The sequence below is a fragment of the Balaenoptera acutorostrata genome, chromosome 5 (assembly GCF_949987535.1).
Source record: "Balaenoptera acutorostrata chromosome 5, mBalAcu1.1, whole genome shotgun sequence".
NCBI classification, from domain to species: Eukaryota; Metazoa; Chordata; class Mammalia; order Artiodactyla; family Balaenopteridae; genus Balaenoptera; species Balaenoptera acutorostrata.
The window spans coordinates 19,973,102-20,098,791 of NC_080068.1; the positions used below are offsets into that span (position 1 = coordinate 19,973,102).

General features: G+C 38.9%; 3 protein-coding genes across 8 annotated transcripts; 1 reads left to right on the forward strand and 2 right to left on the reverse strand.

The window, feature by feature from the left end:
- Window positions 1-3,650: 3,650 nt before the first annotated feature.
- On the reverse strand, window positions 3,651-29,766 carry TRMT10A (tRNA methyltransferase 10A). 3 transcript variants are annotated; one of them, XM_007172896.2, is made up of 8 exons: window positions 29,631-29,766; window positions 23,696-23,892; window positions 20,387-20,549; window positions 10,661-10,732; window positions 9,517-9,591; window positions 7,448-7,597; window positions 6,461-6,566; window positions 3,651-4,949 (listed from the first exon to the last, which is right to left on the reverse strand). In XM_007172896.2, the coding sequence occupies exons 2-8, from the start codon at window positions 23,878-23,880 to the stop codon at window positions 4,684-4,686; spliced, it is 1,017 nt and encodes a 338-aa protein (XP_007172958.1). In that variant the 5' UTR covers window positions 23,881-23,892; window positions 29,631-29,766; the 3' UTR covers window positions 3,651-4,683. The 3 variants fall into 3 exon arrangements, with proteins under 3 accessions (XP_007172958.1, XP_007172957.1, XP_007172955.1); XM_007172895.2 differs by lacking the exon at window positions 29,631-29,766 and adding an exon at window positions 29,056-29,400; XM_007172893.2 differs by lacking the exon at window positions 29,631-29,766 and adding an exon at window positions 28,446-29,400.
- On the forward strand, window positions 29,488-86,910 carry MTTP (microsomal triglyceride transfer protein). Of its 4 annotated transcripts, none has more exons than XM_007172891.2 (20): window positions 29,488-29,594; window positions 30,475-30,571; window positions 39,532-39,689; window positions 45,444-45,631; window positions 47,111-47,254; window positions 52,872-52,979; window positions 54,170-54,286; window positions 54,563-54,702; window positions 56,381-56,531; window positions 58,637-58,794; window positions 61,791-61,959; window positions 62,853-62,960; window positions 68,671-68,883; window positions 70,381-70,592; window positions 72,743-72,840; window positions 72,949-73,070; window positions 74,444-74,671; window positions 81,502-81,626; window positions 83,879-84,049; window positions 85,562-86,910. In XM_007172891.2, the coding sequence occupies exons 3-20, from the start codon at window positions 39,629-39,631 to the stop codon at window positions 85,731-85,733; spliced, it is 2,685 nt and encodes an 894-aa protein (XP_007172953.2). In that variant the 5' UTR covers window positions 29,488-29,594; window positions 30,475-30,571; window positions 39,532-39,628; the 3' UTR covers window positions 85,734-86,910. The 4 variants fall into 4 exon arrangements, with proteins under 4 accessions (XP_007172953.2, XP_007172952.2, XP_057402780.1 ...); XM_057546796.1 differs by lacking the exon at window positions 29,488-29,594 and adding an exon at window positions 29,629-29,744; XM_057546797.1 differs by lacking the exon at window positions 30,475-30,571 and having other exon boundaries at window positions 29,505-29,594.
- A 13,147-nt stretch (window positions 86,911-100,057) lies between these two features.
- C5H4orf54 (chromosome 5 C4orf54 homolog) lies at window positions 100,058-118,121 on the reverse strand. Its single transcript, XM_057546684.1, is given in 3 exon segments — window positions 100,058-104,855; window positions 112,717-118,084; window positions 118,086-118,121. Coding segments are annotated over 2 exon segments (5,367 nt in total). The 3' UTR covers window positions 100,058-104,855; window positions 112,717-112,753.
- Window positions 118,122-125,690: the final 7,569 nt, after the last annotated feature.

Below are 125,690 nucleotides of genomic sequence, written 5' to 3' on the forward strand. Positions count from 1 at the left end.
TATTTGTCTTTTTCTTTCTGACTTACTTCACTTAGTATGATTACAACTAGGTTCATCTATGTTGCTGCAATTGGCATTATTTCATTCTTCTCATGCCTGAACAAATATTCCATTGTGGACATGTGCCACTTTTTCTTTATCCATTCATTGCTCAATGGACATTTTGGTTGCTTCCATGTCTTGGCTATTGTAAATCTTGCTGCAGTGCACGTTTGGGTGCATCTTTTCGAATTCTGGTCTTTAGATACACACCCAGCAATTGGACTGCCGGATCATATGGTAGCTCAATTTTTACCTTTTAAAGCCGCCTCCATTCTATTCTCATTAGTGGCTGCTACCAGTTTACATCCCACCAGCAGCATAAGAGGGTACCAATTTCTCCACCACCCCTTCAGCATTTCTTGTTTGTAGATATTTTGCTGATGGCCATTCTAACTGGTGTGAGGTGATACCTCTTTGTATTTTGGATTTGCCTGACTCTAATAATTAGTGATGTTGAGCAGTTTTTCATGTGCTTTAAGAAAAAAAAAACGGTGTGAGTAGAATTTACCTCTTGAAATTGTCTTCTTGAAAGTTTGCCCTGTGTTGAATTTTCTTGTCCATTCCTGACCGCAGGACATTTTTTGAGGGCAGGTGTCATTTACAGCCCTGCAGTCCTTGTGAATATTATGTGACCATTAGCACTAGGTTTAAAGCTGCTGTTGCGGGAAACGGCCACAAGGCGGCAGGATTTCTCCATTCCCCACTCTGGTTACTAGGGCAACAGAGCCTTTCCTGGAAGTCCTGTTCCTTTGTTGTAAATTAGAGTGGAATGTGCCAGGACAAACCCCCAAAAGCTTATGTCTCATTACTTGTTTTTTTAATTTAATTTTTATTTTCTATCAGAGTAAATTGATTACAGTGTTGTGTTTGTTCTCAGTGTACAGAAACTGGTTCATTTATGCATATACATATCTCGATTCATCTACCGATCCTGTTCCCGTGTAGATTATTACAGACGGTTGAGTAGAACTCCCTTGCGATGAGGTAGGTCCTTTTTGATATATTTATTTTATCTGTATTAGTATATGTATGTTAACCCCAACATGCTAATTTACCCATTCCTCCCACCTTTCCATTTGGTTAACCATAAGTTTGTTTTCTGTGCCTTTCTCTGTGGAACTATGTTCATTGGTATCCGTTTTTAGATAACACCTATAAATGACATCATAGGATATTTGTCTTTCTCTTTCTGACTTCACGTAGTATGATTATCTCTAGGCTCATCTATGGTTCTGCAAAGGGCACTGTTTCATTCTTTTTTTGTGGCTAATATTCCATTGTGTACATGTACCACTTCTGTCCATTCACGTGTCAGTTGACATTTTGGTTGCTTCCATTTCTTGGCTACTGTAAATCTTGCTGCAGTGGACGTTTGGGTGATTGTGTCTTTTAGATTCTGGTCTTCTCGGTTGATAGGCCCAGTAGTGGGTCGGCCAGATCATATGGTAGCTCAATTTTTACCTTTTAATGGCACCTCCATTCAGTTCCCGTTAGTGGCTGCCACCAGTATACATCCCACCAACAGCATAGAGGGTATGCATTTCTCCACAACCCCTTCAGCATTTATTGTCGACTTTTTGCTGATTGCCGTTCTAACTGGTGTGAGGTGATACCTCTTTGTCGTTTGGATATGCATGTCTCCAATTATTCATTATGTTGACCATTTTTCCATGTCTTTTTTTTTTTAATTAAAAAAAGAGTAAACTTTACCTTGTGAAATTTTCTTCTTGAAAATTTGCCCCGTGTTGAATTTTTTTGTCAATTTCAGACTGTCAGACATTTTTGGAGGGCAGGTGTCATTTACAGCCGCGCAGTCCCTTGTGAATGTTAAGTGATCATTAGCACTAGGTTTAAAGCTGCTGTTGCAGGAAATGGCCACAAGGCGGCATAATATCTACATCCCCAACTCTGGTTACTAGGGCAACAGAGCCTTCTCAGAAGACATGCTCCTAGGTTGTAAATCAGAGTGGAATGTGCCAGGACAAACCCCCAAAAGCTTATGTCTCATTACTTCTTGTTTTTTTAATTTAAATTTTATTTTCTATCGGAGTAAATTCCATTACAATGTTGTATTTGTTGTAGGTGTACAGAATCTGGTTCATTTATGCATATACATATATCTATTCATCTTCGATCCTGCTCCCATATAGGTTATTACAGAGTGTTGAGTAGACCTCACTTGTATATGGTGGTCTTTGGTGATTATATATTTTATTTGTTTTAGTATATGTATGTTAACCCCCGTATCCTAATTTATCCGTTCCTCCCACCTTTCCTTTTGGTTAACCATAAGTTTGTTTTCTAAGTCTGTGAGTATCTTTCTCTGTGGAAATATATTCATTGGTATCAATTTTTAGATAACGTCTATACATGATATCATAGGATATTTGTCTTTCTCGTTCTTACTTCACATATGATTATCTCTAGGCTCATCTACGGTGCTGAAAACAGCATTGTTTCTTTCTTTTCCATGGCTAATATTCCATTGGCTACATGTACCACTTCTTGTTTGTCCATTCATCTGTTGATAGCCATTTTGGTTGCTTCCATATCTTGGCTATTGTAAATCTTGCTGTAGTGGACGTTTGGGTGCCTCTGTCTCTTCCATTCTGGTCTTCTCAGGTTATAGGCCCAGTAGTGGGTCTGCAGGATCATATGGAATTTTTACTTTTTAAAGGCACCTCCGTTCTGTTCTCCTTAGTGGCTGTTACCAGTTTCCATCTCTCTGACAGCATAGGAGGGTATGCATTTCTCCACCACCCCTTCAGCATTTCTTGTTTGTAGACTTTTTGCTGATGGCCATCCTGACTGGTGAGAGGTGATGCCTCTTTGTTGTTTGTATTTGCATGTCTCTAATTATTCGTGATTTTGAGCATTTTTCCATGTCCTTTTTATTTGTTTTTGTTTTTTTAAAGAGTAACAAATTCTGTTGTTTTAAACCACTGGTTTGCAACAGTTTGTTATGGCAGCCCTAGGAAACAATTACAGGGCTTTTATAATCGGTGAAAATTAAACTGTGTAGTGCTTGTAATGATCTTTCTCCACCTTTCAATATTAAACTGTGCCTTATTCCATATGGAGTAATTTAAGGAAAAGGCATAATGTTCCATGCCACCAACTAGATTTACTCAGAAAAACCTGGAACTTTGAAAAATACAACTTAAAACATTAAGCTTTGTTCTCCTACCATTGCGGGGGCTTTTCTTTGTTTACATACGTTGCTCACAGACCTTAGATGGATAACTATAATAGATCACTAAGAATAAAGCAATGTAAGAGACAGTGAACATCAATGTTAAATTCAATGAACTTTCTACCAAATATATATATAATCTGAGATGCCAATGAGTAAAAAGAATAGAAACTTAATTTATGCAAACTCAGAAAAGGCTTCTGAAATGTTACTTTAGCTGTGACAGAGAATAATCACTTTAAACGTAATTGCTCTACATTTACTGATTGATAGGAACTAAAATATCTCTTTCGAGCCCCATCTTCCCTTGCCAATGCCCTCATACAAATGTTGAGTTATGGATTTTTGCACTTTATGAAATTGAAATTCCTTAGTGATTTTCAGCACAATCATTCACACAAATAAAACAGACGTATGGCAACTCAATCCTATTATTGATTAACAACTGAGAATCATACATGATATGGACAAATAGATGTATATACAATTACATGCATATTTTCATATATGCTTACATTATTTATAGAAACATACATTTACATTAGCTTGAATATTATTATATGATAGTAGACAGATGCACATATAAAGTTAACCTTATTTGCTTAAGAACCAACATACTTTATTGTAAAGAAGTACATATGGAAGGAAAAGAATAGCTGCTAAGAGCTACTTTTTTTTTTTTTAAGAACTGTTTCTTTTTAAATTTGGGTAATGACAAAATTGATCCTTCAACAGCCTTTTAAAATAATATAGCCTGAAAAATTAAATTTTGTAATTGAAATAATTTACCATCATTATTGAAATTAAGAAAATATATTAAAGAGAGTCTTAACTCTTCAGTGATTGCTTTAGAACCACAAAGGCATTACAAAGGAAGAACAGAGATGGGCTCCGTAGTCCAAAAGAAATCAATTCTTGAGTTTCTCAATCCAATACTTATTCCTAAAATCACTATATTCCTTTGAAGTAACTAAATTGAATATAAAAGCTGCAAATAGAAGGTAACCACCCATACAGAACATTTTGGTAGACTTAAAGGAGTTTTAGGATATCTGCCTCCATAAATAAGTAGGCAATAAATCAGAAAGACATTGATATAAACATATAATTATAAAACTGAAAGGTCAGAAGGCACATTCTGAAGAATACAATCTTGTAAATAAAAGAGAATGAAGGTTTACTAATAAGGTAAAATTCTCAAGGAATGCTTATTTGAGGTTTAGAAAATTATTTTTTAAATTACACATTTAAATCTTATGCAAAAACAAAAGAATGCTTTTTTAGTGCTTTTTTATCACTTAGTTCTAAAAAAAGTTTTAAAAATTCACAACAGAAATAAGAGAAAATGAAAGTTTCTTCCATTTCAAATATTCTATAAAATATTCTATGAAATTCTATATTCATTTTCTCCTAATTTTCCTTAAACTTAAGAAAAAAAAAAGATGACATTAGTGTAGTATAGAGTTCACTGTAGATTCAGTGCTAGTTTCTTTATCCTGCTTTTCTTCCTTATGTGGTGAATCTAGTTCATTTCTATTTTCCTCCTCACTGGAATCACTGTTCAATCCACCTTCAACTCTGGCAAACTTCTTCTCATGTGAAGAACTTTCACAGGCTTTGTCTGTGGGAACAGCTCCTTTTCTTTGGGGTAAGATAGTGAAAAATGCTTCTTGCCAGTCTCTTGTTTCTAGGTATTCCAGAATAATCTCAAACACTGCAACAGAGACAAACTCCATGTGTTTCTTAACCTAGTCCATCACAATGGTGCATACTTTAAAACACATTGCTTTTGTGTTAAGAGTGCTAGTATGTCCTAATAACTACTTTGTTCTTATTACTTCTTTCTCCTGTATTAGCTGTCAGAGCCAATACGCCTAAGGCTCTCAAGGCTGCTACCTCTTTTGTAGCTTTTTCTCATTTCAGTTCTTAAGCACTCAGAGGTTTACCATTATCTGTTGTCAATTACAATAGACAGAGGACCTTTTTTGTTTCCTTCCTATTCTTTGTTCCCTTCCACTTCTTTATCCTTTATTGTGCTAACATAAAACTAGGGGAAAAAAAGGGTTAGCGTTAACCTAAATTTCTTCTATCTTTCCTATATAGTGCCACTCACTCTGGGGAGTGTCTTGCCTGCTTTTTTTTAAAAATACTGTCTCCAGGGCTTCCCTGGTGGTGCAGTGGTTGAGAATCTGCCTGCCAATGCAGGGGACACGGGTTCGAGCCCTGGTCTGGGAGGATCCCACATGCCGTGGAGTAACTGGGCCCGTGAGCCACGACTACTGAGCCTGCGCGTTTGTATCCTGTGCTCCGCAACGGGAGAGGCCGCGACAGTGAGAGGCCCGCACACCGCGATGAAGAGTGGCCCCCGCTCGCCACAACTAGAGAAAGCCCTCACACAGAAACGAAGACCCAACACAGCCAAAAATAAATAAATAAATAAATTAATTAATTAAAAAAAAATACTGTCTCCAAAGTCCTTTCACTTTAATACACTGCTGGGGGGAAATTTGGATTACTTTATGAGAGAAAAGTAATTTCCACTAATTTAGCAAAAGTCTTAGAAGAAGTTCATTCCTTGAATCGATAAGTTTGTTTCTATAACTCCCTAGAGCCTGCTATAGAGAAATTTTAAAAGCCCAATTAGTAGTTGTGTACTAACAAAAATCTCTACTAAAAAAATTTTAAAAAGCAAAACTCCAGGCAAAGACTTAAGTCTGAGGATGTCTATTACAATGATATTTACAATAGTAAAAAGAAAAAAAATAACAACAGGAGAATGGTTACATTATTGTGTACTTAGATGATGGAAAATTACATAGCCACTAACAACGATTCAATAAATATAATAATAAATGAGGGGGAAACACCCCGGGTTTATAACATTTTATGCAATAGAGTAAGAATACAATTATGTAATAAATAATATTATATATGCATAGGAAAAGAACTGGAAGAAAACAGACCAAAAAGTTTCTACAAAGTATTTTTGCATAGTGAAATTACACCTATTTATTTTTCTTTATACTCGTGTACATTTTCAAAATTTTCTAAAGTATGCATGTATTATTCAAACAAATCATAAATGATTACATGTTATAATTTTGTACCCCAAATTGTGTGTTTTCCAAAGGTGTATATTTTCTACTTGTCCAAAATGTAAATGTAATGTTATTTTTTCACAGTGTTCACTCAGGTACATTTTCAGTTTATCCCCTTATAGCTTACCATGATTAATTGCCAAAACTTTTCTACTATTCATCTTCACGAAATTTCCAAGGGGGAGCTGTGCATGATCAATTCCATGTTCTGATGCTTGTTTATACGTGAGTCCCTAAAACAAAGATACTGTAACTTGGGCTAGAATGTTGCATTAAACTTAAAGTCTATGAAAGAATAAATAATTTTTAGGAAAGACTTTAGTTCAGAGAATATAATCTGAAAAAGTGTGTGCGTATGTTTAACCACTAATTTGGAAACATTCTCTTGACAATAAGTATAGTTAGAATGTTGCTGGCATTTGTCTTACCCAATTTACAAATGAAGAAACCAAAGACATTATGCTCTCTGTCCCATCACAAAGTTCCTCAGTGGCAGACCAAAGGAAAAACCTGGCTCATGCCTCCTGACTCAAATAGCTTCTTATCACTCCACACTGCCTTTCTCTCTTAAAGTACACAAACTGAATTCCTAGAGAAGCATCATCATTCTTCCCATGAATTTAAAGGATAAAACTATGTTTCAATTACATAACACTAAGAGGCACAAATGGCAAACACAAATTAAATAAAAACCTGAATTGAAAAAAATGTTCAACTGACTATAAATTTTATTTTTCCCATTCTGTCAATTAAAAGAATGCTGAATATAAATTTTCTCTCTTCTCAAAATTAAAATCCTTAAAGCCTGGGTCTAATAAGGACTGAAAGAGCCAAAAGACAGAGTGAAGGAGGAAGAAGAGCTAAACTTCTCAACCAATAGGTTGCATGATTTTTTAAATTTTTATAGCACTGACCTCACTGGGTTGCAGTGAGGATAAAGCAAACTACTATATGCAAAATGCTTTGCTTAGCTAGAAAGGTGACTGAAATAGTGTAGGCAGTCAAACATCAACAATCAAAGTATTTACTATCAAGAAAATTGATATTACTATCAAGAAAACTGATATGTCAATTTTAAGTATGAGCAAAAGCAAAAATAAAAACTTAATAGTACCTTGTGATGGTTGTGATCTACTAATCCTCCAATCACATAGGCCTTTGATTCATCTAATTCCTTTAGTACATTAGGTGAATCTGATGTAAGATAAATCAGTTCTTCTTTCTGTATGAATTCACTATAGTGCTCTGGTTTGATGTGGATATCCTTTAAAACACAAGGGGAAAGATGTTATTAATAGGATTTTGTGAAAATTGGCTAAAAATGATTATTTTCTTTTCCCTAGACAAACCCATCCAAAAAATATATGAAAGGAAGTTTGAAAGAATATTATAACAATGTATTATTTATTTAGAATCTACTACCCCAGCATCTTTTCACTTCACATCTCAATTATTTAAGTAGCCTCCTGATGTTATTTCCCTGTCTCTAGCCTCAGATCTCTCCAATTTACTTCCACACACGGATGGTGCACTCATTTTCTGAAAACACTACTCTCATGTTTTATCTTTATCTGTAGAATAAAATTCAAACTCCTTAACTTAGTAATTCTTTCCTGAATATAGCACTAACCTATCTAACTTTCTCTGTTCCAACAAAACGAATGCATTTTTGTCATGTATTTGCTCACATTGTTCTCCAGCCAAAGAATGCCTTCTCCAATTACTTCCTTCTCCATCTACATGAATCATCTAAAGGAAAGGGCTTACAGATTTAATAAATTCCGTGCATCTGCTTCCACAAAGATACACATTTGAAATCTTCTTCACCAAAACTGTCAGTTCAGAGGTACAAGACTGAACAACAGTTGGCAGTCAGAATTTTGCAAATTGCACCAAAAGAATAAAGGAAGATGTATCACCAGGCTCAGATGGCATTTCTCAATAATTTTTGTGGAAATCAAAAATGAAGCGGGAGACCTCTCACCTAAGATGTATACCTTACTGATTAATAAACAGCCATTTTTCTGGAAAATGGTATATTATAAACTTGGTCCCTATGCTTAATAAGGGCCCCAAGAGGAATGTGCATAATTAGAGACCAGCGAACTCACATCTCCCTGGAAAACTGGTGGTATGAAATAATAAATTTAACAAGCCACAAAATAACTGAAAGTATGCCTATTCTAACTTATTACATTATTTCTTAGGAAAATAGGCATGAACATAAAACTTGGTAAATGTACTGTACTTTAAAACTTAAAAAACCTTTGAAAATGTTTTATACTATGGACTATTAATAAAATAAATGCAGTCATGGGATTAGTGAGTGAGAGAGGGAAAGTCTGTCACACTGAGAACTGGCTTGGAGAAAGGAAAAAAGTGTAGGAATAACCCACTACTTCTCTGAGTAGAATAGGGTTAAGGTTCCTTAGGGACTGGTACTAAAGCCAATCTATTAGTCATCTTTGCAAATGACTTAGAGAAGTTTAGTCCAAAAGAAAAAAAATGTAAACCACATATGTAATTTAAAATCTTCTAATAGCCACATTAAAAAAAAGTGAAAAGAAATAGTTGAAATTAATTTTAATAATACATTGTATTCAACACAATATACCTGAAATGTTATCATTTCAACTTATAATAACTGTGGGTTTTTTTTTTAATTTTAAGGAGATACTTTACATTCTCTCTTTTTTTTTTTGGTACTAAGTCTTTGAAATGCAATGTCTATTTGACATTTATAGTACATCTCAACTCAGACCAGTCACATTTCAAGAGTTCAATAGCCACATGTGGAAGTGGACACCATATGGTATAGTACAGATTTAGAAGAAAGAGAATGCAAGTACATTTCCAAATTTTAGAGTGACTTCACTCTTATAAATAATGTATAGCCAGTTTGCTAGGTAGAGACTGCATACAGACCTTTAAATTTTTTCCTTTTTTAAAAAATATGTTTTAAAGTTGGCAGTAAAATAGGAAGTGAGATTTCATGAAAGCAAGTACAGATTATATCTCAAGGCTCTTGCTTCTCCCACTGGTAAACTTAGGTACAGTGATACGCAGGGTTTGTAGCTGCTGACTCTTATATTTATTAGTATTGTGTAGAACTTAGGTAAAAAATGTAGACCTTTAAGCATAAAAATACCTTGAATTATGTGAGAGTTAATCTAGTTTAGTTACCTTCCAGTTGACCCATCCTTTGTCATTTTCATCCATGTTCTTTTTCAACTGGCCTCCATGGCTTGTCAAGTAAAACTGATAAAGAGATTGGCAGGTATAGAAAGAGAGAGCAAATGACTATTAAAGTCAATATTTTATTCCCTCATACACTCATCTGATTATCAATGAAACACAAAATATTTTCATTCTGGAAAAAAATAAATTTATGGCATGCTTTAAACATGCAAGAATAAATTTGTGGTACAAGTGACGTGTATTTTTGTGTATCTCCTAACCCACTAACTTCTGTATTCCATCTACATTTTCATCCTGTTTTCTAAGCAGTTATAATCTGCCTCTTGTTTAATGATCACTTTTCTATAAACTTCCTGCTTCCATGTGAAGTTTCCCTTCCCCTTCTTTTGCCACTACAGTTATTTTTTACCAGTCCAAAATCTTCATAATTTTGCTTTGACTCTAAACCCTGAAACGTATTTCAAATCTAATCAAGGGTGAGACGAATATAGAATGTAAAAATATAATATTACTATCACTTGATAAGAAGAAAATATCTAACCAAAAGTATATTAAGATTTTCTGGTTTTTAACATCAGTGAGCCAGAGTTAATTTTTAGGTCACCTAGAATTCAAACAAATTCAGTAAGAAAAATGACCCTACTCTTAAGGGCAGCCAACTAGTCTCACAAATCACTTCCTCATTCTAGCTAATAAAGTACCTTTCAAAATTATTAGTGACTCAAAATCCTTTAAGTAGAAAAAATCTAGCCAACAGACACAACGGCACATATCAGCCAGGGGCAGTTACCCTATTCCCCAGAAAGGAAGGAATTGAGAGCTGAGAAACTGGTATGAAAATATGCATATGTCCTTTAATGAAGATGTTCAACTACACAGCAATGAACAGGTCAGTGTGTACAAGACTAATAATGAATGGGCACAATGTGTTTGAGAATGAGGTGAAAAACTGTTTAAAATATTTTATTTTTGTAGAAAAATAAAACATTTTTACAAATAGGCATTTCGTTCTCTAAGAAAGATTACCTGTAAGACTCTTTCTTGTAAAAGCAATGAGGATTATCTATGCCTTTTCTGAAATAAGATATAAAAGGAAACTGGAAGTTTGTTTTAAATTCCCCAAACATACCTGCACAGGATGCAGTGCTCGTCGATTTTCTGCATAACATCGTTGAATCTGCTTATGAAGTTTCTTAATGTCCTATAAAAGAGTGCAATTTTTAAAGCAGTATTTTCAAAATTATCTATGGCCATTCCACAATCCAAGTGGAATAGAATAAGCAGAAGGTATGACTAGATAGGGACATTCTTTCTTTTGAAATACAAGTCCTTTCTGATAATTTCCATTCAGTTTTCTTACATACTAATGAAATAATTACCATAAGTCAATACTCTATAAGTGACCCATTATTTCACATTTTGTAGCCACTTAAAATGCAAGTTCAGGAAAACTTTCACTCTTCTTAAGAGACAACAAAAGAAAAAAAGAACTCTCTTATAGTCATGCTATTACAATTTTTATAACTACCAAAGGTTATAAACATATTCCTTTTCATAGCATTGTTTAAACAACCAGATTTCTCAAACTATTAAATAAGAAATAATTCTATTAAGCCAATCATATTTCTTATTTTCTTCCTTTTGATTAGGATAAATAACAACCTCCCCACAGCTCTTTATGATTAATATGCAGTTACTGAGTTTCATAATCTATTATGGTATCTGTCTTTCCCTCTGTCTATACATATACATATAAATAAAAGCAACTTATTAGCTACTTTAATTTAGGGTCACAGATTTTGAAAAACTTTAAGATGCATTTTAAAGCTGATTTGGTGGTGCTGAATTCCCTTAGCTTTTGCTTGTCTATAAAGCTTTTGATTTCTCCATCTAATACGAATGAGAGCTTTGCTGGGTGGAGTACACATTCCTGCACACTAACAACAGAAGATCAGAAAGAGAAATCAAGGAAACAATCCCATTTACCATCACATCAAAAAGAATAAAAATACTTAGGAATAAACCTATCTAAGGAGGCAAAAGACCTGTACTCAGAAAACTGTAAGATACTGATAAAAGAAATCAAACATATGGAGAGAGATCTAAGACATTCCATATTCTTGGATTGGAAGAATCAATATTGTCAAAATTACTATAGTACCTAAAGCAATCTACAGATTCAATGCAATCCCTATCAAATTACCAATGGCATTTTTCACAGAATAGGAACAAAAAATTTTAAAATTTGTATGGAAACACAAAAGACTGAATAGCCAAAGCAATCCTGAGAAAGAAAAACGCAGCTGGAGGAATCAGGCTCCCTGACTTCAGACTATACTGCAAAGCTACAGTCATGAAAACAGTATGGTACTAGCACAAAAACAGAAATATAGATCAATGGAACAGGATAGAAAGTCCAAAGATAAACCCATGCATCTATGGTTACCTAAAGGAGGCAAGAATATACAACGGAGAAAAGACAGTCTCTTTAATAAGTGGTGCTGGGAAAACTGGACAGCTATATGTAAAAGAATGAAATTAGAACACGCCCTAACACCACACACAAAAATAAACTCAAAATGGATTAAAGACCTAAATGTAAGGCTGGATACTATAAAACTCTTAGCGGAAAACATAGGCAGAACACTCTTTGACATAAATCACAGCAAGATCTTTTTCAAACCACCAACTAGAGTAATGAAAATTAAACCAAAAATCAAACAAATGATTGTTTTTGTTTTCAGTTTTTTGGGTTTTTTTTGGCCATGCACATGGGATCTTAGTTCCCCAATCAGGGATCAAACCCATGCCCCCTGCATTGGAAGTGTGGAGTCTTAACCACTGGACCACCAGGGAAGTCCGAATGGGACTTTTTAAGTTTAATTAAGCTTAAAGTTTAATTAAAACTTAACCTTTTAAGTTTAATTAAACTTCAAAGCTTTTGCACAGCAAAGGAAACCATAAACAAAATGAAAAGACAACCCTCAGAATGGGAGAAAATATTTGCAAATGAAGCAACTGACAAGGAATTAATCTCTAATATATACAAACAGCTCATGCAGCTCAATATCAGAAAAACAAACAACCCAATCAAAAAATTGGTAAGAAGACCTAAATAGACATTTCTCCAAAGACATACAGATGACTAAAAAGCACGTGAAAAGATGCTCAACATCACTAATTATTAGAGGAATTCAAATCAAAACTATACTGAGGTATCATCTTACACCAGTCGGAATGGCCATCATTAAAAAATCTACAAACAATGCATCCTGGAGAGGATGTGGAGAAAAGGGAATCCTCCTGCACTGTTGGTGGGGATGTTAACTGGTATAGCCACTATGGAGAACAGTAGGGAGGTTCCTTAAAAAACTAAAAATAGAGCTACCATATGATCCAGCAATCCCATTCCTGGGCATATATCTGGAGAAAACCATAATTCAAAAAGATACATGCACCCCAATGTTCATTGCAGCACTATTTACAATAGCCAGGACGTGGAAGCAACCTAAATGTCCACTGACAGAGGAATGAATAAAGAAGATGTGGTACATATATACAATAAAATAATACTGAGCCATAAAAAAGAATAAAATAATGCCATTTGCAGCAACATGGATGCACCTAGAGTTTGTCATACTGAGTGAAGTAAGTCAGACAGAGAAAGATAAATATCATATGATATCGCTTATATGTGGAATCTGAAAAAAGGGTACAAATGAACTTATCGACAAAACACAAATAGAGTTACAGATGTAGAAAACAAACTTATGGTTACCAGAGGGTAAGGTCGGGGAGGGATAAATTGGAAGACTGAGACTGACATATACACACTACTATACATAAAATAGATAACTAATAAGGATCTACTGTATAGCACAGAGAACTCTAGTCAATACTGTGTAATGGCTTATATGGGAAAAGAATCTGAAAAAGAGTGGATATATGTATATGTATAACTGATTTACTTTGCTGTACACCCGAAACTAACACAACATTATAAATCAACTATACTCCAACAAAAATTAAAAAAAAAAAAGATTCATTTTAGAGGGCTCCAATCAAGATCGCGGAGTAGAAGGACACAGAGCTCACCTCCTCCCACAAATACATCAAAAATACATCTACATGTGGAACAATTCTCACAGAATACCTGCTGAACACCGGCAGATCTCAGACACCCAAAACTGCAGGAAAGATCTCCATGTAACTGGGTAGGATGAAAGAAAAAAAAGGAATGGGGACAAGACTTGAGCCCCTGGGTGGGAACAGTGAAAGAGGAAAGGTTCCTGCACCCTGGGAAGCCCCTTCACTGGCAGGGAGATCAGCTGGGACAGAAAGGGAGCTTCAGAGGCTTGCAGGAGAGCGCAGCAGCTGGTTTGCAGCAGGCAGAACAGATGGAGGCCTGCACAAATGGTCCCTGCCACCGCCCTGCACTCCCCAGTCTGAGATGTGCTTTTGCTTTTGTGTACGGTGGCTGGGTGCTAAAGCTCGGGCTTCAGAGGACAGACCCAGGGAGAGGACGGGGGTTGGCTGCATGGAGACAGCCTGAAGGGGCTGGACTGTGGCTCAGGCCTGCCAGAGAAGTGAAGCACCATCGTTAAGGGGTGCACAAAGGGAAGGGCAGGGCCCGCCATAGCAGCCTCACTCTTGGTGCACTCACAGCAGGTGTGCTGCTGCCACTGAAACCCCACTGTTAAGGGGCAGTGCCTGCCAAAGCTGCGTCTTTCTCAGTGAGCTCAGCAGGCTCAGCGCTGCCTCTACGAGCTCTGGGAGCACGCAAGTGCCAGCGAATTGCCCACACACAGAGGCGGGGCTGAAATCAGAGCTGATCCCCAGGGACCGTGTGACTTAGGAAGCAGGGCTGATATCTGAGCCCTCTCCCTGTGGCTGTGCGATCTGTGGGTTTAGGCCACTGCTGCCAGCTTTGTAAACTCAGTGCCTGCAGAACATCCAAGTGGGCTACAGGTGCTCCCATGGCTGGGGCGGGTCTGGCCTTAGCAGCTGTGGGCTTTGTGGGTGCGTGCATATGGAGTTGGGCCAGGGTCTGGGCTCCATCCATAGCTCCCATGGCAGGTCCAGGTGTGCAACTACTGCAGTCCTGGTACCTGACTTCAGTGGATCTGCACCAGCAGATCTGCACTGGTGGCTTTGTGAACCCAGCACCTGAGGAACAACAGGGCCAATTGCCTGAATTCCCATGATTGAGGTGAGGCTGAGGGCAGTGCCAACAACAGTGTACTTTGTGAGCCTGCACAACGGGTGACAGATGACACGACGGAGCACACTTCTCAGCGGACAGCTCTGGCAGAGGAATACTCAGTGGCTCCTCTCCCAGTGGGAGTGCTCCAATACTGCTTACCTCACACTACAGCTCAGAAATGGATCTGGGGGCTTCTACTCCAACAACTGGGGAACAGACCTTGCCTCCAAAAGGGTTGTGACAACCACAGAGCAAAGAGGAGGCCCTGCTCAATATTCAGTGCAGGCTCTGGCCACCACAACCCCAGTCACACCCCCTATCGAGGAGATAACGGCAGGCATCCATACAAAAAACAGCTCTCTCACCAAAAATATTAAACCCATGCAGGCTACACAAGGACATTCCCACATAAAAATATCTCCAACTATTTAGGAAATAATTGTTTCTCCTAAACTCATAGAGTAAGAGAACTATAAGTAAAATGAAGAAAACAGAGGAACCACTCCCAATGAAAAGATCAAGAGATTGCCAGTCAAAGACAATGAAACAGACTCCTTCAGTCTAATAGACATCAAGTTCAAAAAGGAGATAATGAAAATACTGAAGGAAGTAAGGAAGGCTATTGACAGAAATGCAGATTACCAGGAAAAGGAACTAGAAAATATAAACAGGAGACAAGAAAAATTAGAAAACTCATTTGCTGAGACAAAAGCTGAGCTAAAGTCAACAAACAGCAAATTGAATAATGCAGAAGAACAAATAAGCGATATGGAAGACAGACTAATGGAAATCACACAATCAGAACAGCAAACAGAAAGCCAAGTGAAAAAAATTAAAGCAATATAAGACGTATGGGGTAATATAAAGCACGCCAATCTACACATAATAGAGATCCCAGAAGGAGAAGAAAGAGAAAAGGGAATCGAAAATATATTTGAAGGAATTACGACTGAAAACTCCCCAAACCTAAAGAAGTAAACAGTTATACAGGTACAGGAAGCAAAGAGTGTCCCAAACAAGATGAACCCAAACAGACTTACACCAAGATGTATTATAATTAAAAAGTGGCAAAAGTAAAAGATAGAGTATTCTAAAGGCAGCAAGAGAAAAACAAAGAGTTAATTACAAGGGAACCCCCCATTAGGCTATCAGCTGATTTCTCTACAGATATGTTCCAGGCCAGAAGGGAATGGCAAGATACATTCAAAGTCCTGAAAGGGAAAAGTCTGCAACCTAGGATACTCTACCCAGCAAGATTATCATTTAGAATAGAAGGAAAGATAAAGAATTTCTCAGACAAGCAAAAACTAAAAGAAAAAAGCAATACTAAACATATCCTAAAAGAAATATTAAAAGGTCTTGTCTAAATAGAGAAGTAAGAATCTATACGAAAGAGAAAATCACAATTGGAAAGTAAATCACTTAAATAAGCCAGTATACAGATTAAAAAAAAAAAAAAAGAAAGAAAGAAAGAAAAACTTTCTGTGAAAGCAAGAGAACCACAATGAACAGCAAAAGGATGAACATGAATATGTAAGAGGACATCGAAATCATAAAATGTGGGGAAGGAGAGTAACAAAATGTAGCGGGTTTTTTTTGGAATGTGTTTTAGCCTATATGACTACCAGTTTAAAGGCAGTAGATATAGGAAGAGGTTAACACACTTGAAAAACAGGGTAACCACAAATCAAAAACATACAACAGATTCACAAGAAAACAAAAAGAACACAAGCATAATACAAAAAAAATCATCACATCACAAAAGGAAATACAAAAAGGAAAAATAAACAAAGAAGAAATACAAAATCAAGTGGAAAACAAGGTTTAAAATGGCAATAAATACATACCTATCAATAATTACCTTAAATGTCAATGTACTCCAATCAAAAGACCTAGAGTGGCAGACTAGATAAAAAAGCAAGCGCCTACAATATGCTGCATACAAGAGACCCACTTTAGGGCAAAGGACACACAAAGACTGAATGTGAGGGGATGAAAAAAGATATTTCATGCAAACGGAAATGACAAGAAAGCGGGGGTCGCAATACTCATATCAGACAAAATAGACTTTAAAACAAAGGCCATAAAGAAAGATAAAGGAGGACACTATACAATGATGAGATCAATACAAGAAGATGATATTACACTCCTCAACATATATGCACCCAATATAGGAGCACCCAAATACATAAAACAAATACTAATGGACATTAAGGGAGAAACTGATGGGAAAACAGTAATAGCAGGAGACTTTAACACCCTACTCACAGCAATGGACAGATCTTCTACACAGAAAATCAGTAAGGCAACAGATATCGTAAATGATAAAATAGAACAGTTAGACTTAAATAACAACCAAACATACAAGGAAGAACTTTTATCAGTCCTTCTCAAACTCTTTCAAAAGCCTGAAGAGGAGGGAACATTCCCAAAGACACTCTATGAAGCCATTATCACCCTGATACCAAAACCAGACAAACCATAACAAAAAAGAAAATTACAGGCCAATATCTCTGATGAAAATAGATGCAGCAATTCTCAACAAAATATTAGCAAACTGAATCCAAGAACACATAAAAAAGATCATATACCATAACCAAGTGGGATTCATCCCAGGATCACAAGGATGGTTCAACATATGCAAATCAATCAATGTGATACACCACACCAACAAAAGAAAAGACAAAAACCACATGATATCTCAATAAATGCAGAAAAAGCATTTGATAAAATTCAACATCCATTCATGATAAATACTCTTATGAAAGTGAGTATAGAGGGAAAATATTTCAACATAATAAAAGCTATTTATGACAAACCCACAGCCAATATAATACTCACTGGTGAAAAGCTGAAAGCCTTCCTGCTATAAACTGGAAGAAGACAAGGATGCCCACTCTCATCACTTCTACTCAACATAGTATTGGAAATCCTAGCCACAGCAATCAGACAAGAAAAAAAAATAAAAGGTATCCAAATTGGAAAGGAGGAGGTAAAATTGTCATTATATTCAGATGACATGATACTATATATAGAAAACCCTAAAGACTCCACACAAAAACTACTAGAACTGATAAATGAATTCAGCAAGGTAGCGGGATACAAGATTAACATACAGAAATCAGTTGCATTTCTTTACACTAACCATAAATTTCAGAAAGGGAATGTAAAAAAAGAATCCCTTTTAAAATTGCATCCAAAAAAAAAAAAAATACTTAGGAATAAACCTGACCAAGGAAGTAAAAAACTTATATGCTGAGAACTATAAAACATCAATAAAGGAAACTGAGGAAACTGAAGATGATTCAAAGAAATGGAAAGATATCCCATGCTCTTGGATTGGACGAATTAATATTGTTAAAATGGCCATACTACCCAAAGCAATCTACAGACTTAATGTGATCCCTATCAAATCACCCATGATATTTTTCACAGAACTAGAACAAATAATCCTAAAATTTATATGGAACCATAAAAGACCCAGAATTTGCAAAGCAATCCTGAGGAAAAGAACAAAACAGGAAGCATAACTCTCCCAGACTTCAGACAATACTACAAAACTACAGTAATCAAAACAGTGTGGTACTGGCACAAAAACAGACATATGGGTCACTGGAACAGAATAGAGAGCCCAGAAATAAACCCACGCACCTATGGTCAATTAATCTTCCACAAAGGAGGCAAAAATATACAATGGGAAAACAAAGCCTTTTCACCAAGTGGTGTTGGGAAAGTTGGATAGCCACATGTAAACCAATGAAGTTATAACACACCCTCTCACCATACACAAAAATAAACTCAAAATGTCTTAGAGACTTAAATGCAATACATGACATCATAAAACTCTTAGAAGAGAATATAGGCAAAAAATTCTGTGACATAAATCCTACCAATATTTTCTTAGGTCAGTCTCCCAAGGCAATAGAAATAAAAGCAAAAATAAACAATTGGGACCTAATCAAACTTATAACCTTTTGCACAGCAAAGGATGCCATGAAGAAAATGAAAATACAACGTATGGACTGGGAGAAAATATTTGCAAATGATGCGACCAACCAGGGCTTAATTTCCAAAATAAACAAAAAGCTCATACACCTTAATATAAAAAAAAAAATAACCCAATCAGAAAATGGGCAGAAGACCTAAACAGACATTTCTCCAAAGACATACAGATGGCTAAAAAGCACATGAAAAGATGCTCAATATCGCTAATCATTAGAGAAATGCAAATCAAAACTACAATGAGATATCACCTCACATCAGTCAGAATGGGCATCATCAAAAAATCTACAAATAATAAATGCTGGAGAGGGTGTGGAGAAAAGGGAACCCTCCTACACTGTTGGTGGGAATGTAAATTGGTACAGCCACTATGGAGAACAGTACGGAGGTTCCTCAAAAAACTAGAAATAGAGTTGCCATATGATCCAGCAGTCCCATTCCTGGGCATATATCCAGAGAAAACTATAATTCGAAACAAAACATGCACCCCTATGTTCATAGCAGCACTATTTACAACAGCCAAGACATGGAAGCAACCTAAATGTCCATCAACAGGTGAATAGATAAAGATGTGGTATATTTATACAATGGAATACTACTCAGCCATAAAAAATAATGAAATAATGCCATTTGCAGCAACATGGATGGACTTAGAGATTATCATACTAAGTGAAGTGAGTCAGAGAAAGACAAATACCATATGATGTCGCTTACATGTAGAATCTAAAAATATGACATAAATGAACTTATCCACAAAACAGAAACAGACTCACAGACACAGAGAACAGACTTGTGGTTGCCAAAGGGGAGGAGAAGTGGGGGAGAGATGGATTGGGAGTCTGGGATTAGCAGATGCAAACTATTATACATAGAATGGATAAACAACAAGGTCCTACTGTATAGCACAGGGAACAATAGTCAATATCCTGTAATAAACCATAATGGAAAAGAATATGAAAAAGAATATATATAAATGTATAACCGAGTCACTTTACTGCCCAACAGAAACTAAGACAGCATTGTAAATCAACTATACTTCAATAAAATAAATTTAAAACACACACAAAAAAACAACAAAATATCCAAGAGGTGGAAGCAACACAAATGTCCATCGACACCAGATGAATGAATAAACAAAACGTGGTCTATACATACACTAGAATATTATTCTGCCTTAAAACATTAGGGAATTCTGACACATGCTACAATGCGGGTGAACCTTGAAGACATAATGCTCAGTGAAATAAACCAGTCACAAAAGGACAAATACTGGAGGATTCCACTTACATAAGGTACACAGAGTAGTCAAATTCATAGAGACAGAAAGCAGAATGGTGGTGCCAAGGGCTGAGGGAGGGGGAATGGAAATGGTTGTTCATACAGTGGGGATAGAGTTTTAGTTTTTCAAGATGAAAAGACTTCTGGAGACTGGCTGCACAACAACATGAATGTACTTAGCACTACTGAACTGTCCACTTAAAAATGGTTAAGATGGTAAATTTTACATTACATGTATTTTACCACAATTAAAAAGAAAAAAAAAGATGCATTTTAGTACATAAAGTTACATCAAAGTCATATTACATATTAAAGCAAAAATTATTCAGCCTAGTTCAGTTACAGGATTTTTCTGACAATGATTCATGATACCTTTAATACCATCAGGCTATCAAAACTGCAGTCAATGATAAGGCGGAGTGGGCTGTAAACAACATCTCTTCGAATACGTTTTCTGTCACTTCCTTCTGAGTTTGATTCCAGTTGACACTGTCGCTCTAATTGCTTTCTCTTGCGTTTTTCCTTCCTCTTTTGTCTAAAATTAGTAATTGAAAATAACTTTTCATTATTTGTATATTCATACATTTACAATACTTTTCTAAATAGACAAAGAAACAATTACTTTTTAAAATTAGCAGACTAAACCATAACAAAATTGCCACTTCCATGGATCAAAAATTGTCAGATATCAGCAATTTTATATAATCTATCTAAAAGCTTTATATAATAAATGAGTTTGCAAAAACAGTATAGTACTTTTTACACAAATTCGAACTATACTAATAATTTTATTTACTATCGGTAGCATGTTAGACGTACTTACAAAACTTTTAAAATACTGAGTTTGAGAGTTATGATAAATTTTACTTTTATCATTCTTCTCCTACATGATTTTTGAGTTACGTTTATAACCATATAAAAAAAGTAAAATTTTTATTCAACATAGTTTTGTTAAGTCCAAGCCACAGCAGGCAGAAAGAAAAAGAAATAAAAGGAATCCAAATTGGAAAAGAAAAAGTAAAACTGTCACTCTTTGCAGATGACATAATTCTGTATACATAGAAAATCCTAAAGTGCTACCAGAAAACTACTAGAGCTCAACAATGAATTCAGTAAAGTTGCAGGATACAAAATTAATACATAGAAATCTGTTGCATTTCTATACACTAAGAATGAAATATCAGAAAGAGAAATTAAGGAAACAATCCCATTTACCATCTCATCAAAAAGAATAAAATACCTTGGAATAAACCTACCTAAGGAGGCAAAAGACCTGTACTCTGAAAACTCTAAGATACTGATGAAAGAAACTGAAGATGACACAATAGATGCAAAGATACCTCATTCTTGGATTGGAAGAATCAATACTGTTAAAATGACTATACTACGCAAGCAATCTACAGATTCAGTGCAATCGTTATCAAATTATCAATGGCATTTTTCACAGAACTAGAAAAAAATTTTTTTAATTTGTATGGAAACACAAAAGACCCTGGATACCCAAAATAATCTTGAGAAAAAAGAATGAAGCTGGAGGAATCATCCTCCCTGACTTCAGACTATACTACAAAACTACAGTCATGAAAACAGTATGGTACTGGCACAAAAACAGAAATATAGATTAATGGAACAGGATAGAAAGTCCAGAGATAAACCCATGCACCTACTGTCACCTAATCTATGACAAAGATAGCAAGACTATACAATGGAGAAAAGATGGTCTCTTCAATAAGTGGTGCTGGGAAAACTGGACAGCTACATGTAAAAGAATGAAATTAGAACATTCTCTAACACCATATACAAAAATAAATTCAAAATGGATTAAATACCTAAATGTAAGACCAGATACTATAAAACTCCCAGAGGAAAATATAGGCAAAACACTCTTTGATATAAATAGAAGGAATATTTTTTTGAATCCATCTCCTAAAGTAATTGAAATAAAAACAAAAATATACAAATGGGACCTAACTTTTGCACAGCAAAGGAAACCATCAACAAAATAAAAAGACAACTTAAGGAGTGGGAGAAAATATTTGCAAATGATGTGACTGACAAGGGATTAATTTCCAAAATAAACAAAAAGCTCATACAGCTTAATATCAAAAAAACCAAACAACCCAATCAAAAAATGGACAGAAGACCTAAATAGACATTTCTCCAAAGAAGACATACAGATGGCCAAGAAGCACAGGAAAAGAAGCTCAATACCGCTAATTATTAGAGAAATGCAAATCAAAACTAAAATGAGGTATCACCCTACACCAGTTAGAATGGCCATCATTAAGAAGTCTACAAAAAACAAATGCTGGAGAGGGTGTGGAGAAAAGGAAACCCTCTTACACTGTTGGTGGGAATGTAAATTGGTGCAGCTACTATGGAAAACAGTATGGAGGTTCCTTAAAAAACTAAAAACAGAGTTACCATAAGGTCCAGCAATCCCATTCCTGGGCACATATCCAGAGGAAACTCTAATTCAAAAAGATACATGCACCTCAGTGTTCACAGCAGCACTATTTACAATAGCCAAGACATAGAAGCAACCTAAATGTTCATCGACAGATGAATGGATAAAGAAGATGTGGTATATATATATATATATATACAATGGAATATTACTCAGCTATAAACAAGAATGAAATATTGCCATTTGCAGCAACATGGATGGACCTAGAGATTATCATATTAAATGAAGTGAGTCAGAGAAAGGCAAATATCTTATGATACCACTTATATGTGGAATCTAAAAAAATGATATAAATGAACTTATTCACAAACCAGAAGTAGACTCAGAGACATAGAAAACAAACTTATGGTTATAAGAGTGGATAGCAGGGGAGTGGGGAGATAAATTAGGAGTTTGGGATTAACATATACATACTACTTATGTATAAAATAAACAAGGACCTACTGTATAGCGTAGGGAACTATATTCTATGTCTTGTAATAACCTATAATGGAAAAGAATCTGAAAAAGAATATATATACATGTATATACTTATACATATACATATAACTGAATCACTTTGCTGTATACCTTGAAGCTAACACAACATTGTAAATTAACTATACCTCAATAAAAATAACATGTTTTTTTAAAAACTATTCTCATTTAAAAAAAAGTAAAATTGTTTGTGAAAAAAAAGCCATATTTTTTTCTCTCATCTGCATCAACAATAATTTATTTTCTTCTAGTAAATTTTGTCTTTATACAGTGACAGCTTCAGCCTCACCAAAACCTGCAATAGTTCTTCTAGCAAAATCAATGTTAGTTCTGCTCTCACCAAAACCTGCAATCGTTCTTCTAGCAAAATCAATGTTAGGCCCAAATTTGATCTTTCTGAGGTGGTTATTTTTGTTCCATATCTAGGACATGGATGCTAACTATATCCCTTTTGTAAATCAGTTATTTTAGAAATTGTGCTGCTACTCACAATAGGTTCTGAGTGAGAAAAGTGTACGGTGTAAATTCATCAACATTGCTAAAAAAATAATTTAAAACACATACAGTTTTAGTAGCCAATTGACAATGTTAGCTAACAATATGTATAGCCCGAATTTTAATTAACACAATTATTTTTAATGTGTCAAAGGGCTATTGCAAGGTCCAACATTCCAATAGGGGTATATTGGAATATACCCCTGTGAATAGGGGTAGAATACATGCATTTTGATACATACTTGCGGAGTTCTCTTTGTTCTTCCCATTGTTTCTGTTTCATTAGTTTCTTCATTTGCCGTTTAGATATTGGTTCAAACCCTTCACCTAATCCTGGTTTCTGATTCTCCTCTTGGTCTTCATTTAAGTCTTGCTTTCTTTCAACATTAGAAGTCTCACTAAATGCTGGCAATATTTCAGATGACATTATTTGATGCCTCTGAAAAATTGAAAAGCAACTTTGACATGAACAGATGACTTACAAACACAAAAAAAGTAAAAAAAAAAAAAAAAGACTGAAGGATGTGATTAAAATTAAACCATATTAGTAATGAATAAAAATGCAAATTTGGTCAATTAATTGTCATTTACTGGCAAAGATCATTTGATGAAATGGGATATTTTCATATAGTACTGGTGGCCATTGCACAATTTTTCCAGAAGACTACTCAGACCTGTATGTTTGAAGAGCTTTAAAATGGTGATACTCTTTCACATAGTAATTTACTTCCTTAGAATAAATTCCTGTAAATTAATTAGAAATACACACAAAATTAATGCAAAAGGATATGTACTGTTGTTATTTTTAACAATAAAAAATTAGAAACTACTTGAATGTCAGCAAATGGGGACTAAATATAAATTAAAGTTCATCTGTAACACTGGCTTGGAATACTAAGCAGCCAAGAGAAATCATGTTTCCCAAAATTATTTAATGATAAAGGGAAATGGTTATGTTAAATAAGAAAATCAAAGCAAAAAACAATACATAATGTCCAATTTTGTTTTAAAAAAATACATACACACGTTTTAATTCTGACCCACCCATGGCTTTCTGCATTTTCTAAATTTTATATAATGAAAATATAGTTTTATAGAAAAATATATACTGTTTTTTAAAAAGAGATGGAAGACACCTTTTTGTACTTGTCTTTAATGCTGTCTATACAAGAAAAATATTACTTTCACTATCTGGGCGTACCCTCAACAATTGGTTCTTGACAACAGACATGCTATATATTTCTATCTTTTGGCCAGTGCAGAGAACAAATTTGGTTGCCCCCACCCCAATATATTTCATTGTAAATATGTAACTGTAAATTTTCTACTTAAGTCACAGATGAAAAACAAAATACGTAAGTTGACTCTGTAATCAGCTGTGGAACACTTAGGGCCCAACTCAAACATCTTTATTTGGATTTAAACACCCACATCTTCATATCCATTACCTAGAACTGAACTTGCTTTCAGATTACGGAAAGGGCTAGAAATATGAGATATCTTTTCTCTTTAATTGATTCTTAACATCAAAGCTTAAGAATATGTTATTTATCCCTACCAAAGACTAAGCATGAAGCTTGCAAATGTTCTATTGGCCTTATAGAAAAATATATGATTCTTCCCTCTTACAGAGGTAGCTAACAAGTCTGTGCAGAGAAGCTAGCATCTAAAAGAAAAAAGAACAATCCCCACAATTCAGATAGTGGAAGGAAAAAACCTTTGCAGAACATAATTTGAGCAGTAGTTTTATTATATGGTTCTTGCTTTCTTTAAACGTGCAATGATATAACAGGACATACGAGGATAACCAAAGCAAACTTAGAAAGTTTACCGAATTTTGACTGAAAGACAAGAAATTTTAAGATGCGTGCTTTAGGGGCTGGAGCAAAAGCCCTGGCATTTTACTAGGTCACAAACTTACTAAGAGAGGAAAAAAATCATTTAGTAATACAAGTAAGAATTCACAAGTTTTCCTTATGCCACCAACCAAACAGTTCTCCTTAGGGAGAACATCTCCTAGAAATGACAACTCAGCTTTGACTCTACACCGGAAACTCCACTGGGTAAGGGATAAGTCTGATTTTGCCCAACATTATATTGCCAATACTAATACAGTGCTTGGCACTTCGTAGATGCTTATTATACACGGGTAGAATAAACAAACGAGTGAATATGATATTACAAAGGACTTTTTAAAGTAATGAAAATAGTAAGAGCAAACATTTATTAATTCTTATTATGCTTAATAAAAAACTTATTATCTAATTTACTCTTTATAAAAACCCTATGAAGTAGATAGTATATACCTACTTTGCAAAGGAAGAGGTGCAAAGGTTAAATAACTTGCCCAAAGTTAGAAAGCTATTAAATAATTCCTAAGAAACAAGGCACCTAGAGCAAATGTCACACAAAGTAGGTCCTCAAAATACTTGAATGAATAGACAAATGAAGTGATGGAGCTAAGATTCCAACCCACATCTAACTCTACCATGTCCCAGAAATCCAAAGTCTTATTTAGAAAATGAGGATTTCCAAAGAATGTTAAAGAGCTGTGTTGCTTTAACCCTGCTGTTGGAGGGCTCTGAAAAGACCTGTGTCACTGAAACATACGGGAAAAAAAATAGCTCCAGTTCTATTCTTATGCTTCTGCACCAAAAAAATTGGGACAGACTTCCTAGAGATCACTGCCAAAAGTTCATGTTTTGATGCACCCTGCCTCCCAATCTAGATAAAATATAAAAAGGGGAAACAAAAAAGGTACAGCCTCTCTCAAAATCCAAGTTAAGAACTGGGTCTTCTGTGTAAAGGCAGATAGAAGTTTTCCTAGCTTTAAAGTAAAGAGAAGAAGAATAATACAAGACAGAGGATGGGAGAAAGATGGGAGACAGTTTAAGACAAACCCTTCAACTAGTGCTACGGGTGGGGCTCCTCCTTCCATGAAAAAAGCCTGAAAACAGGTAAAATTATAGACTATGGCTTACACAAAACTGACTACTCGGGGGAAACCTGAAGGAAACAGACACAGCCTCTTGGCTACAACCTGGGTCGAGCATGAGGTGACATATGAACTTATATTATTACATGATTAGAATTCTGAACCACATATATAAGCTCTGCTGTGGGCTGAAGCACTGAAAAGGGTCATGGGTGAGAGAAACCACAAAATCAGTAGTACAGAGAGAAGTAGTTTGGAGAGGAAAGTTATAATTCCATTCAAGATGAGTCTGCAAAGCAAAATTACAAAAAGACAGAAATGAAAAAAAACCCCAGCTAAATCAACAAGCAGGAGATAAACTCACTCTATAAAAATTGAATAGAGCAATGTGAAAATGACTTTAAAATAAGTTTGGTTGAAATCTTTCAGAGCTCATGAAGAGTAATAACCATAAAAACAAAACAGGAAATTGGGACACAAAAGCAGGCATAAAAATAGGAAAACAAGAATCTGTAAAAAAGAACCAATTTGGAAACCAGGAAATGAAGATATAAAAATTTCAACATATGAGACGAACTCCAGATTACCTGGAGTCCAAGAGGTAATTGATGAATTAGAAGACATCCTCAGAATCTAACTCAGAATTCAGACAGAAAAATAGAATGAAAAAATAGTATGTCCGAGCATTTAGATACAAATAACAGGATGAGAGAACTACAGGCCAAAAAAGTAACTGAAGATAAATGTATAACCTTGAGTGCATTCACTAATATATTTTTTTAATCTGGAAAATAAGGTTAGCATTCAATTTAAGAAACAGGAGACAGGAGAAACACAGTAAGCCTGAAAAGATCAGAAGAAAAAATTTAAATATATATTGTGACCCCTAGGATCACTTTTATTTCCTTTCCATAGATAGTACGTTAATAAAAATGGGCAATGAATGTATTCAAAACAATATAGGGTGGAGAAAACATAAGCTAAACCTGCCCATTAAGCTAAATGTGCAAACTTAAAGGCACAATTAAAATTCAGAGGAAACAAATTGCTTTCTTCATGAAACAGTGATTAATATTCTAAGAGAGAATATTTCTATTATCAGTGGCATTTTTTGTTAGTTCTCTACTCTGTTCCAAGCTGCAAGTGTTGATTTGCTTTAATCATGTGAAAATTTTAGAAAAGTATAGCAATGTTTTACAGCTCATGCACACCAGGGGGAGCTTTCGCCTTTCCTATCTAAGAAGTCTAAGTTAAATCTAATTTGCTTATCATTGCACACTTATGTTTTTAAACAGCCTATCAAATACAGAGAAAGGTCATGAGCTAGTCAACATCATTATCACTACTATTTTTAAACTTATTCCCAATTAAGAAAATGCACTGGGGCTTCCCTGGTGGCGCAGTGGCTGAGAATCTGCCTGCCAATGCAGGGGACACGGGTTCGAGCCCTGGTCTGGGAGGATCCCACATGCCGCGGAGCAACTCGGCCCGTGTGTCACAACTACTGAGCCTGCGCATCTGGAGCCTGTGCTCCCCAACAAGAGAGGCCGCGATAGTGAGAGGCCCGCGCACCGCGATGAAGAGTGGCCCCCACTCGCCGCAACTAGAGAAAGCCCTCGCACAGAAATGAAGACCCAACACAGCCAAAAATAAATAAATAAATAAATAAATAATAAATGAGTGGCAATAAATGATTTAAAAAAAAAAAAAGAAAAGAAAATGCACTGTAGTAAGAGAATTTTTTTAAGCTTTGAATAAGCCAGATACATTGCACATTGCACAACAAAAATGATGCTAGCTTGAGATCCCATAAATTATTGCTTGCAGCATACTTTACATACAAAGATACGTACCAACTCCTACTGCCTACAACATACAATAAGCATTTCACTATGTATTAGCTTGTTTGGATTAACCTGTTAAGCAAAATATAAACTCCATGGAGTTTTGCATTCCTCCCTCACATGCAGTGATACTCACAGCTCATTTTCATTCATTCACCACGTTCAACAAATTTTGTAGCAATTATAGAAATAACTGCGTGAAATTTAGTTTACCTGGGCATTGAATTTTTAAAAAATGTTTCATTTAGTTGCAGATCCAGGTTATCTGATGGTCTTATAAAATTAACAACTAGATAAGGATGACTAAGGCAATTTAGTATGGGATAAATACATTAAAAAAATAGTATCTCAATCGTCCTTGTATTCCCACTTCTTAGCACAACTGCCGGCAAGAAGGACATACATCATAATGAGTGACCGGCCAAAAGTTAAAAAAAAAAATTTTTTTTTTCATGGTTTTACTGATTGGGCTAAAGTCTTCATAATTTATGACACAGCCTCCCTTCCAGAAAGATCCAAATGAATGTCGGAATAACTGCAGAATGGAATTAAACAACCTCACGGTGATAGAGAAAGAATATCCTTTTTAAAACGCGCGGGCCAAATTTGCATAGCTCGGTTCAGCTATGAGGCCCTTAGGCAGAGGGCTGGGCTGGGCCGGGCTGGGGAGACGGGGCAAGATTTAAAACAAAGAAAAATAAATTTAGAAAGTCTTCTGTCGCTATCCTCTTTATATCTCTAGAAAAAGTCCCGAATTTTAACACAAAATATTTCAGTGAAATCCAGTAACACCACGGACTTCTTAAAATCGTCCTCAGCTCACCAATGTGGGGCTGACAGCACCTGCAGCAACTTCGCCCTGGGCTCTCCCCACATTGCAGAGCGCTCAGCGACGTCAGCCCTCTTTGGAAAACTGAGGTAAGGCAGGTTTAAAGAGGTGAAGCGACTTGCTCACGCTCTCTAGCCACCAAGTGGCAAACCACAACTCCTTTTCCGGCCCTTCAAAGTCCAGATTTCCCTCTCCCTTCATTCTTGGGAAGCGCACACCCTTCACACGCTAGAGACCATATCGCTACCCCCAAGCAAACGTCGACAACCACAGCCCCGACGCTGGTGGGCAGAGCCGCGCCCCGCTCTTCCCTCCAGGCCGCCCGCGGGCGGACGCATTCCAGAGGCGGGATTAAACTGTAGCCGACGAATCAAAAATCTGCTTGGCAAGGCGAGGGGGCGCGCTCTCTATGACGACACTTCCTTCGGAAGCTGGGTCTCGGCTGCTGCTTCTAATGTCCCACTCCCCTCTACCTCGGAAGCCCTATTGCCAGCGGAAGGCGGCACTGGCACGCGCTCGGATTATATCAAAGGGTAGGCGAGCGATAGTCTCCATGCCAAGAGACTTACCGAACGGAGGAGTTGTCGGGGAACCTGAGAGCCCGCACAGAAAGCTTTTTGTAGTGGTCTTTACTACTCCAGAAGGTCCTCTTTCGGAAACTTCAACTCCCAGAGGCAGACACGGTAGCTACGCGTAGGAGGCTACGGAGGTTACGTCTTACGTTAGCTAACTGCGCCAACTCCGTACCCGCAGTGGGAGAAAGGGGCGGGAGTTTATGTGGGGCGGGGTCTGGAGTTAGGGTTTCTGGAGTGGGAGGTAGTTGCGTGATGTCTGTTTTTCCACTTAAAGGCAAGGTTATACCTGCGGCATATATTCACTCATATTTCTGTGGGGATGGCGGGGGATGTTAAGACATTACTACTCTTAAAAATTACAAGTGCGAGATACTGATGAAGGGCTCTTAATTCTTCCGTGTTGGAGATGAAAGCATCTCTTGCCTAAACTATTTGTAACTAATACAGAAGAAGGTTGTCAGTAGCACATGATTTCACACAACTCAAATAGAAAATCAAATTTTAAAAGTGAGTCAAACTCCCAATAAGATGCGTGTAAACCTGGAATGTTTAACGTTTTTCTTGCTTACAACCGCAAGTCTTACTCTCCATTCATTTCTTGAGCGGTTTTTCATACGCTGTTTTGCAAAACATCAGGTGACATTTCATTGTTTATAATACCTGACCTTATGAAATCTTTTTGCTATATATAGATCAAGTCAACTGAGGGAGGGCTGAAACATAATCCGGTATATTGTCATTTTCTATTTAGTTTTTAATTTGGTCCTCCTTTGTTTTGTTTTGTTTTGTTGTATTTATTTATTTTTTTGGCTGTGCCTTGCTGCATGTGGGAGCCTAGTTCCCCAACCAGGGATCGAAGCCTCGGGCCCTGCAATGGAAGGGCAGAGTCTTAGCCAGCGGACCACCGGGGAAGTCCCTGCTCCTACTTCTACAAGGTGATTATTGCAGAATTTGAAGATAAGAATGTTGTTTGACTCAATGAATAGAAGACTGCCATCTCAGTATGGAAAGAACTCTGAAGTAAATTATTCTTGATATTTGAAAACATCTTAACGTGTTTAAAGGTTTCAGTGAACAGAAAATTAAATTCTGAATTTGAGTTTTCTTAAAGAATTGAGGTTTCCCTAAATTTAGTTACAAAACGGAAGTCACTCTTGCTTTAAACCATCAAATTTTACTTGAAAAACTATGTCAGCTGTAACATGGTTGTAAGCCATGTCTGTTTCTTCATTATCTCCAGTCCAAAAGGTCTTTTAACTAAGCATTGGCAGAGACGTCTGGATCCATTTCTGATCTGTTAGTAGGGCATCTTTTTTCAGCTGCCTCCATATCAGGCCAACGAGTAGCTGAGGGAGGATTAGTAATTGGATATGTAGCCCTTCACATGTAGGTCATTAAACTCAGGCTGGCCATAGTGATGTGCCAGAACTTTCACCAGCTGTTCAGTTGCCCCTCCGGGATCTGTTTTATGAATAATTACATATTTTTTTCAGCGTTAATACCTGATATCCTTAGATATTTAAAACAAAAATTTTAAGTTACTTTAAAAACCCTCATATTTTAAGAGTGGGGTCAATGTTTCCTTTTGACATAGCCATTTAACTTTATAATCATAAAATGATTCTAGTATCAATCCAAACCAAGCACCAGCAAAAAATGGACAATTTAACCAAAGATATAGAAAGCATTCAGAAAATATAGGAAGGTAAAAATCATAATATGAAATAATCTTATTTTCATTGATTTGTAAAATTCGTGTTTAATTTGACATATTCATTGAGTTCCATTTTTTTTGTTTGTTTTAGTACTGTTGATACAAAGATAACTAAATAATGATCTCTGTTCTTGAGGAATCCCTAGTCTAGTGGGAGAGCCAGTGTTACATATCATACAACATATAATGTACTTGAGATGCCTGTACATGGAAAGGAGCAACTAAATGTTCCTGGAGGTGGGGGACATAGTTTCAGAAATTGAATAATTTGCTCCATCTTGGAAAGTAAATAGGAGTTTTCCAGAGATCAAGAAGGGAAAATTTATATACTGGGAAATTAAATTAAATATTGGGAATAGTGAAAGCAAAGACATGTCATAGTTTGGTACATGACTGATAAGCTGTGGGTAGGATGAGAAAGAAAGAGGAAAGAATAACCCTAAGAGTTTTTCTAATTTGGACAACTGTAGGAATGTAGTTCTGTTAACTGGGTCATTTGGAGAATAGTGGAAGAAAATTAGGTTTTGGAAAAATTAGTTTGGTTTTGAATATGTGGGTTCTGGGGAGTCTGCAGAACATCTAGGAAGAAACAGATCTAGAAATTATCAGCACATATTTAGTACTTTAAGCCAACACAAGAGGTTGAGATCAGAGATGCTAGACCATGGGTTACAAACCTATCATATCAATTAGGACTAGAAGGTAAATGAGGGGAGCTATCTAGGAGAACAGTGTCACAAACCTGAGAGCATATTCTCTGTTTAATCAGGGTACAAGTTCCAAGTAGTAAGCCTAATGACATCAGATCTCAATTTTTTTAACAGCAGCCAGAAATCTGGATTTTTACGTGAAATCTGATTTTTAAGTGTTGGCAACTCTTTTGTTTGTTTTTAAGTACTGAGCAGGCTAAACAAAACATGTCTTGGACCACAATCAGACAATTGGCAGCCAGTTTGTTAAATTGGACTGTAGATTGTAGTACAGATAAAAACAGAGTTTTAGGACACAAAAATGTGGTAATAAATAAAATATGAGATCCTCTAAGATGCTTGGCCTGAAAACATAGGGCAGTCATCACAAGTTATTTTAAGCCGAGTTCTGATGTTTTATTAAGTCTGAGAGTACTCTTCAGTAGGTTGGGGAGGTCTGGGAATAGAGTTACACTTGTGGGTAATTAATCTGAGGCTAAGAAAGCCAAAAAGAACCTAATTTCTTTTAAATGATGTGAAAGGTATCTAAAATCAACCTATCATCTATAGTAATTTCAACTTGCATTTGGATTGCCTTCAAAAATATAGAAAATGTTTTTAAAAATGTTTTAAAAAATGCCTTATTCCCCCCTCTTAAGTTATTGAAGACTCTAGGAAGATGACTATGGAGACAGTGTAGTCTGAATCACCTCATAAAACAGGTAGAACATCTAGGATAGCAAAACGACGCTAATTACAAGAACAAATCATGGCTACAACAAGAAAGAATCCTTATAAAGCTCAAACTGTGAACAGGTGGGAGCAAACCACCAACTTAGTATCAGCATCTGTGTAAGAGGAAATAGTGGGAAGACAACAGAGCAGCTGAAGGCCATGAGAATGGGAGGACTTCAAACTGCCAACAGGTATTCACTGAAAAGCAAGGGAGATCGATGTGAGATTAGCAGTAAAACTGACAGACTCTAATTTCAGAGTGAATACAAAAGTATGAACAGGAAGGTCTGGAAGTGCTTGTGGGGTGTGAGGGTCCAAGAACTCTCAAAACCTAATGAACCTGAAAAAAAGCCCAACACTAAGAAGAAACTTCTGGGAGTAGAATCCAAATTGAACAGGACAGGGACAACAGAGGCAAAGAAAAAAGGTCCAGATAAAAGTGGGAGAAAAGAAGAGGAGACGGAGCTAAGAAATGACCAGGATATGTAGGTGTCATTTTATGAAAACATCAGAAAACGAAGCTCTGGAAGCTAGAAAAGCTATTCTAACCACTTCTGTCTCTTACATGTATAGAATAACTTATTTAGCCTAAAAACATGCCATGAAAAGAATCGTAATTGAATCCTATTTAAAGCTGTTATAATAAAAAAGAGAATATGAAGCAGAAAAAAAGATGAAAACTCTAACCCAATATTTCAAAATGAGAAATTTTTTAAATGCTAGGAGATAGAACAACATAAAACAGAAAAACTCAGAAATAAAGTGACTGGAAAAAAGATTTGGATAGCAGTAACAAATCAGAAAAGAATATGAAATATACAAAGTACACATATATATTTAACATCATACTGGAAGTGTGAGCTAGTGCAATAAGAAGAAAAGGAAATAAAAGGAAGAAGTAAAACTGTTCTCAGGTGACATGATTGTCTATGAAAAACATCCCCCCAAAATCAACCAAAAAACCCCTCATGGAATTAATAAGTGATTATAACAAGGTCACAGGTGACAAGGTTAACATACAAAAGTCAATTGATTTCCTATCTACTAGCAACGAACAATTGGAACTTAAAATTCAAGAAAACATTAGCAACAAAAAGAAAGGTATAAGTCTAACAAAATATGTACAGTATCTATATGAGTGAAACTACAAAACTCTGATGAAGGAAATAAAGATCTAAATAAATAAAAGATACTCTGTGTTCATGGATTAAAAGACTCAATATTGTATGGACAAGCACACTTTGTGCTCAGATCTTGGTTTCTAATACCATTCTTCAGTAAAAGGAGCCACTTGGAGAAAGGGCTGATTCTAGGATTGGGGTGAAAACATACAAGATGAGCCTGGAGCATCTTGTAGTGCCAGAAATGAAGGAAATGCTTAAACAGACACACACACACGGATGGGGTATGTCAAAGGAACACAGGAGCCAACTGAAAGAGCTCCCGATGGCTAAAGCTGGAAAAATTGTAAATTTAAAAGTAGTATTAGATTATAACCCCAAATATAAAATAGTCATGTGCTTATACAGCTATAAATGATAAATAAATGGGGGAGAAGAGACAAACCTCTCATGCAGAGAAATTCCAAATAATTTATATAGATGCTCCACCTTCAAGGAGGAGCAACATAATTCCCTACTCCGTAAGTACGGGCTGCTCCTAGTACTTTATTCCAAAGAGTACAGTATGGAAAAGAAGGTGAAAAAAAGTAAGTTTACAGTGGAGAAACCTGACAACACTTGTGAGCCAGGTGATCAAGGTCAACATCAAGAATGATAAATCACATTGATAGTATGTACTTTTGATATAGTGTGATGAAAATGGGACCTCTGGGGTCTTCCTCCAAACCTACAAGCCCACTCAAATCATGAGAAAAGCATTCCACAAACTCCAATAAAGGAGCATACTGCAAAACACCTGACCTGATCCTGCAGAACACTTCGAAGCTGTCAATGTCATCAAAAATGAGGAAAATCTTTATATGTGGAATCTTAAAAAAGGAGTACAAATGAACTTATCTACAAAACAGGAATAGAGTTGCAGATATAGAAAACAAACTTATGGTTATCAGGGGGTAAGGGGCAGGGAGGGATAAACTGGAAGATTGGGATTGACATATACACACTACTATATATAAAATAGATAACCAATAAGGGCCTACTGTATAGCACAGGGAACTCTACTCAGTACTCTGTAATAGCCTATATGGGAAAAGAATCTAAAAAAGAGTGGATATATGTATGTGTATAACAGATTCACTTTGCTGTACACCTGAAATTAAGACAACATTGTATATCAACTATACTCCAATAAAAAAAAATTTTTTTAAATGAGGGAAATCAGAGAAACTCATGATAACTAATTTTAATGTAACCTGGGTGGGATCTTGGAACAGGAAAAAAAAAGCATTAGATTAAAACTAAGGAAATCTAAATAAAGTAAGGATTTTAGTTAATATGTGAATTATTAATAAATATACCACACTAATGTAAGATATTAATAATGAGGACAACTGGGTGCAGTCTATATGGGAAACCTCTGGAATGTCTTAGTAAATAAAACGATTCTGATGAAAATTTAAGTTTGTTTTCTTTACAATAGTTCATTGAAAGAAAGCCATCAATTTTCTCCTTTAAATGCTAGAAATTCGGTTTTATGCTGCCAAAATTAGTGTAAAGTTAGACTCCTCTTAGGGTGACTATTATTGACCCATAAGGATTTTTTTGGTTGTTGTCAAATACATGTGTGTGGAGGGGTGGGAGGTGGAGGTAAAGTTTGGTTAATAACTCCATTATGGAAAATGACTATCCTTTTTGGAGAGTCTTAGATTCCAAACTTTTCAAACCTAAGTCTTGTTTACTCTTTCTAAGGAAAGGCACTTAGTGCATTTGTATTTTCTCAAAGTGAATTCTTAAACAATACCTTAAAAAATAGTATATGTATTCTGTAATTTTTGCCTTGGCATGAAAGAGAGCATCACATCATAAGAATACAGTCCCATAAATTGAGAGATTGGGATTGACATATACACATTATTATATATAAAATAGATAACTATTAAAGACCTACTGCATAGCACAGGGAACTCTATGCAATACTCTGTAATGACCTATATGGGAAAAGGATGTAAAAAAGAGTGGATATATGTGTATGTGTAACTGATTCACTTTGCTGTACACCTGAAACTAACACAACATTGTAAATCAACTATACTCCAATGAAAATTAAGAAAAAACCAAACAAACAAATAAATTGAGAAAATATTAACTGACAAAAGGCAAAAAAAAAAAAAAATACTGCCCTCTCTCAGTATCCATGTGAGACTGGTTCCAGGACCCCCGCTGTTACCAAACTGCGGATGCTCAAGTCCCTTACAGTTTGCCCCTCCTGGGTATCCCCTGGTTCCGCATCTGCTGATACAGAAGGCTGACTGTATTCTTAACCTGCCAAAAATATTTTTTCAGGATTCCTTGAAAATGCTAACTCCCTCATTGAATTGAAAACACTATTAGACTTTATTATGACCGCTTAGGGATAACTTGAAGAGTCCCTCTAAGAATTTTTTTTTCATTGATGTGCTTCTTTCTGGAACAGAGTAAAGTGTTCTTATGTTATAAAGACTTTTTTTTTTGTCTATAGCTATCATACATTCTGACTTACTATATATAATAGGTTAATACCTTTCCTTCTAACCTTCAGTGGGGTGAAGTTCATTTATCTTCTAATCTAGGAAATGAGTTAACTCCTAACAACCTCTGATACTCAACAGAAACACTACTGTACTTTGGAATCAGTCAGCCGTCTTTATTTCATAGTCTCTTATTATTACTGCAAAATAGTAGTATAGCAAATATTCCACAGTGTCATGTACTTACCAACGGAATTTCATTGCAATAGCATTGTTTTAAAATCTGTTATTTGATTTTGACCTGGCTAGCACAGATCAATTTTTTCCCCTGGAACAATCTGTTCAGCCTGGAACATCTAACCACAGCAATCAAGTGCTCTTTTAGCCTCCATACAAAAGTGTGATGAACCTTCTAAAAGAGAGCCCCAATTAATAATTCTATGTCATCCATAAGAAATCGATTTTTTCTACCTCCTATCTCTAATATTTTTTAAGGAGAATATTGGATCTAGGTCTCAAGGCTTGTTTTTCTATGGTCCCTAAATCATTTTACTAAATAAATCTGAATATCATTTTGCTAACATGTGAAATGATTGTTGTTAGGATATACTACAGAATGTTCAGTGCTTAGCATAGTGTATTGTACATAGTAATTGTTCCATAGATGGCAGCTCTTATTTTTGTATCGTGCTGTGCTTCTGTCCTGCTTCACATGCCATGTAAATAGCTGATTTACTTGTGATGAGATTTGGAGGTATCTCCCCCATATATTGTACAATGTTTGCTCTGCTTGGTTAACAGAGCAACCAAGGAGAATGCCTCTCCTTTGGTACCCAGAATTCACTGAATATGAAGACTTTGGCATTCTTATTTCATGTCTGTGAAACAATCTTAAGAAGTCTTTCAAATGTCTTTGTAAAAAGTTACAAGCAAAATATAAAAGGATGATGGTTTTTATTACCAAGAGAAGCAGCCATATTTGAACACCCTATGTTGAAATGACTACTTAATACAGTGACTCATAGGAGCTTTCTAGTGAAAAGCAAATGCTCAATGAAACAAATTTTGTTAGGCAATAGTGATATGCCTTTTACTGGTTGGATTCTGGTAAACACCTGACAACGAACAGTCCTTTACCCAAATAGACATGTATCATGCACCACATGGTCTAGCCACAAACATGTAGCTGTGAGCCTCAAATGGAAATACAAAGTTCTCATAAGATTCAAACTAGTCCTTAATTTAAATAAATAAGTATGTAAAGTTTAAGTGACTATAGTGGCTTCATGTCACTATGTATGTAACGCAGAAATTGTGGGAATACATAGAAATCTATTCAAATGTAAAGCAATAAAGCACTTTTACATTATCTTGTATTTATAATACCTACTATTCATAAAAACTTATATTTCTTCAACAGTTATTTTTCTAAGAATAGCCTTTTCTATTTACCCCAGGATAACTTATTATATATAACTTTAAAGTGATTGTCATAACCAAATATTTTATTTTTGTATAGGTATTTTAGCCATGATTTATATATAAAACATGATAAGAAATGAAGTTCTAATCTCAATAGATGATAAAGACAAACAATTTTCACATTTCAGTTCTTTATACAAAAATATATTTCAAGAGGAAATATGCTTAACTGTGAGATTTTTAAATTTTAGATTTCATCTTGTGGCCCTGTCTATAGAGTTGACTGTCTTTTACCTGGGTTGTCTAGAAGATTTAAACTTAAGGTTAGGATTCTAGAAAAGGGTTTGGAGAGAGATGAGGGTAGATTTAGGAACCCATTTTATGCTTAAACACGGCCATAAGTATTTTCAAGTTCATTCAAAAAAGCCCTCGCGGGGCTTCCCTGGTGGCGCAGTGGCTGAGAATCTGCCTGCCAATGCAGGGGACACGGGTTCGAGCCCTGGTCTGGGAGGATCCCACATGCCACGGAGCAACTGGGCCCGTGAGCCACAACTACTGAGCCTGCGCGTCTGGAGCCTGTGCCCCGCAACGGGAGGGGCCGCGATAGTGAAAAGGCCCGCGCACCGCGATGAAGAGCGGCCCCCGCACCGCGATGAAGAGTGGCCCCCACTTGCCGCAACTAGAGAAAGCCCTCACACGAAAACTAAGAGACCCAACACAGTCATAAAAATAAATAAATAAATAAAATAAATAAAGTATAAAAAAGCCCTCGCCAGCACTTTATTCCTTCCCTTGCCAAAACATCCCCACGTGCCCCTGCAAACCACCTCATTTTAGTAGGTTTTATTCATATCAGGTTTATCTTGCACAAGTTTACAAGGACAGAGTTGGTTTAGTTAGTGTGGCCTTAGCCATACTAGGGTATTCACTTTAACTCTAGAGAAGCGTCGTAATTAATTTTCTGTAGCAAAAGTGTTAAGGGCTGGAATCCCCCCTCTGAGTTTCTTCTTAGAAATGGGATTCAGAAAGCACAGGGGACTCCATCCCACCAGTCTGGGGACTCAGACAAATGTTTCTTGTCATAGATATAGCTAGAGGTCTATTATGATAAACTCAGTTGCCTGCTAGTATGTTAATGGTAGACAATGCTGACTCACACATAAGGAGAACCATCTAGGTTTCAGAACTGAATGTTTTATCTAACATTATTTTGAAGTGATTGGTGGTGGTACAAGTTAAAATTTTAAAATTTAAATTCTAAAATTCAGAGTGATTTTTTAATAATAGCATACACATGGTATAAAAATATTCAGATGACCATACAAGACAATAAAATTCAAATTTATCTGAGTTTGCAAATCCTCACCACCGTCCCACATAAAGTGGTAAATGTGAAGACAGGCATTTAATGTTATAGGCATGATGATAATTATGTACTGAGCAGAAAAGTATCACCACCAGTTTTCCTTGAATGCCCCTCAGTACTTCTAAATTTATAGGATGGTAGACTGGTTTAGTTTAGCTCTCAAAAGTGAACATTTTCTTGATTTTTCTTATTGAGTAAAAAATAAATAAAAAGAGTGAGAGACTGAAAACTACAGCCCACCTAAGTTTAATCATTAATAGTGAGCCCTTCTGTGAACTTAGGTCCTGATTTCGGAGTTTGGAATCTGACCTTTCCCCCAAAGATAACCATTATTGTTGCAGGTTCTGAGGAGGGTCACTCCCTCGCTGCCACTGGAAGAGTCCACTTCTCAGTGACTCCTAACTGGGAACTGGATGCATTAGAGGGTAGCTAGTCAATATGATTCTTCTTGCTGTGTTTTTTCTCTGCTTCATTTCATCATATTCAGCTTCTGTTAAAGGTAAGTTTGTGTTGCTTTCTGCTAAACTTTAATTTTAATCGTTGAGGGAGAAAAGTGTGTGTGTGTGTGCGTGTGTGTGTAGTGAAAGAATTCCTAACTAAGCGATCTTCAAAACCATGTAACTTTGGAATGTTGGTGAAGGCATGACTGGGTTGGAATGAAAAGCAAATTCAAATTCCTACATAAAGAAAACAGAGGTTCCTTTTAGTTTCAGTCCCTCAGACTAGCATGCTTCTTGCTTCATTCTCTCATTCATGGTTTATTTTTAAAAGGGAGAAAAAAGACGCTAACTATTGTTACCTGCTGCTGTTGGTCACTCAATGAATGCAGCGCCTTCATTTGAATTGTAAAAGTAGATTTTAAAAAACCAGTTCTTAAATTTCCTTCTAGTTGCCTAGCAATGTGGTATCAAGAAGAATTAGACCCAATGAAAAAGGCATTTGACTTGCCAAAGGATTATGAATGAAATGGTAAAGGCTGTATTTAATTCCATTACCATTCAGAAGTGATAGGACTATCAGACTTGGTGAATTACAGAAAATAAAACTATATGACATAGATTTAAGAAGTAACACTTATCTTTGGAAAAATAGCGTTGCTCATTATAGTTTCTATTTTAAGATAAAATTGATTTAAAAACACATGAATTGATAACCTTCAGAGCAAATATTTTGAGTAATGATTTTAAAAAGCTGTATGAAATGTATGAATATGGAATCTTGTTTTAAATCAGCTAGTTTATGCATGCCTTGAATTTCTAGATGTTGCACCTGTAGAATCATCACTTTTTAGAATCTCTTAAGAGGACTCACTGTCAAAGCCAGTTGGCCTAAGAAAAAACTTAGCATGATAGGGTCCAATTTTAATAACTGTGTGCTCTTAGTAAGTGATAAAAAGTAATTCACCTGTAAACTTTTAAAAGCCTTTTGGAATAACTATGGCTTTTTTTCATAAGGTAAAGTTTGTCTCAAGATTTTTTGCACAGAAAATTTCCACATGAGGAAAAGAGACAATCTTTGCTATTGGAGCAATAAAAGGGGCGGGGGGGGGGTGGTTAAATTATTTCACCTAAGCAAATCACACTTTAGGTTCTTGAACTAAAGATAATATATATTTTTTTACCAGATTCTAAAATGTTCAGTATTTAAAGATACAGTCCTTACTTGGATGAAAAGAAATTTTAATGAGAAAAAAGTAAAGGTTTGTAAATCATATCTGACAGAGAATTGCTATATAGAGAGCTTACATTTTATTATCTGTCAAATAAACTGTTGAATATTGGAAATATGAATGATTCATACACCATGAGATCAAACCAATACCATGATTATTTTGAGAAAAATAATTGAGATATAGTAGTTATTGTGAGCTTCTCTTTTTTCCTCCCATCCTACAAATGAGAACATTGGATAACTTGATGTTTTCAAATACAAATGAGAACATTGGATAACGATGTTTTCAAATACATGCACTTATAAAGTTTTAAACACACACACACAGAGCAATGACATACAGGGAAATATGACTTAGAACATAAGAGATAGCTACAGTTTTTTGTGTGTAAGTTCAGTGGCAAATCCAGAATTTTAGAACCTGAAGCTTATGCAATTTAGGCTCCATCTTTGAGAAAAAAATACCTACTTTTTTACAAAAATATCCTACTTTTGCAAATGTTACTGAAAAAAAGATATGGCATGTGTACACAACGCTAGGGTCCCCTTCCAAGATCTTGGAAGAAGCCTGGGTAAGTGAGGGCTCCAATGCTTAAGCGTTATTAGCATCATGGTGTAAGCTGCTTATGCCACATACCATGAATAAAAAGTACAGGACTTGACAGCTCTCTCTTACCCAGATGGAGTAACTTTTTGTATTATAGTACTATGGTTTAATTATAGATTCCTTGCCCTTTGCAATGATTGACATTTAATAAGCGAACTACATGTGAAGAGTTTACTTTAAAATCAGGCCATTATAAATTTTGAGATATTATGCATCACTTCAAAACTCATCTCAAATTTAATTCTCAATGCAACTATTTAGCAAATCCCCAGATCTGGGTGGATGTTGAGAGAGGTTGGACCATTAAGAGGATGGAGGAGGGGTTTAGAATTAGAATGGAAAAGGGTCTATTTAGAAGAGATATGCTGATATGCTGACTGAATGTTTGGAAGACTCAGGTTTCCCCTACTTTTTCTGAATCACATTTTGTAATGGTGGGTCCATTCTCAGTGCCTTCTTTGGGTTTTCTTTATAGTGATTTTCCTTTTGATAACCTGCCCATACACTTTCTATTTAATCTTGTTACCTCTAAACCTGAACTGCTCCTTCACTCCCAGTCTTTCTCTCAGTCTCTGGCCCTACCATGCTTTTCAGTTCATTCACAATAATCATCTTCCATATTTTCTCCCTTATCCTTCATCCTACTCGTTTACTTCCGGCCTTCTAGTCTTCTGTTGGATTCGTAAATCCCATTACCTATCTTCCTTATCACCAACGCAGGTCTCTTCAAGCCTCACCTTTATTAACTTATCTCTATTTTGTCTTTTTGCTTAAGTCAATGAACTATTATATTAATCTAAGTTTAATTAAAGAATATTTGAAGATATTTCTTAAAAAGTTCAAAATTAAGAGTTTTGTTCCTTTTACATGACTAAAAATTTCACTTGAAGGGGCACCTTGAAGAGGTACTGACTCCTTTTGGGGCTAAAATTGATTTCTCGTTTAATCTACCATCAGTTCCAGTTGCCATTCTGCATACTCTACAGAGCAACACCCTAAGACAGAAATTCAGTCACCAATATAAATGGGACATGCCCCCACTGCCCAGTATTGCCGGATGTCTGAATAACAGAAACAGAAATATCAGTAATTATCAAAGAGGAAAGGATAAAAGGGACAACACTTCAGCACCATCAGCACTTATTTAAACCATTTTAGGCTTTATCTCCTGTTGAAAGAGGTAGGAAAAAGTTCTAGGAGAACAAAACCCAGTCTTTCCTGTGCTTTATCACTTCCAAATCATAGTCAGGAACTGATATATATTGTCGCTTTTCACATTCTTCTGACCAGTCAAGTAAAAGAAAAAAGAAAAAAAAAAAAGAACAACATGATAGTTTGGAAAGCTTTGGAATTAAAGAGAGGCTACTTAACTGCAAACTTTTCATAGCTATTTTAATCAGAAGACACCTTCAGGTAGTCCACAAAACTTGAATTTTAGCATATTCCAACATCAAATTCTGCATTATATCTGCTATGTTGAATTAAACGTGGAGTCAGCTTTTTTCAGCTGCCATATACTGCTTACCTTTCAGACTTGCTGTGAGGATTAGATAAGACAACATGTATTTCCTTTTTGCCCTACGTGGAATTTGATAGGTGTCATAAAAAGAAGGCCTCTTTGACAAAAATATCTTCCTGGTCGGAAAGCCAGTGTTTGACCCTGCAGCAGTGTCCCTAGTTAAAATGCAGAAGAGGTGGAGATCGGGGAGGCTAGAGGGAGTCCCAGACTTCATCTCCTGCAAGGTTTCTCCTGACTTTGTCTGCCTTCTGTATGTCATACCTGAGGTTCTGCCTGACTTGGTGTTTGGACACAGCCTGCTTTTGTGTACACACTTGGAGACCCCTCCTACACTTCCTTCTCCTGGCTTTTCTTGATTCCTATTAAACTCCTTATTCCCTTTCTTTGAAGGTTTGTCAGATCATGTATAACTTCACCACGCGAAACTCTCCAGTGGCTCCCCATCTCACTCCATCAAATTCTAAATCTATGCAAATGTCCCCCCAAGTCTCCCAGCCACCCATGGGTACCTATTTGACCTCATCTCCTTCTGCTATGTCTTTCACTTAGCCAATCCCAGCCTCTTTGGCCTCCTTGCTGTTTCTCCATTACACCTGCACGAACTCTCCTCAGGGCCTTTGAACTTGTTACTCCCTCTGTGGAGGGGCGGGGGGTGGGTAGGAATGCGGGGAAAGAGGGTAGGGGGATGCTCTTTCCACAGATATCCATGTGGCTAGCCTAAAGTATTTGCCCGGGATATTACCTTCTCACAAAGCTCTTTCCCTTAGCTTCCCAGTTCCCTTTCCTGTTTCATTTGTCTTCATTAGCACTTCTAACATACTTTATAATTTGTTTATGTACTTGCTTTTTAAATCTCCCATCCCTTCCTCATTTAAAGGTAAACTCCACAAAGGTAGAAATTTTGTCTGCTTGTTAACTGGTATAGTCCCAGAGCCTAGAAAAGTGCCTACTACCCAGTAGGTGCTCAGTACATCCTTGGTGAATGAAAGAATGAATGAATGAATTCCTAGCTCACTCCCCAGGAATGGAAGAGTTCAACCTAAAGGTTTATATGTGTATAGTATAGGTAAGAGCATGGTCTCTAGATCCAGACAGGGTGTTAGAGGCTCCGCCACTGATTTCCTGGGTGATCTGGGTAAATTGTATAATCTCTCTGTCCCTCGATTTCTTCATCTATAAAATCAGGCTAATAATAGTACCTACCCCATTAGGTTTTTGTGAAGATTAAATAAGTTAATGTGTATAAAACACTTAGAACAGTTTGTTAGAGACAATGTATTTGACCTTTTTTTCCTCTGGACAGTAGGCGCCATAGTAGATGATAGAGACAGTAAATAGTAAAGACTTTTCCGAGGTTTTCTAATTTCTGGCTTTCCAAGTAATTTCACTTCCTTTCTCAGCTGCCTCACTTCTGTCCTAGTCATCTCAACCTCCTTTCCTGTCCCTCTCCCACGTGCATAAGTCCTGAGGGAAAAAAAGTTATGGTTCCCAATTATAGTTAACTAGGCAATGCTACCCTGTTAGCACTGAGGAAAAATGTATACTGAAATTGTTTTTTTACTATCTCCTGAGGGCTATGGATAGAAAACATACAAAGACTTTGTATGACCATAAACTGCAAGTCATCTCTGGGAAAGCCTTGATCCTACTCTTTTACATTTCTTTGGGTTAAGATAAACTGACTTGGAGAGTATGAGAACTCTTCCATATATCAATTTTTTTTGGTCATAATACTGACTTGTATATTATTTGACATTAAATTGTCCCTGCCAGGTTAAAGCCTGTGCCAGGATTTTATGTAGGAAAACATTGTTTTATTCAGGAATAGCTAATTTAAATTTACATATGTGTAGCCTTGAAATGTACATTCATACTAAAAGTTTACTAATTAAATTAATAGGATAAATTACGTTAGAGGGTTATTCTTTAAATACTCAAAATATCCAGTGTAAGGGACTGCTTTCTAACTACTAAAATTACTTTGGCTTTGATCTGTTGTATTTAAATGGTATGTTAATAACAAATGTTTTTTATTAAATTATAAAGCAATCTCTGGCTGAATCTCTACTTGAAATCATATTCATTATACCTCAGTAAAGCTGGGGTGGGGGGCAGGGAAGAAATCATATTCATATAATTTAAAGCAATACAATGGTATTTCTTTTAAAAATTTAGTTCAACCAGGGCAATATTTAGATAATCTGATTACTGATTAAGAATACAAACTAAGGTTTTCTGAAATGGAAGCTTATTTCTTTGTTAGTTGTGGTTTTTGTTGTTGTTCAAGCCAATAATTTCAGCAGATGGAGAAGTAGAACCATGTTTCACTTAGCAAAAATTTACTTCCATTAGCAAACATAAGCTCCCACTGTGTACCACTGTGATAGATGGCACAGTCCCTGGCCTGGTGGGTGCCTTACAACTAAGACTTGACTTGTGTCACTATCTTTATGCAGGTCACACAACTGGTCTCTCATTAAATAATGACCGACTATACAAACTCACATACTCCACTGAAGTTTTTCTTGATCGGGGCAAAGGAAACCTCCAAGACAGCGTGGGCTACCGAATTTCATCCAACGTGGATGTTGTCTTACTGTGGAGGAGTCCTGATGGTGATGACGACCAACTGATCCAGATTATGGTGAGCATTTTCTACCAGAGAGATGCAAAGATTAGATGTCAGCAGTCTTTGAGAAGTGTACCATTCAACAGCACTTGTTTGTACTCTTGGTCATATAGTCATTGAATTTGTTATCCATCACTAAAATAAGTAGAGGTACAATTTTGAAGTTTTTGCTAACCAAAAGTGATCTGATCTTTCCAAATTGTTGATGCAGGCAAACGAAGGTGTATACGGGTGAGTAACTGAAGTATGATGTCCAGTTCTATATGCATATTAATAAGCACATTAAACTAGAATCCATTTGAAGTGTTCTGAAACTAAGGAGTCTAGAATCCATGTTATGTGTAAAGCAATCGAGACCACTCTAACTGAAGGAGGAGATAAATTGTGACCTTCCAATTTTTCTGAGTTCCTTGATCCAACAGGTAAAATTACCAATGAGGGAGTAAACCTATTCTGCATTCTTCTTGAGGACAGAACGAGGTGCTCCCCTGAATGGCAGTGTTTGGTCAGTTATGATGCTTTAGATTTATGTGTTGACAAAGAGGTTCAAATTATATGGCCTCTGCGGCCTGTTCCAGTTTCAATATATGGTGAGCACACACTTGCTTTTCAAGGACCTAAAGGCAATAGTTTCTCCAGTATAGTAAGTTCTCCTTCTACATGTCAGTGTGAAACAGGTACACAGGACCAAGATTTGCTTCATTGTCACTGATAAGTAGTTACTGATATACTTTATAATGAGGTGTCACTGCAATACGTTTATCAAGTGATCTTTGCTTCTTTGGTTGTCTCTAATAGCTGTGTGTGTTTTCCAAGTCGGATCAAAATTTTATCATCCACCTCACTAAGCCATTTCTCAATAGAACAGTATTTTGCAGAAAACATTCTGTACCTCTTTGTTCAGTAATCAGACTGTTCATTTTAATTTTGTATGTACAAATAAAGTACAGTGGCCAGGATTCCTTTCAAACAAATTGTACAGAAAGTGAAGAGAGCAGGCAGACAGCAGCAGTTCAAAATAAATGGAGAGTGACAATGACATAAAAGAGCTATCTTCTAGCCACAATTATTGTAGACCTGAAGTCAAAGATTTCTTTTTTTTTTTTTAATTTAAAAAATTTTTTATTGGAGTATAGTTGATTTAAAATGTTGTATTAGTTTCAGGTGTACAGCAAAGTGAATCAGTTATACATATACATATATCTACTCTTTTTAAAAAAAATTTTTCCCATATAGGCCATTACAGAGTATTGAGTAGAGTTGAAGTCACAGATTTCCTTGATGTCAGTATTTTTACCTAATTCAAAAATCTAATTTTTAATACCTTCTCCATTCTTTTAAAGTTGATAGTTAGGTCCTACGAATCATGAATTGAGAATGACAGAAGAAATTATGACCAACCTCGTTTATTGCTTTACCATTTTACTTTCTAGGAGACTCTGATGGAAACAGACATAGGAAGTTTTTCTAATAGGTTTCTTTCCATGATTCCAGATAAAAGATGTAAATGTCGAAAATGTGAATCAACAGAGAGGAGAGAAGAGCATTTTCAAAGGAAAAAAGCCATCCCAAATCATAAGAAAGGAAAACTTGGAAGCTCTGCAAAGACCTGTGTTCCTTCACCTAGTCCATGGAAAGGTAAAAGTGATTTTTGGAGTTCCACATTGTTTTTTCCAACTTCATATTTTTCTCTCCTTCAGTAGATATTATTTTAGGTGATCATGGTGTTGCTACTTTTATGGAAAATGGAATTTTTCAAGAACTAATAAACAGAAGTTGCAAATTAAATGTTTCAGAAGTAAATCAAGGCATTGGATTCACTTATATTTTATAATTAAAAGGTACATTCCTTATTAAATTAGGAAGAATTCAAAAGATATTGTAACACAATAGGTCATCAGAGATGATTGGATAAATTCAGGAAAGTAGACAAATTATGAGAATGAAATGATCTAACTTAGATAAGTGATATTAACTTGTCATAAGAAATCAATAACTGGATTAAGTACAAAATTGAAGCTTTTGAAGGGGTATGGCATTTCTAAGATAGAGTTGATTCTTTAGAAAAGCATTTAGATTATTTTATAGCTACAACTGAAAAGCATTTTATATGTTAAAGTAATGAATGAACACTATAATATACATTGGAAGTTTGCTTTGAAAATTCCGTAACTGTGCATCTCTTACGGTTTGAGTCTAGTCTATTAAAATGGTCTTAGTATGTTTGGAATTGAAAAGCAATTTTGATCTGTGAATTATCAAGCATTACATATGTGGGTTTATGAAAAGTATAGATGTTATACTGACATGTATAAAAACATATTAGTATAAGATGAAAGCTTACTTTTAGGAACTAAAGTAGAAAAACAGAAAGGGATCATTATAGTTAAAACTACAAATCTCTAAAATTTCTTTAGATCCAGAATTTCTAGATTCAAACTAAAAGTGAAAACAAATACTTTAAAATATATATTTCAGACATGAAATATTTTGCTATTCATGATGCTCATTTTTAATAAAGTACTAAAAAGGGACTCACAAGAAGGATTATTATATCATCACTCTCCTATAACCAAACATGAATCACCATTTCAAGAATCCTTCTCTTCCTTCTCCACTTGTTAGAATACTTACCATGCTTCAGGCTTTGCTTGCAGGCCCTTTCTTTTATAAAGTTCACACCCTTCTAGCCAGCTGGAAATAACCATCCCTCTTCAGAACCCTCTTAGCACTTTATAGCTCACTCATGCCCCTCATTACTTTCCTTTTGGTCATTTGTGTTCATTGCTAGATTATGGGTTTTGGTGGAGAAAATTGCTGTTCCTCTTTATATTCCAGCCCTTTTACTCCCTTCCTCCCCAAAGCACCCAGAACCAAGCCTTGCACTGACCAACTTGGTGTTCTGAAAGCCTTTCCCAAACCCCATACTCCCCTGAGCTTATTTCTATCCAAGCATTTATCACAGCGTGTTGCAATTCTCTCTTTACTTGTCTGCCATCCACATTCAGAGTAAGCTTCTCTTGGGTGGCAGTTGTGTCTTTATTTTGTATATTCAGCACCTTGTTCATAGTGGGAACTCAATAAATGTTTGTAAATTAAAGGAATGAACAAATAAGGTTATATGGGGCTAAAATGAGTCAGACTGTGAGGAAGTCTGTGCCTATTGTTTGCTTAATAATAGCTAAAACATACTTAGTGCTTAATGCCTGCACTGACTGAAGGCATTACATGAATTCTCTCTTTTTCCTCATGACAGCCCTAGGAAGCAGGTGCTGCTTTTTCGTCCTCTTGTAATAGATGAGGAAACCAAAGTTAAGAGAAGTAAAGAAACTTGCCTAAGGTCACACAACTGGCAAGTGGTGGAGCTGGTATTTAAAACAGAGGGTTTGTGCCGGAAACCTCTATATTTTACTGTGTTTTCGAGCTGGAATGTATTTGGGGGAAAAAAAAAAAGTCTCTCCGGTTGCCTTGTAGTCTTCTTTTTATTCTTCACTGTATCTATAACTGACTTGATTTTCATGTGGCACAACTTTATTAACAACATGAATTACTGTTATTTTCATCTCTGGCCTTCCAATGTGGCAAGATGCTTGATTTCGAAAATATTAATTGCATTTATAATCTTAACGACAAACCAATCGTTTTATAGCCCCTTGGGTAGCGGTTGAGTACAAAGTCTTTCGTTACACATACAAAAGGACTCAGTGCCCTCCCTGTTCAAAGGCTGGGATGGACCTGCCACATCATTGTTTCAGTGACTCCAACGTGCCGTTTCTACAGGAGCTATTACTTGTGATGATTTACCGTAGCCACAGGTCAAAGTACATTGTGGGATCTTTCAATTACACAGTAAAGCACTTGTTGGAAAAAACATGACCCTGGAGACGAAGAAGCCACCTGGACTTTTTAGCCACATCACTGTCAGAAAGATCATTATTTAAACTATCACTTCATTTTACTATGAGAGAAATTGTGAAAGGGAAGACTGTACTGCTGTTTTCTCAAAGAGTATTTTCTATCCCAGGCTCAATTTAAGAAATTTCTGTGATTTCAAGGATACTCATCAGCATGTATTTTTGTCCTCCCGGAGCCCCCTGTTTTAAGCTCCCACATTTACATTGTAAAAGATATCTCATGGAAATACTTAGATGCATATTTATTGCACATATTTTTTTTCCATGCCTACTTATCTCCCCTACTTAAATGTTTGGGTATGACTCTAGTTTTATCTACAAATCATAGATGAAGTTGGAAATATGACAGTTTTCTGGTTAAGACTGACATGCAAAAGATGCCTCAAGTTACAGTACTGGATGCTAATCCAATTAACTAGAATATTACCAGACTTCTATTTCTGCTTTTTGCTCAGTATTGATTACATTAATCATGTGGCTGCCAAGTCTGTCCCTTATTTTGTGTTGTTCCTAGACATTGATTTGCTCTCCGAATCTGGCAGTGTGGCTCATGTACACACACAGAACCTCCCAAAGAAATGTGGCACCTTGAAAACCTTCTCGTTCTTTATATATTTCTTCACTTGTCTGTTTTCCAATGTATCATTTCTTAGCTATGCTCTGTCTTAGATACATATGAAGGAGACATAGCTTCAGCTAAGTAGACCAGATAAAATGACTACTCTCTGTTTGCTGAGATCCTTTTTGTTTATTTTTGCTCTTTGACCAGTTAATGAAAATTTGCTTTCTCTTATATTCTTAACGAATGTGTAAATTAAGGGAATGTATAGAAGTAATTTTTTCCTAAGGAAAAGAAATATGTATAATCCCTACTGATTCCAAGGGGAGATTGGCCCTCAAAATTATCCCAGAAGAGGCACTGAGTCTCCTTCCCCACAACCCCCGCCCCCCACCATGTTTAGTTTCCTTGGGTTAAAGTCTTAGTTTGTGACTAGTCTACTATGCTGCCGGTCTCTGGAAGTTTTGGGGACTGTGAATTTAGATAAGAGTCCTGTGCTCTTGGATGTTCAGAGCTCATTTCAGAACTGAATGAAGTAATCAGCTTTATGGCCTGAATATAATAAAACTTACTTAGTTCCTGTTGTGAAATAATGAATTTAAGATTATGGTTGTGTCAGCCGTGTGGATTAAACTTCCAAGTTCTGATTTTTTATTTATTATTTTCTTAATTATCAAAACCCTACTCGATTCTAACAGTTTTGACATTTAGCTAATATGGATACCAGTGCTGTCTTCACTTTGGATCTCATTGCTCTGCACTAAAGGAAGAGAATTTAGGCCCCAAATGTAGCAGGCAGACAAAGGAAAAAGAGACTTGTCCACTTTTCTAGTTCTAGGGAAACAATAAAAGCTAATAGAAGGAATGAAAAAAATTTTTTCTGTCTCACAGTTTACGTTGCTCAGCCTCCCAGGAAAAAAAATCAGCATACCATTTTCTTAGGTATCTAGCAGTCAAGATCAAAAGAAGTAGGAGTAACACGAGAGCATTTAACCTTATGCATAGTCTAAAGATTAAATCTGAGACCTGGGTTTCCTGAAATTTTAGGTAAAACTTTATAAATAGTTCAGGCATATTTTGTAGCTTGGAAGCAAAGTGAGGATACTGATGATAGTACAAGCATTTTTCCCACTTAATGGCTCCTCTCACTTTCTGAAGTATTTAAGGCTCAGACCAAAAAAGTCACAGGCCTTAGGCATGTGTGTATTGCTACCAGTAAGCCCTTCTGACTGTGTATGGGCTCAAGCGATCCAGTTATAAAGCTCTATTAGTCCTGATATTTGCAGATTCCATACTCCCAAATATTTGAAAAGAAAGTTAAACTATAATTCCTAAAAGGAAAGAAGACCTAGTTTACAAAATAGAACATCAGAAACTCAGCCTTGGTTCTGAGAAATTGCCAGTGATTTGTTTGAGAATATGATTCCATGGATTTTCAGACACTGAGATCACTATTCCAGTTCCTTTTTAAGCTGGACAAACACAATTCCAACATTTATAGGTTCATCCACTGTAATGACTAAAATTAATTGCCAGATAAAGTACCTAATAAATCTATCACTAGGCAGAGTATATGTAGAAAATAAAAATAGAAAACTTGAGGCACTTGTTAGGATAATTCAGGTAAAGTATTTTCTTCTTCTAAGGGATGAGGGAGTTTTCATGTACACTAAATTGTTCAGATTGGTATTAATTGAATTTATTGCATAATGACTGAGCTTTCAGCTTTACTTGAGAAGTCATGGTTGGTTTTAAAGAGAAATAAGAAGGCATTCAGGATATTTCTGGTAGAAATGCCAGCTATAATTATCATAGACCTTGGGAATTTTTACAGGGAAGCTATATCCAACCTCTCCATTTCTAAATCATGTGACATGTTTGGAGTCAATACAGAGTAAAAAATGACAGCCTGCTTTCCAGAAAATTCTTTGTATTTTTATCCTTGTTTCCTAAACATGAGCTAAATGTTCAAAATGGTATGAGACATCGTTATTACCTCTGTGCCTATAAATCTTGAGGATGAAACAAAGCTAAGATAAACCATTTATTTACTAGTGCAGCCAAATCACTGTCACCTTCCTCATTCCAACCTCCTTTTCCCACCTTCTAAAGAGAAACTCAAAGCAGCGCGTGGGGCAGGCCATACAAGATTAGCACCCTAAACCTCAAGTCTTCCAACCTTGTATGTCTCCTTATACCCAAGGCCAACATGAATGCTGTGGAGGGCAGAACATCAATCCTGTGGAATTTTGTCCATGGGCATTTTGGCCACGTGTGGGCCCTTATCATAGCCCTTAGAGGCTATGCTGCCTCAGGAGTCTCAAGCATGGAGACTGCCATTCTCTTCCAAGAATCTGTTTCTTTGATGTTATTTTAAACCTTGGTTAGTTTTTGTTTCAAGCAGAATCACAGGTAGAGAATGCATTGACATGTTTGAAGAGAATGTTCCTGATTTCTCTTCCTTGGGCAATCCTTCTTGTTTTCACAGAAATCCCACCCCGTATCGGCGCTCTCTTTCCTTCCCTATGTTACGCTCATCATATTCAGAGCCTTCATTAACAGTCTCCTGAAATGTCGTATTTGGACGGTGTAGCTTCTTAGAAATGTAAATAGCTTCTTTTCACAAAAAAAGAAGTCCCAGCTTTGGACTAACAGATCTCTTTCTCCCAGAATTGATAGGGGGTGAGAATCTAACCTTCCCTGCTATTTATTTAACCAAATCTGGTAAATGATGCATTTTTGCTCTATTTATGTTTGTCCTTTTTTTTTTTTTTTTGCCTAGGTCAAAGAGTTCTACTCATATCCAAATGAACCAGTAGCCATAGAAAATCTCAAGAGAGGCCTGGCTAGTCTATTTCAGATGCAGTTAAGCTCTGGAACTACCAATGAGGTACTTAACTAATATTATTAAGGATCCAGAAACGTATTTGTCAATAAAGTTACCAAAATTGTTTATATGGGTTTCTATCTGCAGAAATTCAGTAAAAAATATTACTGCTGTGGTAATGCTTAGAAAAGGTGACTTGGGTGGTTATCTGATTTACATACGAAATGAATTGCCATTTACCCCAATTTGTATTTGAATACAAGGTAGAAGGAATTAGAATCCGTCATACTAAGGAGACCTATAGAATGACTGAATGATAGAGATGCAAAAAACCTTGGAGAATATTCCAGTGGCATCCCTGTGCATCACTATCCCACGGGGAGCTTATTAAAAATATAGATTCCCTGGATTCACTGCAGAGATTCTGATTAAGTAGATTAGCATCTGTATTTTAACAGTGTCTCAGCTAATGTAGATGCATTGTCAGTTTGAGGAACCACTGGTCTATACAAACCCTCTTCATTTTATAGACGAAGAAACCGAGGTTGAACTAGGGAAGTTTAGTGACTCCTTCAGTACCATACCTGGAGTCAAATGCAAAGCTGAGTCCAACTTTTCTTGTCTGAATTCAGCCAGTCCATCAGTGGGTGAGAAAATCTGATGGCAAGGCTGGGCCAAGGGAATGCTGGTTAGCTTTCCAGAATGAAGACTGGGGGTGGTGCTTGTAGAGGCCAGAGGGAAGACTCAGAGACACTAAACTGAGTCTGTATTGAGATACATTTGCCTACATTCAAATTGTTGATGTGAGTTATAATGAGTTGAATTAATCCCACAGGTTTTTAAGGATTTTGAATCATACTCATCAAAGCATGTGCACGCACGCACGCGCACACGCAGCCTACATACAGCATTAAAAGTCAATTCCCCTTGCCACATAATTACCCATTTACGAGAGGTTTTGATTATGACCAGGCCATTTGTCCAATTCCTATTAGACATTAGAGAGAAGTAGGAAATCCTTTATTATTCCTGGGGCAATATGAAGGCACTCATAAGACTCAAACAAAGGGAATGGAAAAGAATCCACATGCTGCAGGCAACATTGAATTCTTCTGCCTTCCTAGCTTGTCAGCCTGGGCAGAAAGGCAGTCCCCCATGACATATTAGAACCCCAATTTTCAAGCCACTTCCCACTGGAATTCAAATGGTCCATGTGAGAATGCCAAACATTGTATTTTTGCTTTTCTTTTTAGGTAGATATCTCTGGAGATTGTAAAGTGACCTACCAGGCTCATCAGGACAAGGTGATCAAAATTAAGGCCTTGGATTCATGCAAAACAGAGAGGTCTGGATTTACAACCCTAAATCCGGTATGCTTGCTATCACTTTCTTTGAGGCAACCAAGTAATTACCTTTTGTAGAGATTATTTAAAAATAATAGGTGAATAAGGTAACAATATAATTTGGGAACACTTATAATTTTTAGTTTAGGGTATTAGTTTTATATAAATAGGTTTATCTTAATATATTGTAGGTTTGGGTGAGGGGGAAGTTCTTGTGAAGATTAAAAGATAATTCACTATTTGGCTTGATTCAAAGATAAAAAGCTAATTACTTGTTACAACCACGTATATTTATTTATTTAGGTCTTGGGTGTCACTTCGAAAGCCACATCTGTCACTACCTATAAGATAGAAGACAGCTTTGTTGTAGCTGTGTTCGCAGAAGAGATACATGCTTTGAAGCTGAATTTTCTACAAACAATTGCAGGCAAAATATTATCGAAGTAAGATAATGTTAGAATTTAAGTTTTCTTTACTGTTCTTTGATATATTATTATACTTGGTTTTAAAATATATATATGTGTATATATACATGCACATGTGTATGTCGTGCTTCCTCATTTTGACTGAGTTCCTTTAAAACAGTGATTGTCTGTTCATCTTTATTTTTCATATTATCTACAATAATATATGGCATGTAATAAATACTTAATGTTTTAAAATAGAATTTCATTAAAAATAAATTGTTTATTGAATAGAATTTAAATTTTGAAAAGGCAAACTACTTGATTCATTCTCATTTATTTTCTAATTTCTCTGTCAAATGTTTTTAATGTTAAGAGTTAAAAAATGGTGGCATTTGTGTGTTCTCGCCTCAGGATTATTTTTTGTTATTGTTGTTAATAAGCACAGAAAAGTTCCATAGTAAAGTGATGTGATTTATAGTACTTACATATTCAAGCCTATTATTTCAATTGGAGAAAATTTCTCTGGTCAGAATAGTTCTCACAGGCTAAAGAACTAGAATTTCAAATCTAAGAGTATGTATTATTTTCAAATTTTAACTCAGAAGAACATCTCTAGCATTAAATGTAAATTTTATCTTACGTCACTGTTTCTCAAATGTTTCTTCTGAAGTAGCCCTAATGTCAGAGGTACATGGTTGCAAAATCTTGGGAGAAATGCTTCAAACCATAAATGCTTGAAATTTTATTGAAGTCTCCTCTGGATTAGAACCTTGCATTCTACTTTGTACTAGAGCCATATTGTTTTCATATAAAATTAATATTTTTTAATTACTTAGGTTTGTCAGGTTTCCTTGCTCTATAACACACCACTCCAAACTTAGTGGTATAAAAAAACAGCAATCGCTTGATTATTCTCGCTCATAATCCTGGCACTTGCCTTGGTCCTGCTGGGCATGACCAGAGCTGGTTCAAAGGCTGCTCCCTCACCCGTCTGGTGTCTGGGCTGGGAGACTCACACTACTGAGGGTCCTTATGCATCTCTCTTGATTTCCATGTGGCCTCTCAACACGGCAGGTTTGGGTAGCCAGACTTCTTACATGGCAGCTCAGTTCTCTCGAGGTATGTGCTGCTAGCATGCCAGATGAAAGCTGAATTCCCTGTTATGACTTAGCCTTACAAGCCACATATTGAAACTTCTGCTGTTCTCTGTGAGTCGGGGCAGTCACAGAGTCCTGCCCATGTTCAAGGGGAGGGATGTAGATTCCACCTCTTGAAGGGAGAGAGGCAAGCTTCTGAAAGAGCATATCAGATAAAAATATTATTGAGGCCAGTTTTGGAAAACCAGATTTCCTAATTGTCTTAGTTAATAAGTGAAACGTGGTTGTACTGAAGACATCATTTTCAGAGAGCTGGGCTAAATCCAAAAGAGGTGACATCACATATCCAGGCAAATTTTCTTTCCTATAGTCTCTTGTCATAATGTTTTTAAATTCCAGACTTAAATTTTCAAATCTTTGAGTAAAATTGTTGCTCCAGAAAAATTTCATAATTATCTTGAGGTTTCTGTTACTGCCGGAGATATCACAGTTTGAAAGACATGGCCTTACAGAATTTGAATAAATTAGTATCTTGTTTGCCAAAAGAATGACAATTAGTAGCTTGTTCACTCAAAAGAATGCTGCTAATGTGATATTTCTCTTCCTTGGTTATGCAGGCAGAAATTAGAGCTGAAGACAACGGAAGCAGGCCCAAGACTGATGCCTGGGAAACAGGTTACAGCCATCATTAAAGCAGTTGATTCGAAATACACGGCCATTCCCATTGTGGGCCAGGTCTTTGAGAGCGAGTGCAAAGGATGCCCTTCTGTAAGTGTGAGCAACTGCGTTGTGTGGCCAGATCATGGAATGATCATGGCTTAAAGTTCTGTTTTCCTTCTGTCTCCAATGGAAGCTTCAGTTAATTTGTAAAGAAAGTTTACAAAGAACTACCAGCCACCACTGAGTTATAATGGCAGTAGCCTAATAATACGCACCTAAGGTGATGCATAATACAACAATAATTAACCAATGATTACCATCCACTCATTTCAAATAAAAAATGTTATGACTTAAGGAGAGCTTCCTCAAAGCAGCACTTAGAATGCAGTGGGGATAAGGGCCTCATGAAGTTAAGGGGAAGCATGGCATCAAGAGCACAGACAGGGGTCTGAATCCTGAAAGTTCTGCCATTTGGTAGTAATATGTCCACAGGTGAAATGTTTTACTGACCTCAGTGTTCTGAGAATTGCTGTGAGGACTAAAAAAGGATACCAAACTCTTTGCCTAAATTGGGAACACTTATTTACCATGCCCCAACCTCCCCTGCAGTTACAGCCAGAAGTGAGATAGCACATCCCCAAGGCAAAGTGTAGATCATCTCATAACATTTTTAATCCAACAAAGAGAAATTTCACTTATTGTATGAATCAGTTGTGATGTATGGCCACAGATATGACACTGGGTTCCAGCATTTCTTAATACTTCACCTCTTATCAGGAGAGCAAACCCTTGGCTTCAGGCTCTGTTTGTAGCTACCAGAAGATGCTCTACCCTTGGCTATTATTAGTGTTGAGAAAAGTAGACACATCAAGGACTAATACCATAATTTGCTTAAAGTGTGAGGCACTAATTCCTTGCTAGTTTCTCAAATATACCAAAATTGAATTAAGGGAAAAACAAAATGAGACCAAAAAATAATTGTTCTCACACTTGGTTTTTTCTTTTGTTTTTCTTCCATAAATCATCTCATGTTCTGGTGTAATTTTCTAATGTCATATGAGATGGAAATTATTTAGAAAGGTGACTAATGAAGCCAATCATCTTTTCTTATGCTGTTAATTTCTCCCCCACACAGTTATCCAACATTATGAGCCATCTAAGATTTTTCATAACTATTTCTTCATTATTGTGGGAAAGGTTTATGTCTTTGAGGAATGTGTTTTCCAACTTCAGTATAATGTCACCAGTGCAACCCTTTAAAGAAAAAAAAAAAATCTGACTTCACATTGATATGCTCCCTGCCCTCAGAAATGACCCAGTAAATCTTTAGCTAAGTACAACTGGAATTTTGTTTTGGAATATCCTCTTAAGATTAGGTAACCAAAAGGGACTTGGAAAAAGAGCAAAATATATATCTGTTGCTTATTGGAAGGAATGAGTAATTTAAAAACTGGCAGCATGGACATTATTCTACGAATAATAGAATAAACTACAAAAAATAAGTTTTTAGCTTATTTCTAAGCCAAAAGATGTCATTAATTAGAACTATTTACTATTTTTAAAACCACAGCAGCATAACAATGGTGTATGTGAGAATTACCTTTATCTAAATAATACTCTACTTAACATGGATATATGAAATGAACAGTTCAGACCCCAGCAATATGTTTTACTATTGTTTGCAAACTATTTACTATTGTTTGCGTTTCATACAGCAGTAAAATAAAGAGAATAGGGAGCTCAAATTATTACAGAAACTGGTTTTCAGTAAGGTTCCAGTATGTAAGAAACCTGATACAATTCTTCAGCAGTTCTGATTTTTTTGCCCTCCAAAATATCCTGTTGTTAATGAAATTTTGGCATCATTTCACTATGGTAGTCAAAGTCTGGCCTCAGATAGAATTCCCTTGTTGTAACCATGGAATGACCCATATGCCCAGAAGTCTGAGGTCCTTTGAGCTAAGTGCTAATAGACAAAAACAGTCCTCCTACAGGGGAATTGTACACAGAGTCAGCAGGCCTCTGTGTTAGCCTCTGAGAGCCACAGGAGTGTGGTACGGACAGGGGGCGATCAGATATATTGAGGTAAGACACAAAAAGCTTCTTTGGCTTGTCAGATACAAAGGAAAGTTTATTTCCGGAAAGAACATCCTTTGTAAATGTGGATGTTCAGAATTATGAATGTGGTATGGGCCTGCGGCCATGTTTTGCAGCTCTCGGAGCACTGGCAGTCCATCAGAAAACACCTGCAGCCTGACAACCTCTCCAAGGCTGAGGCTGTCAGAAGCTTCCTGACCTTTATCAAGCACCTCAGGACTGCAAAGAAAGAAGAGATCCTCCAAATCCTAAAGGCTGAAAACAAGGAAGTACTGTAAGTGCCCTGAACATTGTGTGGGGTTGTCTGTGGGAAAGCATTACTGGGTTATTGTTTATTAAGCAAGTAAGATCCCTTTTTAACCAACTGCCTCACCTTCCAATCAATTGTTTTGTTGTTTTGCGTTTTCATTGAACAGTTATACCTCAGTGCGGTAATGCAGTGGTTAATTGACCAGACATGCAATAACAAGTTTTCAGTAGTGACTCAGAGTGAACATTGTTTTTTGAGTATTCATGAGTTTACATCAGGTCTGGATTGGTACATAGATGGGGGGGGCAGGGCTTCATTGTGACACCACGGTGCCTGTGCTGCCTCACTGTTGTGAAATTGTGTTCCCTAGCTATTTATTTACACTGGAAAAGATTTCAGAGTTGATTATAAAAACAAAAAATGAATATGATCTTTTCAGTTGAAAATGTGCTTTCATTTTTATGTGATCATCCCCATTGAAGCCGTGTTTTAAAAAGAAAATTGAGTACTGAGGTAAACAGCCAAAAGAATCCAGAGAAAAGAAATATGTACATCATTTGAATATTTGATGAGAGAGTGCTTTATTTGACATGCACAGTAAGGAGAGCTGACTTAATTCCCAAATTTACTTTGTAAATACAAATACGCTTTCTAAGTAAAAGTGTTTTGGTCTTGTAATATAAAATTTGTCTATAACTACAAATTCAACCATATGACACTAATTATCCTAACTAATGATATAGAACATGGCTCAATTCATTTGACAAACAGTGGAAACTAGCCATTAAGATAATAAAAAATAGAAAGTGGCCAAGTTACACACGCAGATGTACACACACACACACACATACACACACACACACACACAGAGCAGCAGTAGTCACTGAGTTCAAGGGACTCAATTACCCAAGAATAAGAGAATTTAGTTTTTTTTCTGAGAAGTCTGTTTATTCTAGACTGTATTTGTTATTTACTCGCCTTGAAGACATTAAAAAAATTGATATGAATTCCATATGACAAACCACAAGTTAGTTGGGTACTATCTTCAAAAATAAATATTTAAACCAGAAGTTAAATATATGCAAAATCATAAATTCTCAGACTGTTTTAATCATAGAACTTAGGAAAAATATATTTTAGAGTGACTTATCTTTTTATCAAAAACAAAAATATGACAAGAATAGTGCAAAAATTAGCTATTTAGAACAGAGATTACACTAAGCCTTAGCCTATTTGTATCCTAAAAATTTTAAGGTGGCAATAATTTGTATGATTGCATGATGTAGTTTCTAAATCAGGTTATTTACACAATATTGTACCATATCATAGGTAACACACACGTAATGTAGTACAGTAGAAAAGATACTAGGATGCACTAATATCAGAAGACCTAGTTTTAAATTCTGACTTCCAACAGTATACAACCTTTAAGTAGGTCATTTACATTTAGCTTCCCTGAGCCTCACTTTCAACATCCGTAAAATACAGAGAATAATTCCTTCTATTTAGTGTAGGATAGTGAAAGTCAGGGTGGTGGAATGTAACATTTCCTGAAGTTTTTATTATGTGTATCTTATAACTTATAGAATATTAACAAGTATGCCAAGAGGAAAGTCTTCTGTGAGCAACTGAGTTTGAAGAACACTGGGAGAAACCAAGTTAAACAGTTCTCTGCTACAGAAATATCCAGCATCTTTAATCTGATGATATTACGTATAAGTTGCCTTAAACATATTCCAAACTTACACGACTTTGAAAATCCCTTTTCTTAAAGCATTTGGTAGGACTAGTATGGCATGAAAAACACTTTAGGAAACACTGTAATTAAAGACCGTGTACTTCAGTCAGAAAAACCTGAGTTCCAATCCTAGCTATATTTTTACCAGCTATGGGACCTTGAACAAATGACTTGATATCTCTGTTTCTTTATATATAAGGGAGAATATTAGTATTAAACTGATAGAGATGTTCAGTGAGGTGATGGTATTAATGCCAGCATATATTTATTGAACATTTACAATGTGCCAAGCACTATTCTAAGTGTTTTACATAGATCATGTAATTTAATCCTCCCAGCAATCCTAAAATAACTACTGTTTTTAGCCCCATGTTACGGATAAAGAAGTTAAAGCAAAAAGAGGTTGCACACCTAAAATTTCTAGTGCAATAATAGACAGTTAATAAGTATTATCTCTCTCTCAGTTTGCTTCATTCACTAGGGTTTTTGTTAGGATCAAAACGGTATAATGCAAGAATATCTTTTTTAAAAAGTATAACATATTAAATACATGTATGGTATGTTATGTGAATGTGGAATAAAATATATATCATAACATGCCTAATATGTTCATTAGTATGGCAACTAGTTTCAGAAATTTTACCATCCCAAGACTCAGCCAACCAAAGATTCTTGATGAGTAGAATATGTAACTAGCACTTTCCTGCAGGAGTTTCGCTCTGCTCACAACTAATCATTGTGGTTGAACTTGAACTATACCATGGTGCTTTTTATTTTTTAAAAAATGAGAAAAAACTTCTGTCTTGGATATAAATGAAAGTTAAAAGAATGTCCCATCTTTCCATTAAATGATACTGCCCTAGTTAAGTTATGCATTTGAGAAATGTGTATATTTGCAAAGCTAATTAGAAAAAGAATTGATTTGGGGGACCATAGCTTTTATATATGACCCATATAGAAAAGAGTTTGAACCTAATTTACAATATTATTTATATGATTTTATTTATAAATCTCCAAATTATATTTGGCTTAGGCTAATACAGTAAAATTAATTTGTATATTCTGAGTATACGTTGAGGAGAAAGAAGGGAGTTAAGGGAGAGATTTCAAATAAAATGGGGAAGGGTCTTTGGAGAAAGTCATTCATTTTTCTTTTGTTTAAATAAAAAATTTTTCACTTCTTTAGGAAACATAAACCAATGGGGTCTATGAATGGTAGCGATTCAAAATAATTTCTTAAGCACCCTAAACATTGATATGCATGACTATGCCTTTTCCGTAGACCCCAGCTGGTGGATGCTGTCACCTCCGCTCAGACCCCAGACTCATTAGATGCCATTTTGGACTTTTTGGATTTCAAAAGTGACAGTAGCATTATCCTCCAGGAGAGGTTTCTCTATGCCTGTGGATTTGCCTCCCATCCTGATGAAGAACTCCTGAGAGCCCTCATTGTAAGTCAAATAGAAACTGCAAAAATAAAGGCTCTCGGCTGCTCTTAGGAACCTAGGCAGTAATTAAATTTGCTAGCATCAGAATGCAGGCTGAAACTAGAGCCTTCTGATTATTCATATTCAAATTCCTTTGGACTATTTTCTTTCTGTTAATCATTAACTGTACAGTAGATTATTTCACATAGTGTCTTCTTTGTAATTCCTCTAAATAACTTGAACTATACTTTATGGAAATTTAAAGATTGTGTTCACCTATCATATAATGTAACATAGGACAAAATTTCAGAGGGGAGAAGTCTTGATAATGCTTCAAAATTTGATTTTAAAAGATTTATTTTGACTTCAAAAATCTTCATGGTATTTGACGTACAGTACATTGTATAATGTATAATCTTATGCATGTTATACATATATAAGCTATAATTCTTCTGATATTAAAAATTATATTGGAAGCAAAAGCTAGAGTTCTCTTGGATCCAAGGTTTAAAAACAAAAAGTGTACTTATTCACTTATGATTTAGGGGAATAGTTCATAATCTTTTTAGAAAATGGGTTTGTTTGAAAAATCTGATAAAATCAGTGAAGCCCCTCATTACCCATGCATAAAATTTTACAGACCATTTTTTGGATTCACTGACCCAATGAGCCCAGTCCATAAACCTCTCAGGACTTCACAGACCCACGTTAAAAATACCTGGAAGGACTCTAAGACTCTTCAACCCAAAGCTAGATAGTGAATTTGTAGGTGTCCCCAAAGCAAAATTCAGAGTTTGCAACCTAGGCACATAAAAACAATTTCCTCAGGCTTTGCCTACTTTGTTTCTTTCCTTAAAATATCCCTTGGAAATGTTTAAATGTTTTGGTAACCTATTTTATCCTTGTTTGGCTAATAGAGTAAGTTCAGAGGTTCCTTTGGGAGCAATGACATCAGAGAATCCGTTATGATCATCATTGGGGCCCTTGTCAGGAAGCTGTGTCAGAATGAAGGCTGCAAACTCAAAGTAAGTGCAAATCCAATCTCATTTACCGTATCTATAGTTCCGGACCAATCTATTTAACATTTACCGTGCTGCCCACCATTGGGGCAGAAATCAAATTTGTATGGTTTTTATGACATCAAAGGACTATGGCTTCTTATATTTTTCAATTTCCCTAATTATTTGAGTTGGCTGGTTTACTTCAGCAATCCTATATCAAATATCTTGGCTAAACACAAAACTCACATACAAAAACATCCATTCAGTAGTATTTAATGAGTGTTTACTCTGTGCTAGGCATGTTGCTAATGCATTAATATAAAGATACATAAAACATTCTACCATCCTCAGAGAACTCCTAGTCTGTTTATCAAATGCAAACAGATAAATAATAATATTGAAATATAAAAAGAGTGCTCTGGGGCTTCCCTGGTGGTGCAGTGGTTAAGAATCTGCCTGCGGGGCTTCCCTGGTGGCGCAGTGGTTGAGAGTCTGCCTGCCAGTGCAGGGGACACGGGTTCGAGCCCTGGTCTGGGAGGATCCCACATGCCACGGAGCAGCTGGGCCCGTGGGCCACAGCTGCTGAGCCTGCGCGTCTGGAGCCTGTGCCCCGCGACGGGAGGGGCCGCGATAGAGAAAGGCCCGCGCACCGCGATGAAGAGCGGTCCCCGCACCGCGATGAAGAGTGGCCCCTGCTTGCCGCAACTGGAGAAGGCCCTCGCACGAACCGAAGACCCAACACAGCCAAAAATAAAAAAAAAAAAAAAAAAAAAAAAAAAATATATATATATATATATATATATAACAGTGATAATCAAAAAAAAAAAAAAAAAAAAAAAAAAAAAAAAAGAATCTGCCTGCCAATGCAGGGGACACGGGTTCGAGCCCTGGTCTGGGAAGATCCCACATGCCACGGAACAACTAGGCCCATGCGCCACCACTACTGAGCCTGCGCTCTAGAGCCCACAAGCCACAACTACTGAGCCCATGTGCCCCAGCTACTGAAGCCCGCGTGCCTAGAGCCTGTGCTCTGCAACAAGAGAAGCCACCGCAATGAGAAGCACCGCAAGGAAGAGTAACCCCCACTAGCCGCAGCTAGAGAAAGCCCGCACGCAGCAACAAACACCCAACACAGCCAAAAATAAATTAAAAAAAAAAAAAAAAAAAAGAGTGCTCTGCGAATACTACAGAAGATGCACCAAACTATTCTGTTTGGGAGTGCTGGCGAAGCTGTCACCAAAATGATAATATCAAATAGCTTAGCCTAGAAGAGCTTTTTAGGTGAAGAGATAGTTTTGTGGAATAAAGGACATTCTAGGAGAGATACAATAATGTATAAAAAACCCAAACTCAAAATGAGCCTGGTGTGCTTGAAAACAGTGAGAAATTCTGTGGGGCTGGAGCAAAAAGTATGTATGTTTGTGGGGCAGACAGGTGGGAGTGCTGATGAAGGAAAGAAGGGAAGAGAGAAGAGAGGTAGGCTGGATCTCTATTAATGGCAAGTTAAGGAGTCTCGACTTCATTCTGTAGAGAAAAGGGAGAATAATGTGGTTTTTAGGTGGTAAATGACACACGCCGATTTTCTTAACCTAGGAAGAAGCAAAATGGTATATACACTGGGTGTCAGCTGCATTAGGGCCAGTACGATCTGATCAGAAATGTTTGCAGGGCTTCCCTGGTGGCGCAGTGGTTGAGAATCTGCCTGCCAATGCAGAGGACACGGGTTCGAGCCCTGGTCTGGGAAGATCCCACATGCCGCGGAGCGACTAGGCCCGTGAGCCACAATTGCTGAGCCTGCGCGTCTGGAGCCTGTGCTCCGCAGCCAGAGAGGCTGCGATAGTGAGAGGCCCGCGCACTGCGATGAAGAGTGGCCCCCACTAGCCACAACTAGAGGAAGCCCTCGCACAGAAACGAAGACCCAACACAGCCATAAATAAATAAATAAAATTAAAAAAATAAAATTAAAAAAAATAAATTAAAAAAAAAAAAAAAAGAAATGTTTGCAACAACCTGGGCACGAATTAATAAAGGTCTGAATTAACGTAGGTGCTGTACGGTGAGAGAAGGAGACAGATTCAAGAGCCCTTTAGGAGATAGAATTCATAGTATTTAGTGACTGATGGGATGTGGGGAATGAGAAAGAGGTGAGAATCCAGGTGACTGTTAAGCTTCCAGGTTAGGATACTAGATGTATGGTGATGTGAACCACTTAAGCAAAATTTATTATAGAACCTGGTTTGGGGGTGGGAGGAGGGTAGAGCTATTAATTTGTTTTGGCTATGTTTGAATCCTTTGGGACACCAGGTTGAGTTGTCCAATAGGCAGCTGGCCACATCCATCCGTAGCCCAGAAAAGGAGTTAGGACCAGGAATAGAGAGTGACTGAAACCTTAGGAGACAATGGGATTACCCAAGGGAGGCATATAGAGTGAAAAGGAAGCAAAACAAAGGATTACATTTTTTTTTTTCACACACACCCACACTGTATTTTATTTTTACAAGAGATAAATAGACTGACACCAAGCATTGTACATGGATGACCACAACAAAAGCAACAATGATTGCAATTACCAAACATGAAACACACTCATACTATGTCATAATATTGACATTCAGTGCAGTAATCCTCCACTGTAACAGCTCCTTTACTTTGCGGTGAAAATTGATTTGTATATTCTTTGCCTCTGAGTCCTTGTGGGATTTTTTTCTTTTAATTCAAACAGAAAGTCACAAAAATTATGCTCATCCTCATCAGTTCACTCAGTCCCATGTAATTAATTTTTTTTTCATCTTGATCTTTTGTTAGCACTTTTATGAGTTCATCAGTTTTTCATTAGAGTTCTGAAAATGCTTATTCATTCAGTTCAACAGTACAGTCAGTTACCAGAAACCTGTACTTGTCAGAGTCTTTTCCATGAATTTCTTGAAGATGAAACCCAAAGGATTACATTTAAAGTTCTTCTGATAATGGGACAGCTTAGTTATCACATCTTTGAAGTTACCTTATGGGTAGAGCTGTAAACTATCCACTATCACTGTCATTCAGTTTTGTTAATGTTTTTGAGCAGCTTTTAAAAAAATGCATCTTTGAAGATAATGAGACTTGGCTACCAAATGGACCATAGCAAATGTTCAAATTTTCTTTTCAACTTTCTGCTGTGGAATACTTATCTACCTTTTGCCCATATCAAAGACATCTGGATAGAAAGAAAACGATGTATTCTAAATACAAATTTAAGGCATCTGCTGGGCACACAATCCACAATACCTTACTGTCCAAAAGGTACCTGTGAAGCTATCGAGTGCTATAGCTTTTCAGCATTTACTGGCATGAAAGCTACTGCCCTATGACAGTCTAAATGGCAGCTAGACAGGTCACAATGAGTACTAAACCTCTATTTCTTTTTTCTATTTGTTTTTGCTTACATTTTGATCTCCCTGCATCCTAATTTCTTTTTTCACCAAATTTATATTTGAAAAAATTCAAACCTATGGAAAAGTTGTAAGAATAGCATAATTCCATTAATATTTGTATACCTGCTTCATCTAGATTCGCCAATTGTTAACGTATTGTCATAGTTGCATTATCTCATTCCGTTTTATTTCATTTTATATTATTCTGGTTGAACCCTTTGAGAGTAAGTTGCATGCATCTGACATTTTACCCCTAAAGACTTTTACTTCTTAATACTTGAGTGCCATTGCATCTAGGCTCTTATAATGGACAAAATACATATATTTACATTTATTAAGTTGCGAGTTAATACTGCTACCTCTAATTCTACAGGGTTCTTTCTCTCCTTCCGTCATTCCGTAATTATACCTTCCTTCTCCCACAGTGAGAACCCTGGTTCTCAAGAACATTAATATCATGATTCATTTGCTCAATCCTAAAACATGTACAAAATAATCTTGGAATTGTTACACCAATGTCATTACATAAACCAAACTGACTTAAATAAAGTTCAAGACTTCATCACAGTCTTTTTGACCTTCGAATATATTTCACTAAAGGTATACAGTCAGAGGACTATGTTCAAACATTGTTTGGATTAATTCTTTTTCATTCTCTTCTGTTTCGTTATGTTATTACTCTGATATATATTCATGTTCATTTGTTTCTGTTTGAAATCAATTTTAGCCACCTTTCATCCTTGTTGACTTCAATTTATTTCTTGAACATATGAAATAGTAACATGATTCAAAAGTCAAGACTTTATTTTAAAAGTATTCTCAAAGAGGTCTCATTCCCTTTCCTACCCTTCCACCCATTCTCACCTACCTTTTCTATGTAAGCGGTATCATTAGTTTTAGGTTCTCCTTTCTGTTTCTTTTTGCAACAGTAAGCAGATGTACACACACATTTTATTTCTTTTTTCTTGCACAAAATATAGCCTTCTATATACACTCTCTTGTATCTTCTTTTTTCCACTTAACAACATACCTTGGAAATCACCCCATACTGGTTCACAGAGATCTTCCTTCTTCCTTTTACAACTGCCTAGTACTCTATTGTGTGTTAAACTGAGGCACCACAGTTTGTTCTCCCATGTATGGTCATTAGGTAGTTTCCACTATTTTTACTATTACAAATAATGCTTAAATGAATAATCTTAGGCACACTTTCTCTTAATTTTGGAGATATAGCTTCAGGGCCAGGGTATTGGATCAAAATGCAGATTTGTTAGCTTTTGCCAAATTATCTTCCATGGGAATTGTAGCATTTTATGCTTCCACCTGAATGCCTGTTTCCCTTTAGGCTCAATAACAACGTATGTTATCAAACTTTTGTATTTTTAAAGATCAATCTGGTAGTTGAGAAATGGTATTTCTTTAATTACATTTGAAGTTTAGCATCTTCGTTCTCTTTGGGGGCCTTTTATATCTTTCCTATCCCCCCTCTCTCCCATGGTGTGTGTGTGTGTGTGTGTGTGTGCGTGTGTGTGCACGTGTGTGTGTACCTGCAGCCTGATTTCAGAGTTTATAAATCCTATAGATAAATTAGATCTTAGGAACCTTTATTTTACAGATGATACTGAAGCCCCTAAAACGTACGTGGCAGCAAAGGTAAAATAAGAGCCTAGATGTCCCTATTTCTAATTTGCTTTTCCATTAAACGATTAACTTGCTAGTTCATAGTTTCTAGACCAGAAAACTAAAAGGCCTTTTTTGGTTAAAGAATATGTTTGAAAAGTACCTAGCAAAGTACATGCTACATAAAAGGCATTCAAGGAATGTTTTCTGAACAGTATGTCAGCATTGATCAAATTTGGAATCAAGTGGAAACAAGCACTTTTTAAGCATTTAGAACAAGACCTTACAGTTGAGTGCTAAGTGCTTTCACCGAAGTTGTTACTAAGGAAAAGGTGTTTGCCACTGTTTAGGCACCATCTATCCATTATTTTAGAATTTCAATGAACGGGCAGTTTTAGGAATAATCGATCACAAGCGAATTTTAAAAATAACTTTATACATTCAGAATGTGTTTAAAAGTAAGTGTGCCCATTATTAATTCCACTCATTGCTTCTTAATATGTTAATTTATGTACTTTTTAAAACAACAACAACAACACCTTTATCAAGCTCTACTTGTTCATTTTCATTGTGTGCCTCAGTCAGGCAACCAGTGTAAAACTTTAGGCTGTTATCTTGGACACAAGAGTGAAGCTGATCTTACCCAAGCTTTGTTTAGTATATGGTTATGCATATGTCTGATGTAGAATGTGATTTTTTAGGGAGTGGTAGAAGCCAAGAAGTTAATCTTGGGAGGACTTGAAAAAGCAGAAAAAAAGGAGGACATAATGATGTACCTGCTGGCTCTGAAGAATGCCCGGCTTCCAGAAGGCATCCCACTCCTTCTGAAGTACGCGGAGACAGGAGAGGGGTCTATCAGCCACCTCGCCACCACCACTCTCCAGAGATATGATGCCCCTTTCATAACTGATGAGGTAAATTCTCCAAGAATATGTGCAACATTCACAAAAGGAAAAAAGCGTGCCTAATCACAAGTCAAATGCAAACTTCTCTGAAGTCACCCTATTTTTTTTTTTCCAAACTAACAATCTCTCTTTCCTGTTAGAAATAACTCTTAAATTGGATTTAAGGCTATTCTGAAGCAGCCTCACATTTTGAATAGATACTGTGCTATATTCTGAAGCATAAATATTGAAGCACATTCTCTTGTTTTAAGAAACAAATTCTTTTCTGAAATATCTTTACTTCCACAAGTTTTAAGATGCTCTTAAATTTTTTGACACTGGAATAACCTGGCTTAAGTATTACCATGTTGGTTCCTACAGCTGCATTTTCAGGAAGCCATCCCAACTAAACTTTTTTTTAGGACAGAGAATGTTTATAAAGTGTAAGATAAACTGCCTGCTGAGAATGATGTTCCCAGTTTGCAACTATGTTTTGTGTCAAAGTTGATAAGCTGCAAAGTGTGGTAATTAGGGTCACGAGTTTTTGAGATAGACAGACCTACACATGGATTCTGGCTCTGTCCCTTCCTGGTTGTTTTTGCTTCGGTGATTCTTAATTCCTATATACCTGAGAACAAGGTCAACATTTGCAGGAGATAGAAAAAGGCAGAGGAAAGTAGAACTGAAAGAAATATTTATAAATGCCTAGTACAGAACCCCAAGCACTGCATATTGTTAGGCAATGCTAGTGACCAATGAAATTATATGTTGCCACAGAATGTAATTATTTTGGCAAATTTTCTTTTGTGTTAATGTTTTGCTGAAAAAAGAAAATCCTCTAATATGACCTATGGACTTTGGATGTTAATGATGTATCAATATAGATTCATCAAATGTAACAAATGTACCACTGAGATGCAGGATGTTGATAGAAGAGGAGGTTGTATGTCGGGGGGAGAGGGGAGGGATGGGGAGCACGAGGTATATAGGAATTCTATACTTTCAGCTTGATTTTGCTGTGAACCTAAAATTGCTCTAAAAAATAAAGTCTATTAATTAAAAAAAAGAAGGGAAGATTCTGAGGTACCTCATTGTAAGGAAATGTAGGTTCATATAGCCATCTCTCTCCAGAGCCCCTTTGCCATGTGGCAGTAACATCTTTGAAAATTCTGTGGTTGTTAGGGAATACCATGATATGCTGCAATAACAAACAAGACTCAAAAATCTCAGCCTCTCATCCACTCTATGGCTAAAGTAGGTAAAGGAAAATGTGGCCCTGAGCTCACTACCATAGTAGAAGAAAGAGAGGGATAAGATACACCAGCTCTTAACTGCCTTGGCCCAGAAGTTACCCACAGTGATTCTTTTCATGGTCCATTAGCCAGAACTATGACCCCAACATAATTGCAAAGGAATATGGGAAATGTTGGAACACATGTCTATTTTATGAGCATTAACTCTTCCTGCACGATATCAATTTTAAAAATCTAGATGCGCACTAACTAAGCCTGAACATCTTACGAACAGGTGAAGAAGACTATGAACAGGATATACCACCAGAATCATAAAGTTCACGAAAAGACTGTGCGCACTACTGCAGCTACCATCATTTTAAATAACAATCCATCCTACATGGAGGTAAAAAACATCCTCCTCTCTATTGGGGAGCTTCCCAAAGAAATGAATAAATACATGCTCTCCATGGTCCAAGACATCCTACGTTTTGAAATGCCTGCAAGGTATGAAGCAGTGCCCCGTCTCTGCTTATCCGAACTTATTTGTATATTGATGTGGTACATGTGTGGCTAATAATAATGGTGTGGTCTTTATGCTGGGTTATGTTGCATAAAACCAAAGAGTTTGCCAAAACTATTTGGAGGGCCAGATTAAACAACTTCACTTTGGCGCTGTGATTTGGAACTCTGGGTATGATTTTTTTTACTCTAGGTCTCCCTTTCGGTCTGGTAACATCATATTGCCAAATGTTAGCAATGTTTTAAAATCCAACTGTGTTTTCAGTAGGACTATTTTTATAACTAGCATCATAAAATGAGGTAGGTTCCCACCAAATGGTCTTTCATCTTTCCAAATGTTAGGAATCTTTGAAGCCTCATTTATCACAGGTTAAATGAATTTACCATTTGAGTTTAAAACCTTAGACATGACCCATGTTTTAGGACTATTCAAAGTACGAAGAATGGACTCAGCAGACTTCATTGCTCTCAGTTACTTATTGGAATCCTCTTCCTTCCAGTTCCCAAGTCTCTTCTCCCAAATTCACTGCTGTCCCTTTTCCTCACTGAAATCAGAGGGCCAGGGAAGGAATCTCCATTTCCCCTGAGTTACATGCCGCACACTGCCTTCAGGAAGGATCATGTTTGAGTGTTCCCAGTTGAAAAGGGAAACAGACATGGGGTAAGGGTGGGAAATAGGTAAGGAGAAAGGAAATGGGAAAAAAGGCAGTAAAGATCAAAGGAAAGAAACAAGGAGTAAGACTGAAGGGAAAAGAAACAGGAGGAGTAAGTACAGACAAAGGAGCAGGGCAAGTAAGGAAGGAGGGGGAAGCAGATCAGAGATGCAGAAGAGAAACAAATTCTCTCTGCAGCCATGTGTGCCCGGTCAAATGGATTTGATTTCTCCTTCTATTGCTTTGCTTTTGTGAGACTCTGTGGGGGAGATCCTGGGTGTATTTGCTGCCATTGTCTTGTGAACCTAGTGATTCAGGGGACAGTAAAGAGGAAGCAGTGGGGTAGAGAGCAGCCTGGGAAACATGAGGAAGCCATCGCGAACACTGCAGGTCAGATTCTCAAAACTGAAAGCATCAGAGTTGGAAGGGACGTGAAAGACCCCCTCGCTTGCTATCTCTCTCCAGTGTGGGGGTCTAGTCTCCTGGCAGGTGGTGTCCAGACTTTGCTTGCACCTCTCCAGTGGTGGGAGGTTCACCACCTCTGAGGGAACTTGTGTCATCATTTAGAGATGCTCTCCATTACTGCTTTGCATAACTGAAATCTTCTATTGGCCCAGATTTTATTCCCGAAGCAAAGTGGAAGAGATCTAATCATTCACCCACATGCAGACCCTTTGAATATTTGAGGACTAGTCTTCATCTTTCCTTTTTCAGGCTAAAATCTTATAATCTAGTGATACTGGGGGAAAAACCTATAAGATAACCATTCTTCCTCTCAGTGATGTTCTACCTCAGAACTAGGTCCAGATTTCTTTGGTTGATTTTTTGATTTCTTTTTTGCTGGGTTGTTATAATTTTATTATTACTGATATGATTAGTGTTAAGTAGTCAGGAATGGAAATATCTCAACACTAATTAGTTAAGTAGATAAAATAGAGGTATGGGGTCAGGTTTAAGACTTACTTTAGAGGAGACTATTGGGTTTTACTGAGATGTTTCTTTAACTGAAAACTACACAAATATAGAAGAAATTCCTGGGAATTTGCTGTTATATATCATTAGCCAGTGATAACATTAGAGGGTGTAGGAAAACATTTAAAGAAATATTGGGCAACCTCTCCAGTTTGGTACAACTTTCCTTAAAAGTATATACTATTTAACAGTAGAACCACGATGATTCAAAGAACATGTGTTTTCCACTCCTGAGGTGTGTCCATCAGTCAGCGTAAGCCATCTCATAGCTGGCTGTCCTCGCCTTGCTGTCATTTTGATACCAAACTGAATTTCGAATATGCGAGGAATGAAGGGGAAAGCCCTCGTCCTGACGCTGGCACTCCAGCTGGCACCTCCCCAGTTTTGGAGTGGCATGAGGAAAATTTGGCCCCCCTCTTTTTTCCACTGAGGATTTGGGTTCTTTCCAAATCTGACTTAGGAAACAGCCATTACCATGAATGTGCAGCTTTTTCCTTTTACGTGTTACAGCAAAATGGTCCGTCGAGTTCTGAAGGAAATGTTTGCTCATAATTATGATCGTTTCTCCAAGAGTGGATCCTCTTCTGCCTATACTGGCTACATAGAACGTACGTAACCCAAAAAGGGGTTCTCCCTCCCTGCTCCATCCCCTGCTCGGTATTGCTGGAACTGTTGTTAAATTATAGGTTGGTTTTTTTTTTTTTTTTTGTCCTTAGGTAGTCCCCATTCGGCATCTACTTACAGCCTTGACATTCTTTACTCTGGTTCTGGCATTCTAAGGAGAAGTAACCTGAACATCTTTAAGTACGTTAGGAAAAATCCTCTTCATAGTATCCAGGTATCTCATTTTTCATTAATTTTGCTTATTAAAGTATGTAAGAGGTTAGTGTGCAGTAAAATAAAATATATACTAATGATAACACTATAGAACGTGTAAATTAATGGTGGATCTATCATGTTGCCCATGATTCCATCATCTGCAAGAGGCTGTATGGTTTACAGTCCCAGAGAGAGTTTCAAACATGAACTTGAAAACTTATGTGTTTTGAGTCACTGAACTTGCCAAACATCCATAGTTTTTTCAAAGGTACACATAGTCACAAAATTGAAGTCATGCCAGTATTTCTCATGTATGTTTTAAAAAATATTTTATTTTTATCCATAGATATATTCCTTGGAGCTCCAGATATTTATTTATAGAATATATTTCCTTCTCTTGGTGTTTCTGTGAAGAGACTGATTCCCCATAATAGAAGCTTTCGTAATAGAATATGGTTCTCCAAAGAGTCAATCTATATTTTTTCAATATTGCTAGGAGAGAAAAGAATAAAGTATAGGCATGTGACAACTAGCTGACTTCCATCCCTTTAGTTTTCCCCCAAACGTGGTGGCAATCTCTAAAGGCTTCCTAATTGTGAAATATACTTTCTTTTTAGTTTTTATGCATATCAAACTATAGCCTTCTCAATAAGCTCATTTAAAAATGATGCAATGTATATAAACTTGAGTTCTTATCAATATTGTATTACTACACCTTTGATAGGACTCTAGTTAGGATACCATGCTTTCTGTCCTGAGGAATCACCATCTGTTTTCTGATAACGCATTCTGAAATGTCAAATGCCCAGTGGCTCAGGTGCTGGGTCTGGAGGACAGAGAGTATGTAGGACTCCTGAGTGCGGTAGAGATCTGGATGTGAGGCTCCTCATGGTGTTCATCATCTGTTCTTTTACTGGAGAAAGTTTCATGTGGAAAGGTGTGAGCCATGGCTTAGAGAGTTCCACACCCTCTCATAGGGCAGACTGTCCCAACACTTCTCCACCTCTTTTTAGGGGCTCTACAAGATAGCCCATCCACTACGTATGACAGTTCTGCAGAGACTGAGTCTCTAGGACGACGCCATTCAATGGAAAGCTCATGGTCTTTGTGGTCAGACAGAAGGGGTTTGAGACTTACCTCTGCCATTTGAGCTTTTTTTTTGGCCTCATCTGCAAAATGGATACACTCATATGAACCTCAAAGAGTGGCTGTGAGGATTAAATGAAGAAAACGAACTCATATTCAGGCCTAGAGTTGTTTTTGTTTTGTTTTTGCCTAGCAACTGCAAATGTTTGAGTTTTTGACCCCCGGGAAAGTTCTAGTTGTAGCTCATCATCACGTACAGAACAGGCAGGGAGCTAATGTCATGAATGCTATATCCATTTTCTCTAGGTGGTCATTGAAGCCCAAGGACTGGAGACCTTAATTGCAGCCACTCCCGATGAAGGAGAGGAGAACCTTGACTCCTATGCTGGCTTGTCAGCCCTCCTCTTTGATGTTCAGCTCAGACCTGTCACTTTTTTCAACGGATACAGTGATTTGATGTCCAAAATGCTGTCAGCATCTAGCGACCCTATGAGTGTGGTGAAAGGACTTATTCTGCTAATAGATCATTCCCAGGTAATTCATTCTGCAACTGTTTACTGAATGTCCCAGGCATGCTTTAAATGTACTCCATGCTTGGAGGATACAAGACAAAGTTCCACCCACCTTGGAACTCACATTCAAAGCATTTGACCCTCTTGGTATTATTGCCCTTTCTCTTATTCTCTTTTGCTACAGGTAAATGTGTTTTCTTTTGTCTGTATTATCTGATTAAGACATCTTTTCACTGTTGAGGCAAAAGAGGAATACTCAACATAATATTAGTATAATATAATGTCATTTATATCTCAATAAAACTAAAAGGCAGTGGGGGAACCGATGTGAACAGAGACAAGAAATTATAGAGAAAACCTAGGATTCAACAGAGAAGAGATGGCCTTATCTCTTCACTTGGCTTTCCTGGGCACAAGGGCTTAGATGATATTTTTTTCTGAAGGCAATAGCTGAACTACATGGCTTCACAAGTTACTGATGACATTCATCATGACAACAATGGTAAGATCCAACTAGTGCACCATCCCTGCCAAATTCTTAGAGACACAAGCAACCACTGACGCCAACCACACGTTTAATGGAGACTCTTTGCCCCAAATTCTCATGTTCACAGAACCTTACAAAGGTTCACTCATTGTTAAATAGGATTACTTTCATTCACTTGACCTGCATTCTTCAGAATAGTTTTCAGTTTGCTTCACCCCTAAATCTTACATTACTGTACTAAGGTACGACAATACTACATTCTGTGTGGTAAGATTTAGGTGACCAGGTTACTGTGAGATGGGAGTGGGCTGCCTCATGGAATTTTTTGAGAAACAGGAAAGGGTTAATCTGAATAACCTTTGAGTTTGAGTGTTTAATGCTTAAAATTTTTTTCTTTAGTGGCTTGACATTTCCTGCCTTACTAAGCATAGCAATATAAAAACGGAATATTTGCTAAAAAAGGATCTTATGGGAAATCCTTAAAGTGATCAGTTGCACTCTGATTTATATTTATGATATTGAAGATATATGAGGAGATTGGATTAAAATTTACAGACTATAGGACTTGCTTGGGAAGTTTGCTTTTGTGGTTTAATAAATTCATAAGTAATAGCCTAGTTTTTTTTTTAACATCTTTATTGGAGTATAATTGCCTTACAATGGTGTGTTAGTTTCTGCTTTATAACAAAGTGAATCAGCTATACATATACATATGTTCCCATATCCCCTCCCTCTTGTATCTCCCTCCCTCCCGCCCTCCCTATCCCACCCCTCTAGGTGGTCACAAAGCACCCAGCTGATCTCCCTGTGCTATGCAGTTGCTTCCCACTAGCTATCTATTTTACATTTGGTAGTGTATATATGTCCATGACACTCTCTTACCCTGTCACATCTCACCCCACCCCCTCCCCATATCCTCAAGTCCATTCTCTAGTAGGTCCATGTCTTTATTCCCGTCTTGCCACTAGGTTCTTCATGGCCTTTTTTTTTTTTTTTTTCCCTTAGATTCCACATATATGTGTTAGCATACTGTATTTGTTTTTCTCTTTCTGACTTACTTCACTCTGTATGACAGACTCTAACTCCATCCACCTCATTACAAATACCTCCATTTCATTTCTTTTTATGGCTGAGTAATATTCCATTGTGTATATGTGCCACATCTTCTTTATCCATTCATCCGATGATGGACACTTAGGTTGCTTCCATGTCCTGGCTATTGTAAATAGAGCTGCAATGAACATTTTGGTACATGACTCTTTTTGAATTATGGTTTTCTCAGGGTATATGCCCAGTAGTGGGATTGCTGGGTTGTATGGTAGTTCTATTTTTAGTTTTTTAAGGAACCTCCATACTGTTCTCCATAGTGGCTGTATCAATTAACATTCCCACCAACAGTGTAGGAGGGTTCCCTTTTCTCCACACCCTCTCCAGCATTTATTGTTTCTAGATTTTTTGATGATGACCATTCTGACCGGTGTGAGGTGATACCTCATTGTAGTTTTGATTTGCATTTCTCTAATGATTAATGATGTTGAGCATTCTTTCATGTGTTTGTTGGAAATCTGTATATCTTCTTTGGAGAAATGTCTAGGTCTTCTGCCCATTTTTGGATTGGATTGTTTGCTTTTTTGTTATTGACCTGCATGAGCTGCTTGTAAATCTTGGAGATTAATCCTTTGTCAGTTGCTTCATTTGCAAATATTTTCTCCCATTCTGAGGGTTGTCTTTTGGTCTTGTTTATGGTTTCCTTTGCTGTGCAAAAGCTTTTAAGTTTCATTAGGTCCCATTTGTTTATTTTTGTTTTTATTTCCATTTCTCTAGGAGCTGGGTCAAAAAGGATCTTGCTGTGATTTATGTCATAGAATGTTCTGCCTATGTTTTCCTCTAAGAGTTTGATAGTGTCTGGCCTTACACTTAGGTCTTTAATCCATTTTGAGTTTATTTTTGTGTATGGTGTTAGGGAGTGTTCTAATTTCATACTTTTACATGTAGCTGTCCAGTTTTCCCAGCACCACTTATTGAAGAGGCTGTCTTTTCTCCACTGTATATGCTTGCCTCCTTTATCAAAGATAATGTAACCATATGTGCATGGGTTTATCTCTCATAACCTAGTTTTGACTTTTGCCTTCACTAGTTACTTTCTGTGTGCTCTTGGGTGGTTACTTAATAGCTTTAAACCAGGATTTGCTACTCATAAAGTGAGGCATCTGGAACAGATGATTCACAGTTTTTATCAGCTTTGTTCTTTGCCGGATAACTTGAGGATCTTGATTTGTTGGATTCTGGTTATGAAACCATAGATTTTAAGATCTGGGAGTGACCTTAAATATCAGATTTACTAAAACTCCACCAAAACATCATTGGTTGAAACTAGATGCTAATTCCCTATCTTTATTATTCCTCATAACAGTTCAGGATAGCTGTATATAACAAAAAAAGCCAATTTGGTGTAGCTTAACCAAATAGTTTGATTTTTATCATGTAACAAGTATTTGGAAGTAGGTAGTCCAGGATTGATATGGAAACCTTAAGATATTGTTAGGATCCAGACTCTTTTTCCTCAGGTTGGCCATCTTTACTTGTGGTTTTTAACCTCATGCTTGTCACCTCATGATTATCAGATGGCTGCTGCACTTCCAGCACTAATTCCTCATTCCAGGAAGGAAGAGAGAAGGGTAAGGTGCAGCAGGGTCTGAGACTCTTTTTCAAGAACTGTCCTGCAAGTACTATCTATTTCTACAAAAGATAAGCATCTACAAAAAGAAGTCCTTTTTTATTGACCCAAACTGTGCCACATGGATATCTCTAGCTGCAAGAGAAGCTGGTGAATATAGTTTTTCAATGGTTGTATCGACACTCTGAACAAAACTGTGTTTCTGTTAATATGAATGAAAAGAAGGACAACCAACAATGCGTTTCATGCCCCTTAATCCTCAAAGTCACAGAAGAAAAATTATTCTCAAATTATATTAGAATTTTACACTGCATTTTTCCATTGAAGTATTACCTCTGGAGAGATGTATTCTTAATGAAAGAATCTCTGAAGAAAGCATAAGAGTGCTGAGAAAGTAGTCCACATTTTAAGATGCAGGAATAATAACAGTTCAGTACCACCTGTATGTACTCATCTACCCAGCAGCAACGCCTAATAGTCTGAATCAGAGTATAAATCTTGATGCAAAGATAAGTCATAACCTAGGTCAGGGTTGGCAAACTTTTATGTAAAGGGCAGAAAGTAAATAGTTCAGGCTCTGTGAGACATATGGTCTCCGTTGCAACTACTCAACTCTGCCATTGTAGAGTGAAAATAGCCATAAGTGATATATTAACATATGAGCGTGGCAGTGTTCCAATAAAATTTTATTTATGAAAATAGCCAGTGGGCCAGATTTGCCTGCAGGCCATAGTTTGCCAATCCCTGATCTAGATTATCTTGTATGATTTTTGTCTTCATTAAGCTAGGGCACTGCAGGCGTATTCTAAGAGAAAGATCTTCCCTTAGCTATTGAACATAGCCCAATGCCAGTGTAATTTAGATTGCAGTATTTGGCAGATCTGGGTTTATTAAACAAATATGCTGTTTGAGTCTCCCTAGCTCTGCAGAGCACTCCAGTAATGCCATCCTAGCTTCAGGGGCACATACCACTCTAGGTCAAGTGCTGACATTGAAGGAAATTTTGGCAGTGGATGACCTGTCACAAACACCAGGGCAGATGGAATTACTCTGTGCTTACTCTCTCGCTCTCTTTTTGCAGCTAACTGGATTACTCTTCAGAGAAGGATGTCTGATAAAGTCAGATTAACAGGGGGATCCTCCTTAGCCAGCAAAGAACATATTTTCCTGAATGGGAGCAATGGGATGAGTTGTCAAAATATCAGTGTCTGAGCTCTAAGAAACACCCTTAGGACCAAAAGTAAAAGATCAAAGGGGTCACATTAGCTACAAATACAAAGCTCCAGTATCTTGTTCTTCTAGTTCATAGACAAGAATTTAAATAAATATGTCCTCTTGGTGAAACAAGGACATAAGCCTATGCTTTATCTTTTTTGCAATATTCCTCAGAACAGGCTTCCTTGCACACTAGGAGACAAATGACAGTTATGATTTCCTGCTAGCCGTGCATGTATGGTAATAGAAAAGTCTCCCCACGAGAGACAGTCTGGGTATTCATTCTAGCTCCACATGCAGCCTCCAAGCCTAATTTTTCTTTTCAGTTTTCAGATATAATGCCCACCATGGAAGATTCGTATGGGAATTAAATGAGATACAAAATGTAGAGCTTTGGGGGCACAGTAGGTGCTCAAAAACTGTTAGTTCTACTTATTTTACACCCCTCAAAAATTAGAACCACTGTACTATGTGGTTTAGTCCCTTTCACGAAGGAAAGAGTGGTTTGTCCTTCTACAGGGGTCAGTGGTCTGTCCTTCTATTGGGGGGGGGCAAACAAATTCCTCTGTGACTATGCATAAGAATTCTTCCACGATCCCTTTGCAGGAGGGAAATGGAATATTCCCGGAAAGCCAAGGCACTCCTCAAAACCCACACTGCAGTGGAAATGCTCTCTCCCCACAAAAGCCACCTTGTTTAATAGCCGTGAAATATTCTTTTCCATGGCAGTTGGTGTGTTTTGACATCCACGTAATGTATGGCCAGTGGGAAGGCTAAAGTCCACATCACAGACCTCTGCCGAGTTAGGTGGACTAACAAGATTATAGTTTTCAAATGGGGAATAGAGAATATGATCCAAATAAGGAAGTACTTTTGAGGCAGGGCATACAATAGGGTCAATTTGGAAACAATGAGAATAACAGTGCAAACGCAGAACTCACATCTTGGTTCTGCAGTTCAAGGGCATAGGTTACAATTGGGACATGATTATCGTGGTTTTCTCAGGATAATTTGTCTTCCTTCATATCAGTTATGATGCCTGAGGTAACCCCTGCATCCCACTACCACCACATTTTGTTCTGGACCTAATGTAGCAGTAAGTACCCTTAGGGCTGTCTCCTAATGCAGTCCGAGCTCTGTGTTGAGAATCTCATGCTTTCATCCAAGTGTCTTTCAGACTGAAGGTAGTTTCATGCCACAATCAGACTTTTCTAGTAAACCAAGTTCTATGATTGAGATTTCTTGCCACATTTTTTTGAAAGTTGGAGAAAATTCAGGGAGATCAATGATCAACATAATACTTTCTAGGAAGTGAAATTGCAGCATTAATAGTTGGTGTAAGCATGGCTTATTTGGTCTGAATAGGGCAGTTACGTAAAGAAGTTAGTCGTGCTGCCAGTTGCTGTGGACCTAAGATCTTTGGAGGAATATCAAAATTAAAGGTACTGAGCCTTTTTCCCAGAACTGTTATCATTTCAAACACTGTCCCAAGGCATTCTGATTCCAATCCAGCTGGAGAATTTTTCAGCCAATATCACCCCACCTAATGTACAAAGAATTGCAAGACTTAAAGGGTAAATGCTGGCAAACAGCATAAAACAATGGGTTTCAGACAACTACAAAATTCCTGAGGAGGGACTACGTTCGTAAATGGGTACTGTCCCTCTGGAGTATGCCGTGGAGTTCATGTTGGTCTTGTTTGTTATTTTGATGTCATTCCAAATGTCAAACAATAGGGTATTATGGCTTAGTTAAGTTGCCTTGCCTTACTTTCCTAGCATTCCTTTCCTAGGCAATTCCTGGAAGTTGTATACTGCACCGGCAGTTTTTATCCTGCCTTTCATTTACCAGCAAGATGCAGTTTACTATATTTGACACAGCACATAACTACAGAAGTGGTAAAGGACTTCAAGAGATCATCTATCCCAAACCCTCACCCCCATCCCAAAGCCACACTGGATTTCTGATGGATAAGCTTTCATTTTCCCTAGTCCTGTGGTTCTCAAATTTAGGTGCATCAGAAGCACATGAGGGCTTATTAAAACACAGAGTTCTGGGCACCACCCTCAGAGTTTCTAATTCAGTAGGTATGGGGCTTCCATTCCTAACAAGTTCCCCGGATGCTCATGTTATTTGTCAGGGAAGCACACTTTGAGAATCATTGCCCCTCCCAAAGTGAGGCAAAGATTGAAAGAAAGCACCCATGTCAATTGACACTTCACTTCTTTAGTATTTTAATTGACTAAATAATTTAGCAAATCAATAATCTACTTCCGTGATCAAGGTTAGAATGTGTTTCCAAGCCTAGGCAAAGACTTCAATGTTAACACAACTCAAATGGTATTACCTACAGCCGGAGGTTAAATGTGCCTTTGGAAAGGGGCTAGCTAAATTGTGCCCCTTCCCCTCCCCTCCTCCTCCTCCTCCTTCTTGTAATTCTTCTTCTTCTATTATTCTATATTTTTGTTTCTAGGAGCTTCAGTTGCAATCTGGACTTAAGGCAAATATGGATGTCCAGGGTGGTCTGGCTATTGATATTTCAGGTTCAATGGAGTTTAGTCTGTGGTATCGTGAGTCTAAAACCCGAGTGAAAAATCGGTAAGCATATGTATAGTACTCTATGCAAAGAACCACAGAGATAAGGTTTTTAAAAAATTTTGTCGAAATATAGTTGATTTACAATGTTGTGTTAATTTCTGCTGTACAGCAAAGTGATTCAGTTATACATATATATAGTTCTTTTCCGTATTCTTTTCCATTATGGTTTATCACAAGATATTGAATATACTGTGCTATGCAGTAGGACCTTGTTGTTTATCCATTCTCTATGTAATAGTCTGCATCTGCTAACCCCAAACTCCCAGTCCGCCCCTCCCCCACCCCCTCTCCCTCTTGGCAACCACAAGTCTGTTCTCTATATGCAGAGATATGTTATTGGAATTAACTTTCCGACTTCTTGAAATCTATGCTTTCTGTTTGTAATCATTAAATCGTAGAGTAGGGAGTAACCATGGGAAGTCATTCTTTCCATAGCTTCTTATGAGCAGGTAGGTACCTAATATGACTCAGCCAAGGATCTTTTCGCTTTTAAAGACATGCCTGGACAGCTTGCATAGTGGATGAAATGTTCATCTTCTCTTGGTATTCCACTTTACTAGTTGACAGTGCTGTCAGAAGACTTTACTTTTAAGAAAATTTTTTTAGCTTATCCCTCTTGTTGGGATTTAAAATCTTTCCTCTTTTGCTGTCTTCAGTGGAGAAAAATAAAAAGATGATCACTTTTGTGAGAATCTAAGTCTTAAACATTGAGTCCTTAAGTGTTTTTATTAGTGTTCATTTTTCTAAACAGAATTTTCTCTGCTCCTTTAGTTTTTCTAATTGACCCATCAGATCAAATGAAAGTGTTTTATTTTGAACTTAAAACAATGTCTTTGAACCAATGTGATAATCAAAAGAATTATTCTTCTGTTTGTTGTAATACTGAAGAAAAGAACATGAAAATGCAATTGATTTTTACCTTTTGGGATATTTAAAAATACAGTGGGGCAGAAGTGAGATAGGAGTGCTACAATTAGATTTTTAGTTTATTTTGAACAATGGATGAAGGAATTGAGAAAAATCAAAAGGTGGCACATTTAACATGAAAGGTGACCCTCAGTGTTACTAAAAGGAACCAAAGAATGAGAAATGGGAGAGGCTTTCAGAGTGATAAACAATATAATTTAGGGCTTCCCACTGCATGAGTCATCTTGGTCATCTTTTTGATGTATTTTCTAGACAGAAGTTTACCCAAATTAAACTGAACTGAATTATTTTCAGAAGGAAATCAACAACAGCTACAACAAAAATTTCTGGCTTTTTAAAAGAGACACAGTATCCCTAAGTATCTGCCAGTGTCCACATTATAGCCAATTCATCTTCAATTTTCCATTTGTTCATTTAAAAAGTATCTCTTAAGCCTTTGTTGAGTGTAAGATATGAGAAGGTATTCAGGGATTTAATGAATTCAGGGAAAAGGATTCAGGGATTTAAATGATACCACCTCTGACCTACTTTTACACTGGCAATAGCAGCAGGTATGCTGTGAGAAGCACAGCAAAAATTAGTAGCCTATTAAAAGAGCACGAACGTACAACTCTGATTTCATCTAAAGCCTACAATTAAATTAGAGTAGTCCTAGAGGTAAGTCTTCTACTAGGATTGTTATCCTCTTCATTTTCATCCAAGCCTCTATCTTAGTCAATCCAATCTGTCTAGGTGATCACTGGAGAATCTACGATATCTGTCCTTTCTGGGGCACCCAATATACATGCTGTAGGAATTGTTCTTTGTGATACTGTATTTTTAAAATATCTTGGCAACCATAGACTTCTGTCATCAGAGACCCTTTGGAGAAAGTAATGAAATGGAATTGAGGTAGCTACATAGAAGCCAACAGAGAGATAGTTACCAAGAAAATTGTTATAAACATCAACTGTCTTCTGGTTGAGCTTAGACTTTGTTTTAAGATAACACAGGTATTTCTGACTTCCTGATAGGACCAGGTCCCAGGCATGTTTTCATCATGGCTCTTGGTATGCCCATACCAAACATTAATGCCTGATAGACATTTCATTCCCACATCTAGAACTGAAGGCTGGGGGAGGACTCAGGAGTAGGACAAAACTTCACTGCCCAGTTGCTGGGATAAACCAGTTCCTGGTTACCAACAGAATTGTAAGCACATTTAGGTCACCTATTAGTCCCTTAAGTGTTTCTTTCCATTTATCAGCATGAGAAATTCAGACCCTGTGGTCTGTTAGTTCAGCTCAGTTAAATGTGATTAACAGCTTATTTTGCTCAATTCTTAGGGTAGCTGTGGTGATAACGGGTGACATCACAGTGGACTCCTCTTTTGTGAAAGCCGGCCTGGAAATTGGTGTGGAAACGGAAGGAGGCTTCGAGTTTATCTCCACGGTGCAGTTTTCTCAGTACCCTTTCTTAGTGTGCCTGCAGATGGACAGGGATGGAGTTCCGTACAGGTGAGAAGCAGTGCTTATGGAATGTTCCAGGGCCAGCCCCAGTTCACCAGGAACTTGCTCCCAGTTTTGAGCATTCCATTACAGAAACTAAAGGAAAATGGTAAAAACCCAGTGAAACATGGCTTTTCTTTAAATGAGTAAAAGAATAATTGATAAGACTTAAAAAAAAAAAAGTTAGTTTCTAGGATACCAAGAAACTGTAATGACTAGTTCATTTGATTCTGGAGATAATATCATATTCTAGCCCAGAAATAATTTATCAAGGCAACAAAGGGATTTGATTTACCATAAGAATTGCCACACAGTTTCAGCAAAAACACTAGATGCATATTTACTATCAGCTATCTTCACAGTTGTCTCTTGGACAGAAAGTTCAAAACAGAACATCTGACAATCATTTAACATGGTTTAAGAGCCCAAATGAATCACAAGTTTTAGGTAATCCATACAACAGCAACTTGACCTGGTTTAAGTTTTGGCTCAAGCTTAAGATTTTGGGATTTTGAATTTATTAAAAAAAGGCTTTTAGTAGAGTACTTAGTGTCCCAGAAACTAAATATATAACTGTCCATGTAGTTTTCCCAACACCTTATCCACTCTAGAGCTTTTCATTTACACTGTGCCCTTTGAATTTTGTAACAATTATTGTAATAATACTATAGTGAGGAAGTAGGGTGCTTCGGGTCTAGGGAGCACTGACTTTTCTGTAGTGGGTGTAGAGGTCGCCTTGACGTGCACGCTTAACCATGAAGGGAATCTGTATACTTAAAACAGAGAGCCATGTTTTACATTATCTCCTTTGATAAGTAGGCCAGAGTTAAGCACCTTCTTTATTTATTTTTTAATTTCATGATCCATTGAAGGAATGCTAGATGATGTAAGTACAAATATGAGCAGGTTACGTTTTTACAGAATAAAAGACTGTAGATTATAGTACATTAAGCTGTTGCTAATTTATTAACTCATGTCTAGAATAAACCTCCATTAATACATTTTAGAAAATCAACCTTCCAGTGGTCAAAATGCAGTGACCAGCAGCCCAGGCACAAGGCTAACTGGTTAGGTTCCACATTTCACTTGGGCCAGGGCTCTGGGGATGTTTCTTTCCCTGTCAGCATTCTCAGCTTAAATCCAGTTGGATTTGCTCCTTTCTCAAAAGGGGAATACTCCAAAGGTGGGGCTCCTGGAATGAGGGTGGGGGACATAGCAAGGCCTACAAAGCTTAGCAGCATCTGCAGAAAGCTGAGAGACATTTGGTCCTTCATTCCAGAAGAATGAGTAGCAGCACTCCCATATCCCAGGCATGTGAAGTGTATCTGCTGGTGTAAAAAGAAATGCGAAGAAAAAAATCACCCCATTCGTGGGAACGAAAGCTAGTCGTCTTTGGTACTCACATCCTTTCTCAAATGGCTTTGAAACAGAAGCTTCAAGTGTTCGCTCAATAACTTGGCTCTGACGGGTGTGGGGTGACTTTAACATGTGTGTAATTTTGTTATTATTGTCCTTATGCAGGCAATTTGAGACAAAGTATGAAAGGCTGTCCACAGGCAGAGGTTATGTCTCTCGGAAGAGAAAAGAAAGCCTAGTAGCGGGATCTGAATTCCCGCTGCACCAGGAGAACTCTGAGATGTGCAAGGCGGTGTTTCCTCCTCAACCAGAGAGTAGTTCCAGCGGTTGGTTTTGAACCTGATGGCGCTGTTTCACTGGAATCCATCTCCCCGGCAGGGATACGATGCGACCTGCCTAAGTACTTGCCCTCTGAGAGCACAGTGTTTACATATTTACCTGTATTTAAGAGTTTTGTAAAAAGCAGTGAAAAACCTCACATAATTAAGCTTGGGCCTGAATCACTCAGTACTACCTACAGTGTAGTGTCATTTTGAGCCAACCTATGTGACACTTTTAGTAGCATTCTTAATTTTATTGTATCTCTCTCAAATCACATTTAGTACTATGAAAATAGTTCTGCCCTAAGAAGAAACTATTGTTTGTAAAAAAACAAGACACACAGACACACATTCGGGAGAGCACAATTTTGTTTCAACAATTTTCAATCAATGTATATGAAGCCCTTGGTAGAACCTTACACAGCTTTTTTCTACGAAACATGCCAATCAGGAAAAAAGACCTTTTTTTTTGGAGGGGGGAGCATGGAGGAAAGGGATAAGACTTTTAATGGCTTTTGTCAGCCATCTTCAAGAATTAATATTTATCTCTTCTGTTAGTTGTATTGAGTATTGAGGTAGGAGACACACAGAATGAACCGTACCATCTCTTCTTTCTGCTGGCCGTGTAGTCAGATCGCTAGAAGAAAGCTAATCAGTCCTCTGCCTTCTGCCCTACAAAAATGTCGGACTCAGCATATCAGAATTAGAAATATTAATTTCAGGAACTCCACTTGATTTTTTCTTGTGCTGTATCTCTTTGAGACTATAATGTGGTCCACTGTCCTTTATAAGGGACATCCTCAAATGTTCATCATTTTATTTTTCACTCAATTGTTTTGTGGTGGAAGTTCCAGTCTGTTGGACTGCAGTCTACAAAAGCCAGAATGGCTGAGAGAATTTAATAATGCTTTGAGAACCTGATGGATTTGGGCTTCTAAAAAATGAAACCAAGAAAAGAGTGTCTCTATTTGTACAAATTAAAAGAGCCACGTTAACCATTTTCAAATATTTACTAATAAAACAGATACATGTTTTGATAGCGACAGGCCCAAAACAGATAACAGGTGCTCACTTGTCCGTTAAACACACACACACACACACACGCACACACACACGGGAAGTTTAGCTAGCCTGCCACTAGTTGTAAATTTAAAATGATGTATGATGAAATAAATATGTGGAATTCCTATTGAATTGCTTTTGTCTTCCATTCCTTCGAGCACCATATTTCTCTGTTCCTGCCACTTTCTGAGCCCAGACACATATACAGCCAAGCCTCTGAAGCTCTATAGAACAGGCCAGATGCTCTAATAGGTGGTCAGAGCCCTTTGGAAAACACGCTATTGAAAATAGCAGCAGAAGCAGTCAGAAGCTCTTAAGGACTGGCAAGCTTAAAAACAAGCTCTAAGTCCAGTTTTTATAAAGCTCTGGACCCGCACACGTTATGTTATTGAGAAGAGAAAAAGGAATAAAAACAGGAGGGTTTCGGGGGTCCTCTTGGTGGTGGTGGCATTGGCCTTGGAGGAAGCGTTCTGTAGAGATACTCATGCTGCAGCAAAAGCAAGTTGATCCAGGGCACTGAGCTGAAGATGCTGTGGGCTAAGGAACCTCATCCATGTGACAGTAAATCACAGCTGCTTCTGTGATAATAACTTACTTATTACGTAAAATAATAGCTTCCTTAAGAGTGATGAGTGCAGTGTCCTGGATATTACTGTTACGCTATTTCCCAACTGCTTATCTGCCTGGCTGAGTCGAATGCGGCCACTTATTTGGAGAATGGATGGTACTTACCAACTCTAACGTGCTCCAAAGAAAAAAGAAACCTGAAGCATAGAACAAACATTAACTCCTTCCTAGATAAATGAGGCAGAAATTTAAGAGGAGTAGGGTGATATTTCACATTTTATATGACATATTGGAGCCAGAAAGGCTTACTTGGCATCCTTATTGTTGACCTCTTCAACAGGTGTTGACCTGTTTCAAACACCAGTGTCCAGACGGCTGACTTTTGCAGAGATGGCTGTCTGGGAACTGCACGACCCTCTGGCATGAGCCCCTGTGCCCAGCCAGCCTCTTCTTGCAGACCTGAAGGATTTAGCCTCTCTGGTCTTCTACAAAGCGCTACTGTCATGCCCTGTCTCTCACAGATGTACTGCCCATGGCAAGTTGCTCTCTGCTTCTTTGAACCTGACCACCTTCAAATACATTTTTAAAGCTAACACTTATTTAGCTCTTGTAAGGGTCAGGTATTTTTAAGCATTTTACGTATATTAAAAATTATTTAATTTTCACAACAACCACATTTAATGGGGAGCGTTATTATTTCCATGTTGTAGACTGGCACTGTCCAATAGAAATATAATGTAAACACAGATAATTTTGACTTCTGTTTATAAATATAAACCTGTTTAAAAATAACCATAAATACAAATGTAAGTTTGTAATATAAATGTTAATAAACATAAGCAATTTTAAAATTGCTAGTGGCCATATTCAAAAAGTAAACAGAAACAGGTGACATGAACTTTAATAATTTATTTTTAACCCACTATATCCAAAGTATTATCATATCAAATGGGATATTCTATTTTGGGGGAGAGGATTAGGTCTTGGAAATGTGATATATAATTTGCACCTATAGCACATCTCAATTTGGATTAGCTCATTTCAAGTGTTCAATAGCCACATGTGGCTAATGGCTACTGAATTGGACAGCACAATTACAGATGGAGAAACCAGGGCACAGAAGACATTTAACTTACCCCACAGGAGACCTTTTTTCAGCTAGGAAACGGTAAAACTAGAATTCAAATATAAGCAGTCTTACCCCAGAATCTGCTCTCTGAATCCACTATATTTCCCAGATTGTTTGGGTTTTTTAAATTTGCTGCTAAAAGAATACAAATAGTAGTTATGAAACTGACAAGCCTGGAACAGTGGCTACAAAGCTTTAAGCTATGCTACAAAGTTCTGAGAGTCATTGCCCTTTCTCTGTAGTTCTAGGTCTCTTTCTCTGACAGCATCAGAAGTCCTTGTATACTCACGGGTCTCGACATTTTTCTTTGCCAAGGGTCCTGTGTCCCTTCCTCCGTGAAAGGTGCTTCATCCCTGGAGGCAGGTCTGAATGTGCTACCAATAAATGTGCATTTTTTTGATAGCAGCTTTACTGAGATGCAATCCACATCACATACAATTCATCCACTTGTAGTGTAGAATTCAATTTTTTCTATTATATATAAATATAGTAGAGTCTCAAAGTTGTACAACTATCACTACAACCTATTGGGGAACATTTTCATCATTTCAAAAAGAAATCTGTATCCCTAGCTCCTACCCCCAATCTCTTCAATCTCCCAGCCTGAGGCGATCACTAATCTGCTTTCTGTCTCTATAGATTTATTCTGGAGATTTCATATAAATGTAATCTTATAACTACATGGTCCTTTTTGACTGGCTTCCTTCACTTAGTATTATGTTTTCAAGGCCCTTCCGTGTTGCAGCTAGTATCAGAACTTCACTCTTTTTTATGGTTGAATAATATCCCATTATGTAGATATGCCATTTATCAGCTGATGGACATTTGGGTTGTTTTCACCTTTGGCTATCATGAATAATTCTGTTATGAACTTTTGTGTACAAATTTTTGTGTGGACATATGCTTTCATTTCTCTTGGGTATATACCCAGGAGTAGAATTGCTGGGTCAAATGGCAACTCTATGTTTAGCTGTTTAAGAATTGCCAGGTTGTTTTCTGAAGTGACTACACCATTTTATACTCCCATCAGCAGTATATGAGGGTTCTGATGTCTCCACATCCTCAACTACAATTTTATTATCTTTCTTTTTGATTATAACCAGCCTAGTGGATGTGAAGTGGTATCTCACTATGGTTTTGATCTGCATTTCCCTAATGACTAATGACGTTGAGCATCCTCCAATGTACTTATTAGCCATTACATATTATTACATCTTTTTTGGAGAAATGTTTATTCAGATCCTTTGCCCTTTTAAAAATTGGATTATTTGTTTTTATTATTGAGTTGTAAGAGTTCCTTATATACTTGGGGTGTAAGTCCCTTATCAGATATATTATTTGCGAATATTTTTTTTCATTCTGTGTGATGTCTTTTCACTTTCTTGATAATGTCCTCTGAAGCACAAGAGTTTTAAATTGTGGTGAAATCCAAGTAATCTATTTTTTCTTTTGTTGCTTGTACTTTTGGTCATATCCAAGCAACCACTGCCAAATCCAAGGTCACAAAGATTTACCCCTATGTTTTCTTCTAATAGTTTCATAGTTTTAGCTTTAAGTTAAGTATTTGGTCTATATTGAGTTAATCTTTTTATATGATGTGTGGTAGGGTCCCAAATTCATTCTTTTGTATGAGGATACCTGGCTGTCCCAGTAGCATTTGTTGAAAGATGATTTTTTCCCCACTAAATTGTCTTGGCGCCTTTGTTGAAAATTAGTTGACTATAAATGTAAATGCTCATTTCTGGATTGTCAGTTTTAGTCCATTAATCTGCATGTTATCTTTATCCCAGTACTCCACTCTCTTGATTGTTGTTGCTTTGTAGTAAGTTTTGAAATTGGGACTTGTGAGTCTACCTACTTTGTTCTTTTTCAAGATTGTTGTGGCTATCCTGAGTCTCCTGAGTTACCATATGAATTTTAGGATCAGCTTGTCACTTTCTACAAAGCCAGCTGGGATTCTGATAAGGATTATATTCAACCTGTGCATCAGTTTCAGAACTATTACCATATTAACCATATTAAGTTTCCTGACCCATGAATGTGAGACACCCTTCCACTTACTTAAATCTTTTAAAATTTCTCTCAACATTTTGTAATTTTTAGAGTATAAGTTTTGCACTTCTTTTGTTAAATTTATTCCAAGTGTTTTATTATTTTTGATGCTATTATAAATGGAATTGTTTTCTTACATTCAGTTTCAGATTGTTCATTGCAAGTATATAGAAATACTATTTTTTTTTGTATTTGATCATGTATCCTGCAACTCTGCTGAACTCACTCATTCTAATATCTTATGATAGAAGGATTTTCCATATAAAAGATCACATCAACTGTAAATAGAGATTGTTTTACTTTTTCCTTTCCAATCTGAATATCTTTAATTTCTTTTTATTTCTTAATTGCCCTGGTTCGAACTTGGAGGTTGAAGGTTGAATGGAAGTGGTAAGTGTGGACATAGCCAAGATGATGGTGCTAGTGAAGATGGTGGTGAGGGTGATAGTAATGAGGGATAATAATAACCCCCAAACCTGAAAGGAAGGCTCAAATCACTTGGCAATGATCTGGTTCTATTTTCACTAAGTAATATATTTTAAAATTCATAAAAACTTATTTGAAACCTTAAAACACATTCAAAACAGCCTAAAAGCACTCCTGTACAGGGAGGAGGAACAGAATTCGAGATGTCTATCCCGACATTAAGAGTCTGTTCCAGACTCAGATTGATCACAGCTTTGTTGCTTCTTCTGCATTAATTTGGTTGTCAGCTGAGACAGTGGGTCCAGCAGGAGAGTGGGGCAGGGAGGCCTGGCTTGGAATTCCAGTTCTACTACCTATTGGTTGAATGATTTTGGGTATATGACTATCTGTCATCTCTAAAATAGGTATGATAATCCCTATTTCACTGGGTTGGTTTAAGGATTCATTGAGATAATGCATGTAAAGTATAGTGTTGAGCACACAGTAGCATTTGATAAATGTTATTTTCCACTTTCATCAATGTTGTTTTTAATGTTAGAGATGTGGTGCGCAATGTTCTTATTTACCAATGATCGGTTTCAATAAAATGGGGCTTGTTTACGTGTTCTTTCTACCTCTACCTTCCAACTAGTCAGACAGCACAGTGGTCATGCTTCTCTAACTCTCAGGGCTTGGTGCAGTATGGCTGGGATATCTGAACCTCTCCCATGCAGCATCCAGGAAAGTGGGAAGCAGGGGAGGACAGTAGTGAGGGCGATTCTGAGTAAGATACTCCTGTATATCTGAAATCTCACCTCTTCCACATAGTCCTGCTATATAAACTGCCAAGCCTCTTGGCTTTCACATCTGTGAAATGAGCCTCTCCTCATGGGTTGTTGTGAGGATGAGGTGAGGTTATGCGCCAGCACCTGGTACACAGCAAGAACTTAATAAGTGTTCACTAATATTCACTTTCAATATGTGGTCCGATAGAACTCCTGACAAAAAGCAACGTGTTACGTTATGACTACTCCATGGAGTGAATCTATTTTCTGGACTTTCATCCATGAGGAAAATGGGTTTTAGGAAGATTACCAGGCTTATTTATTTGCTTATCATGAAAACACTACTTTCACATTGTAAGATTATTCTCATATTTTGTAAAAACATGACTTTCATCCGTTTCTCTACTTGCCTAAATTGACTTCAGATTTCACCAATCCTTTCTTTACCAAATTCCTTTGCCTTTGTTCTCTGTGAATGTGATAATTACCAAGAAAAAAGAATAAGTATTTCCATGAGGAAGCATGGAATGAATCAAAAATTCAGCCTTAAAATAAGCAGGTTCCAGTAGAAAGTTCTTCTAGAAAATAGTAAGAAGGACCCCATATCATAAGTGACATGTACAACATTTTTGAGAACGAAGAAAATATGGGAAGAAGATTGCATCTCAACTCACTCATTATCCTTCTCCAGGACTTGAGCAGGATATCATCCCTGTGTCTAAACTTCTGCGTATTCTTAGTCACCTTCACCCTCACTGACACTTCCTCCTTCTCTGTCAGCATCCCTGTAGGAAACAGGGTCACTGCAGAAAACTGATGGCACGTCCAAACCGGCTAACTTGAGAAGAGCTCAATAAACCTTAGAAAGATAAGGGCAGGATACAAGGAAACCTCAAGGGTGATACAGCACCTCCAGGCTCATAACAGCAGGGAGCAGGGAAGGTCAAGGGAGATCACTGGAACCCAAAGAGCCTAAGCCATGTGGACCTATGGCCTTGGATTAAGGCACACAAGCAGCCCTCACCACCTCCACCGGAGGGAACCAGGGAAACAAACATCCTGACTTCACTTTCTTTTCTCCCTTGGATCTCCTGCCTATGGTACCCATTGGCTGAGACCAGCCACAAGGCAGAGGGCAAGAGTTTCTATGAACCCAGACTATCGACAAAGATGGAAAGGGTAGAGAGGGGTTTGGAGGAGAAAATGGAAGGAATCTAGCCCCAGTTTATATGATGGGCTCTCCTCTACAATTTATTAATTTCTTTCATTAATCATCTTACAACGTGGAGAGTCTATTAGGATCAAGAAATGTACTAGGTTAAAAAAATTTAGATGGGTTGCCTCAACTCAAGAAACTCAGTGAATTAGGGAAAACAATACAACTACAAATAATTTTAGTACAATGAATAAATGTTGTAAAAGAAACGTGTTCACAATCCTAAGAGAGCATGAAGAGGAGAAAGATAAAGAAAAAATCATCAAGGAGGTGAAATTTTGAAGGAGGCCATATGATTCCTTTACCTCTCTTCATCTACCGCTTCACCAGAATTGGCTTCTTTGTGCATCCGCTTCCTTTACTCTCCAGGACATCTCAGACCCCCAAATGGAGTCAGGTCTGTTTGTCTTCAGCTTTAATTAATCATCTTACAACGTGGAGAGTCAACGTGGAGAGTGTGCAGACAGTTCACATTCTCAGAGAGCCTACCGCACAATTGCATATGCTATTTGATGAGATTAGAGAAGAACATAAAAATTGATATCAATAAAAAGTCCACCATTGGAGGTACATTAGGTAATCATTTACCTTCCATAACGGGATTACAGTTAAGCTAGAATGAGTTAGTAATCCTTTGCTACCCTCCTATTAATAAAAGTTTAATTTATTCACAGTTGACTTGGAACATCACATAAACCTGTATGCTATTTTCATCCTTCTATTTTTACTAGAAAGATTCCTGCCATAATCTTCTAGGATTACATGTAAAAGTTTGGATGTTCTCTTTTCAGAATAGGCTTTAGGTTTAAATTACCTGATTCTTTTGTTGGTGAAAGTGAGTCACCTCCATTCTGTTTTGAGGTACCTATCCCCACTTTTTTATACTTCTTCCACTCAATCTGCCTGAAGATCAACCATGTAAACACAGTCGTGAGTAAGATTTCAGTGTGAGATGAATCATATTATTGAGAAACAAAGAGATGCTTAAGAGTGGACACGTTCTAACATATTCCCCAATTAGGGAAGAAGTCGTCAGCTCTTTAATAAAATCTGAGGGGCCTTGGTGAATACAAAGCACTTATGGGATGAGAAGACAATTCCTAAAAATTAGAATTATTTGTGCTTAACCAAAGCCTTCCACAGTCTCCCTCTACCCTTATTACTCAACATTTTATATTACACCTGTTAGGTGACATGTACTGCTCTAGGCACTTCATAGGTATCCAATCGTTTCATTCTCAAAACAACCCTATAAGGTAGAAACTGTTATTATACACCTTTTGTGTATGGAGAACTGAAGAACAGAGATATTCAGTGACTTGTTTAAGATCGCACAGCTGGTGGAGAGCAGAGTCAGGGTTTAACCCTGGAGTCTCCCTCTAGAGTTTAAGCATGTAACCGTTGTACTATGCTACCTACCCAGGATCCAGTCTAAGCTCCTAAGCCTGGAAGTCAATTTCTTCTCCCCACTCAAGTTTGACATTTTATTCCAGCCTCACGTGCACTAGTCTTCACGAACAGCACCCCTCCTGTTCCTGCCACTCTCCAAACACACCAACATTCGGCTGTTCCGGTTCCTTGGCTCTCATCCTTCCACCTGCCCTTCTGCCCAAATGAATCTTCCCAAGCCCAGCTTCCGCTGCACTTCCTATGCATAGAAACCACCAGCCACTGAGCCACCTGCTTCCCAGGTACACTTATTACATATACCACCGCTTGTGAATTAACCATACCAACCTGCCCTTCTCTCTTTCCTTATGTCATTAAAATTTTCTTTTATTATGTAAATATCCTATTTTCCCAAATGAAGGGTGAGCTTCTCAAGCTCAGGGCCACGTATATGTCCTTAGTATCCTCCACATAGCACAGCCGGTGTTCAGTAACTACTGAGCTATTCCCCAGGGATGTCAGTACGTTTGTAACTTTCAGGATGCTCAGACTGCCTTCAGAGTGGCCAAGGAGACATCTGAGGCAGACAGAGCCTGCTGTCTGTCAGAGCCTCCATAGTGAAGCAATGTCCCTCACGGCCCAGTGCTCTAACGCTTTCCTCAAAAGAAAAAAATAAAGGAACAAACAATAAGGGCTAGATTAACTTTGCCAAAAAGGAAGAAAAGCAATATTTCTTTTTTTATGATAAGCAATTTAATAAAATAAACATGATTTCACAAAAGCTCCTGGTCAAAACACAATTTTTTTTATAAAATATTTTTCTTAATTACAAAATACTTCAGATGGAAAATAGAGGGTGAAACATCTATGCATTTAAGATCCAGATTTGGCACTTCCCTGGTAGTGCAGGGGTTAAGAATCCGCCTGCCAATGCAGGGGGGCACGGGTTCGAGCCCTGGTCCAGGAAGATCCCACATGCCACGGAGCAACTAAGCCCATGCGCCACAACTACTGAGCCTGCACTCTAGAGCTTGCAAGCCACAACTACTGAGCTTGTTGTGGTCCCTTGATTCTTAACCACTGCACCAACAGAGAAGTCCTTCTTGACTTCAGATATTTAAAAAAAATAGACAGGTATAGTTAAAGCCCCTTTTTTGTCTTTCCCTGATCTCCCTTCCTCCCTCCATAGAACTAGCCGCTCTCCTCAAGTTGGTAAGTATCTTTCTATCCAGACTTTTGGTTCTTAGGAAGTTTCTGTGTAGTCATAAAATAGACATTTTTGTTTGATATACTTGGGAGTTCATATAAAAGGTATCACACTGCACCTGTCATTTTACAACTTGATTTTGTCCCTCAGCATTGCTCCTCAGATTTGTTCATGCAGATGCAGGTGGTTCCCATTCATTCATTAAATGACATCATTCTGTTCCACTGTACTAATAAGCCTCATTTTATTTACCTATTCTCTTATTTATAGGTATTGAAATTGTTTCCAATGTTTTATTTCCAAAAAAGCAGCCCAAAGACACTAGTTTTTGCTTTTCTTGTTTTTGTGTATGTTTGTATGTGTACCTTTGCTTTATTTCTTAAGCACTATTTTTTTTAATGTTCCCCAAAACCCTGAAACAGGCATTTATTGTTAAAAAAATCATCGAGGGGGGCTTCCCTGGTGGCGCGATGGTTGAGAATCTGCCTGCTAATGCAGGGGACACGGGTTCGAGCCCTGGTCTGGGAAGATCCCACATGCCGCGGAGCAGCTAGGCCCGTGAGCCACAACTACTGAGCCTGCGCGTCTGGAGCCTGTGCTCCGCAACAAGAGAGGCCGCGATAGTGAGAGGCCCGCGCACCGCGATGAAGAGTGGCCCCCGCTTGCCACAACTAGAGAAAGCCCTCGCACAGAAACGAAGACCCAACACAGCCAAAAATAAATAAATAAATTAATTAATTAATTTAAAAAAAATCATCGAGGAAAATGAGGATGGGGAAGGGACTGTCTCTCTGGGGATGAGCACAGGAACGTGATGGGTGAAGTGCATAGTTCTCCGCTCAGGACCTCAGCCTTCTGGCTTCCCTCCAAGAAAGAGGTCAGCTGGTGGTTACCAGTGCCCTGTGGTCCAGAGCAGTGGGTCTCAAAATTGTGTGCAGAAGAATCACCTGGAGGGCTTGTTAAAGCACAGATTGCTGTCCCTCCTCCCCATTTTGGATTCAATTGGCCTGAAGTGTGCTGAGGATTTGCATTGAAAGAGGTGAGGTTTCCCAAGTAAAGCGCACACTGTTGATGGCGGCCACACTTTGAGAGCCTTGCTCTTGAGAAAAAGGAAGACACTTAAAGTCACAAGAAGACCACCAGTCTCTCCTAAAGTTTGCAAGCTGTGTGTGTGTGTGTGTGTGTGTGTGTGTGTATGTATTTGGGGGGATTGTTGAGGGGTTGAAAGTAAGAGTTTGTATTTTCGGCAGGGAAATACGTATTTCAGCAAATCACAAGGAGCTTCTCATCCCTCAATCGTCAGGATAATTTTATAAAAGTGCTAAAATATAAAGTTTCTAAATGAGGTGTTTGCATGTTTCGGGGTGGATGGTGGGGAGACATCTGTGTGAAAAGTTTTAAGAATGTTTATGTCCTTTTATTCAGTAATTCTACCCAGAGGACTTTATCTCAAGGAAATCATCAGAGATGCTTGGAAAGATTTGTGTTCAAAGATGTTCATTGCAGCATTTATTTTCATAGCCCCAAACCATAAAAACTAAGTACTTAAAAATATGAGATTGATTAAACATGTTACGATACAGCCATATAAAGAAATTTAAGATATAGCTGTTAAAAATCATTCCTTTAAGAATACTGGAAGATAGGAGGTAGGTTTATAAATTTATGAAGAATAAAATAGACTACAAAATAGCAGGTAAAGTATCAAATACACTTGCAAGTATTTATTTCTGGAGGCATTTTGTTTAGTGATTAAGAATTTTCCCTACTTTTCAGTTTTTAGAAATTTTAACATTTTCTAAATATCCTTCAAAGAACATTCACTATTTTTATAAACAGGAGATATCCCAATAAATGGTTTGAGTATTTTTAAACAACCTGTATAGGAGTGAACTTGAATTTTTCAGGAGCAGAAATGTTATAATGGAGAGGTATATTGTAGTAGTTAATATTTCTTGAATACAGCTACAGGCTAGGGGTAATATATATTATCTCACAATTCTCTCTTTATAATGATATATACTATGTCACATATTATATATAATGTTATTCTGCAATACTGTATCTAATGTGTGTTTGTGTGGAATATACATATGTGTATAATAAAACCTGTTTTCCCTCTCTATCCAGTAGTACTGAAGGTATATAAGCCTTCAGGGAAGATTACACTCAAGGGACAATCTGTTGGTTGGGTTGTAACTTCAAGGAGCATAAAAAAATATATACGTTTTTGCTGCGTCTTTGATGACTATCTTTTCACGCCACTTCTGTTGGATAAACTTGCTAGCAAAGGGTTTAGTCCATGCTACTTCTCCATACACCGCTCCCCTTATTGCCCTTCAGCAGCTCCCTGCCCCCTACACAACTAAAGAGCTTTTTCTTTTTCAGTCTCTCGCTATTGCACTGCTTTTCTGGTTCTCTTCACACCTAGCCCTCTTTGCTCCCTGCCTGGCCCATGCTGGGTCACTGGCATGGATCTCCTCTTTGTGGCTGCTGGCCAGTTTCCTCTTTCAATCTCTGTGCATTTGACAAGGCTTAGACTGGAGAGCTTCATCAGCGTATCAGGCATTCTCACCATGTTTAAAGGCTTCCTGAAATCCGAACCCCTTCATGAATCAGAGCACCTGGCATATAGCAGGCATTCATTCATTCCTAAACAACATTGATTCCCTCCATGCTGGAAATACAGCAGTGAAATTCTGCCCTCTGAGATTCCAGCATACTCCCAACACACACACAAAGCATGCCCAACAAATCTTGTATAGACCATTCTCATTCCAGATTTTTTCTAAAATCTTTGACCGGAGACTACAGTAATCTAAGAACTAACTTTAAAATTCCTTTTAAAAAAAGTATCTGTTTAAACACACTCCTTAATGAGGATGGTGGTTAAAACAAGTTTCCGAATTATTTGACACTCTTTCCATTGAGAGCTGCGACTGTGTCCCTGCCCACTGAATCTGGGTTCTGCGATTGCTTGTCAAATAGAGTATGCTAAAAATGATGCCGTGTCACTTCCTGAACTAGGCCGTGAGAAATGGGCAGCATCTGCTCCTGTCTCTTGGATACTCATTGTTGGAACCCAGCCACCATGTTCTGAGGAAGCCCAAGCAGCCCAAGGAGAGGCCCAGCTGAAGAGGAACTGAGGCCCTTGGCTGGCTCCAACTGAACTCTCGGCTGATAGCTATCGTCAGCTCTCTAGTCACGTGAGTAGATTCTCCCTGGAAGCCACGCTGCTGTCTGAAGCAGAGGCAAAACTTCCATGCCGAGCTCTGCCCAAATTGCAGACTCACAAGTTAAACAAATGATTTTTGTGTTTTTTAAGCCATTAAGTTTTGGGGTGGATTGTTACTCAGCAATACATAACTAGAACGATGGTTCTGGACATAGTGCAGTGGATCTGCTTTAGTAGGGCTTTGTTAGGTGGTTAAATTGCTCTATATAAGAAATAACAGGAAATTAGAGGATTCTGAGCCAGCAAGCTAAGGAGCAGAGGAAGCAGAGGATGAAGAGAGGGAGAGGGCTCTAGCCATAGGCAGGATGGCTAAAGCACAAATGAACTCAACAACCAGCAAAATTACCACGTGCCAGAGATGGCAGGGGACTGTATAAGAACAGGGGTGCCAGGGCTCAGGTTTAAGGAGTTTGCTAATGCAGCTGGCTGCCCGTGGGGTGGAGCATCTGCTAATCTCCATCCCATGTACCCTAAGCCTTCGGCAAAACCCTGCCACACATATACAGTCTCAAGTCTGGAATACTCAGGACGGGATGGGTGTCCTGCAATGAAGCCTGGTGGGGTAACGCAATGCAGAGTAAAGCAATGCACACTTGAGGCAAAATGGAAGAATGGAATTTGAGAATTCACTGGAAACAAGAGCTGGAAGCCAGAGGTGAGTCAGGAAAATACAAGGCCTAGAACAGCCCTCAACTTAATTTCTTGCCCTACAACCCCCAAACCCTGGACATATGTAAGGGATTCTGGATGTATGTTCTTGTGGAATGTGGTTTCAAGTCTTTTGGGGGCTTCGATCTTCAGGTTTATAGTGACTTCAACTAGTGCTTGACATTTTACAGTACCGATCGCCCCTGTGCAGTGGGTCTCCAAATGTTTGCTTCAGATATTTAGGTTCGGAAGGGGGCTGAGGGGGCCTCAGTGTGGACCCTCAGGGACACTCGTTGTGTGGGCTGCTCTTTGGTGTCCATGGAGCATCCCGCAACCTGGTAGGTGCCCCTCACAATGCTACTTAGAAATGGAAGCAGTTAGATGCCTTCGGTCGATCAGGTGAAATACTCCGGGTACAGGGAAAGACCATACCAGCCTCTGACCTCCAGAACTGTAAAATAATAAATTTGTGTTGTCTTAAGCCACTAAGTTTGTGGTTACCACAGCAAGGGAAAACTAATACAACCTGGATGTGAAACATTATAATAGAGTATTTTTGTTAAAGGAAGGATTTAAGTTAGAAGACTGAAGAAAATGAAAATGTCCAAAGCTTGTTTTTTTTGAGTTAAAATAAAGAGAAAGAATGCATGTTTTCTTTGCATTTACTTTTACTGGAAAAAAAAAAAAACCAACAACACATTTTTTTTTTTTTCAAAAAGAGTCAAAATAAAAGACCGTTACACAAGATCGCACAATCACAAACGCTGGCAATTAAAGGTAAGTAAGCTAGTCAGTCTCAGAGAGTCCTTGTCTAAGTAGTTTTCTCCATATGCAATCCACTGACACAGTAATTCTCAGAGCTGTTGGGCTGGATTCACAGTCCCAGGGGCCATGCTCACTGCATTCCATAATTGAATCACATCAGACCTCAAGCAGGAACTCTTCCACCAAGATTTCTATCTTGAGAGCAGTTTAAATGTCCGTGTTCTTTCCATTTCCCACTGGCTTTTTTCATAGTCAGGGGTATAATTCAGCGTTAGCCAATGTCTTTCTCCATTTACCACACAATTTACTCTCCTCTGTTTGGGACCTAACTTCCTCAGTCTTCACATTCTTTTCAACCATCACTGTCTTTACTGTACAATAAGATGACTTCAATGTAAATATAGAAACCTACATCTTCAAAGGGGGAGAAAAAGAAAAAAACCACCTGCTAGAAAAAGATACAGGGATGACAAGTAATTTCAGGGAGCCCTGGATAGCACTTTTTGCCATTAATACCAGCTTATAAAAAGCAAGTAGGAAACTTTAAAAAAGAAATCAAATTCGATGTGTTTTGTGTGTGTGTGTGTGTGTGTTTTATTCTGCACCATTATGAATCAAATAGGAAAATAACTAATAATATGCTCTAGCTGCAACATAAAACAAGAATGTTAACAGCTTACAAATGCTACTGTGAACATTTAGTTCTCTTCTGAGACACGGGGCATACAAATGAGTCCAATTTTCAGAATCCTCCCCTGGGCCTTGTAATGACATGTGACACAGATGGACACGTTTGGTTTTTTTTTTCCCCAAGGACCAGAGTCTGCAATTCCGATTAGATTCAAGCTCAATGTACGATTTAGCAAATGCTACATGCTTTATTAATGATTTTATGCACCTGTGAGGTCTCCTTAGGACCCAGAAGTTAGTTAAGAATATAGAAACAGTCTCTTGAAAATATGTATCATATCTATATGTATACTTCCTTAGGAATTATGTAAAAGCCTAACATAATTTGTGAAGTTGATTTTTATAAGTAGTTTTGTAAAACAAACCTACACATAATTTTTCCCCTCAACAGTACTGATAAAATACAGGGCACCTTTTTCTTTCAAGTATTTGGGTAAAACAGCATACCCTGAGAATTTGGGGTGCAAACCTACACCTTGTAAACTGTAGAATGAAACTCCTCAAGCACCACATTGGAAAATGTATATACCGTGATAGTTTTTAAACAGAGACTATTACTGAATGTGTTTTCTCATGCACATATAATATATACTTATCATGAGATTATAGTCAATCTACTTAAGAATCAACACTGTCCTGCACTCCAAAGTATTATTTCAGGTAGCATGAGCATTCAATTTGTAGCAAACACTGATTTCCATTTCTATGAAATATGAAAAGAATTAAAATGCATTAAATCTCTTTAAGAGGCTAGAATGATGAAGTCAAATCTGAAATTAAGAAAAAGAAATTTATATCGTTAGATATTTCCTAGTGATATAAGGATGGGTTTGAAATGTGTGTTAACATTTAAGATTTATCATAAAGATGTCAAAGTGTAATTTGTTTTAGCTTATTTACTCAATGATATCCAGAGAGCCATACACATACAGACATACGGAGACACAGGCAGACATACAGAGAGCCTATATGTTAAGTCACTAACTGCATATTGGGGCTTCATTTCATCCTGAGGGCAATTTCAGTGAGTGCTTTTTAAGAAAATACATTCTGGTGAATTAAATTTTCGTACGGGTTACAAATTTGTTCAGTTTTCCAAAAACAATTCAAATGGAGCATATTTCAACCTTACCATTTAACCAACAGGGAAAAACAGGAAATGGGTCAAGATTTCTACACACAATGCCCTGTGATTCATCTGGAAAACTGAGTCACACATGTAACCCTGAGAAAAAATGGCAAAAGCCAGACTCTGCAATGCTAATTAGATTCAAGCTCCAGGCACTATATAGGAAATGCTACATGCTTTAGTAATGGTCTTGTGTACATGAGCCATAAAAGAGTAGTTCAGTAGCTAAAAGGACACTGGGAGGGTAATGGTTTTATGGGTCAGAAGGCTTCATAGACTCTTGGTTTTTTCTACTTAACTTTGGTTGAAAAAGGAAGGGTACAACTGTTTTATTCAAATATCAATTCAACCTCAAGAAATAATAAAACAATGAAAATGAGGATTTAGATTTACCTCATGTTTTAAAAAATGTTCCTCCCTATCACTAGAGGTAGTAAATGGCCTGGCAGGTTTGATTTGGTTTTTTATGGCTTGATGAAATGGAAAACCATAAAATTAACAGTAGATGATATGGCGTTCATAGAATACTATTTTAAAGTCACATTTTAACCACTTGGCCATTTACTACATCCACAGCAGCTTCTCAGAGGACACGGCCTCTCTGATAGAACCGACAAATGAAAAGTTCTCCTTTCTTTCCAAATTTCTGTCCTAGTTTATCTCAATGTGAGAATTTAAGGCTCAGATCTGCTGGTGATAAATGATAAATAGTGATAAATAGCTCACGGGCCTCCCAGACCCTTGGTAGGTAAGAACTCTACCACGTGTTCTAGGAAAGGAGATGTCTCTTATTTTGAAGACCTGGCAAGCCATTGACTACTTGACACGAGCACTGGGTTTTCCTAAAAGTCACATGTCATTTTAAAACAGTCTTTTCAATTCTGGTTCTACCTACCAAATCCTATCTGAGTTTCACAAGATGTGTTCAAATACTTGAGATTTCATGGTGCTGCTTTAAGTATTATAAGTTTAAGATCTTTGACTGAGTCTACTTTCTTGTTTCAATATTAAGTGACCTCTTACCCAGCACATTTCTACTGAAAATGAGGAAGGGCTGATGCTGTAAGAGAAGTTTCCCAGTGGTGAAAAATTAAGCAAGTTCTGGGGTGAATCTGTTGACGTACTTGGGTAAGAAGACCTCTATGACAAAGGAATAACGCTTTCCCCAATATGGCAAAAGGGCATCTTTTCCAAACACAGAGATTGTTTCATATTTCATGTTCCATGTCTCAGAGAGGCTATCGCTTCATGTCATAGCTCATCAGCCCAATGATTGATTGAATTGTGACCAGAGCTGACTATTCCTGCCTCAAACCCTTCCTTTTACCCAACAGAACTTCTTTTCAGAGTAAGATCCCTTTAAGGAAGTTCCTGAATGTGAAATTGAGTTTTTTTTTTTTTAAGAGTCCAACTGAGATGGAAAGCATAAATACAAAGTAATGAGATTACATAAATCATACAAAAATCAGTCTCTTAGTTTTTCTACTCACACCTTCAGTTATGAGTAGTATAAAATTCTGTGGTTTCAAGAAGCTGTTTTAAGCAGAAACCAATATTGATGATCATTAAAATCAAAATAGGCTTTAAACGGCTTTAAAAAATTACCAGAATGCTTTATCTTTGAACAAATAAGTAAATAAGAGGAGATTCCTTTAAAAACAAAAAAAAGCCTGGGAGAACCTTCAAGTTATTGTTTTAAAAAGTAAAGAAATATTCCAATGTAACATTTGTTGAATATATATTGACTCATTATTATGACGAGCTAAATATTTATCTGTTCAATCAACTCTTCAAAACTCACCATGAACACTCACTAAAATAACCTTCAGAATTGGGCTACAACTGAGGCAGTATTGAATGTCAATGAAAGATTCTGTGATTTGGATTCTCGACATCTCTTAAAACCATAAGAAGCAAGTGATATAAACCTAGGTCACTGCTATGGGTATGGCTAGGGCTGGAGATAATCAGAGCCACCAAATCAGAGTTTACTTTCTACTCCACTGCCCCAAACAGGTCACTCTTCAGACTCCAAATAATCCGTGAGAGACAGGAGTGTGCAACTAAGGAGGGATTATTGAAGAAGAAAAATAATCCTATACACTCATAGCAGAGGTTGGATTCTGAGGGAAGTAGATATTTTATACCTTTCTGAAACTAAGAACTTAACTTTAAATGCAACCACTGGCTCTCTAGTCTTCCAAGCCATTCTATTTTAAGGCAACAAATAGTGTCATGGCATTGTATCAATGGGAAAGTTAAAACAAGGCACAGAAGTTAAAACCACTTTTTCACAATCACATTTGAAATCATGCTAAACCCAATAAAAGAACATGTAAAACATAACCAAGAGAATGACTAGGCATGATCCAAAATGCAGACCCATCATATTTAAATCCAAACAAGTGCTACAACTCTGCCAGCCAGCCCTGATATATTCCGAGAATCTGCAGGGAGATTTGTGATCCAAATTACTGATTTGCTCATTTGGTTTACAACAGAACCAATCCTACTCTGTTGTATGTTTTGACTGAACTATGAGAACATGTAAGAGATTGTTTGCCTAGTCACAAATGCAGGAGGGAAAGATGAAGGGAAAGCTTATATTCTGTATTAAAGTATAAAAAGAAATAGTTTTACGCAGGAAAAATGCAACCATTCAATCAGCTTCGTAAAACTAAAATAACACAAGCTGTCTTAACAAGGTTATTCAGAAAAATATAGAAACTTACACACTTGGTTTATAGGAAGCAAAAACTAAGAATAACATATGCAGAGGAAGGTTTCCAGATGAATTCTTAGTGCTGTTACAATGCAGCCTTCAGATTCAAGAAGATTCGTCCGTCTTTCTGTCTTGCTCCTATAAAGAAACATAATCAAGGAAAAGATTGTTAGTAAATCTCACTCTTAAAGAAGGAAGAAAAATGACAAAATACATTTTATTTAACTATTTGGCTAATTTCAGTGTGAATAATGATAAATTCACATTTTAAAATGTGTTTCGTGACTGTGTTTCTGAACCTACTAGACATCCTACTGACTTTAAGAAATTGCCCCAAATGGCGCCCTCCCTTTGAAACTTGAATTAAATACAGTCAACCATTCAAAAATGATTTTAGAGTTAAATATTTAGTTTTACTGAAACCATCCATAACAGAGATAAAATAGTATAACAGATATGTTCCTAAAATATACAAAAATGATATTTAAACTAAATTGAAACATTTGAAATTTACCATGAGTTATTAATCTAGTTAAATGAATAAACTCTATACTCTACAGTGAATGGTCACTACCTAAATTACGTGGAACTTCATATTGCGCATTTTGTTTAAAATGAGATATACTGGTTAGAGCCTATAACTTAGTTAAATCCATTCTAAGACAAGCATTGACATGTTCAAAACCTTACTGAAAATTAGCCCTTTCTTTCTGTTAATCTCTTTCTCTATATATATCTATTAGAACTTTGCCTAAAGAACATTTTTAAATTAACCTTTGGGAGTTGATATTTGAACGTAATATTATGAAGACAGAAATAGAGTGGCCTACAGGTAGTATTTGTTAGGGATTAGAAGACTCTTATCATGTGAAAAGTAACTTCTAAGAAGTATCAAATAACAGCTATCTAATCAATTACATGCAGAGTAGTGTGGCAAAGGATATTTTAATCCTGTCATCTAGAAACTGACCTGTGTTAAGTATATACTTAAGGAAAAAGAAGTCTATAAGAATAATTATGGGTTTAGAGAATAGCTCATGTGTATATATTTCAGGTTCGTTGATTTTACTCTTTCGTGTTTTATGTCGAGAAATGACTTTCAAGAGGAAAGGGACAGTTGTGGGTTTGGAAACTTCTCATTTGCTAAAAAAGTTTAAAAGTTTTTTTTACCTTAGGACACATGGAGTAGCAACAGGAACAAAAATATATAATTACAAGGGGGAGGAGAAGAAAATAGAAGACTAAGAAGAAAAATTTTAATGTGGATGCAAGGATCTAATGAAAACTCAAGCTGAATCCCATTGTGAAGCAAGGTTTGCAAGGACTCTCTGAGCAGAAAGGGGACAGAGAGAGAGAGAGAGAGAGAGAGAGAAACAGTGAGAGAGAGAGAGAGGGAGAGAGAGAAAACACTACAGGATGGGGAGAGCAGTCTGAGGAAGGGAGGAGAAATCTGTTTCTACCAGCTGCTGGGATCCTTTTTGGGGATCCATAGTGCAGATACGGCCTTTTCATTCTTTTGCAGGATACTGCTTCCACTTATATTAACTTTAGAGGGATTTTGTTTGAAACTCTGAAAGTAATAAAATGCTCCAATTCCTATTAAGGATGAAATAATAAAAATTGCCGGTTCAACCTAGCAGAGGGTCACGAAGAAGTCAGTAAAGGGAGAGGAGTGACTGCACGGTGTCACCGGGCAGTTTGGCCTGGATGACTTCCCATGATTTTAGGACCGGAACACATGACAGAGTTCAGCAGGGATGTTGGGTCAGATTTTCCCTTGCTCCACAGAGGTCTGTGCCCAGACTGAGAGGAAAATCACCACATGCAGCTGGCCAACTATGCCCAGAGTTGTGTAACATGCTGGAAAGCCGTGGGGCATACTAGAGGACCCCGACCACAGCCAACTGGCCTGACCCAGGGGATCAGGCAGCCCAAAGGGGACTGCAGAGCTGGGGGCATGACCTCTGGTTTGGGGAAATATCAAGCAATCCTGGGTACAGGTCCCTGGTGCTGTCCTGAGAATCTACAGGAATAAGGGCTGACTTTCTGCCTTGGTGGAGGCCCCTGAGAGATGAGGGGCTTCTGAGGCATTGATGAGCTTCTAGTCTCCAAGGGAGATAGAACTCTTACTACATGCCATGGACTGTATGCCACGTCCTTTGCAGTGATTTTACGATTCAATCTTCACGACGCTCCCGAGAGGTATCCCCATTTTACAGGTGAGGAAACTGAAGTCCAGAGAGGGCAAGTCACTTATCCAGAGCAGGAAGATTTTGGGCCAGGGCTGCCTGACTTCATGGTGCAGATACCTGGGTTTTAGTCAAAGCCACACAGTTTCTCTTAGACTGAAAGGCATGAGCCCATCAGTATCCAGTGGGATCCCACGCTCAGGTGACAGACCACGCTCGTCCCTCCCCACATACACGCAAAATTATCCCCCCCTCCACACACACACTGGGAGCTACAGCCCCTAGAAGTGCCGGAACTGTTTCTCTTTGGGACATAGGAGAGCTAAATTTTAATCAAAAGAAAAACACATATGGAGGCTTAGTATACGCTAGACATCGCCAGATTCAGGGTCAATTTCTTACCTTATTCCCTCCCTTTTTTTCCCAAATAAGGGAAGAAGGACAATTCACAACAAGGAACTGAGACGGGGAGGGCAGAGAGGGAGAAAGTGGGCAAACTAGGGGTCATCAATAAGAGCATTGGCCCCCAAGCTTGAAGGGCCTGGATTTCAGCTGATCTCTTAATCTGGGACAAGTTATTTTTTCATTTGTCGAATAGGGATAAGAATAGTACCCACTCGTTTAAAGAATCAAGTAGTACCATGTTAAATCTTAGTATATAATATATGATTAATACACATGACTTTTCATTTTTTATTAATTTTGTAGAGAGTTGAGAAGAAAATATAAGGCAATAAAATTGTAGAGAAAGGCACAAAATAATAAGAATGGGGAAAGCTACCATCCAAGAAAAGAGAAAGGGAGAAAAGAAATGGCAAAAAAAAAGACATGAGGAAGATAATAAAATAAAACAGCAGCTATATATAATAATCAGGAGAGGAAGCCACCATCAAGTTAGGGAAAAAAATAGATATAAATGAATTGATTCAAGAATGTAATCATGGGATGCGCTGGAAATGAAATGTCAAGCTTGCAGCCTGCAGCCTGCAGCCTCGTCACCCGGTCTCGTGCACAAGGCTGCACAGAATGCAGGTGAAGGAGCTGCAGCTTCAAGCCTGCCCTTGAAGCTGTCCAGTCTGTGATGACAACAGAGTCCAAACAGAAAAGGGAGGAGAAGGGAAAAAGCAAGGTGGGGCTTTAAACTAAATCAACTTCAAGTGAATGGGAAAGGAGAAACCACAATAAGGAATTAAAAAAAAAAAATAGCAAAGAACAGAAAGTAAATTCTCAAATAAAAGGTAAGGGAAGAAAAGAGGGGAAGTAAACTGTGGGCCTGACCCCAAGATGGAGGACCAGAAAGAAGAGTGGCCCTGGGGAGAAAAAGACAAGGGGACTGGGAAGCAGTAAGAAAGAAGCAAATGGAAAATAGACTCTGGTCTGGGATGATTTAGGTTTTGAGTCCCAACTCTGCCCCAGAGGGACACTGTGACTTAAGAAGGGTCACTTAACCTCTCTGAGACTCAATTGCCTCCTACAATTTTAACATAAGGGGACGGCGTTCAAGGATCTAAGTACCCTGTGGGCCCCTTTAGAAAACTCTCCAAAAATATCTCCCTCTGAAGCCCCCTTTTTCTTTCCACTTCAGTTGCTGATCTTTGGGGCTCTGCTCAGAGGGTAGAAATAACTCTGAGGAGGTGGCGAGAAAAGAAAGACCAACGATGTAGGAACAACATAAAGCACACTCAGAAAAGAAGAAACAAATGGGTAAAGTTTTACAGAAAAAAGAAGAGACATTCAAAGGAAACAAAATAATTGTAATACTCACTGGGTAGCAGGCTTGGTGCCAATTAAAGTTTTCTGTTGTTATTATTACACATTTATCTTTATGCCCTTGTAAACGGTATTTAGTATCAAGTCTCAAATTTTAAAACAAAAATATGGTATCTAAGTGGCTGGGCAGGAGAAAGCATGAAAGTGAATATGTTAGGGAAGGAAAAACATAGCTACATGCCTCGAATGACAGAAAACTAAAACAAAAATAATCTCATCAGAAAAGGCATCAAAGGTCCTGTGGAGAAGGAACTTTCAAAACTAAAATGAGGGCTTCCCTGGTGGCGCAGTGGTTGAGAATCTGCCTGCTAATGCAGGGGACACGGGTTCGAGCCCTGGTCTGGGAAGATCCCACATGCCGCGGAGCAGCTGGGCCCGTGAGCCACAATTGCTGAGCCTGCGCGTCTGGAGCCTGTGCCCCGCGACGGGAGGGGCCGCGATAGAGAAAGGCCCGCGCACCGCGATGAAGAGCGGTCCCCGCACCGCGATGAAGAGTGGCCCCCGCTTGCCGCAACTGGAGAAAGCCCTCGCACGAACCGAAGACCCAACACAGCCAAAAATAAATAAATAAATAAATAAATAAAATCAAGTAAAACTTTAAAAAAAAAAAAAAAAAAAAACTAAAATGAACAAACAACAAAGGCCTAAAACAGAAAAGACCTAACAGAAAAGGAGAGAGTTGTGAAGTTTTGAACCGTTGTGCTCAGCACACTGGTGCGTTACCAATGGGTTCCTGTTGTGACTCACCGGCCACTGGGCCACCGGCTGGGAACAGCCTGGTCCATTTATCACAATGTGTGATGTCATTACTAAATTCAAATAAAATACGTAATATTACTACTTATCTTCTGAGATGGGTTGTGACCTGGTAAAGTCTGAGGAGCACGGCAGCTTTCACCACAGGAAGAAGAGAAGGAGGAAAGACGCTACCTATGAAAGCAAAACTAGAGGAAAATTCATAACAGAATAATCCGAGAGTAGCAGCAGCTAGCTATGCTCAAATTTATACAGGGGAGAAAGCAAGGCTCCCTGTTACAATGTGCAGCTAAAAATAGATGATGAAATACTTATTATTTGAGCTGGAAGGAATCTTAAAGGTTAAGACAGGACTTGAACACTGGTTTTGCAGTTCTGCATGTACGGTCCGTGTCCTCCAGCTGGAGTGCAGGCTCCTGGACTGTGGGACGGTACCAGGTCACGTGTGGGTTTATAGCCTCACTGCAGAGTACACCGTGCCTGGCAGAGTGTAAACATGTAATTCACATTTGTTGAATGAATGATGGAATTAGTGCTTTTCGTTCAAACATTCATTTCACAAATGTCTGGAGAGGCAGAGCAGATAGATCCAAGGTGTCCTGGCTGCCAGTTCGGGGCTCATTGCACTTCTCTGCCATCCTTCTTGTGTTTCATGCCTCCTACCAACAAAGAAACAGCGCATGGTGTGGTCCGGGAGCTGGGAGCCAGGCTCATCCTGGCTCTCTCACTCTCTGGGGACCTCAGCAAAACCGTTTCTTTCTAAGCCCCAGTTTTCTTCTCTGTGAAATGCTGTGCTTGGATCAAACCATTTATGTGACTTCTAGCTGAAAGGGGCACATAAAACCCTACCCTACCGCAAGGAAAAACTCTGGAGTAAGTCTGGTTTTCAAAGGAAATTTAAACTGAAACCAGCTTCCAAGCCTTCTCCCACTGACCATCAGTATGAACATCAACTGATGGATGGGGGTGTACAATGTAATTTTTGATATATCTGAACCATGTTTAAATTTTTTTTCACACAGGGAAAAGAACTATATACTTCTTTTTTATGTAACTGACTTTTCTTTGGAAAGTGGCATAGAACTTTCAGGATGGTGAGTTTTGAAGGATTTTAATAAGGATTTCAGTTATTATCTGAATTTGGGTAATTCGATTTTTGCCTGTACACAAAAAGCTGATAATTAGCTCCTGACTAGTCTTTCGCTTTCTATCTTTAGGGCTGTGGAGTAAAATAAAGGTTAAAGAAGGGAAAGCTTTCAAAGAAATCACTGTTCAAATCTCCAGTACAGAAAACTCTGATTTGTATTTGTGTCTGATGGAAACAACTCCAGGCCTAATCTCTCCAGACTCAGCAGACAGGAGAAAGGCCAAAGGCAGCTGCTACAGGGACACGATTCGAGCGTGTGCCCGGTTCCTCCCTCCTCTGGGCCCTGTCCTCCCTTCCCCTTGCTCTGCACCTGCACAGCTCACACAAAGGCCTCGCAGGATTAGCTGCTCCCAGAGAGCCCTAGGTAAACATACCACCTGTCCAGAAGATGAAAATGCTTTTATCCAGAGGCTACTCTTTTCCTTCTACAAAATGAATTCTCTAAATCTGCGCCTCTTCCACATGCATATTTCTTTATTTTCTACACTGAACAATAGATACATTATTTATCTTTAATCTTCCCTCCCCTCTGTATTTGTGGTCATTACATAGGGCCCGTTGCAAATTCTTGGAAAGGAAATCATCTGTTTCTAGACTGCAAGTAAAATGAGGCTTCAGGTGCTTTCACCTGAATTCTTACAGAAAGACCCAAGGAGTTTTGAACAGTGGCCTAATGTCTTGCAGTCCAAGAAATGTAATGCATAGTAACAATCCCTTAATTTGGAAAGGTTTTATATTTTGCAATACACTGTTGTATCATCTGACATTCAGATACATTCTGAGGAGTAGAAATTATTGACACACGAGTGTCATGGGTGCTACAGAGTTTGCATGTCTAAGAACACACAGCCGGTGAGAAGACACTGGGACTCTGATCTAATGATCCTACTTCCTAATTTAAGGCTCTTTCCTTGAAGAAAGAAACAATGTTCCTGTTTCTTTTAAGTACAGAAGAGAGAGGAATGGCTTATTTCTTTCATATAAGCATAGAAAGGGTTCCTCTCCTTTCTTGGTTCAGTATGATCTTACCAAGGAGTGAAACTCCTTAGAAGCATTTATGTCAGCCCTTCCTCGTGTGAAGGGGGCAGGAGAATGAGAGGGCAAATTTCTCCCCACAGTGCTGGCAGCTTTGTGCTGTATCTGAAGGTTGCCCCGTCTTATGTTTTTGACCTGAAGTGTCCTGGTTCAGAAAACCCGAGCTCACCTTTCCTATCAAGTTCCACGGACTGTAGTTACAGCCAGGAGTCCTGTCTGTGAATCTGAATTAACTTGGGTGTCAGGATCTACATCTACTTCATCTGATTTCCTTTAGAGGGGGCGAGGGGGAGTTGATTCTTTTCTGAAGGGAAAGAATGCAGATAGGAAAATGAGTGCCTTGTAGGGGTCGGCAGCAGAGCGTAGTGGATTCAGTCTGAACGAACTGGATCAAACACAGCAGCTCCATTTCTGGAGTCACTGCAGGCCCGGAATCTCCTCCTCTCCTGCAGGTCAAGCTGAGTGTGTGTGTGTGTAAAATACCTTAAAGACTGGACTCACCTAATAAAAAGTATTCTGATTGTCTGAAAACAGAAAAACAAGAGCTTAAAAATACAGCCTTTTTGTATAAGAAGCTTCAAGAGGAAGATATGGTGGAGGGAGAGAAGGCTTTCTGTGGATTTTAGAAAACCTCCTAACAAGAAAATGTCAGTCTTTGACTCTCTTTACTCTGAGGAGTAACCAGAGTAACGGTGTCCCCAGGGATTTTCGTGCCTGTCACTGGGGCTGCTAAGAATAGAGTGAAGCTCGCTCCGGAAAATCCAGACCGGGTTTTTATTTCTTCCCCCTGCCAATCTTCACCCAAGGCTAACCTGATAGATCCAGGGTTCCCTTCCCTCCCACTCATTGTGGGAAAAACACTCAGGCAATTTGAAAAGGTCAGAGGGGAAAGGCCAGCTGTGGGACTGAGGAGTGGGGAGAGAAGGAGGCTTGGCAAGAAAATTAGCTCCTTCATAATATGGATGCAGTTTTTGTTCTATTCTTCCGAAATGCCCATTTCTAGAGACAGCCTCCGCTGCTGTTAAGTCTGCCCCTTCAAACACAAAGAAATAGGATTGCTGTTAATCCCTTAAACCTGATTATCAAAGTGATGTCCACTCACCAGCAGCTGCGCCCTTCTGCTTTCGGGTGACCGCTCGTCATCTGTGTTCCACCACGAAGCTCATGGTTGTACCGTCAAAGGAGGGGGGGGCGATGATCCGCGGCCCCAGGGGCTGCGAAGTGATGCTGATGACAGGCTTGCCATGCAGCTGGGCAAAGCCCTTGGCCCCCACGAGCTGGGATGTGGCCGCTGGGGCGGAGGCGGAGGAGGACGTGGGAGACTGACCGGAGGCCATGAAGTAAGGGGCCTCGGTGAAAGATGCAGCTGCCTCTTTGCTGGGGGGCTCTGCTGCCACGGGGGAGAGCTCGGCGCCCCTTGGAGTGTGAGCAATTGGGGTGGGCTGCAGGGCGTTGGCGGGCAGCACCGTGGGCAGAAACCCGGGGTAGATCATGTAGGCGGGGCCGTAGGCCCCGGGACTCAGGGCCAAGGGAGGCCCGGGGAGGGACATGGGAGCCAGAGGCTGCTGCTGGGAGGTCATGGGCACGTCCACATACTGCCCCGTCTCGGGGTCAAACAGTCTCCGGGTCATGGGCTGAACTGGCGTGTCCACCAGATAGTACTGGCCGGTTGTCACATCCAGGAGCATCTTGCGCTGGGTCTGCGGAGGCTGCGGCTGCTGGAAGGGGTCTGTGGGGACCGGAGCTGGGCCCACAGGCGCCGGGGCAGGCATGCCTGGAGGGGAGAAGCAGAGGACCTGGGGCTGGGCCCCCTGGAGGGCGAAGGGCAGCAGCTGCTGGTGGTAGATCGCGGTGGGGGGCTGCTCGGGGCTCTGCGGCCCTGCGGGGGCAGCTACCGTCCCCCGGGGGTCGTCGGGCTTGGTGCACCAAGCTGGCCGGCTGGTTCCGCTGACCTGAGAGCCTTTGGGGCTGCTGGGGACCTGACTGCGGGCACTCATTGGGGGCAAGCTGCAGAGGGTGGTGGCTGAGGAGCGCGGGGGCCCCTCCCTCCCCGCCCCAGGCCTGCCTGGAAGCTCCCCAGCTGCAGAGCTCCCTTTAAGGGGGATGGTCAGGTAATTCTCGCAGTCGCTGCGGCTCTTTTCCAGATGGCTGCCATTTTTCCTGTTGGTCACCTCTTCGAGAGATGCCCGAGTGGCCGGAGAGATCTTGAGAGACCGGAGTCCCTGCGATTTGATGCCCTTTGCCGCCGAAGGACTCTCTGGAGCGGGGCCTTGTGGGAACTTGCCAGCGACACCCCCCGTTTTCTGGGTGCTGCTGGCGCTCACCGTGAACACGTTCCGGTGGCCGGGCAGCGGGGGCAGGGGCTGGGCTCTGTCCACATCCTTGTGCACCGGGGGGATATAGAGGGACCGGGGCCTCTCCCTGGCCAGGTTCTCAAAGGCGGCCGCGCGGGCGGACACACTCTCGGCGCTCGGGTTGGAGTTCCTCCGCTGCAGACGCTCTACGGGGCCCCCTCGCAGGACCACCCCTGCGCCTTTGTGCCCGGCGCCCCGCTCCTCCGCCCCACCCAGCCGTTTGGCCAACTTGTCGGCGTCCCGCTCAGCAGCCCCGGCCCCTTCTCGCTCCTCACTGGCGATGAGCGACAGGACGTGGCTGTCGGTCATCAGGGGCAAGGGGTCGCTTTTCCGCTTCCACTCGTTCCTGTTGAAGCTGTACAGCTCTTCCATGGACCTCACGGCCGCCGTCAGCTTCTCCAGAGCATTGCGGGATGTCTTGGGGCCTTTTCCTTCCTCCTTGACCTCCTCCTCCTTGACCTTCTCTGGGGTCTTCTGAGACTTGGAGACGATCTTGAGCACGGGCAGGTACGAGCCCTGCTCAGGCTTATTGGGGGCGATGGTGGCCACGGGCAGCCTGCCAGATGCCCTGTGAACCAAGACTGTCCCTTCTGGTGAGGAGGAATTCAAGACCCTGCTGCTGCCCCCCTTGCCCACGTTCTCCCTGGGCTCTCGGTCTGTGCTGTCTTCCCTCTGGTTCACCACGGCCTGGCACGTAATCACCATGGGGGACAGGGATCCCGACCCACCAGCTGCAGGAGCCAGCTGCCTGGGTTTGGGCCCGGTCAGCCCCTGCTCTGGGGTGACGCTGCCCTTGTCACTGCTGTCCCCTGACGCTTTGATTAGTTTCCGGACGTCTCTCACCTGGTGGAGGGGGCCTTGGGCCTTGGACTTGTCCCTGACATCTCTCACCTGGAACTGGGGCACTTTTTCCAGGTTGTCCCCCCGGAAGAGTTTCTGCTGTGCCCTGCTGTTGTCCTCAGTGGTCTTGAGGAGGTTCGAGGTGCTGCCACTGGCCAGTTTGGGTGTGAGCAACTTGGCAATGTTGAAGTCCGAGCCTGGCTGTTGCACGCTCCCCAGCCGGATCTTGATTTCGGGAACCTTGGGCCTGATCACTGCTGTGGAGGTGGCCTGGGCAGCAGGGTGCTTGGTGGCCTGCTTCCCCGGCTGCTTGTCCTTGGGTGTCTGCTGGATGTTGGGGACAAAGAGGCGAGACATGATGGTGGACTTACTGGCAGAGATCTCCCCGAGATCAGCCCTCCAGTCGCCCCCTTTGGGGAGTTTCAGCTTCCCAACGGGGGCCTTTTCTTGCCGCTTCTCAGCCTCTTTCTCCTTCCACGACCGGAATGCGCTGTTCTGACTGCGGAGGAAGGTGCTCTTGACAGTCTCTGACGCACTCTTTCTAATTTCACACACCTCTACTGGGTGTCCATCAGCGAAATCATGGCCGGAGCCCGCATGGCTCTCTCGAGGGGCACTGGCTTTGAAAACTGGGGATTTAGACCCAGCTGCGGACCCCTCCCCACCTGCATCAGACACGCTGACCACCGTGTACTCAGAGCCGGCCTCCGAGTGGCGAGAACTCTGCCTCTGCAGGCCCCTCTCCCGCTGCCTCTCACCCCCGGGGGGAGGGCCCTCCGTCTCCTTGGAGGCGCTGGAGAGGTGATGGTGGGATGTGTCACTGACTTCTCCCCTCTCCATTCTGAACTCGTGTTCCCGCTGCATCTTCTTGGAGATGACATTTTTGAGCAGACTGGAAGCGAACTTGGACTTCTTCTGGGGGCCGCCAGCTCGGGAGACAAGCCTGCTGCCCTCGGAGGCCTCGGAGCCATCATCCGTGTCCATGGACTCGGGGCCCTTGCTGGGGCCTTTGGTGGCCCTGCAGGGCCCCGCGGCGGAGCTGGCTTTGCTCTCACTGCGTAAATTCAGAGGCTCGAGAAGGGTGACCACGCGGGAGCCCGACTGGACCTGCTTCTGGAAACACAGAGGCGTCTCCACGTGTTTGATCTCCCCCTCGACTTTGCTGACGACGAACTCCAAGGCCTTGGTCTGGGACTTCTTGGACTGGATGTAGAGCTGGTCTGCGGTCGTCCTGGCCCCGCTGCCCTTCCTCAGACCCGCAGCCATAGAGGCCGCGCTGCTCCGGAGGAGGCTCTGCTCCACCCTGGCTCCAACACCGCCGCATTTCAAGTCCAGGAAGGCCGACCAACGCCCAAAGCCGACTTCGGAGAGCGAGGAGGACTCCCGGGAACTGAGGTTCAGGGCCTCAAAGTAGGGGTAAGCGAGGCTCCGGAAGGCCCGGGAGGTCAGGTTACGCACCTCTTTGTCGGCGTCGTCCAGCTCGCTCACGGCACTGGAGGCTCCGCTGGAGTAATCCACCAGCTCCTTCGCCCGGATGGCCCCGCACCGCGTCTGCAGGCGAGCAGGGACGGCGATGAATTTCTTTGCATGGTCCTGAGCCACGGCTGCAGCCGGGTCTTGCTTCAGTGAACTTGAATTGTGTTCAGCAGCTGTAGAGACGCGGAGGCTCATGTCGCCTTCATGCTTGGCAGCATAAATAATGTTTTGCTTTGCACACACGTTGCTAGGCTCATTTATAGCCCGGGAAGTCGGTTTGATTGATAGGAGGATCTGGCTTGCTGCACTCCCGCAGCTGCTTGCGGCGGCTGAGGCTGCCTCCAGCGGCTGCAGCAAGGGCTCACACGGGGTGGCAGTGCCAGGCCCCGTGGCTGGGGGAGTGGGGTCGCTGTCCGAGGGGCCGCTGCCCACTTCCGTGCTGCTGGTGTCGCCACCGCTGCTGCCCGCGCTGGGGCGGGCGGGGTCACTGCCCGTGGGGCTGGGTGTCCGGGTGGCGTTGGAGCTGGGAGTGGTGCTGAGGTAGCAGCTGTTGTCATCGTCCTCTTCGCTCGGCGTGGTGACGTCCTCTGGGGTCTCGTCGCTGCCACCAAAGGAAGCGTAGTCCACGAATGAGTAGATCACGTTGTTGTCCTCGAAATCCCAGCGGGAGGCCAGGCCCACGTCGAAATCCGTGTCCTGCTCTACCTCGCTCAGCTGGATCTCGTGGGTGGTGATGTAGTGAGCCTCCTGGTTTTGGGGGGGGTCCCTGCTGCCCTGAGATTTGGCAATCATGTCTCTGCACTCGGTTCCATCTCCTCCTCTTCCTCCCTCTCCTCCTCCTCCTCCTGCGTTTCCCCCTTCTTCTCCTCCCTGGGGCTGGCAGCTCACTGCGTTCTCACCACTGTCACTCTCAAAGTCTAACGATGAGGACGAGGTGGCCAGAGCCCCCGTGGATGTGGTGCTATCACCCATCTTGGAAAGGCCACCTTCTTCTGCTTTGTCCACCAGGGAGGAGGAGGAGGAGGGAGAGGAGAGGGTGCTGCCCTCATCAGTGCGGGAGAACTGGGATCTGGAGAGTTCCAAGCAGGCAGGAGTCTTCTGGGGGGTTGGAGCCTCGCACTCTTGGCTGCCGGGTTCGTCTTGGGCTTTCTCCTGGGGGCTCCTAGAGCCCCTCTGATCGCCCGGGCGCTGCTCCAGAGTAAGTCTCATGGTCCGGGGACTGTCCCTCTGGACTCCAGCTGAAGTGCATATCTCCACATATTTCGCTTCTCGCTGGGAGGGGGCCAGTGGCTTGAGAAGTGGCTGCAGCTGCTGCTTGAGCGCCTGGCTATCTTGAGCTCTGCTCACCCCCTCCCTGACCTCCTTCGGCCTGGCCTGCAGATTCAGCTCAGGAGGGACGCCTTCCATTCTGAGCCCTCGCCTCGGTGTCAGCGACAGGAAAACACAGTGGTGAGCACCGGGGTGGTCCTGGGCCCCTCCCTGGCCCCGGAGGGGCTGCAGAGTAGCCCGAAGCAGGGTCCCACGTGCCTGGATTGGCCCCAAGGCTGTAGGCACCACTGCCGCTGCTGCCACCGCCTCCCAGTTCTTCAGCCCCTGTGGCGGGGCCCAGGCAAGGCTGAGGGAGGAAGGAAGGCTCCTGGATGGGGTGGCAGAGGTGGTCTGTGGCCAGGGGGCTGCTGCTCTGGCCGAGACCGTGGCCAGCTTCCCGTAGCTGAGCTCTTCTGTCCAGTTGTTTGCCTGGCACCATCGGCAGCTAGGAGTCTGAATGCCATCGGCCACGGAAGAAGCAGCATCTGTAGGTCAAACCCTGGGAGTCCCAGAAATGAAAGGAAAGCATGTGCTGTTTCTTGTGCAGCCTTGTTCCTTTCCTGGATGGGGTAAGAGTGGGTCACGTCATTCCAGAAATATTTTTAGTATCTATTCCCTAGTCATACTGAAACCACACTTGAGGGTAGAGAGAAGAGGCTCTAAGATGAAGAGAGAGTGTTGGGGGTGGAGGAGGCATGTGGGTTCTAATTGAAATCGACCAAATGTCCTATGTAATCTATTACAGGGATGTCTAGCAAGTATGAAATTGTTCTTTACTGACTGCCATCTTTCACTCCCAAGTCTGATTAAATGTTTTTTCCCCCTTGTTCTTAAATAAAACCCAAATTCAGCATTGCATTTCAAATCAATTACGGACAGCTCCAAAAGACTTCAAAATCTCCCTTGAACATATGGTAACTTTAAGTTTGTCTCAAAATCTATGCATTTCCTTTCTCTTTCATCTCAAATCAATCAAGTTCTGGTAATAAAACTTTTCACAGGAATAAAACACTCTGTCCTTCCTTCCCCAAAGTCCTACTTTATGAAACATAATCTGTTTGTTTAAAAATAGGAAGAATCCCTTCTAGAATCTTTACTGTGGACTCGAAGTGTTCAGGGGCAATTTTTAAAGACTTAGAATTTAACACTTCAAATAAACTTTTAATTATAGTCACTAAAAAGGAGCACGTGGGTTAAAACTGACACGACTTCAAATCCCTACCACCTCAAACAAGTTCCTTAAACTTCCAAAACCGTGGCAAGACAATAAACCTCCAATTAAATATAGCCTGGGCTGCAGCCTCACGGTTCAGTTACACTGGCTGAATTCCAGACCTGCAGGGCACCAAGTCAAAAGGCACAGAAGAACAGCGAATACACTTACCCTTCATGAGTACAGTGCGGCTTGGAGGGAGGTTCAGAGAGGAAATGTGACCCACTGGCATGCCCCATGGCAACGAAGCCCAAATCCCAGTTCACTGGCTCTGAGATCCTTCCATTTCAAACAGTTCAGTAGTTGTGCAAGTGAATTTGCCAGGCAACCCAAACGGGGGCTCTGTACTGGCCATCCTCAGAGCAGATCCCTTGGGTGCTATCCGTGGAGAACCACGACTCTTGGTTTGGTGAGATCTGGCCCTCATCGTCTGCCAGGCCCGATTCCACCACTATACATAGTCTATGTGTCACTTATGCCGATTGAATAAAGCACTATTTTAAACATTCACATTTGTGGGGAACAAAAATAACACCATCAACCATCCCCTTCCAACATGAAGGCAACCCTCACACAGAAAAATGTTCCTTCCTCTGGATGGGCGTGGGAGGAGGTATGGAGTGGGAGCCCCTAGCAACTGAAGCGTCCACCTTCCCATCCTTGGGATGTGGACAGCACAGCACCGCGATTCTCCCCAGGATGGCTCCCTTCTGCCCACATCACTGCCATTAAAAACGTGACACAAAAAAAAAAAAAAAAAAAAAAAAAATGACACAGGGAAGGCTGGAAATACCAAGTATCACAATGTGGATATAAAGCCAGAGCGCTAGATGAAGAGAGTAAAAGAGAAAAGGAAACAGAAAGAAACAGAGAGGGGGAGAGAGGAAGGGAACGAAAGAACTAGAAGGAGAGAGAGAGAGAGGATTTGCTAAATTTGCAATCAACTGTTTTGATTATGGAGAACTGTGTGTAATGGCACAAAATCCTGGATTCTTAATGATAATAAAAATTTTAAACCATAATAATTACAATATGAGTTACAAAGTGTTTACTATGTGTGAGACGCTATCTGAAGCACTTTTAAATGTGTCTGTATTAATTTATTTAATTCTCATTACAATTTGGTGAGTTAGGTACAAGTATTGTAGTGATTTTACAGATGGGAAAGCTGAAACACAGAGATGTTAAGAAATTGTGGAGCAGAATTCAAACCCGGGCTGTCTAGTTCCAGAGTTTGACCCTCAACCGTGATGCTGCAGAGCGTTGCTGACTTCCATGCTCGAGTACTCTCTAGGGCACCCAGATGCTCAATTAGACGGGAGCAATGCATCCTAGGCAATTTCACCTGCATGACCACAAATAAACCACATAACCGTTTCTTGGTTTTGTTTTGTTTTGTTTATATCATCAACCTGTGTACACATCATGTATTCAGGGATTAAGGAAGATGAGCGTATACATAAAATGAAATAAAATATAATTGGCTCCTCCAGGCAAGTAGAGCGTTTTCAATGCCCCATTTTAATTTTGCTTTGAAGCCTTGGACGAGAAACCCTGAACACTTTCTCAAGCACTGTGGGCCATGCACACGCCACAGCTGAATAGAAGATGGAGTTTCTGCCCATCAAGGCAATTATAGTCTAAGAAGAAATTTTTCCAGCACTTTCCATATGGCCCTGTCTGTCATGACAACTCAGCAGATTTTAGCAGTTTTGCCTTGCAGTTGGCAAAGTACAAAATTGGAAGGTCAGATGCCCTGGATGTAGGTTAAAGCATAATTGTCTAATGCCCTGAGTTCTGGAAACTTACTTCCAGAGTTTTGCTTCCTCCAGAGAGTGCACCCCTAGCCAAAGCCCCCCAACAAAGAGAGAGGGTTATCCTAAAAGAGGTACTTACCTCCAAAATATCCGTGTGGCTCCTTTTCTCTTTTTTGTCTAAGTGAATGCCAGTGTAGGAAAAAATCTGTAGAAAAACCTTTTTTAGATAAGGTCAATTTCCAAAAAGTGGGGTTTAATTCAAACCACAAATTCGATTTAAAAATCAAAAAAGCAGAGAATTTGGAGTACGACAGATTCTATTAAAAGATTTTAAGAAAAGAAACTCATACATGGAAAAACAAAGACCAATTGTAGGGTAAAGTAAAACAATTAAGAACACCAAACTTCGGCCCTCTGGCATTTTCAGAGCTCTGGATCAGTATATGTTACTATGTAATACTCTCAATTCTGTTGAAAAAAATTTTTGTCATTCATTAGCCATAGAGCCTTTTATTTCCTAACATGACTACAGTCATCTTTTTTTTTTTTGCAGATGAACTCAGTGGTTGCTTACCTGATCTCAGCTCTTGAGCAATTAGCAGTGACTAATGCCACCAGCATTAACCCACGTTAAGCAAGCATACTTGCTAGACCAGGCAAGGTATACTCGGCAGACAACTTTATATGGGAATTCAAAGAGCAACAAAAAGGAAATGACTCGTGTCATTATTTTTATCTCTGCAGAGAAAGTTTCTTAGCATGTCCTGAAAGTCTTGTGAAATGTATCATAGTAGGGAAAACTTAAACATGATTAAAGAAGTGAAGAATGAAGGCCAGGCTATCCAGCAACTGGTAAAAGGGTATGGTTATGTTTCAGGTCTCTGACAGTGGCATAGTATGATAGACAAACATCTCATTTGAAAGGAAGAACAGTTTATCAGAGGTAGACTGGAAGAGCAGAAATGAAGAGGTAGGTTTAAACTCTGACTCAAACTAGGAGTTGGACAAAAGATTTTCCAAACAGAAACATTCTCAGGATTCTCTGGGGTGCAACAGGAGAGAGAAAGGGAGAGAGAGAGAGAGAGAGAGAGAGACTGATTACTTTAAATTTTGTGTAAGGCTTTCCATAAACACCTGCACGCCTATCCGCACACACTGATTTCACAGGCTTTTCTTTTCTTCAGGCCACTGCTTAATGCCCAGAGTGTAGCCAGCTGTTTCTCTTCCTGGCCCAGGTTGACATCTGTAAGAATTACATCTGAAGGAAAGGCACCATTTTCGTTTGTTTGTTTGGTTGATTTTTTGGCTGGTTGTGCCAGAGTGTCTATTATTTAGTTACTGATATAAATGTTTTACACACTTTAACTCTTTAAATCTTCTCAAAAACACCATGCAAGGGCAATTATTATTCCCATTTTATGGATAAAGAATTGAGTGAAGACATGTAACCTGGATGACTTTTCACAACTAGTAAGTGCTGGAGCCCTCACTACCTGGCTCCGAGTGGCTCAAGCCCACACTCAGCTGATGGCTGGGCTTTCGGTCCATGAGGTGGGGGTCACAGGCTCTTTCCCAGTGCTGGCCAGTTAGCTGTTCCGCAGCCTGCACCAGCTGCCTGCACACAGGAGAGCTGGTCACCATGGAGACCAAGGAAACGGAGTGGCAGGATTAGTGTAAAACTATCCCTGTGAATAGAAAACAGCATGTCCCGTGAGGATGAATAAGTAGCCCTATCTTCTTGTGCAAAGAAGAGCACGTTATCGTAGAAGCGTGCCGTGCACATTGGAGATGCAACCTCTTAGCTATGCCCTTAAAACTTGGAAAGACAAGAAGGAACAGTTCACCACCAGAAATAAAATGTTCGCAGACACAGGGCACGCAGAGGGCAGAGGTGGTGCGAGAAGTCCTTTACTTTTCCCTTTGAGTCAGGATGTGTACTGGGTGTTGCTCCTCTCTGGTCCCTCCCAGCCCACCGCCTGTCTCAGTGGCCTCCTACAACATGTGCCCCCCCCTTTCCCCAGACCCATGCCCCTTCTTCTTCCTCTTGGCCCCTGACAATAGTTTCCATCTCGTTCTCTCTTGAGGGAGTAGTGGAGTTTTGGGTGTTTCAGATCTTACTGGATAAAGAAAAATTATCCCTTCCAGACCAATCTCAAAGTGAAACTTGGACAGGACAAATAAGTTTTCTTCTAGGGATACAGACCACTTTGAAGAGCCTAACTCTAAATGTTTGTCCTTCTCACCCAAGGCTGTCTGTTATCCTAGCCTGTAGGAGGCGGGAGCCTGAGAGGGCAGTTGCTAAGGTTGCCTCCTTGGTCTGGGAGAGCAGGTCAGGGAAGGTGCCTTCTTAGAGTTTCACAAGTTACTGTAAATTTTTTCTGGTTGGTGTTGAAACAGAATTTAAAGCATCAATCAACTCAGCTGTCTGTCTACGGAGTAACATCAATGACTTATTTCTGAGACTTTAGAAAGGAATTTCTTTTTGCCTTTTAATTCTTGATATTGCATTTTGGGGGCTAAAATCATGTTTCTGTTTTGTGTTACTTTGGAAAATATTTCTTCTCCCCACATTTCTGATTTCAGACTGCAGCAATTTCAAACCGGAGCCTTTAAAGATATACTTAGTATTTTATTTTTCAGCTTTCTATTTTCTATGAATATTTGGAATCATTATGAAAATTAAGAGCTCATTTCTTTCCTTGCTTCAAATCTCACATTTAAATCTGCTCAAAATTCAAGTACTGAGATGCAAATTAAGCAACTTTTTAGAAAACAATCTGACAGTTTCTATCATACATAGTAAGACCATTAGGGTTTAATAACATATGTACAGGAATGTTTATTGCAATGTGTTGTGATAGCAAAAATAAATTGGAAACCATGTGAATATCAACCAGTAGAGGACGGTTGATTGATTACAGAGCACGCACGCTATAGCTCATTGTGCAGACATCCATTCTTCAGACACTAAATGAAGAGAAACATACGTTCCAGTCATGGAAGAATTTCCATGAAACGAAAATTACAGAATAAAAATGTATTAGTGTGATTCTACTTCAAAAACAATAATAAAACTTAGTGAACATTACTTACCATGTAGAAGTATAACACCAAACTGACATTGTTTTTGTATATGTAGGAAGGTAATATTGAACAATTATTATTAAATTTTCCTTTATGCAGCTCAGTGTTGTTTGAACTGTTACAGCAAAAAAGTTTTTCTTTTATAATAAAAAAAATTTATTTTGGAAAAATTTCATTTCTCTGTAAACTTTCCTTAAGTTAAGCCAATGCAGCTTAGAGTGGAAACAAAGGCAACTCACTGCAGAAGACCAAAGAGACTTTTTAAGTTTACTTTCTTATTTCATTAATGTAGGAAATGAAGTTCAGAGACTGTAAGTGACTTGCCCAAGGTCACACAGCGGCAATGAATAGTGGAGGAGGAGTAGAATCCATTTCTCCTGACTCCAAATTCAGTGCTTGTTCCTGTGTTGCTCAAACTTAGTCATTGAAGTGACCAAAGGGAATAGGAGATCAAATTGCATTCTCAAAAAATTGGGGTATGATCCCTAAAAAAGCAAATAATTTTATTGTGGAGTTATGTTTTACCTTAAAAACTAATGTCGATTAAATAAACAAACTATTGCCACATGCAGCAATATAAATGAATCTCACAAATGTAATGTTAGGAAGAAGCCAGCTGCAAAGAGAACATACTAAATGATTCTATTTATATAAAAATCTGAAACAGGACAAACGAATCACTGGCGTTGGAAGTCTATCAGGATGGTGGTGACCTTTGGGGGTAGTGTCAGAGAAGGGCCAGTGGGGCCTCTGCAGCGCTGTAAGTTCTATTTCTCCAGCCGGTGCTGGTTACATGGATGTGTTTACTTTGTGAAAGTATATTGAGCTATATGCTTATGATTGTTCACTTTTCTGTACACACGTTACACAATACGTTCATTAAAAAATTAATGTGATTTTACAACCATAATATACTCATGTCTAATTTCATATATTTTTTTCAAATCTTGAAATAAAGTCAATAGTTTGTTAAAATGTGCAGTAGTTGTCACTTCACATTCCCCTTGGCAAACTCCAGGGTGTCTCCAGATGCACCAGTACCCCTGGTATTGATGAGAAGCGAGGAGTCATGGCCATCCTTGGCTGCAGCAGAAGTCAGGATATTTCGGGCCAATCAACAGAGTGTTCCAGAGCTTGGGCACTGGAGTTACACTGCCTGAGTCTGAATAATGACTCCACCTCTCCTAGCTGTACAACTGAGAACAAGTAATTTAACTTCCCTTTACCCCAATAGGGTACATGTCAATAGAGCTGTGAAGATTAAAACTGGATAATCCACTTAAAGCACTTAGCACAGGGCCTGGCCCATAGTAGGCATGGAATAAATGTTAATTATTGCTAACTCTGGTTATGCTGTGTGGAAATTTTAACCCTACTCTACCTACATGTGTATCTCCCAACTCCACCTCCCAACCAGAACACCACATGTTGCCTTTATACATATCAAATGTTCAATATTTTTTTTTAAAGAAGTAGCACTTTTTTTAAAAAATTTTTTATTTATTTATTTTATTTATTTATGGCTGTGTTGGGTCTTCGTTTCTGTGCGAGGGCTTTCTCTAGTTGCGGCGAGTGGGGGCCACTCTTCATCACGGTGCGCGGGCCTCTCACCATCGCGGCCTCTCCTGCTGCGGAGCACAGGCTCCAGACGCGCAGGCTCAGTAGTTGTGACTCACGGGCCCAGTTGCTCCGTGGCATGTGGGATCTTCCCAGACCAGGGCTCGAACCCGTGTGCCCTGCATTGGCAGGCAGACTCTCAACCACTGCGCCACCAGGGAAGCCCCTCAATATTTTTTAATTGAATTGAATCCAATGCTTCCCCATGGTCTATAGGAGAAAGTCCAATCTCCTAGTTTTCATTTAAGGTTGCCCCTCATTTCATCCCCATCTGTTTTCCAGCTTCAGTTTCTCCACTCTTCCATATTAATCCCCTGTCCCAATCATGCAAGTCTAAAACAATTTCCAGGCGTGCCTTGCACTTTTGTATCTCAGAATGTTTCACTGCTTATGTCTTGCACTGTCCCCACTTCCCATAATATCTTTC

Coding starts and splice junctions, on each gene's coding strand:
- MTTP (XM_007172890.2), top strand. CDS start 29,516: ATGTCCCACTCCCCTCTACCTCGGAAGCCCTATTGCCAGCGGAAGGCG. Junction 47,255..52,871: donor TTCACCTAGTCCATGGAAAG/GTAAAAGTGATT, acceptor TTTTTTGCCTAG/GTCAAAGAGTTCTACTCATA. Junction 54,703..56,380: donor GCAGGCAAAATATTATCGAA/GTAAGATAATGT, acceptor TTGGTTATGCAG/GCAGAAATTAGAGCTGAAGA.
- TRMT10A (XM_007172896.2), bottom strand. CDS start 23,880: ATGTCATCTGAAATATTGCCAGCATTTAGTGAGACTTCTAATGTTGAA. Junction 20,550..23,695: donor GAACAAAGAGAACTCCGCAA/GTATGTATCAAA, acceptor TACTAATTTTAG/ACAAAAGAGGAAGGAAAAAC. Junction 9,592..10,660: donor GAGCACTGCATCCTGTGCAG/GTATGTTTGGGG, acceptor TCTCTTTATCAG/TTTTACTTGACAAGCCATGG.